This window comes from Carcharodon carcharias, chromosome 20 (genome assembly GCF_017639515.1).
Source record: "Carcharodon carcharias isolate sCarCar2 chromosome 20, sCarCar2.pri, whole genome shotgun sequence".
Taxonomy (NCBI): domain Eukaryota; kingdom Metazoa; phylum Chordata; class Chondrichthyes; order Lamniformes; family Lamnidae; genus Carcharodon; species Carcharodon carcharias.
Window position 1 is genome coordinate 92,334,653 of NC_054486.1, and position 144,179 is coordinate 92,478,831.

Below are 144,179 nucleotides of genomic sequence, written 5' to 3' on the forward strand. Positions count from 1 at the left end.
AATTAAGGCAACATTTAAAGTAAAACTGAATAGAGCGCCATAGGCCTAGCCTCTTATTTCTCCTCAGAACATTTAATCTTTTAAATGATTGCTGATACTGTCTTCAAATTATTATTGATAATTATTTTGGAAAAGTGCACACAATAGCTACTTAGAATTTTTTTCTCTATGTATGCTTTTACCTTATAATTGGCTTGAAACCTTAACCAATGATAGTGATCAGATATAAAAAAAAATGTGCCTTTAAATTGTGCCTTTCATGTTGTCAGGGTGTCCTTGTGCACTCCCCGGCTAAGTTATTACTTTTAAAGTGTTGGCAAGATAATGCAATTCAAGGTTGCATAAACACTGATAAGGTAAATGACCAATTAATCTGGAAAAACTCAGCAGGTCTGGCAGCATCGGCGGAGAAGAAAAGAGTTGACGTTTCGAGTCCTCATGACCCTTCGACCGAGGACTCGAAACGTCAACTCTTTTCTTCTCCGCCGATGCTGCCAGACCTGCTGAGTTTTTCCAGGTAATTCTGTTTTTGTTTTGGATTTCCAGCATCCGCAGTTTTTTTGTTTTTATCATTGTTTTGACCAATTAATCTGTTGGTTGAGGGTTAAACTCAAACAATGGGAAAAGTATCTGGTTTTCCTTAAAAGAGTGCCACAGTATCTTTTGCAGCCACTTGAACCCGCAAACAAGGGATTGTTATAACATCCCATCTGAAGGAAATGCAGCACTCCCTCAGTGCCTCAGAGACACTTCAACCCTTTTAGCCTCCTGACTCAGATACAAGGGTCCCACCGCTGAGCCAATTGAGAAAATATAGAACAAAAACAGAAAATGCTGGAAAAACTCAGCAGGTCTAGCAGCATCTGTGGAGAGAGAAACAGAGTTAATGTTTTGAGTCCATATGACCCTTCTTCTGAAGACCTGCTGAGTTTTCCAGCATTTTCTATTTTTCTTCAGATTTCCAACATGCGCAACATTTTGCTTTTATCTGGGGAAAATATAAAAATTGGAGCCTCCTGCTAAGGTTGAATAATGAGCTGTTCCAGGAACCTTAAGGCTGTATAAGTTGGAGGAATTCATCAAAATTTGAGATGTTTGTTTAAAGATTCTATTGTAGCCTTTAAAATGTAACCCACTACTTTTTTTTGTCTCTCAAGTCCATGAAGTGAAGGGTCATTCTTACCGCTTAATAGCCAAAAAGGCATATGATAAAATATTATTTACGTGATTAATAGGATTAAGATTGGTCAAATAACTTCTTATTTTCTACTTTCTTCCGTTCCTCTAATCTTAAATTTGAAACAGGCCACTTGTCAAAAATTACAATGAGAACAGATATTGGTAACTCCAACAGCAGATAACAAGGCGTCTGTAAATTGAGACATTGATTTTGGTTCATTTCTGCGCAGCAGCATGGAATTTAACGTATTTGCTATCAAAAACATGGGTTCCAAATCTGTCTGCCTCACACATTTTAAAAGGTGCAACAAGTCAGCACTGTCATGTAGCCATTTACTTTCACCCAGAAGTCTAGATTATTCTGACCAGGACAATCAATCACAGCCTTCTTCTAGACCACAATAAAACACTGTAAGAAGCAACAAAAGAGCAGCTAAATACCTCTGGAAGAGAACACTATTATTTGATTTTCAATGTAGGATCTCCTAATTCTCCACTCGGCTCTCCATTTTCTGGCAGCTTATTCTCCCTGCTGAGTGAGCATGACACTTAAAGCATCTCCTTGTTAAAATACACAGTTCTACTGGCTGACTCCCAAGGCTCTTGAAAATATCACTTTGGTTTCTATTGGCACTGCAAAATAATAGGGAAGAGAGGTGGGTGGCTGGAGGTGGTGGGGTGCAGAAAAACTAACAAACATTGCTCAGTTTAGTTTTGCCCTTCCCGTGAATTATATTCAACTGGCTCATTGTCCCTAAAGTGAAATGAAACACGATTTATTCTTTTGGCTCACGCTTCTCAGTATTTTGCTCTGGTTCAGTAACCTTGCAAGATTGCTAACTGACATTTTATGTGGCTGCATATTGCTACCTCGATTGCTTACTTCTCTCAGACTGGTTTAAATGTAATAGTATTGGCAACAAAATGTCGTTTTTTTTTGTTGTCAAGTATGCTGAAGCAAAACAATGAATCAATTGTTTATTTAAGGGGGAAGGAATGTGTATAGGTCTAGAAGAAAGGATAGAAACATAGGAACAGACCGTGGGTAAAACTTTCCTGTTTCTGCCACCAGCGCTATTAACTTTCCTAACAGGTACAATGGAGATGGTGGGGGAGGGGGAGGGGGAAATGGTGGGGGAGGGGGAGATGGTGGTGTAGTGGTAACATCACTGGACTAGGAATCCAGAGGCCTAGACTAACATTCTGGGGACAAGGGTTCAAATCCCACCATGGCAGTTGGTGGAATTTAAATTCAATTAATAATCTGGAATTGAAAGGCTAGCCTCAGTAATGGTGGCTATGAAATCATTGTCATAAAAACCCATTGGGTTCACTAAGGGAAGGGAATCTGCCTGGTGCTTACCTGGCCTGGTCTCCATGTGACTCCAGACCCACAGCAATACAGTTGACTCTTAACCGACCTCTGAAATGATGCGGTAAGCCACTCAGTGCATGGGCAATTGGGAATGGGCAACAAATGCCAGCCTTGCCAGCGATGTCCACATCCCATAAATAAAAAAATAACAGGGTGTACGCCACTGATAACAACAACAACAGCTTGCATTTATACAGTGCCTTTAAAGCAGCAAAACATCCCAAGGCACTTCAACAGGAACATTAAAATTTAATACCAAGGCACATAATGAGGTATTAGAACAGGTCAAAGAAGTAGATTTTAAAGAGCATCTTAAGGGATACTAACAGAAAAACGAAGAGGTTTATGGGGGCAATTCCATAACTCAGGGCCTAGGCAGCTGAAGGTTGAAGGCACAAAGGATAGAAAACAGGGAAACTTTAGAGGCCAGAATTGGAGGAGCACAGAAGGCTCAAAGGCTTGTAGCCTGAAGAAGGTTACAAAGATAAGGAGGCCTAAAACAAAGGTAAGAACTTTAAAAGAGCCTGCCTGATTTTCTGCCCATCAATTAAAATGGGTGAAAAATTGAGTGAGTTTCCTTAGGGCTGTGGACACTTCCATGCTTATTTTTTTTTCTGTATTTTCTGCATCTAATCGATTCAATACTCCTGCACCCAACTGATGCATTACAACAATATCCTCTTGAATGTCCTTACCTATGCCGACCTTTTAAAATCCATATGAGTATTTTTGGTGCAAAATACTCCACCGTTCATGTTTTTTAAGAGTCAAAAATATGAGGTTGTCTTCTCATTTCACATGGGGGGAGACAATGGCATAGTGGTATTGTCACTGGACATTTGTTTGAATCCTGCCGCGGCAGATGGTGGAATTTGAATTCAATACAAATCTGGAATAAAGTCTGCTGATGACCATGAAATCATTGTAGATTGTTGTAAATACCCATCTGGTTCACTAATGTCCATCAGGGAAGGGAACCTGCTGTCCTTACCTGCTCTGGTCTACATGTGACTCTGGACCCACAGAAATGTGGTTGACTCTTAAATGCCCTCTGAACAAGGGCAGTTAGGGGCAGGCAATAAATGGGGGCCTAGCCAGCGATGCCCACATCCCATGAACGAATTTTCAAAAATTGGTAATTCAAATCGTCTCACATCTTCATTTTAACTTTACACAATGACATAATGACAGGGCTGATACACGTGTCTCAGAGATTCTCAATTCATCAGCACCAGAGCCAATATTTTAGACCATCGATCCTGTAGGTACCCACAGCAATATGGTTGACTCTTAACCGACCTCTGAAATGATGTGGTAAGCCACTCAGTGCATGGGCAATTGGGAATGGGCAACAAATGCCAGCCATACGAGCGATGTCCACATCCCATGAATAACAAAATAACAGGGTGTACGCCACTGATAACAACAACAACAGCTTGCATTTAAAAAGGGTACCCAATCCCAGAAAAACATAACACTGGGGGCTGCTGCTCTGTACTCGGTGCTAAATCTAGTCACTACTTATCCCCTGACTCGTCTGTCCTCTGTCATCCCTCCATGCCCTTGGCTAGTCCAAGTAACTGATTCTTGTGCAACTGAATGAAGTCACTCCAGGATATGCAAGCTGAGAAAAATTTTCATCAAAATAGATCTGGCCACCATGTGAGTGGAAAATGATTCATTAAAGTGACAACAGGGCTTTTTATTTTATTAAATTAATATGTGTGACAGAATTCTGCAGCAAAACCATATCCTTAGCCTGTCTTCCCCCTTTATGATTGAAACCATTCCACTATTATAAAGAGAGAAAGGTAGCTCGGTAATGATACTTTTCAACCTTCAATTAATAACTTTGGCATCTTCTCAGTACCTAGTTACAGTTTTTTTCATTTACTTTCTGCACACGATATTCACTTGACATTTTACCAAACTGCAAAAAGTCATTTAGGACTGAAATCCATTTATCAGCTGGCTCGACTTCAATAGTGACAGTCCCTTAAGTTCATTCTAACTGCTGAGGAATTCACGTCAGAAAGATAATTTTAATTCTCCCCACTGCTCTCCTACACTTGCCTGCCCCATTATCCATCTCCTTTTACTTTGACGTTTTTTTGACTAGCGCTCTTCTTGTTTTCTTTATCTCTCTGCCACAGTGCTTTCTTTCTTAGACTGTATCTCCTTGACATTGAACACTCTTTCCACCTTTAATCATTGTCTGTTTTCAAAGTTGCGATAGGTAGCATACTAAATATTCACACAGACTTCAATGGTTCAGTTCTCATACATGAATGTATTACAATTGCTTCTCTCTCGATTGGGAATTCCATGATGTGCGCTCCCGGAACAAGAATAGTTTACTGAGAAACATCTGTCCACTGAATGGAAAGGATCCCTTTCCACCAGATCTTCAATTCGGCCGCGAATTAATTTTGCACAGCAAGCTGCCACATGCAGAGGCGTTCCCAGCTGTGATCAGTTGTACACAAAGGTGGAGTTGGGTTGCTTTTAACCTTAGCCGCTGGGTTGCAATGACTAAAGTTGATTAGGAGACTGAACACCAATATCCTGCCCAGATCCCAGTCATTTTCAATTTTAACCTGCTCCGCCGCAAAGACACGTGCCTGAAGCCACTGCATTCAGTGTGCAGGCTGAGGATCTGACGATGTCACCGGACCCTGATCGCGATTTTAACTCTGACCTCAATGGGGAAACCGCAGTGGATCTCTTGCCAGGTAAAATCAAGAGAAAAGAGGACCAGAGGAAGAAGAATCCATTAAAATAACTTATTTATGTTCCTTTGCTGGGCCAGAAAGCCCCTTTTCATTTACAACACAAAAACAAAAATACCTGGAAAAACTCAGCAGGTCTGGCAGCATCTGCGGAGAGGAGTACAGTTAATGTTTCAAGTCCGTATGACTCTTCAACAGAACTAAGTAAAAATAGAAGAGAAGTGAAATATAAGCTGGTTTAAGGGGGGTGGGACAAGTAGAACTGGATAGAGAGCCAGTGATAGGTGGAGATAGCAAAGATATGTCACAGACAAAAAAAAAAAGAGGTGGTGATGTTAAATATGGCTGTGAAAGCGGTTTTAGTAAACACCTTGTCAAAAGCCCCTTTTCTTTCTCCGGTACATCGATGATTACTTCGGTGCTGCTTCATGCTCTCGTCGGGACTTGGAAAAATTTATTAATTTTGCTTCCAATCTCCACCCCTCCATCATTTTCACATGGTCCATCTCTGACACTTCCCTTCCTTGACCTCTCTGTCTCAATCTCTCGTGATAGACTGTCCACCAATATCCATTACAAGCCTACCCACTCCCACAGCTACCTCGACTACAGCTCCTCACACCCCGCTTCCTGTAAGGACTCCATCCCATTCTCTCAGTACCTTCGCCTCCGTCGCATCTGTTCTGATGATGCTACCTTCAAAAACAGTTCCTCTGACATGTCCTCCTTCTTTCTTAACCGAGGTTTTCCACCCACGGTCGTTGACAGGAACCTCAACTGTGTCCGGCCCATCTCCCGCGCATCCGCCCTCATGCCTTTTCCTACCTCCCAGAAACATGATAGGGTCCCCCTTGTCCTCACTTATCACCCCACCAGCCTCCGCATTCAAAGGATCATCCTCCACCATTTCCGCCAAATCCAGCATGATGCCACCACCAAACACATCTTCCCTTCACCCCCCCGGCGGCATTCCGTAGGGATTGTTCCCTCCGGGACACCTGGTCCACTCCTCCATCACCCCTTACTCCTCAACCCCCACCTATGGCACCTCCCCATGCCCACGCAAAAGATGCAACACCTGCCCCTTCACTTCCTCTCGCCTCACCGTCCAAGGGCCCAAACACTCCTTTCAGGTGAAGCAATATTTCACTTGCATTTCCCCCAGCTTAGTCTACTGCATTCGTTGCTCCCAATGTGGTCTACTCTACATTGGAGAGACCAAACGTAAACTGGGCGACCGCTTTGCAGAACACTTGCGGTCTGTCCGCAAGAATGACCCAACCCTCCCTGTCGCTTGCCATTTTAACACTCCAGCCTGCTCTCTTGCCCACATGTCTGTCCTTGGCTTGCTGCATTGTTCCAGTGAAGCCCAACGCAAACTGCAGGAACAGCACCTCATCTTCCGACTAGGCACTTTACAGCCTTCCGGACTGAATATTGTATTCAACAACTTTAGATCTTAAACTCCCTCCTCCTTCCCCACCCCCATTCTGTTTCTTCCCCCTTCCTTTTGTTTTTTCCAATAATTTGTATAGATTTTTCTTTTCCCAACTATTTCCATTATTTTTAAATCTTTTATGCCCCCCCTCTCCCACTAGAGCTATACCTTGAGTGCCCTACCATCCATTCTTAATTAGCACATTCATTTAGATAATATCACCAACTTCAACACCTCTGTGTTCTTTTGTCTGTGACATCTTTTGATTATCTGCTCCCATTACTGCTTGCTTGTCCCTACAACCACACCACCCCCCTCCACTTCTCTCCCCCCACACAACCCCACCCTCCCACCCCCACCATAAACCAGCTTATATTTCACCCCTCTCCTTGGATTCACCCAGTTCTGCTGGAGGGTCATGAGGACTGGAAACGTCAACTCTTCTTCTCCGCCGATGCTGCCCGAACTGCTGAATTTTTCCAGGTAATTCTGTTTTTGTTTTGAATTTCCAGCATCCGCAGTTTTTTGTTTTTATCTCTTTGTTTAATTGACTGCCACTGCTCTTCAAGAAATGCCTACCTTGAAGAAGTATTGTTCGTCTCTTGTCTCCGTATCTCTCTTTTGCCTTGTTCACCTTCATTGCTTTCCATTTCTCTCCTGGTATTTGACAAGGTGTTTACTAAAACCTGCTTTCACAGCCATATCTCCTTTCTCAGTGACTGTCTCCGTCTCCGACTTACCCCAATTGGATTTCAACTGAAATTCCATCCCTCTTGTTTCGAACCCACCCAGGATTACAGGTATCTCCGGGACATAAAACATTTCTCGGACTGCTGTTCCCGTCACATTCTGAGATCCACACTCAGTGCCATGCGCCGCCATATGAACACACTCGACCTCTCCCCCCAGCAGCACCGCTGTACCCTTTTTCAAAGCTGCACGTGCCCCCAGTTTCATTTTATTCTTTGTCTCATCCGCCGCGTCAACAATAAACTTTTTCTCTTTCTCTCAAGTGCTAAGGAACGCAAGTTCCCACAACTCATCGACACCAATACCCCCAATACCCATCTAGGACCCTCCACCGCTGCCTGTCCCTCCATCCCCACCCCATCTTCCAATCCCAACCCCAGCCATGTATTTACTATGCCCCTGACCTTCCCCTCTCCAACACTGAACGTTCAGTGCTCAGCAAAGGACTTAGTTTCATACCCTTACGCCCTCACCTCAATGAATTTCAGGCTCAGCACGATGCTGAACTCTTCTTCCGCCATCTTCGTCTCCGGGCTCACTTCTTTGGGCAGGAGTCCTCTCCCCATTCAATGGATCCTTTTACCCACCTCCAATATTCTCCCTCCACCTGGACCCCTCCCTCTGGATTCTTACCTTCTCTTGATCTTTACATTGAGAACTGTCGGCGCGACATTAGTCGTCTCAATTTCTCTGCTCCTCTCACCCATTCTAATCTGTCTCCCTCTGAACTTACTGAACTCCGTTCTCTCAGGTCCAACCACAACATTGTCATCAAACCCGCTGACAAGAATGGTGCTGTTGTTGTCTGGCGCACAGACCTCTACCTCGCGGAAGCTGAGCGTCAACTCGCAGACACTTCCTCCTACCTCTCCCTGGACCATGACCCCACTACTGAACATCAAGCCATTGCTTCCAGGACTGTCACTGACCTCATCTCCTCTGGAGATCATCCTCCCATAGCTTCCAACCTGATAGTCGCCCAACCTCGGACGGCCTGCTTCTACCTCCTACCCAAAATCCACAAACAAAACTGTCCCGGTAGACCGATCATGTCAGCTTGCTCCTGCCCCATTTCTCGTTATCTTGACGCCCTTCTCTCTCCCCATGTCCAGTCCCTTCCCACCTACATCTGTGATTCCTCTGACACCTTATGTCACATCAACAATTTGCAGTTCCCTGGCCCCAACTGCTTCCTCTTCACCATGGACATCCAATCCCTCTACAGCTCAATCCCCCACCAGGATGGTCTGAGGGCCCTTTGCTTCTTCCTCGAACAGAGGCCCGAACAATCCCCATCCACCACTACTCTCCTCCGTCTGGTTGAACTTGTTCTCACACTGAACAATTTCTCCTTCAACTCCTCTCACTTCCTCCAAATAAAAGTTGTGGCTATGGGTACCGGCATGGGCCCCAGCTATGCCTGTCTCTTTATGGTGTATGTGGAACGAACATTCCTTGTTCCAGCCCTACTCCGGCCCCCTTCCACAACTCTTTCTTCGGTACATCGATGATTACTTCGGTGCTGCTTTATGCTCTCGTCGGGACTTGGAAAAATTTATTAATTTTCTTCCATTCTCCACCCCTCCATCATTTTCACGTGGTCCATCTCTGACACTTCCCTTCCCTTCCTTGACCTCTCTGTCTCAATCTCTGGTGATAGACTGTCCACCAATATCCATTACAAGCCTACCCACTCCCATAGCTACCTCGACTACAGCTCCTCACACCCCGCTTCCTGTAAGGACTCCATCCCATTTTCTCAGTTCCTTCGCCTCCGTCGCATCTGTTCCGATGATGCTACATTCAAAAACAGTTCCTCTGACATGTCCTCCTTCTTCCTTAACTGTGGTTTTCCACCCACGGTCGTTGACAGGACCCTCAACCGTGTCTGGCCCATCTCCCGCGCATCCGCCCTCACGCCTTCTCCTCCCTCCCAGAAACATGATAGGGTCCCCCTTGTCCTCACTTATCACCCCACCAGCCTCCGCATTCAAAGGATCATACTCCGCCATTTCCGCCAACTCCAGCATGATGCCACCATCAAACACATCATCCCTTCACCCTCCCTGGCGGCATTCCGTAGGGATCGTTCCCTCCGGGACACCCTGGTCCACTTCTCCATCACCCCCTACTCCTCAACCCCCACCTATGGCACCTCCCCATGCCCACGCGAAAAATGCAACACCTGCCCCTTCACTTCCTCTCTCCTCACCATCCAAGGGCCCAAACATTCCTTTCAGGTGAAGCAATATTTCACTTGCATTTCCCCCAACTTAGTCTACTGCATTCGTTGCTCCCAATGTGGTCTCCTCTACATTGGAGAGACCAAACGTAAACTGGGCGACCGCTTTGCAGAACACTTGCGGTCTGTCCGCAAGAATGACCCAACCCTCCCTGTCGCTTGCCATTTTAACACTCCAGCCTGCTCTCTTGCCCCAAGGACATGTCTGTCCTTGGCTTGCTGCATTGTTCCAGTGAAGCCCAACGCAAACTGCAGGAACAGCACCTCATCTTCCGACTAGGCACTTTACAGCCTTCCGTTTTGAATTCAACAACTTTAGATCTTAAACTCCCTCCTCCTTCCCCACCCCCATTCTGTTTCTTCCCCCTTTCTTTTGTTTTTTCCAATAATTTGTATAGATTTTTCTTTTCCCACCTATTTCCATTATTTTTAAATCTTTTATGCCCCCCTTCTCCCACTAGAGCTATGCCTTGAGTGCCCTACCATCCATTCTTAATTAGCACATTCATTTAGGTAATATCACCAACTTCAACACCTCTGTGTTCTTTTGTTCTTTTGTCTGTGACATCTTTTGATTATCTGCTCCCATTACTGCTTGCTTGTCCCTACAACCACACCACCCCCCTCCACTTCTCTCCCCCCACACAACCCCACCCCCCCACCCCCACCTTAAACCAGCTTATATTTCACCCCTCTCCTTGGATTCACCCAGTTCTGCTGGAGGGTCATGAGGACTCGAAACGTCGACTCTTTTCTTCTCCGCTGATGCTGCCAGACCTGCTGAGTTTTTCCAGGTAATTCTGTTTTTGCTTTGAATTTCCAGCATCCACAGTTTTTTTTTTTACCCCTTTTCATTTGTTGTTTAAGATCCTCTGGTGCCACTTTAAGTCGGAAGTAATAAGGAAGTGTGCTGTGGTCCAGCTGAAGAGGCCCAAGGAAAGGATGGGTTTTGAGTTATTTATGTTGGGCTGGGAAAAGCAGGTTGGAGGTCAGCACAGTGAGGCATACCGATTTCCAGAAGGGCACAAGTGGGCCTCAGTGGAGTGGACAATGGGAATTTTGAGACAATAGCTGGAATTGTATGGCCCCATTGGCATTGGGTGTCATGGTGGGAGGTGTGGGTGAGGGGTATAATATAGCAAGAAGGCTAAAAAATGGTTTTATGTCATTGTGAAACCAGTTTGTGATCGTCCGCTCCATCCATCAATGGCAGGCGACAACATCATTTTAATCCATTTGTATCCAATTGTAAACCCTGCTCGCCGGAATCATCACCCCCCCAACTCTGGATCATCCGGGCACATCAGTGGACAATATGCACAACTGTACATAAGTGACGTGCACTTGGTGACCTTAACTTTGAGGGGTACTCGGAGGTGAATGCACATCGCCTGGCACAGCACTTGCAAGCATCACCCTTATGACATTAAGGAAGAGGCACTGTGCATTCTTGGGGGGCACAAGCAAGTTGCTTTCTCCAGGTTGGCTTTCAGTGCGATGCCGGGGCAAGGGCTCCAGGGAGGGTCAGGCCGGGGTGTTGGTGTGGCAGCCAAGGCACCGCAGGCTGAAGGAAATACTGAAGCACTTGTCGGGTGGTGGAGTGGCAGGGGGTTGGTGCAGGGGACGGGGGGGGTGGTTTGAGGGAAGAAGCCACGCATTTGGAAATGTTTATGAAAAGTGGGCATTCTTCTGCAGCTGTGACGTTCGGCTGCAGCTCCATTGATGTGCTTGGAGTCGGGCCTCTGAAGCTTTTCTGCCCACTCAAGCAATGTAAAAGGATGAAAGTGCCACCAAATGCTCCAGAAAGTTTCAACCCTCAGCGCAGGCTGCAAATTAATGTGTGTTTTAGGGAACAGCAGAGCAATTGGCCGACTGGGCAAGTTGTACAATTCCCTTGCGAAAAGTAGTCTTGGTGCAGTCACTGGTGGAGGCACTCACAGCCCCTTGCAATATCTTTATTAAGGTTTGGACCAGAACCCATTATGGTTCAAGTTAACAGTGCAGCCTGGCAGTGCGGGTTTGGAGAATGCCTGTGTCTGATCTGAAAGCACAGCATGCAGTCCAATGGGCAAAGCTGCTACCAATTGGTTAAGTGGAGTGGGCATAGGTAGGTGGGACTTTGGGCAGCCAATGAGTGCACTGCACACTGGCCATCCAAGTGGTGGCCAGCACTCTCCTGCATGCGTGAAGGGGCCTTCAGACTTAACCAAGAGAGGTTCTTAGTTCACCTATTGCTAACCCACCCGCCTCTCTCTTTGACCCTGCAGAACATCAGGCCTCATGGCTTACAGGGAGCAGAGAAGAAGAATAAAAAGATAGTGGCAGTGGCTCGACAAAGCGAGGAGCACCTCCCTCAAGATGAAGGGGCGGAAGGGCCTGCTGCGCCTGCAGTCGAGGGTCTACAGCATGTGTCGTTGTTTGTAGGCGTTTCGCTAGAACCAGGGTCTATAAACGGCGCTTGTCATTCCTGCAGATGACTGAGAAATAGAGTCACCAAAGCCTGCACATGTCTAGAGAACTGGTCAGTCATAAACACCACCTTTTCTTCTATTCATTCACAGGAAGTGGGATTCGCTGGCTGGGCCAACGTTTATTGCCCATCCTTAGTTGCCTTTGAGAATGTGGTGGCTTGCTAGGCCATTTCAGAGGGCATTTAAGAGTCAACCACATTACTGTAGGGTACTGGAGTCACATGTAGTGACAGGCCAGGTAAGGACAGCAGATCCCCTTCCCTAAAGGGCATTAGTGAACCAGATTGGTTTTTACAGCAGTTGACAACAATGGTTTCATGGTCATCATTAGACATTTAATTTCAGATTCTTTTATTGAATTCGAATTCCACCATCTGCCATGGCAGAATTCAAACCCGGGTCCCCAAAGCATTTTCCTGGCTCTCTGGATTACTAGTCCATTTACAATGCCACTACACCATCACCTCCTATCCCAGGATTTGGCACCACGGGGACATGGAGGGCATAAACTGCCTGCGGCTGTGAAAGTGACCATGGCGCTCAATTTTTATGCCAGTGGCTCCTTCCAGGGCTCCACAGGTGACCTGTACAGATCTCACAAGCCTAGACATACAAGTATATCCAGGAAGTTATGGATGCCATCTTCGCAAAGATACAAAACTTCGTACATTTCGCCCAGGATCAGGAAAGCCAGGGAGCAAGAGCACTGGGATTTGTCGATCTCGGGTTTCCACAGGTGCAGGGTGCCATCAACTGCACTCACATGGTGATTAGATCTCCATGGCAACAAGCAGTCAACTACATCAACTGCAAGGGCTTCCACTCGCTGAATGTTCAGCTGGTGTACGACCATCACAAACACATCCTACAGGTCTGTGCACAATTCCCATAGTGCGTCCAAGACTCCTACATCCTTAGCATGTCTCAGATCCCTGGCATCTTCCGGGGTCCTGAGAGACTGCTCGGGGACATGGGGTACCCACAGAGGACGTGGCTGATGATGCTTGTTGTGCAGTGGCCTCAGACTGGAGCAGAACGACGGTATAATGAGGCTCATGTCGCGACCTGGACTTGGGTGGATCAAACAGTAGGTATTTTGAAAATGACATTCTGGTGCCTCGACAGCTCCAGTGGAACACTGCAGACCACTAAGGGTGTCGCACACCATCGTAGCTTGCTGCGCGCTATGAAACTGGACGCTGCAACGGGGTCAGGGCCTGGCGGAGGTGCTGCACATATTCTACAATGAGAAGGAGGTCAAAGGAGATACCAATGAAGAGGTCCTCAAAGGTGAGAATACTGACGATAAGGCCATCGCACTGGCCAGACAAGGCAAGCACACTTGGGAGGCCCTCATAGCAAGATTCATGGAGGATGATGAAGAGCTGCAGTGTGGACAGTCCTGACATCGTCACCATCGACATCTGTGAACATTTGTCTCCTCTGTGGCTGATGGCAGTACACAAACCTTTAGTGATAAAGCTCCTGTCATGGAGTCAGAGCAAAGGCCCAAATAGTCACTAGATTGCAGGAGGATGATGACGACATGCACTGAGGACACTTCATAGATCTTCACATTGTCTTTGTGAATGTCTGGCTCCTGTTTGTCTGAGGGCAGCTAGCTTGCATTCTGTGATCAGGGTCGAATCATGGAGACACAGCCATGAAGATTTAAGTGCATCTAATCCTTCGTCAGCCTACAGCATCTGACCCCTGCAGGAGCACATTGCCACTGTTCACAGATGCTAAAGAGATGGGGGGGCTAGACCCACTTAAAAGGTGCTGAGAGCACACAGTGGGAATGACAGAACTCTGTGATGCCTGCCTTCAACATTTTGGCAACAATTACCAGCATCATCGAGGTGCAGGCATCACTAATCATTAATCATTTAAACAATTAATCATCATTAATATGTCCAGTGGGTGTGAAGCTGGACCATCACTTTAGTCTGAAGATTACACACTGCACAAGGAAGAGGCCCCGGACTGAGACACCTGCCTTTATCTTGTACAGGAACCAAGGTTTCACATCTGAGTGACATGAGTGCTGCTCATCAGAGCAAGGAGCCATAGGGAAGGAAAAATTCTTCAGAGTTTATTTACAATAGTGAACATTGTGTACAAGCCATTAACACTCATGCCCAGGCTGTGCAACTATATCTTCTTAACCTTCTTAACACTACCGCTACATGTTAGTGCTCTCCTGACATCCACAGTGGAGGTGGAGGCAGCCTGCTGACTGCCAAGCCCAGTCTGTGATGCCATGGCGGGCATCCTCTGGAAGGTTGAAACCTGGAGGGCCCCGGCCTGCTTTCATGGTCTTGCTGTGTGGCAGTGGCACCCTCCTCGGCCTGTGGAGCTGGAGCTGCTGGGGTCACAGGAGGCCTGACACTCCCGGGGTCACCTGGGTGGATGGCCCTAGGGTGTGCACCTGCTCATCCTCCTCCCTATGGGCTCCCAAGGGCCCCTGGTTGACTCCTCGAGGAGAAGGGGAAGCTGGAGTGAGATTGAACTGCCCCATACCCCTCTCACATTTACACTGCTGGAGGCTAAATATGGCATCAGCGATAGAGTTCAGCCTACAGAGCAGGGCAGGACCGATGACCTAGACTAAGGTCTCTATGGCAGCTGCCGTTCCACCAGTGTTGACCTCAGTGTGTTGGGATGCCGGCGACTCCTCCATCGTACCTTTCAATCTGAAGAGTGCGGCGGACATCCCTTCCTGATGTTCCCGAGCTTGCCTTTGCAGCTCCAGCAACTGAGGTATGACTGAGTCCAGAGGCTCATCAACTGACTTGGACTCAGTAGATTTCTGGCCTCCAGCAGCCCTCTGGGTGTAGGAAACCTGGGAAGTCCCTCTCATTGCCTGCTGGGCATCAGACAGTGAGATGTGCTGACCAAATTGTGACCCCGAGTCTACTCTAGAACTATGCCCCACTAATGGTGTCTCTGCGCAGGTGGAGGGTGTAGGTGAGCGCTGTGGTGAGTCTTAAAATAGTGTGTCATCAGATTCTTCTTTCAAGGTGTCTTCGGGGCTTGAGTCAAGTACCTGGTTCGTGGACCCCATTGGATGCTTCCCAGATATGCCTGCAATAACAAGGAGAGAGAATTAGTGCATGGCAGGGGACTGCGGAACAGGGGAACTGACTCACAGCACGGTTACCTGATGTATGTTGCACTGCTGGATCCTTACATGGTAAACAACCACCAACCTCACCGTCAGTACAGGAACAGTCCAGATCATCGACAGCCAGGTGGATGATTCTATTTTCAAAGTTTGTGGGGACCTTGATGTCAGGCATTCCTCCACCAGTCTGCAACCTCTCCCTTTTGTTGTGAGCCAGCTTGACCTGCATGAAGACAGATGGCGAGTGTGTAAGCAGGACTTCTGGCATGTGTGTGGTGCCATGGATGGGGTGAGGACATGATCTGTAGGACAGATGGAAGTGTGGCTGAGAGATTGAATGGTGATGTTCCTTGAGCTGGCAGGGAGTGAGATCCCTGCGGATGTGTGATGGGTTTGTGAGTGTCTGAGCAGAGAGTGATGAGAAGACCGAGCTACCTGGCAGAACAGAGGAGATCTTTTGCAGGGCATTGGCACTGACCACCTCTGCCACCGACTCCCATGCTGGATTGGTGACCTTGCTCGCTGGTCTTTGCCCAGAGTCGGGGTAGCGGACTACACAGCGAGCCGCCACTGCATCCAATAGGTGCCTAGGTAAGGCGTCACTAAATTTGGGGGCAGTGTATGTTTCCTTCCTTTGGCAGCCATGACTCTGGAGCAGCTTTTGATCCCTAAGAGGGCGCTAGCTCTGTGCAGGGGCAGCCTTTAAATATGGCACCCAGAGTACTGAAGGCCTGAGGTGATGGTGAGGCGGGTGAATCAGAGACTGCTCTCCCAGCGATCCAGCCTGTTTTCCGGGAATGCATTATTAAGGAGGTGGGTTGCACCGGGAATGGGACGAAATGGTGTGAATAGCCGCCATTGCAGCCAGTGGGTAATACGTCCTTTTACCTGCCTGCTACCGTACTTTGTGCAAATCTGGGACAATGTGGAGTCATGTTCCACATGAGCTACCTTCCATATTATAACACTCACCTTATCAACATATTCCTCCCTTCATTCCTCCATTATCTAGCTTCCCCATAAATGCATCTACTCTAATTGCCTCAATCACCCCATGAAGCAATGAACTCCACAGCTTTCAGAAAGGGTGTATTACATTGTTATTATGGGCCACATCTTTTATCATCTATGAAGAATTTTTTTGAAATTGTAATTCAATCTGGAAAGCAGTGTGTGGCCTCAATGACATGGACTAATAGTGTGATATTTTCTGTCATCCAAATTGGCATGCTATGTATTTTGCTGTTAAACAAAAAATGACCATGATCAAGTCTGATTGTTAGAACCAGTTTATGCTAAGTCACTGTGTAAGAGGATTGAAATGCTGTTCTTAGTTCACTGGAGCCTGGATCTGTTTACAGCGACTGTCATTGAGCTGCCTCATAGAAGTAAAGAGGTGTTGGAGGAAAGCCAAATTGTAGCACTGATCACTCTTCTGTGGGAGACAGTTGATTTCAGCTGACGGTCTTGACGATTGGCCTCAGTACTCCGAGACTTCCATGCAATGAATTATCCATGATGTCCACTCTTATTTATGGCTATCCAGCCACACTCTTGAAAAATGTGCATGTATGGCAGGTGGAGATAAATTGGGCTCAACTATGCTAGCCCCTACCCCATCCATGATTCTAACATTCACTGTCTAGACTACACATGAACATTGGCCACTTTATCAACGTACCAGATGACTGCTGGTACCTGTGGAACTGCCTCTCAGTCAGAATCAATACTTTCTGAAGGAGATAGACAGAAAAGTGGGAAAATCAATGGAAAGATAACAGAAGACTGCCTGGTTAAAAATATTATTGAAGGTCATAGACTCATAAACAGATAAAGATGCAATATGAAACATGACGGTCATGCCAAGGTTAAGGTTGAAGAAGGTAGAATTTGGATTCATGGTTATTTTGATTTAAGCTTTATCTTTGGTGATGAGGGGTAATTAGAGGTGAGATGGTGAGAAAAAAATTGCAAGATTTTTTTCCAGGAAATCATATAGGTCAGTATAGGCCTGATCTCCAGAAGGAATCATCTTAAAGGGCTAATGGACCTTTTCTCTTCCCAAGCATTCTTATGCTCGTAATCAACTCTGACTGTAAACTAGACAGAAATATTTCTTGCGACAAAGCTTTCAAGGTGAACTGCTTTCTGAGTAAAGTCCTTAGTGGAAAGGAAAGAACTTGCATTCATATAGTGCTTTTTGCAGTCTCAGGCCACGCCAACACTCTTTACAATAACAACTTGCATTTATATATTGGATAAGTCAATGAATTACTTTTGAAGTGCAGCCACTAATGAAATGTGAGAAATACAACAGGCAATTTGCACACAAGAAGGTCCCACAAACTGCAGTGAAAACAGATAATCTGTTTATATGCGACAGTTGAGGGATAATTGTCGGCCAAGGCACCAAAAGATCTTCACTGCTCTTCTTTGGTTAATGTGATGGGGTCTTTTGCATCTGTCTGAGATTGGGCCTCAATTTCACAACTTATCTGAAAGGTGCAGCACAGTGCAGCACCCTCTCAGTACTGTATTGACATGTCAGCCTTGATGATGTACCCAAGTCTCTGGAGTAGAGATAAGGAGGATTGCCAGAATAAGAAAGAGATAACTGGAGGTTAAGTTCAACAGATTCTGCTCTTTGGCACTATTTACCAGTCTGCTCAAGAGCCTCATTAGGAACAGTTCAATGTGGTTGACTTTTAGATGCTCTCTGAACAAGGGCAATTGGGAATGGGCAATAAGTGCTGGCTTAAGCAGTGATGACCACATCCCAGGAACAAATGAAAAAAAACGTTCATCCCATTCTGCTCTTCATTTGGGTACCATTGTTCAGTACAAAGACCTGACAAAACAAAATTATAACCTTTTAAAATGGGGAAGAAAAATAAAATATCCCAAAAATCTTGAACTAATGGCTGATGACATTTTGTCTACTGAGACTCAGCAAGGAATATGAGATCAAGTATTAACCTTTAATCATAAGTGTTTAGCAACTGACTGCATTCCTCTAAGGTTAATAAGAACATAAGAATTAGGAGCAGGAGTGGGCAATTGAGCCCCTTGAGCCTGCCCCGCCATTCATTACGATCATGGCTGATGTCATTTTGACCTCAACTCCAATTTCCCGCCCTCTCCCTATAACCTTTCAACTTGTTACTAATTAAAAATCTGCCCATCTCCTCCTTAAATTTATCCAGCGTCCCAGCACCACTGCACTCTGAGGTAGTGAATTCCACAGATTCATGATCCTTTGAGAAAAGTAATTTCTCCTCATCTCTGATGTAAATCTACCGCCCCTTAGCCTAAAACTATGGCCTTTCATTCTAGAATGCCCCACAAGGGGAAATATCCACTCCACGTCTACTTTGTCTATCCCCTTTAGTATCCTATATACCTCAATTAGTGATGGCATTAATCTCAACAGGGTAAGTAGTCTCCAAATTTGCTTTCATGCTTTCATCCTTAGTTTTTCCCAGAATTTTGTCTTGTGGAATTGTTTATAGTTTGTGTGTGTATTTTTGGGGACTATCTACAACGTTTGCCTGTAGATAACTGGCATCTTGTGGTAGATCACAAGCATAAAAGGTTACAGTAAACTAGAATTTATTATGTGTGCAATGATTCCAATCTGATGATTATTTTTACACAAATGTGGTTTTAAATAAGCCTAATGCTTTACTAAAATAGTGGCCAGAGGAATGCCAATTGGCAGCATTAAGTTATAAATACCTCACAGAATATACAGAATGTGCCAGACCATCCACATAAATACAATCAAAACAGAATTATAAACCAAATGTCAAACTTTGGGACTTTTTGACAATTTTTCCACAGAAAGAGTTTGTGGAATTAAGGCATTATATTTAACAACAACAACTTATATTTTCTCTTCTCAAGGGCAATTAGGCGAAAAAGGGCTTCATTTATATAGTGTTTCTCACTACTACTGGATGTCTCAAAGTGATTTGCGCCCAACAAAGTATTTTGAAAAGTATTCACTAATGTAATGTAGGAAAGGTGGCACAGCAGACTACCACAAACAACAGTATCATAATGACTAGTTAGTCTGTTTTTTTGTGATGTTGGTTGAGGAAAAAATATTGGCCTGAATACTGGGGATAACTCCCCTGCTTTTCTTCAGAATAATGCCAGGGAACCTTTTGCATCCACTTGAAAGGACAGATGGGGCCTTGGTTTGATGTCTCATCTAAAAGATGGCACTTTGAACAGTGCAGTACTCCTTCAGTACTGCGCTGGAGTGTCAACATTGATTTTGTGCTCAAGATGTGGAGTGGGACTTGAACCTCCAGCCTCAAGGATGAGCACTACCAACTGAACCATATATGACACTATAGAGAAGAAATTTCCTCCTTGTAGACTACAAGGATGATGATATTGATGATGGTAATGAAGATAATGAGCAATACAAGAGGTTCATCAAAATTCAGCCCATAGAAGCATTGGAAATAGGAGCAGGAGTAGGTTTCAGCCCTTTGAGCTTGCTCTGGCATTCAATATGATCATTGCAGAGCCTCTACCTCAGTGCCGTACTCCCATGCTCCCATTCCCCTTGATGCCTTTAGAGTCCAGAAATCTATTTCCTTTTTAAATATATTCAGTGGCTTGGCCTCCACAGCCTTCCATGGTAGAGATTTCCATAAGTTCACCACCCTCTGAGTGAACAGGTTTCTCCTCATCTCAGTCCTAAGTAGTCTTCCCCATATCCTGAGACAGTGACCCTTTGTTCTAGACCCTCCAACCAGAGGAAGTATCCTCCCTGCATCCAGACTGTCCATTCCTGTCAGAATTTTATATGTTTCAATGAGATCTCCTCTCATTCTTCTAAACCTGAGTGAATACAGGCCTAGTCAGCTCAATCTCTCCTCATATGACAATCCTGCCATCCCAGGAATCCCATGTCCCTCTGTCCAACTCCATTGATTTATGAGTAATCTGTTTGAATCAGGGCACATTTTGGTAAATTTTCCAAAATAGAGCAGGCTGCTTATACATTTGTAAATTGTGTTCAAGATTTAAATGGAGTGCAAATTTTATTCTAATCAACATGGATTAAACTCCAGTGCATTTTCTTTCTCACTGTAGTGTATTAGCATTAAGTCAGGATGTGGTATTATGTGATTCACAGCATAAGGAGTGGGTAATAGATGTGGATGTCCCATCCAATTATGAATGACAAAATCCCTCAGTGCACAAGAAGGCCATGTGGCCCTTCATGCCTGCGGCACCTCTTTGAAAGAGCTGTCTAATTTAGTCCCATACCAAATACGTCTGGAAGCAATCATGGAGGGAGAAACTATTCTGTAAAGCACCCCAAATATAGCACCGGCACTTCAGATTAGTGTGGATACACCAGGCCTGTTTGTGCTTTTTAAACTTCCAAGCATCATTCCAGCAAATTGATATTTGTGCTGTTCAATGCTTTTGACAACACAAAGTAGATTTCCTTTTTTTCAACATTACCATTAGGTCTTCGTTGTTAAAATGTGTTTCCCTTATACTAGAAAAATAGTCAACACTTATATTGGAGCTGCTGATTTTCCTCACTATTTTTGTGTCATATATTCTGCAGTTCTCAACCTCAAAACAGCCTGATTAAGGTCCCATATGGCTAATCTATACATACTACTATAAAATTTGCACTCTATTTAAACATTGAACATAAAATGTAAAAGCAGCATGTATAAAATATGTAGATATTTTGGAAAATTTACCAAAATGCAAACTGATTATTAATAACAAAGAAGAAAGTTGGATGTGCATTTATATAGTGCCTTTCACTGACCCAGGTTGCCCTAAAGCTCTTTACAGTCAGTTACTGGGTATTTAGTGGATTGTATTCAGGAAAATGTGGTATACTGGGTGTCCTTAAAATAATACCTACCTCATTGTGGAGCTGGGATGTGCAAGAATTCTCTTCCCAGCTTCACATTAAAACCTCGGGCCATTGCAGGTTATCATCCACCACCTTCCCGATCGCTGCCTCTCTCCCTTTCCTACTGCTGTCTCTCCAACCTCCGTTCACACCCCACCTTTCTGTCAGCCACAACCACCCGATCACTTCCATCCCATCTTCTGGCGCTGTCTCTTGCTCCAATCACATCTCTATTTTTCCCAGTCAGGCCATTCTCTTCCTATTACTTCCTTTCCCTTTTCAAGACATCCCTGAGGAACACTGCAGGGGGTGAGCAGCCCAAATTACAAATCATTTTGATTGGCAATCTGCCTGAGAATGCTAAGAATGGAATCCACAGCTTACCAGTCTGATGTAAATTAGTTCCACTATCAGGTAGGCATATCCTATTATCCAGAATGCAACCAGCCCAGTGCCCAGTAATTAATTGGCTGTGAAGATCTTTCAGAAGACCCAAGGCTGTTAAAGGCACTATATAAATGAATATTCTTTCTTTCATCTTTATTATAAATAATTAATTTGCATCAAGGCACATCTTGATAATTTTCTCAAATATGTACAGATGGTACATAAGCCTCTTCTCCTAGGTGTTGTGCTTACCTTGCGGAGAATGCTTTTCTGAATCCAGTTTGTGCAGGAAACCTAATTCCTCGACAATCAAGTTGAAAATCAGAATCATTCTGCATTACCATGCCAGTCATCATCTCTCAATGGATTTATCCAGCATAATTACAGTCATTTACATTGATCCTTACAGCACAGAAACAGGACATTCAGCCCAACAGGTCAATGCTATTTCTGCTCCGCACATGCAACCACCCACCTCCCTTTATCTCACTCTATCAACATATCCTATTCCTTCCTCTCTCCTATACCTAGTTCACAACTCCTTACAGATGTACAATAAAAAGACATATTTAAAAACAGCTAACACGGGCTTATAGCGCTAAAGGTTGCAGACAGTGTAAGCAAATAAAATAAAGGTAGGGGTAAAAATGGGCCCAGTAAAAGCCAATTAGAGATCCAAAATAAACTTCTTTCTGCAGTTGGTTCAGAAGTTATTTATGCACATTTCACCAGACTTTCTATTCTTATTTCCCAGTAACCTGAAGCTTATTATTCAAGCAATTATATCAATTGTGCCACAGAAGCCACCGCTTCAATATAGATATCATCAAACAGAAGATATTAGTTTTCACCAATCAGCATGACATCTGTGTCCAATAAAATACAAATCTAACATCAAATAAAATCTACCCCCTAAAGTCCACAGTATTGTAACAATTAAACTAAAATATTACAGAGATGTGATTTTGAATCTATAAATTTCATTCCAAGTTTCAAATCACAGTGCTGAACTATGAAATCTATGTTGGTGCCATATTTTACAGACAATGGTTATCATGGCGACTGCTGACAGACTTTGTTCTATGTGTCATTAATCTCTCCCAGGTATCCATTATTTAACAGTTATCCAAGCCAATATGATGAAGCATTCACACAGGACTTGCTGCAAGTTGAAAACTGCAGTGTTCCTAAGTAGAACCAAACAAGACAGTGACTTCTGAGCAACAAGGGCTATGCATTCCAACTTAGTCTACTGCATTCGTTGCTCCCAATATGGTCTCCTCTACATTGGAGAGACCAAACTTAAACTGGGCGACTGCTTTGCAGAACACCTGCGGTCTGTCCGCAAGAATGAACCCAAACCTCCCTGTCACTTGCCATTTTAACACTCCAACCTGCTCTCTTGCCCACATGTCTGTCCTTGGCTTGCTGCATTGTTCCAGTGAAGCCCAGCGCGAACTGGAGGAACAGCACCTCATCTTCCGATTAGGCATTTTACAGCCTTTCGGACTGAATATTGAATTCAACAGCATTAAATCTTGAACTCCCTCCTCCATCCCCACCCCCTTTCTGTTTCTTCCCCCTTCCTTTTGTTTTTTCCAATAATTTATATAGATTTCTCTTTTCCCACCTATTTCCATTATTTTTAAATCTTTTATGCCCTGCTAGCCTTTCCACCCCACCCCCACTAGAGCTGTACCTTGAGTGCCCTACCATCCATTCTTAATTAGTACATTCATTTAGATAATATCACCACCTTCAACGCATCTGTGTTCTTTTGTTCTTTTGCCTGTGACATCTTTTGATTATCTGCTCCTATCACTGCTTGCTTGTCCCTACAACCACACCACCCCCCCTCCACATCTCTCCCCCCCCAACCCAACCGCCCCCACCCCCCATCTTAGTGGTGGCAAGATGAAAGCCATCATCTGAGGGAGCACAGCAGAGTTATGCTACAGGGAGTTGTTGCCACTCTCCCATAATGGCAACTTAGCAATTCTAGTGGTCTGTTGGAGGACAAATTTCTGGCCTGTTGTGACACTCTGAAAACCCCTTTAAGGACTGCCATGAAGACAGCAAGCCTGCAAAGCAACAAGCTGAGATTTCATGACCTCAATTTGAGCTTCCACTGAAGCCATATTGGGTGGCTTCTGCTTGTGTTGCAGTGGAGGCTGAGATACCTGACACTAGGTTATGGCTGGCCCTGCACAAAGCTTTCCTGAAGTTGACTAACACTGCCATGCTGGAAAGGCAGGGTTTCAAGCTCTGCACAAAGCCACGGGAAAATTGAAGCCAGATTGAACCATGCTTCTTGACAGTGACAGTAGGATTTCTAGCAGCCCTGCCAATGCACTAAGCGTTTCCATATCTAGTGCTCATCAGCCTTTATCTGTAGGCCACCCATCAAGTCTTCATTGAAGCATCTGCAATAGAACTTGAATGCCACTTTGTCCTGCAATAGTGCATGTAGTGCACATTGTGGTTGGGTGACATGCTTGTCATAATTGAATACCTGGCAGTGAGCACAAGCTGTGAGATGTGAGTGTGAGTGTGGGCCATGTTAAGTGTGCAAGGGAGAGGTGCAGCTATGAACGTGAGGTGTGAGCTGCGTTTGATAGGTGAGTGAAGAGCCTGTGGTGATTGGAGCAGTGTGTGAAGCTATTGGTGCGGTTCGCGTGATAAAACATGTGAAAATACATTTACTGATCCTGACTACTCATGTGACATCATAACATTTCCTGTGGCACTGCATCCAGGTCCTCGGGGCTAGACTTTGACCTCAATGGCTACCTACTCCCGCTGCCTTCTCAATATCTGCCTGAAGGGCCTCCTGGCCCCACGAGGGAACAGGACCTCTCTCCTCCTGCACACTTCCTGCATCCTGCCATACAACACGGCATTGGAGAGTCTTGTGACACATTCTCTGGTCTGTTGCATCATTTTTGTAGGTTCTTCAACTATTCTTTCATCTCTAGCCCTTGCTGCTAATAGAATGCATCTCTTCTTAAATAGGTGCAGCATGGCTTTTAAGTAGGGCAGCCTAGCTTTAAGTGTGCGAGTCTCACCTGATTTTGGGCTCCCTGCTGAGGCATGCAGCCATTCAGCAACATGCTCAATGTTGGGCTGCATGTCACAATCATAATTATCAGACGATATAATGTTTGTGTGCTGCCTGCATCATGTCAAACAGGAACTGGTTAATCGCTCATCCTGCACCAACTTTCAGGGGTTGTAGCCCCTGAGGAATCGCCAGTTGTGGAATGATATACACCTGTGAATCTGTGCAGATGCACATTGTACCTCATCTATATACTTCTTTATATATTTTTCAGTGCCTCGCACCATCCCACTGTTGTCAGAGACAGGCAGCTTCTAACTGAAGAGAACAGATACATATGGAAGGTGGCCAAAAGCTCTTGGCCCCTTATGAGGAGGTCACCCTGAACTCCTACCTTGGCTAGTATTGAAGGAGTAGGGAATGCGAAAGCCAGTGGCTTCCTCTGAACTCAAGGCTGACACTATTATCCAGAAGGTAGATTTTCCCTAAGTGTGGTTTTGGTTTGTTAACAGTGCAGCAAGAAGTGCAGCGACCTGATGACTGTATTGGGTTTCTTGGCAAGAGAGTTCCAGTTCCAGTGCCACTTTTCTCTACATGGCACAAGACATGTTCTTGTTACAATTTTCACCCATCGAGGCCCAATTCCTTTATGCTGAAGGAGGGGAATTTGAAGGTCAATCACTTTGAACTTGCATGCTCTTTATTTTGCGCCTCTTTGTAATGCCTGTCTCTTTTCTCTTATCTGTCTGCTCCAGGTCTGCCAATGGAGGATGTTCTTGAAAGATGGGACAAAATCACACATGAGGTGCCTAGTGCAGCCACCCAACAGAGTATTCAGAGAGGCAGAGATTTTCCTCTTGTGCAGCTGCTCCCCCTAACTAACTGCTGTAACCTTCAGTGAGACATTGGCTTGTAAAGGCTGTATTCTAACTTACAAATAATCCCAGTACAACACACCCATTTTACACAGGAAGTTCTGTGGGCAGGAAAGATCTCTGCCTCAGTCTTTAAGAACTGTGACAATTATTCCACCACAAAGTGTATTTATTGTTTGATGGGGAAAGGCGAGGAAAAGAGAGAATAACAACAATATTCTAAGGTCATTTCAGCACAGGGAAGGGCTAAATGAGAGCAATATTCCAATTTGCAGGGTGACCTAACAAGGAGAGCAACATCTTTATAGATATATTTTAAAATCCAATTATATAAGGTGATTAAAGTCTGAAGATGGAAACAGAGCAAATTAACATAAAGTCTCATCTTCTGACTGTAGCATCAGTTTGATTGTGTGGACTGGCCTCAAGAAGGAATTGTGAGTGTACATGTATTCACTGGTATACAGTCAGGCAATATAATAATTAACTGGAACTTGCTATTATTAATGCCGAGGATTGGTACTGGGAGATCTAGGGACAAAGGGCATACACCTATTTTGACTTGCTACAATAGAGCAGCCTACATTTTTATTAACATGGATTGCAATGTTTCCTCCTGTTACGAAATCTGAATCCACACATTAAAAAGCAATCCATCTAATTCACCATCTCCGCCAAGTAAAGCACTTACTTTTAGAATTTGTAACCCAATAAAGGGCAGAATTTAATGCCCTCCCTTGTGGAAAGTTTGGTGGCAGGGGCATTTAATCAGGCGGGGGGTGGGGGGGTGGTGGTGGCAGGTCGCGACCCCACCACCTTCCCACCACTGCCTGATTAAGTCTGTGGCGGGAAGGCTCAGTCATGGCCTTCTTGCCCCGCCACAATCGGGGCCCTTAAGTGGACAATAAATGCTCATTCATGGGCCTCATCCTGCTGACACTGGTATTGACCCAATGGTGGAATAGAGAGTCGCCATGCGGGAAGCCCAAAAAGCACACCCTGTCGGGATGTGAGGAGGGTGGCCGCTGAGATCCAGCGGCCTACCCTTATGAACTACTCCCTTCCCCACCTCTTTCCTGCAACCCCTACCCCATGTTTCCCCTCCTGCGATCACTCACCTGTACCTTGGCGCATGGCGATTCATGGCATCAGATGGGTATGTTAGTGATAGCATTCATTGCCAGTGGTGCATCAAGCAATGAAAAGCTGCTGGCCTCTTATTGGCCAGCAGCTCGTGGCAGACAGGACTTCTGTCCCCAGGGTTCTTGATCTCGGGGAAGGCCTGCCTCTGCCCAGCAACTATCTGATTGCATGATAAAATCCATTTTTCTGTGTTCCTGTGTGCTATGTAAGTTAGCAGTCTGTGGAGATTGCAACATTTGTAGTGCAGGATGTTCCAATGCTTGTTACATTTGTTTTTGCCTAGTAACAAAGGTGGGGCCCACTTGGAGTATTGTGATAGGTCACCAGATCAGTTCAAGGGTCAGTGAACAGCAGTTCTGAGGCAATCGGTTCTAATCAGAAAAGAAGTCAAGTTTCCCAGGCAGGGGATGGGGAGAGGTCCCAAACGGAAAGGGAACATGGAGAGGATCCTAAAAGAATGGTCCCAGACAAGGGACTGAAAGAGGTCCCAGTTAAGTTAAAAAGTATGTAAAGGGCTTTAGTTAGCACACTTTAAGTGATGAGGGCTCAGGAAAAGCATTGGCAATCAAAGAGTGCTGAGGAGAAGCCCAGGAAATCGAAGAAGGCAGCAGATGATTGATGACTCCATGCTTCAGGCCGTTGGGACAAAGGTATCCCTTTGGAGCAGTAGAGTTCTGCTCAGCACAGCTGAAGAACTAAAGTTGTGCTTGTGAATAATGCTTGAGAGTAGACTCAGGAATCCAGGGGAACAGAATATGGAAGACTGGAATTTCTCATGACAGAGAGAGAGAGATTCAATGCAATTGGTTCACTTACAATGTTTACTGACATCTGAGTGGGCTGTTGAGAAATCCATGGAATCTGTCTTAGTAGCATCTGCTATTTATTGTGCAGTGTTGTGTGTTTGACCACAGTGTACTTGTTAATTCACATATACCTCATATTTACTCAGAACGTTAGATTAAAAGAATGATAATGTAAATTGTTTCATCTTTCTGACTTTGTATAGTAAAGTTTATTTTTGTTCAAAAAAAATATCAGGGCTTTCTTCACTGAGGAAGTGTCTTGAATCTCAAACTTTGTCAACTTCAAACAAAACGATATTGGTCCCTAACCAAATTTTACCAAAAACTTGGAGATCTGTTCTAGGATCATAACAACTGGCACTTAATTTGGCTGCACTTTTCGTAACGAGGTGATGCGGGGCTCTTCAGCCGGTGGCAAGATCTTCTTCACCTCCATCAAATACCAATCCAAGAATGGAAATGTATTATGGTAGTGCTGGCTCCCAGTGGTCAGCACCCCTTTGTTGGTGCACGATGCACTGCCAGCTGCTTCCTGCATGGCCCTCCAAGAGGAAAGGGCACACATGGGGTCATGAATATTTTCTTTATTCGTTCATGGGATGTGGGCATTGTTGGCTAGGCCAGCATTTATTGCCCATCCCTAATTGCCCATGAGAAGGTTGTGGTGAGCTGCCTTCTTGAACTGCTGCAGTACATGTGGTGTAGGTACACCCACAGTGCTGTTAGGGAGGGAGTTCCAGGATTTTGACACAAAGACAGTGAATGAATGGTGATATAGTTCCAAGTAAGGATGGTGAGCGACTTGGAGTGGAAATTGTGGGTGGTGTTGTTCCCATGCATCTGCTGCCCTTGTCCTTCTGGTGGTAGAGGTCGCAGGTATGGAAGATGCTGTCTAAGGAGCTTTGGTGAGTTCTGCAGTGCATCTTGAATACGGTACACACTGCTGCTACTGTACGTCAGTGATGGAGGAAGTGAATGTTTTTGGATGGGTTGCAGTCAAGCGGGCTACTTTGTTCTGAATGGTGTCGAGCTTCTTGAGTGTTGTTGAAGCGGCACTCACCCAGACAAGTGGAGAGTATTCCATCACATTCCTGATTTGTGTTTTGTCAGTGGTGGACAGGCTTTGAGGAGTCAGGCGATGAGTTGCTCTCTGCAGAACTCCCAGTCTCTGACCTGCTCTTGTAGCCACAGTATTTATATGGCTGGTCCAGTTCAGTCTCTGATTAGTGGTAACCCCCAGGATGTTGATAGCGGGGGATTCAGCAATGGTAATGCCATTGCATGTCAAGAGGAGGTGATTAGATTCTTTCTTGTTGGAGATGGTCATTGCCTGGCACTGGCCTGAATGTTACTTGCCACTTATCTGCCTAAGCCTAAATATTGTCCAGGCCTTGCTGCATTTGGACACAGATTGCTTCAATATCTGAGGAGTTGCAAATAGTGCTGACCATTATGCAGCCATCTGCGAACATCCCCACTTCTGACTTTATGATGGAAGGAAGATCATTGATGAAGCAGCTGAAGATGATTGGGCTGAGGACACTACCCTGAGGAACACCTGCAATGACATTCTGGGACTGAGATAACTGACCTCCAACAACCACAACCATCTCCCTTTATGCTAGGTATGACTCCAACCAGTGGAGAGCTTTGACATTGACCTCAGCTTTGCTCGGGCTCCGTGGTGGCATACTCAAGTTCTGCCTTGGGCAGTGACTCTACCTCACCTCTTGAGTTCAGCTCTTTAGTCCATGATTGGATCAAGGCTCTAATGAGGTCAGGAGCTGAGCGCACCTGGCAGAACCCAAATTGAGCAGATTATTACTGAGCAAGTATCTCTTGATAACACTGTTGATGACCCCTTTCATCGCTTTACTGATGATGGTGAATAGATTGATGGGATGGTAATTGGCTGGATTGGATTTGTCCTGGTTTTTGTGTACAGGACATACTTGGACAATTTTCCACATTGTCGGGTAACTCTTTTGAGTACAAACACGATTCCATCTGTTTTAGATGAAGTTACATTGTTTCATGGTTTGCCATTGTGAGATTTGAACTCTTGATCTTAGGGTTACAAACCCAGTACCATAACCACTTGGCCATTTAGGCCAAGCCCCACATTGTCGGGTAGATGCCAGTGCTGTAGCTGTACTGGAACAGCTTGGCAAGGGGCACGGTTAGTTCTGGAGCACAAGTCTTCAGTGCTATTGCCGGAATATTGTCAGGCCCCATGGATCTTGCAGTATCCAGCGCCTTCAGCCATTTCTTGATATCACATGGAGTGAATCGAATTGACTGTGATACTGGGGACTTCTGGAGGATAATCCACTTGGCACTTCTGACTGAAGACTGCTGTGAATGCTTCTAGCTTATCTTTTGCACTGATGTGCTGCCATTATTGAGGATAGGGACATATGTGGAGCCTCCTCCTCCAGTGAGTTGTTTGATTGTCTACCACCATTCGTGACTGGATGTGACAGGACTGCAGGGCTTAGATCTGATCTGTTGGCTATGGGATCACTTAGCTCTGTCTATCACTTGCTGCTTTTGCTATCTGGCATGCAAGTAGTCCTGTGTGGTAGCTTCCACCAGGTTGACACCTCATTTTTAGGTATGCCTGGTGCTGCTCCTGGCATGCCCTCCTGCACTCTTCATTGAACCCAGGGTTGATCCCCTGGCTTGGAGATAATGGTAGAGTGGGGGATATGCCGGGCCATGAGGCTGCTGATAGCCCACAGCCCTCATGGATGTCCAGTCTTGAGTTGCTAGGTCTGTCTGAAACCCAAAAGTGAAAGTCGTTGTAGTCCCAGAGGACCCTAGGCTGCTCACTCATTAGAGAGAGAGAGAGACGACTGGTGGTGATTTTAACCTGAGGATCACCACACCTCAGGCAAGGGGTGAGGTTGAGAAGGCGGGGCCTTTCATGGATGGCCTCAGCCAGTACGGAAATTGAACCCATGCTGTTGGCGTCACACTGCATCACAAACCAACCGTCCACCCAACTAAGCTAACAGGCCTCATTCGAAATCTATCCCATTTAGCATGGTGGTAGTGCCACACAACACGATGGAGAGCATCCTCAATGTGAAGACAGGACTTCACTTCCTCAAGGACTATCTGGTGGTCATGCCTACTGATACTGTCATGGACAGATACATCTGCAGCAGGCAGGTTGGTAAGGATGAGGTTGAGTATGTTTTTCCCTCTTGTTGGTTCCCTCACCAGCTGCTGGAGACACAATCTACCAGCTCGGTCTGTGGTGGTGCTACTGAGCCACTCTTAGTGATGGATATTGAAGTCCCCCATCCAGAATACATTCTGCACCCTTGCTGTTTCCTCCAAGTGGTGCTAGTACCATAAACCATAGAAAATTTATGGTGCAGAAAGAGGCTATTCAGACCATTGTGTCTGCGCCAGTTCAACTTGGAGGAGCAGTGATTCATCAGCTGAGCGGGGTGGTAGGTAGTAATCAGCAGGAGGTTTCCTTGCCCATGGTTGACGTGATGCCATGAGATTTCATGGGATCCGGAGTTGATGTTGAGGACTCCCTGGGCAGCTCCCTCCCAACTGTATATTACAGTGCTGCCAACACTGCTGGATCTGTCCTGCCGGTGGGACAGGACACAGCCAGAGATGTTGATGGTGGTGTCTAGGACATGATCTATAAGGTCTAATTTTGTGAGTATAACTATGTCTTTGAGACAGGTCTCCCAATTTTGGCATAAGCCCCCAGATGTTAGTAAGAAGGACTTTGCAGAGTCGACAGGGCTGGGTTTTATGTTGTTGTTTCCGGTGCTTAGTTCGATGCCGGGTGGTCTGTGCCGTTTCATTCCTTTTTATTGGCTTGCTAGACCATTTAAGAGGGCATTTAAGTGTCAACCACATTGCTTTGGGTCTGGAATCACATGTAGGCCTGACCAGGTGAGGACAGCAGATGTTTTTTTATGACAATTGACATTAAACTTTTAATTCCAGACTTTTATTGAATTTATTGTATTCGAAACCAGGTCCCCAGAGAATTTTCTTGGGTCTCTGGATTACCAGTCCAATGGCAATATTACAACGCCGCAGTCTCCCCCTGGAATCATATTTTAGTCATCACATCTGTATTTGTATATGTTTGGCTCAATTTTCATATTTGGCAAAAAAAGCAGAACTTAGATAGGTAGCATATCAATCAGATTCAAGGAAAGCACACGAGGAGCTACCAAGATAAATGCTAATGAATCATGTATGAGCAGATAGGAGAAACTAGCAAAGAGAGAGGAACCAATTAAATGGATATCAAAATATTTTTCAAAATACCCACAGCCACCATGTTCATTTCCCCATTGAGCTGAGCACTTGCTACTGGAGATCAAAGTTTGTATAGCCTTGCATACTGCTTAAGTTAAGCCTCAGAACAGAATCTTAAATGAGGCTATACGCAACCTGATTGATCAACCATCATTGGCCAGGGTATTCCGGCCCAGTCATGGGCTGGACCCACCGCAGACGAGGCAGGGCCCCAGCCAGAAGCCCATTGACCTGCGGCGGGACTGGAAGATCCCGGCTCGGGTGGGTGTAGAAAATCCCACCCATTGTCTTTGTTGGTTGATCATTACCACCTCCTCTGATGTGGACACCTCTTGCACCATCTGACCCTTGCTACAGCCTTCACCACCAAACCATATGGAAGAGGCCACAGAGTAAACCCAGAACAAGATGATGTGACAACATAAAAGTATTCCTTAACAGCAATGCATTATGGCTGATGAGGTACAAATAACAGCCTAGAGCCTAGAGCCATCACTTTTAGAATAAACCGTAAGCATTAATATCCAGTTGTGGACTAAACTCAAAAATATATGAGCATTTTCTGTGTTTAAGAAGTATGTAAACATGTTCCTGTAAGAGGCTTATATCTCTAAAATTCTTGAACCTTAAATACAGGGGCTTTCCAGAGCTAACACAGCCAGTCGAAGAGATTGAATGGGCATTAGGCTATATTTTCCAGCAGGGACCTCTGATAATTGAATATTAATTGTATTGAATTGAATACAGGTGCTGGTTATTAACTGGGGTTTCACCTGAACATGTATAAAGAGACATTTGGTGAAACTGAGGTGTGGCTGAGTTAGGGGTTGGAAGCTTGTAATATTTTGCTTTGTAAATAAATGTAAGACAGAGCAATGATTGGCTTTAGTACTATTCTACAGCAACTGGCTGTCACGAGATGAACAGCCAGTGCCTACAATTCCCCTACCGGATCCTGGAATGGTCATTGCTAGAAGCAGTTAAAATCATTTATTATTTATATATTACATATAATCAGCAAATTTTGTCTGAGAGGCTGACAGTACAGACTGATAAGGGTAGCTAAGCAATACTTTCTTCTTCTGAAAGGCCCTATTCAGAGATACCTAGAAGTAGAAGGATGATTAAATAAACAATAAATACTGAGTAGATTTTGGAGATTTAGATGTGATGTCCAGGAAGAGTGGCCTGAGTGCTCTAGTTGTGGCTTATTTTGAAAATGGCAAGGCATCAACAATTTGTGGAAGTGGACATCATATGCAAATAGAAGGGAAGCGAATGAATCACAGACCCTGCTGATCTACTATCTTCCCTCTCCATTCCCAAAGCTGAAAGGAAGGGTCATGCCCTGAATGCCAAGGGCTTTCTGATCCATTGCCCTCCATCTGTCCCCTGGCCTTGTGTATGAATTTGTCCTGCAGAAAGAAGGGGCGGTTGTTGGCGAGTGGCTCCATGGAAGTTTTGGATTAATTGTGAGGAATGCAGATTGTGCCATTGTGGAAGCAATTGACAGAATTGGAAAGTGTTACAGACCAGGAAAGTGGCAGGAGGGTCACGTGTAATGGGAAGGACAAGTAAAGAGGACATAACTTTCCCAATGAAAGCCATATGACACCAGCATGCTGAATGTGCTTGCTGTGAGACAACAGCTGCTGTTGATAGTTAAGCTGCGGGTAGGAAGAGAGAAAGGCTTCATTCCCATTGCTCATTAGAGTATTAGTAGGTACACCGGGGATGCGAGAACACATAGGATGATTTGGGGTCCAGGGTAACTGATGGAATTTAAATTGAATTAATAAATCTGGAATAAAAATCTCAGATCAGTAATAATGACCATGAAGCTGCCAGGTTGTTATAAAAACCCATTTTGTTCACAGGTGTCATTTGAGGAAGGATATCTGCCACCCTTACCCAGTCTGGCTTACATGTGACTCCAGACCCACACAATATAGTTGAGCCTTAACTACCCCTGAAATGACCCAGCAAGCTACTCAGTTGCATCAAACTGCTACAGAAAAGTTTAATAAATATAAAACAGAATGGCCCACCAGGCATCAACTTAGGCACTGGAAGGTGCACCCTGCACAGCTGATTCTGAGGACTTGTGCCAAAATTGGGAGAGAAACGACCCAACCTATTCATCAGCATCATCATCATTTGGTAGCACTTTCGCCTCTGACTTAACTGACTTAACTCTGAGGTTTGGGGTTGAAGTGCCACTCCAGCAACCGAGAATATAAATCAGGACTGGCACTTCAGTTCAGTACTGAGGGATTTCTGCACCATTTGAACCGTTGTCTTTTGGATGTAGTGTTGAACTGGGGCCCTATCTGCTCGCTCAGGATCTCATGGCACTATTATCACCATGGCACTATTTCAGAGAAAAGCAGGAGAGTTATTGTCTGTATTCTGGCCACTATTTATCCCTCGATCAGCTTCACCAAAAGCACAAATATCTGGTCATTATTAAATTATGGTTTGTGGGAGTTTGCTGTGTGCAAATTGGCTGCCAGGTTTCCTACATTGCAATAAAGACTACACTTCAGAAGTACTTTATTGTAAAACACTGTGAGACTTCTGTTGGTTGTGAAAGATGGTCATAAAAGATGCTGTGTAAATGCAAGTTTTTGTTTCTTTTTTTACTCCCTTTAGCTTTAGGGAGCTGTTAGTCTTCCTTTATTGTGACATTATGTAGCACTCAGTGAGCTGCAGAGTGTACTGTGGGGTTCCACCAGATTTATCAGAGCACAAATTCAGCGTAACTGAACGTTAATCAAACCTTTCCTCATGATGGAATTGAAGACTTTATCACATGGGACTCTGAGGAATGCATGAGTTTTATCAATTGCTCTTTCCACCAAATGGAAACCCTGCTAGTCTGCAGAGTTGGATAGTTCTCTATCTTGGTTTAATTGGTTTCAATGAGGGCATAGGTGCCTAGTTCAGCCCACCTAAAGAGGGAATCAGTGACCACTGTTATATTAAGGTGAATTGCTGTCTAACTAATGGGATAAAAGACAACGGACACTACTCGGAAGGATTTAGGAGCAAAGACATTCAAGACAGTGGTGACTTTGGTACAGACAAATGTTGTTCTCCTGGTGGAACTGAGCTGCAGAGCCTCTGCCAGTAGCTGGCACATTTCCCAGTCACCTTTAGGAGGAAACATAATGTTCCAAGGTAGTAGCATGGGAAGAAATCTAAGCCAGACTTTGTAGCTCTTGAAAACTCAATGAAGTGCCTATCTATACGCAAGAAACAATTGTTTACATTAGGATATGGGCATTGCTGACAAGACCAGCTAATATTGACTATCCCTGATTGTCCTCGATACAACTGAGCGGCTTGCTAGGCTACTTCAGAACAGAGCTAGGAATGAACCATTTCTGTGAGATTGGAGTCACACATAGTGACTATTTGGGCTGCTGGCTGAATCAATCACTACAAGAGGATTCCATTGTAAAGCCTTCAGGAGAGGAAGGGATTAGTAATTTAAAATATAGAGGAAAATAAGATTTAAAAAAAGACTGCATCCATTAATTTTTCACATTACAGCACTTTACCTAGAGACACAAGCTGTTAATGATGACAGTTAAATGAATCATGCGTCAAAACATTACAAACACCCATGAGGGACTGATTGCTTGCCCTTCTGCCACACACGAACAAATCAGATATCTTTGGTGAACTCTTAAGTAAAAGGGAAGATGACAGTGCAGTGCCTTGAAGGGTAACAGATAGAGGATGGTAAGTGAATGACTAATGACTTGGGCCACGGAGCATGACAACTAATCAATCCTGAGTAAAATGTGTAATTTAGTTTAAATTCTGCTCTATTATTCAGTAAAATTGCAGCCTACTTGCTGACATTTTAATTTTCTGGTCAGAAAAAAAATTAAACACAGATGTCTTGTGGCTGCGACACATTGACGTATGTGAATTGGGGCCCTGGCAGTATATAAATGCGACAAGAATAATATAAAGTAGAAGAAGATAATAGAAGGGGATAAGTTAGAGATCATATTTTTGGGGAAGCTTAATGAAATTTATATTTGGCCCATTGTGTTGTTTAATGTTTGGTCCAAAAAGCAATGTGGCACACTAAACTCACCACATTGTTCTGATTAAGAGAAGGATAATATTAAGAGCTTGAATATACTTTACATGTAAACCTTTTGAGATTGTTTATTTTGAACTTGTTGGCAGCACTCTCACCTCTGAGTCAGAAGGTTGTGAATTCAAGTCCGACTCCAAAGACTTGAGCACAAAAGCTAGGCAGGTTTACATTGCAGAGGAAGTGCTGTGTTGTAGACATGCCACCTTTCAGATGATATGTTAAACCAAGGCCCTTCCAATGGGTGTTAAAGGTCTCAGAGCTCTATTTGATGAAGAGCACGTGAATTCTCCTCATTGTGCTGGCCAACATTTAGCCCTCAACCAAACCTTAGATAATCTGGTAATTTATTTCTTTACTGAGTACAAATTGTTGTGTTTCCTACATTACAACAGTGAGTACACTTCAAAATTACTTTGCTGATTGTGAAGCACTTTGGTCAGGAAAGTCACTGCATAAATGCAAGTCCTTCTTTTCTTCATAACAAGATGTCCTTTAGATTTGCTCACACATAGCCAATTCCACGCTGAACAGCTCAGCAAATAACATTACTTTTGCTTCTCCGAAATACATCTATAAGAGGATCACCAAGTTATAATGAATCATGATGCTGAGTGTACTCAATGGCTTAGCTGTTTAGGCAGACTGCAAAGCAATCTTTCCTATAACACTCCTTAGTCAACAATTTATAAGTGATGGGAATGGATATGATGGATTGCGCAGGAATGACCTTGTGAAATTTAGTCAAGTCAGTTGTTAAGGAGTTGTGGTTCCAGCACTAACAAAGCACATCAACTTGTGCCCAAACTAATAAGACACCTCTGAATTCAGATATAAAAGACTAGAAAAAATGAAATGTCCAGGGTGAATTTGTCTTTGTTCCTCAGCAAAGGTGAGATATGACTTCTATTATCAATAGGACTCTCTACTTGAGTTTGTTTAAGGAAATTAGGCTGGTGCAGTAAGGTGGAATTGAGGTAAAAGGTCAGGCATTATCTTGCGAATGGCAGAGCAGGCTCGAAGGGCCAAATGGTCCACGCCTGCTCCTATTTCTTCTGCTCTTGTGTCCTATTCAGTACATTCTGGAGCTGGGGTACTTGGTCACAACCTTGTCCATTTCCACACAACAGTATGGATTTTGCAATGGAGTTGGAGGAGGGTTGGAGAATGGCACACCGACAATTTCACACAATAGCATAGTGTACTGGTTGCCCAACATGTTGCTACTTCGGCTCAATTTTTCTGGGGGCAGTATTTTGATGAGGAGGGCTACCTGCCAGGCAGTGGCAAGATACCAATTAGTCACACTATTAATCCGACTGATGGGTCCATTTCCTCACATCTGCAATTTTTCCAATGGTCCACTGAAGACAAAGCTCAGCCATTACTCAGAGCCATAGGGATCAGTAGGCCTGAACTGCGACCAAAGGCCAACCTGTGGAAGGGTTCTCCCTCTAAAGTGATGACCTGGTAGCTGTGGCCTCAGTTACTTTTAAAAAATTACTAATCTTCAGAGACCGCCTCCATTTTGAGGCCTCCTCTCACTCCTCTACATGCACCGGCCATGCCCACCTCTCCCTGTGGGGCTGCTGGCTACCCACAGTCTCGGGAGCTCCCATTTGACCCTTCATGCATGCAGCCTGCCCACTGTCCCTAATTGAATGGGGTTCCTAGAGGCAGCCTGTTAATTGGCTTTTATTCTGCCCCAGTCAGCCATATTCAAGCCATAAGGTGTTTGCTTGATGTCAAATGCTGCACATTGGGCAGAATTTTTGGCTCAGTAAACGGGGGTGGGACCCGCTCACCAAGGGGCAAAATGACGCGCAGTAACGTTGGGCGTGTGTCCCGACATCACCGTGCATATTTCAGATTTTTAGTTCGGCAGGCATGCACCTGAGTCGGCTGTGTGCCCATTGAAAAGGCCTATTAAGGCCAGTTAACTATTGGTTAAATCAATAAACTGAGCGGCCTGTCCGACCTTAAGGTTGGCGGGCAGGCAAAGAGCCCAGGCGGCCTTCGCATTTTTCATGGAACCTCATCCATGGGCTGGATGAGCTTTCACGAGGGTTTCTAAAGTCTTGTAAAATTTTTTAAAATAAAATTAATAGACATGTCCCAGCTCATGAGACAGTTTCACACGAGGTGACATGTCATAATTTTTTTTTTCACTTTATTAAATTTTTCTGAACTTAAACCGATCTCCCTGAGGCAGTTCTGTGCCTTGGGAAGCTTTCTGCGCCCTTTCGTGTGCATGCGCAAAATAGCACAGGCCCCGACTCAGGCCACCCCTCCCCCCACCCCCCACCCGCACAGGGAGTGCTCAGCGCTTCCGGGCGTGCATCATGCTGGGCGGGCCTTAATAGGCCCACTTACGTAAAACGGCATTGCGCAGCCTATCACGGGCGGCAATCGGCAGCGTGCACGCCTGCACCCACTCCTGCCCAACACCTCCGCCCCCCCCCCCCCACCAACAATGGGAGGAAAACTCTCCCTCTGGTTTATTTATTTAGTGTATGTGTAGTCACAGAGTCAAGCAATAGCCTTATCAGTGGCGAGATGGTTCATGACACCCCTAATTCCCGATCACATGTGCACCGTGCCCCTACAATAAGAACCGTGCTTGGCCTAAATAGCTAAGTGGTTATGGTACTGGGCTTGTAATCCCAAGATCAAGAGTTCAAATCTCACCATGGCAAATTATGAAACAATGTAATTTCATCTGAATAGGAACAGATGGAAATGTGCTTGTACTCGAAAGAGTTACAATAAGAACTGTGCCACACCAGGAACATTGTGGAATTTTACCATTGTCATTCTACATAAGTGGTGCAGCTGCCTGGACCTTTTGGTGGAGAAGGCACTCTAAAATACTTGCTGCAACGTGTTGGTTGTCTACTGAGTTCAACTCAACCTGGCTCTCATAATGATATAGCCCTTGCCACGAGGCCATTGGCAAGGGCCTCAGGAGGAAGAAGAGGAGCATCCTTTTGGCCAAAACCCTGAAATAAAAGACACCACCTTGAAAGTTAGGACTGAAATTATAAAATGGGACAGTTTTTGGTCATCAGGTTCGCTTTGTCCAGCGAATGTGAGCTATGCCCTTGACATTAACACATTAGTTGGTGCTTGAAACAATACAGGCAGAGAGGCCGATCAACTGAACAAACGCTGGTGGTTTATTGGAACTAAGAACAGGGCACTAACACCATATGTGCTTCTTCAATCACCTCCAGATCTAGACTTACAGTTACCCAAGTAGCCCACGCTGTATAGTGATTGGCTGATATCGTCGTGTGGTCAGTTAACTACATTCTCTTAAAGGTACATAGTACACCACTTTACCAAATGCTTCTTTCCAATGTAGTGCGTGAAATTGTGCAGCAGCAAGGACCACTTCAGATCAGAAATAAAAATGATTCCCAATTGCCCTCTGTGTTTGATGCCTTCTCCTTCACAGTAAACAACTTGGGAGAAGAGTGAATTAATGAAAAGGATTGGCAACAGCTTGAAGCGTTTCAATTAGTTTTTGCTGTTCAAAACATTCTGGAGTCTAATCAGCAATAACTGGGGAGAAATTATCAACATTTATAGAACTAATTTCAAATTAGATCTGCTGTCTGTTGGTCTGAAGTACGATTCTATTGATGATTTGCTGGTTGCTTCTCATTCGGGAAGTTCTATTAATAGCTGGATTTCTCCAGAAGCTAAGAATGTAGGTAGTCTATAGAGACCATCATTCTTGGGAGTTGTTGAAATGCTGGTTAACATTAATGACATGGTGAGATCAGGCAGGGTAAAGCCAACAGCAGAAAGCACAAGCAATTCAAAAGGGATTTGTAGATTGGGAATCTTTCAAGTTAAGGCTCCGTATTTTTATACATCTCACATTTGCTTTTTCTGGCACAAAAGGCCTATTGAGTTTGTTATAAAAGTTGAATGGTGGCCAAGTGCAAAATTAAAGCCCTTGAAATTTTCATTATGGTTGTTCTCCTGAAAACTTGGCCCTGGTAAAAGTATTTTATTGATAATAGGGTTGTCGCACAATTCTTTTCTCTTGTATTCTCACCACTGATTATTTTTTACAGAATCTACTGAAATTCTAAACTACTTTGATGCACTTTCATGCCTTCCCTAGTGGTTTGGGAAAGCAATGTCATATCAGGTTCCAGGAGCCTTTTTCTTCCCATAAAATTTTTTCATCATGGCGCTGAGCATCAACAGAACTAATTAATCTAATAGCAGCAGAGACCCATCTTTGTCTCAGCCTGTTTCTGGTCCCAGACCCAGTGCTGCATTAGCAGCATGCATTCCAAGAGAGAGGCAATCCCACGCATAGCCTTCATCAGAATATTCTGAATGAGCTGCGGGTGCCTGTTGTATGTTCACTGGCGCTCGCACTTCAGGAGGATTAGGTTTTGGGTCACTCCCTTCCTCAGCTAACTCTAAGGTGTTATGGTACAGAACAGGGGAGGGATGAGAACAGAAGCACTCCTGCTGGCTCAACATTGCATTTTTTAAAAAAACATGTTCTTAGCATTCTGGTGGTGGTTGCTCAATAGACCACATCCACAATGGCAAAACATGAACAGAACAGGTCCATGCTGGCTCCCCCCAGGGTGGCCCATTAACTTGATGGAATCTAAAACCAGTGTTACGCCCATCATTAGCATAGACAAGAAGCCTATTGATGGTTTTAGGTAGTTATCCCGAATGGCACTTTTCGGCATGTCATGTGGCACACAGTCCTGAAAAACTATCTTTGTAGCTCCCCATTCTCCACTTGGAAAATGGATGCAAAAATGGCAAAGCTTGATTCAAAGGTTTTAATTTTTAAACCTAGAAGCATTAATTAATGACAAAAGATTGACAGTCCACTGTTTAAGAAAAAAGACTTGTTAAAAAGACACCTAAGCTAATAAAAGAAATCCTAATTATTAGCTATTGAAGTTATTACAAGTTGAAGAAAAATTGTTAATGGAGGTAGCTATAAAATCAATACTTAGAAGCTTGGCTTCATTGCACGTCTTAAAATGCACTTGGCTCGTCTATGTTTTATTAGTTGGACATTTTACTATTCTAATTAAATATAGTGGAAAGAGCTAACTGAGCTCATTATATTCTATTTAATTTTATTTGCAATATTAACACACCTTCTGCACCGCACCAATTAATGCTTCGCCAGCTGGGAATTGGAAAGCCCAAATGTCACAGTCAAAATAAAATGCGGTATTTCCAGCCACTAGTACCTTTCACTATTCATCTCCTGAAGGCAGCAACTGTCCCAGGAGTACAATTCTCTTGGGGACAGCTACTGTCTGGTATCTCCCCCAAGGGGCATAATTCATGTACGTGACTAAAGCGTGAAGAACTTCACAGCTGAGCCCAGTCTTGTCCTCACTACTCACCCGATTGTGCACTTCCCAGAGGAGTTCCTGGCTAGTGAACAACAGAGAGCCAGGCTGAACTTTTTTCCCTCCCTAGTCCAAGACACTTGGGTCAAAAGCAATGCCCCTTCCAATCAAGTAAGCATAGCCATTGGGTCAAACATGGTGTCCTCCTGGTCTCTGAGGTTCAATTCTACAATAGGAAACACAAATTCACACATTGGTTGTAAATTGAGATTAGTACCTTCTATAAAGGCTAAGACAAACACAGGGCTGTGCAAAGGTCACTTTGCTCTTAAAATTAACACCTGGGTCCACAGTTCATCACATGGCCCATCTCAGTTCTGTGCAAAATGTGTGGATTAAACCAAAATGAGGATGAAACATTAAAAAGATTGTAGGTTTTGTTTTATATTGTCATTTACCTGGATTATTTTCCTATTTCATGGAGAAAGCACTACATCACAAGCTATCTACTGATTTTAATTTTCCTTTACAGCTTCATTTGAAGAAAATTTTGAAACATAATCTTCAGTCCACATTGTAGAATAGCACATTTTACACTAACATTGCCTCCACCCATAGTGGAACAAAACCATGAATGAAGAAGAGAGAGGGAAATTTATCTTCTGTGGCAGTGAACAGTGGACAATAGAAAATAGAAAATCTTACACCCTGCCCCAAATTTATTTTCCATTGAAGAAAGGTGAAGAGGCATTTCTTTATGCAGCAGTTTGTTTGCACACTGGATACTTTATAACTAAGAGTGGTTGAGACAGAAATGATTGCATATTTTAAAGGAAAACTTAGGGATTTGGAGCTGAGCAATATAGACGGCTATGATGAGACAGCAGGGCAGTAGAATTGGTTTTAGATTGCTCTTGCAAACAGCTGACTATGATACAATGGGTGAAATGGCCTTCATCTATGGTTCTATAATCAGTCTACAGTTCATTGTTGTGTAGTCACAGGCCTTCGTTTTACCTGTGCAGTAAGCATTAAGGAACTCTGTTCACACTAATGCATATCCTTATGGGACAAATGTAGATGACTGACAGATTGCTGATAGGAAACTTATAAATTTCACCTCATAGTCTTCTGGAACACAGGTTACGAGAAAAGAATATGACTAATTCACTAGGGTTTGTCTGTCTAGCCATGGGACTGAACTCTGTCACTTATAGACCTGTTCTTTCAGAAAGGGGTTTGTAAGATTACACTAGGGTGGAGGCCCAAGCCTGCTTCAATTTAACAATTTGCTACTGCTGTTACAGAATTCACACATGGTGGAATGTGATAGGAGACTGACAGCTGAGCACACATACTTCTCTTCCCACTAGGAATTATGGTGCGCCCCCCCAGGACTTTTCTGTATCTGATAGCAGTCCTGCGCTTTGTTTTAATTAAACTAGTGTTTCTTATGTGTATTCTTACATAAGATCTGTCTCAATGTTGCGGAAAACTCACAGAGGTGGTTGAGACTACTAAAAGAAATGTCAATCAATGTGTTGTTGTAACTGTGGGGTACATAAAAATATGAAAATTGTTACTACTACACACAGTATTTAAACAGAAGCAGACATAGATAAATTGCTAACTGTTTAGCAAGTGTCTACAGTGTTCATATATAGATCCTGGCACTGATCTAACTTAATTATACAGTGTAAGATATGAGTGAATTGTTAGCTTTCCCTTAATGCTCATATTTTATATTCATCCATCCTTTAAACAATTATTTGTTTTTGCATTATGTGACTGATAGAATAATAAATGCTGGGCTATAAAAATCTTGTTGTATATAATATGCTATGTAAATTAATTTACAGTAGTTTCTCTTTATAATGTGTACTATAGAAGAAGCAAGTGTTCCATAAAGGGTTCGATAAAGAAACACTTTATGTGTTTCTCTCCAGCAGTGAAGAAGACATTAATGATTTTTCGCATATATATTAAAGATAAAAGATAATAAAGTAAAATGAAACAGTCGATTAATTATGGCCTCACAGTAGATTTTATGATATAGAGATTGACCACCGTCAAGCAACATGGTGGGGAATGAGATGGGAACACATTGTCTTTAGGCCCACATCATGCATTGACCTGGGGCAATGAGAATTTCATCTGTGCATAGCATTAGACTACATTAACTTAATGGAGCTGCAAATAGAGTTAGTTGTTTAGAAGTTTTCACAGAATCAAAGAATGATACAGCACAAAGGAAGCCATTTGCTCCTTCATGCCTGTGCTTATTCTTTGAAAGAGCTATCCCCTCTTCTTTCTGCATGACTTTCTCTGTTTGAAGCATTGGCATGGCACTGGGTTGTTAGGAGTATAATTTGGTTTGTTTTAAGTTGAAAGATAGCAGATTCTGGCAAAAGACACGTTTTTCCCATCCAGGAATACACAAGGAAATGGGTTAAAAAGCCAGCTGCAAACCTGATCTGTATGTTCTAGTTCTGGTGCGCTCGTGTATGATGTGAATGCCACAACAGAAGAACAACAACTGGACATTCCTGCAGCTTGCAGGTAAAAGTCTCTCTCTCTCTCTTTTTCTCTCTGGCTGGAGGCAAGTCAGCAAAGCCACAGTCAAAAAAGAAACTGGAGAACTCCTTCAGCTAACCAATTGTCGCCAAACCAACTGCTCAAATGCCAAAGTCAGCTCCACCACCAAAGTCAGCTCTACCAGAATTACCCAACTTAGTAACCATACTGTTTCGCCATCTACTCTTCAGGGACAAGCCAAAGACTGATTCATGTATCTTCATTAACTTTTATTTTTGGACTCAAATTCTCATTTCTGATATGTGTGTTGCATTTCTATTATTCTTTCTCGCCTTTTTAGTAACTAATAAACTTACTCTTTTTTTGACTCAAGAAAGCCTGGTTAAATTGGCTCCTAAAACATAAATAAATTTGGACCAGGGAAAAGTATCCATGAGGGAAGGGACCAGTTTTAAATTAAACCTTGTTGCGGCCAGTACCAAGGGGGTTGAATAAAGAAAGGGAGCCAGCTCATTCTTCCTCCCTTGGGAGCATAACAAAATTGGGGTCCCATTAAAAAATTGGGATATCTCGTCTAGGATCATAACAAATCCCCTTGCCTGGGGACCGGTCATAACAAATGTGATGTGCTTAAGCCACTTTACTTCATCAGATAAAACTGAAACACCTACCCCTGTATCTAATTTTAAACTCTGTGGGTGTATGTCCACTTCTTGTTTAGTGCTCCAATAATTCTTTTCTATTTCATTCACTTCCTCTAGGAAAGTTATTTATTTTTTCTATGATTCTTCCACTTCTTGTATCTGGTTTGGCCTTGTTATTTTTTCTTTCTTTTTGCAAGCTGTGTTTTAGATTGACAGGCAATTTTAAAATGTCTTAACTTCCCACAGTTGTGGCACTCTGCTCCCCTTGTTGGGCATTCTTCCCAGTTGTGCAGGTTGTCCCACCAGACAAGATGGTGTTTGGTGCACATTCCCCTAATGTTGTGGGCTTCTGTTTTATTGAGCTTTCCTTTTTCTGTCCAATTGAATAGCCTATCCGTTTGTTTCCATGGGACATCACTTTTCCATGAACAATTGCTCTATTTTGCTTTCTGAGCTTGGTCAGTTGCACAATTGGTACTGCTTGAGTGAGAGTTGGATCTTCTCTCATTTTCAGGAGATCTGATAGGGCTTCAACTAGGACCCCAACTACTATGTGATTGCAAATCAATTAATCTCTCAGTGTTCTGTAGTCAGAATTTTCTGCTAGCCTGCATAGGTCATTGATAAATGAATCAATGCATTCACCTGTTTCCTCTTATTAAATTTTTGCTTGCTCAATGCTTAAATATTTTTGAATGTTGAAATACAAATCAAAAGCCTGGGGGATTTCATCATAAGAGCTTGAAACCTCATCAGCTCCCTGTCTCACTATTACACATCAACATTAGCTCCAACTATGCAGTGTAAAGCACTGACCTAATCTTTTTATTCCTACTTGTGCAAACCTGAAGCTGTTCCATATCTGAAAAAACACTTTCTCTAGTTTTCCCAGTGCTCAGCCTGTTGCAAGCCTTCACCACTTCAGAAAGGCTCTGAGAGTCGCAGTGTAGACTCCATGCTTGTCCCAAGCTGTGGATCTGTTGCTGCTTCAGCAGTCTAGCTTGTAGATCCTGGTCTATGCTCACTGCTGTGCCTGTATCTCAGATTTTATCTACTCCGCCCGCAATGTCTGAGTTCTCCTAAGGATCTGTAGGTTTGTCAGGTCTGTAATCTGCTCTGGAGATTTTCCTGGGTCTTTTACTCACTGTCCACTGCCACCATGTTTCATTTTGTCTTTAGAGCCGAGATAGGGTTCTTTAGGGTTTGTCTATTTTCCTGAGAAAGCTACTTCAGACTGTATCTCATTAAAACCATTATTATTTATTTACAGCTCTATGTACATCTCAGTAACTTCACACAAGGTTAAAGTTCTCTTCCCCGCCCAGATCTCTGTTCCTTAATCATGTGGCATTGCATTGTAGTTACATTAACATCAGGCATGTCTGATGGTAACCCTTTACTGTACATAGAGGAGGAGGAGGTGGTTTCTTTACAGCTAAAGGCAAAGCAAGACAATGGCTATCAGCTAGAATACATCACTAAGGAAACATGTTTGCTGGAAGCGAGAGCCTGTGCACGGCTGCATAGTCCAGTGGCCAAATATAGCGATCAACATTGGTCTCTCCATTATTTCAATTTCCATGGGTGCCAGTCCTTTGATCTGCTGATAGGGTGAATGAGTGAGTGAAGGAAAATTAACAGGAAAAAGATAATGTGTTCCCAAAACTTCAGGAGGATCTCCAATTTTGCCTTTGCCCACCCTGTCCATCTTTTCAGGTCGCATGGTATCAACCATTGTCAAACTGACTCAGTTATGTAAAATAAGGGGTTCTCCTCATTTTAGTATTTTCTCCCTTCCATCATGTACTGCCCTGTCCTGTAAGCAGATGTTGGAAGCTTGAATAGTGCACAGAGTGACATCAGCTTCTGTGTGCGTAATTTAACATGAATCGTGCAAGTGCATTGTATTACAACGTTGCTTTGTGGGATCATATTTTCAAATGGTAATACAATAACAGTCCCGGTCTTGAGTATATCTTGCTATGTTGGGAGACATGCTCATAAAGTTTTGGAAAGTACTTTCTAGTGTTGGCTCATGTCTTTTGTCAGGGTTAACAAGGTGAGAAGAAATTCACTATGCCATGCATAATTGGTCCAACTGCAATATTTATCCTTCAACTAACTTCACTAAAACAGATTATCTAGTTATTATCACATTTCTGCTTGTAGGACCTTGCTGTATACAGATTGGCTGTGGTGTTTCCTTCATGACAACAAACACTGCACTTCATTGGTTGTATAGCACTTTGGGATGTCCGGAGGTCCTCAGGCTATACACTGACATATATGACTAAAGTCTACAAATTCACAGCCACATGTGCAATCTATTCTTCAAGATAATTTCTATGAAGTGCTAGGATGAATTATATAATTTTGTGCATACAGCAAAGGGGATATTCTGAAAGATACATTACATGGGGGAGAATTTTCCCCATGTCAGGTGGGCCGAGTTGGAGCAGGAGTGGGTGTGGACCCAATCGGCGCCTACGATCAGGTCTGCGCCGCCATTTTACGCGGTGGGCCAATTTTGGCCCACCCAGTATATTTCTCGACTCCCGAGGATAATGGGGGTGATTGGGTGGCGGCGGGAGTGCACTGACCGCCGGGTCCCATGGCAACCCAGTGGCTTGTTTGAATGAAGCGCTGGCAGCCTTTGCAAGGGTGCTCACAATGGCCAGTAGAAGGGCTCACCAGAAGGTTTCTGATGAGCAGGTAAGTCTGGAGGGTGGGCCAGCGGAGCAGTCCAGGCCGGAGGGTAGGCCAGAGGAGCAGTCCAGGCTGGAGGGTAGGACAGTGGGGCAGTGTGCCTCTCGTTTTTCGGATGAGTTTTTAGTTGCCCTCCTGGAGGAGGTGGCAGCGCGGTGGGAGGTCCTGCTTCTGAGGGACAGGAGGCAGAGGCCGCCCCATCTGACCAAACGTGCGTGGGAGGAAATGGCCGAGAACGTGAGCACCCATGATGTGGTGAGGCGCACAAGGGTCCAGTGCCGCAAGAGATTCAATGACCTCCTGCCCTTGGGAAGGGTGAGTACCATGTTGGCTAAGGTCACTTAATGCAGCCATCAGCCTTTCCCCCCAAAGAAAAGCGAAGCATGTCAGTAACATGCTGGGAGGGCAGCCTCCAAGTGGCAGGGCACCAATCCATCTGCTGGTCTTTGCGTTCCACATGCTTGTGCCTCCATGCTTTGCAAAGTTACATCTTGTGGTGCCACATGTGAAGGACGCAGCATTTGGGCAAGGTGGTGGCATCAGCCCTGGCTTGTTTGTGTGAGTGTGCAGCAGCTACAGGATAATGAGGAACTAAAACCCTGCAATGTCCCACTCTGGTTGGGTTGGCAGGGATGCAATGGGAATCCAGGTACAGGCTGGTCTAATCAATGCTCCTCTCTCCTTTTCAGGAGTAGACTGCACACGATTCCGCCGAGCGGATGCAGACTGGTGCACATCACTGATGCGGCCCAGTTGACTAGCTTGACTCCTTTTGAACAACATGCGCCCAGATCCACAGGTGGTGGTGAGGCTGAGGTGCCACAGGCAGGTATGTTTGCCCAGCACTGTGGTCACCATGTGTGTCCCAGCAGCCATGGTACCGCTGAATGCTCGGTGATTGAAGTTTGCAACATGGGTTGATCATTGATGTTTGGAAGGATGAGCACATAATGATCTGGGAGACAGGCATACAAATTGACATTGTTTCAACTTTAACTAATCCTATGTCCTTGTTCTCCCTTTCAGCCTCACCGGATCAGGGCCGGGGAGAGGAGGCAGAGGGCCCACCTCTCACACTTGAGGGCCCAGAACATATCGTCTCACCAGCGTCACACCATCTCTGCCAGGCAGGCACCAGCGCAGATACTAGCACCTCAGTGGGAATTAGGTCTTTGGCTACTGTCTTGGTGCACAGCGGTGAAGGCACTTCACACTCGCTTGAGGTGCGGGCAGAGACAGAGAGTGCCCAGGGCACCGGCAGTTGGAGAACTGCTGGGGACCAGGAAACTGCTCGGTCGGTGGCTAATGATGTGTCTCTGAAGTCGTCTGTGAGGCAGCAACACACTGGAAAAGCAATAAGGTATGCGGGAGGTTCTGGCAGTGATACACGAGGCTATGCATGACACGGTGCCGTGCTGGGGGAATCCACGTGGAGCATCACCAATGCAATGAACCTCATGGCCGAGCACCATGCTTCCTCCATGGAGAGAGTGGTGACTCTTGTGGAGAGGCTCCTCCAGGAGACCAATCAGGGCCTCCTGGGGTTGTGCTTGGACCTGCAAGCCCTCACGGTGGCATTGACCTCAGCTGGTCAGTGCCAGTGTGGAAGATAGTTTGGGCATCAAGTATCCCTGCTCAGTGCCCATCCATCCACGGTGAGCAGGGAGGTCCGAAGCAACTTCACATCAGCACAGCAGCTGCCTGTCGTCTCTGTGGGCTCCTCTCAGGGTGCTCCGGATGAGGGAAGCAGCTCCTCCGCCCCTCTGCCAGTGACTGTTGCTTCTTATGAGGCTGCGGCAACTGGGGAGAAGCCAGCTGTGGAACTGGCAGCTCCCTCCCAGGTGGGGCCATCAAAGGCTCCACGGGCCAGAGGACGGCCGCCAAGGTCATCGAGGCCAACAGGACAGCACAGTGAGCAGGCTGTCTCAGATGCCAATGCCAGCGAGGGGACAGCGCCAAGACGTAGCACCCGTAAGTGTAAATTTAAGGCACATTAGGCACAGCATGAGTTTCTCACTGGTGCTTTGATGTTGCCCCATATTAGTTCATTTAAGACTTGGTGTGATGTACAACATCTTTTTATTTGGTTTCTGAAGTTCATTTTGTTAGATCATTAAATTTTGATATGTAACCATGCCTCAGGGTGATTCCTTACTTTTGCAGGTGGACATGAACCCATGATGTTATGAGTGAGCTGTTTGACATTCAGCATTATTGACAAGGGCCTTAGTTAATGTTCTTATCCAGACAGATTTAGCACTCAGGCATCGAGCATGGAGCCTGTAGACCTGGCGTGTGTTGAAGGTCCATCTGTGGTGCGCTAGCTGAAGGTTCATTGAATTAAAGCCTCCTGGGTGTTCCTGCCTCCCTGGAGTATGCCCAGGTCAGTGTCTACCCCCTCAGCGTCCCCTGTCCATGCTCATCCTTGGACTCACTCCTATACTCATAGTGTGCAGCTGGAGCAACTGTGTCTACATCTTCTTCGTCCACAGCGTCCCCCCTTTCCACTGCAAGATTGTGGAGAGCACAGCATGCAACCACTATCAGCGGCACACGATTTGGAGGGTATTGGAGTGCGCCCCCTGAACGGTCCAGGCATCGGAAGCGCATCTTGAAAAGACTGATGGTTCTCTCCACCACAGCCCTTGTGGAGGCGTGGCTCCTTTTGCATTGCTGCTCAGCCTCTGTTCTTGAATGAAGGAGAGGTGTCATGAGCCACCTTTGAGGGCAGAGCCCTTGTCACCCAGCAGCCAGCCATCCAGCCAGGTTGGAGCACTGAAGAGCTTCGGCACTTGTGAGTGTCTGAGTATGTAAGCATCGTGGGAGCTGCCTGGGTACCTTGCACAGACTTGCAAAATCTGCATCCTGTGATCACACGCTATCTGTATGTTCAAAGAATGGAATCCCTTCCTGTTCACAAAAACACCAGGCTCATCCGCTGGTGCCTTGATAGCTGCATGTGTGCAGTTGATAGTAATCTGGATGCAGGGGAAGCCAGCAATCGCTGCAAAGCCTCTGGTGCGCTCTGTCTGGCTGGTCTTGTTCCAGAGATAGTGGATGAAAGTCAAAGCATGCCTGAACAGAATGTCTGCCACGGATTGACACAAGTGCAGATAGTTAACTAGTAGACTCCACAAAAATCACCCACTGACCCCTGGAAAGAGTCAGAGGCATAGCAGTTGAGGGCAGCCGTGACCTTCAGCGCCACAGGCATGGGGTGTCCACCCACACAGTTGGCGCAGATCTCAGGGCCTATCATCTGACAAATGGAGGTCACTGTCTCCCTTGAGAGACAGAGCTTCCTTCGGCACGACACCTCAGACATATTGAGGTAGCTGTTTTGCTGCCTGTAAACCCTGGCAGCAGGATAGTAGCGTCTTCTGTGGTCCTTTCCACCTTGGACTTCCTGTTGGCCCTGCACCCCCTGTGCCTGCACCTCTCCTTCCAAAGGTAGCTCCCCTGGAGGCTGAATGTGGACTCCTGGTCTCCTCCCCCTTCTGGCCCTCCCTTCCTCCTCAGGGGAGATGCCTCCAGCGGATAACACAACTCCCATCCAGGCTTAGGGAAGGCTTCCTGAAGCCTGCAGGCCCCAAAAATTATCTTTACTGTAGACTCCTGACCTGAAGGCTGTTACTCCTGTCCAAGCAACTGGTATGAGTTTTGAAGTATTCCTGTTCACACAGGCAAGTAGCAGTAACTTTCACACTTAAATGTGTGACAGATAATATTCGCGACCCCACTCACCCCTATTATCCTGCCTGTGGATGAGGTTTATACAAATGTCTCCCACCGGCCTGCCCGTTGCACCCATGCGATGTACTGAAGATCACATGGGCCCTGAAACATTGCAGACAATTGCTGCCTCAAGGGCCTTAACTACATGATTAATTAATGGCGGGCACGCATCCAAGAACATCACGCCCCCGCCCACCCATCTAAATATCGCGATGGTGCACGGCAACGTCAGGACTCTTGCCCGACGTCACAGCAAGTTATTTTACACGTCGGCATGTGGAGCCCACCCCCGCACCCCAACGAGAAAGTTCTGGCCATGAGTTCCTATGATAAGCAGGTTAGTGCATATACTGTAAAAGCAAGAATAAGTACAGTTGGTTTCTAGTTGAAGGAGCATTTCTTCTCAGTCCGATTTAGGTTGTGTTGCAACTGTTTCATACATTTAAGCAGTGACTTCCAAAGTGCTTAATTGGCTGTAAAGTGTTTTGGTATGTCTCAGGTTGTGAAAGGTGCTATAGAAATGCAAGATTTTCCTTTCTATTTACTTGCTTTAGTGAGATCCTGGCTTGCTTTAACATGGCAGACTTCCTGATGTTATTCATCTTGCGCTCTTCATGTTCTTCCAGTGTTCAACATAGTATTTTCTTTTTGCCCCCTTCTTTCAAGATCTCTTTATGGGTCTCGCATGGATCTCAAATAGAACACCCATCCTTCACTGCACTTTTTTACTCAAGCATATCCCAAAGCCGCATCTGGAAATAGAGATTAGCCACATCATTGGTCAGCCATTTCCAGTTTCTGCTCGGCAACAATGAAGCAGCTCCTTTAAATAGCAGCTGTAGCTTTAATTTAAGAGCTTCATTCTGCCAATTAGAGTGCGCTGTGTTAGCATGAATGGCATTTTATAGAAGAAAAGGATGAATACAGAAAAGAGAGCCAAATAAAATTTAAAAAGCATATTGAAGAATCATTGTAATTTTAAGAATCTGCAGTCATTGTAAAGGCAGGTGTGAATGCTGCGATTCATTTCACTCAGATACCTTTTACAATATCTTAGGACTGGCTTTCCACAGCAGAACAAAACCAGCTCAGGTCCCATTGATCCATTCTGAAATTGATCGCCATCCCTGGCACTCTGCACCTGAAGCAGCGTATGTATTAAACAAGATCAAATTACTGTCAAGTCTATATGCTGCATTGTAAGAATGTACTAGAAAATAAGCAGTAAATTAAATTATGATGTTTACCTGAAACTGACATGAAAGCAATATAACATTTTCTTTTAAGGTTTAACATGGTATTGGTTTCTTTAATTTTGCACTGATACATGACAGGTTAAAAACCAGCTTCCATTGGAAAAATATGTCCTTCTTTATTTTTTTGTACAGGTTTTAGTCATATCCCCGAAGCCTATTATCCAAGGAAGGGGCCATGCTATTTAATTCAAGTGCAAACATCTCATGGAACCTGTTCAAACATGTTTAATTGGTAGCTGTATTTTAATGAATTATTAGGAGCAGAGTAATGGGACAAGGCCACTTAGCCCATTCTGGATTCAGTGAGATCATGGCTCAGATTAATTTTGTTGGTTGTTTCTAGAAAGTGTTTCTCAGTCTGGCAGGTTCACAATGGGGATCCAGCAGAAGCCTTTAGATGATGGCAGTCAGAAAAGAGAACTTCCATGGTGATTAGAGGTCTTTTTCAAAATAAAACAGACATGCAAGAATGCATAGTTTAGCACAACAGATGTGTTCATTTATTATTTTCCATTTATTTAAGAAAATAGTTAAGTTTAATAACTACTGTAAAGGATATGTTAAATTGTTTCAACTGTTGACTTACTTTAAACTTACTGTTTAATAGATATTTTACATGGTTGAAGCCTTGGGGATACTTAACCTGACCCTCTGAGTAGGTTAAATTAAGATTAACTAATACATAGTTATTGTGCCCCTGTTCCAAGCAAGGGAAGACCAAATATCACTATTAATAAAATATGGTTGATCCCTGGGATTGCTGAATATCCAGGCAAATGAAAATATTCTTCTGGAATCAAATTCCAGAACCAAATCTAGACAGATATTCAACTAAAATCTGACCAGAGCAGCATAAGGTTTGATTACTACCTCCTTTGACTTATATTCTACTCTTGACTTAGGAATTCCAAATCCATCTGGCTTTGACAGGTGCGGCTCTGTATGGGCTGTAACATCAAGTCTACCAAGACAGCTAGTTCTCTCTCACCCTTAACTATACCTATTTCAATTCTATTCAAGTGTCATCTACTTTTATCTTCCTGAGTGTAGCACTTTAGGCTCGCCTGCATTAAATTTCACCTGCCTTTGTCCAGGTACGTATCATGTCAACTCACTCTTGAATTTCTGACCACTTTTCATACAGCCTCTGTTTCCAGGTAATTTTTGTAAATTTGGGAACAGTAGTGACCCCAGAAAACAAGCTTTTTCCTGTTTTGTTTTGCTAAAAGGCAATTTCAGATCCATTCTGCAGGGCTGAGCCGCTTAATCAAGGGTGTCTGAAGTTTTATTTTTAATCTTTTCCCAGTTAATTGTGACACTGAAATGGCAGGCTGGATTTGAACCAGGACATCAGTCCCAATATCCTCATGCTTGCAAAGTGAAAATTTAGCCAAGAAGGAAAAGCATCAAAGAAGTATTGATTGCCAAATAATTATGGGTGGATATTGTTTGCAGACGGGATCAAACTAGCTTTGATACTCTTCCCTTAGTCAAATACTCTGCAAGACACACGGGGACCAAGATTGCATGAATCAGATATTTGTTTAGTATCTCAGTTCAGAGAATTGAAGCTACTATATTACTGACCAATTCATATTTTCGTCTAGTGAAAGTCCTTGCTAGAATTGGAATTCTGCAATTTCAGTCTTTTGCTGCTTCATTTTATAGATAGAAAATGGGCATTTGTATGAGGTACTTGTAGACAGCTGTGCACATGGAAACATAGCTCAACACAAGTCATCCTCTACAAAAGGAGAAAAAAAAAACAGAACAAATTGGGGTAAATATAGCAAAAGTCACTGGTGCTTAACTCACATTGACTTTCTGCAGTAAACTATTCAATACTTCATTGCATCCAGGGTCGACTATTCCAGACTCCACAGATAAGACAAGATGGTGATGATTGTTGAGATAGATTTTGTGGAGAATTAGGATTTAGTTAAGCAATTAATGTTCCTGTGTTAGTGCAATGCAATTAAGCATCCTCTTCAATTCCAGTCAGTGGATAACTATTATCTGCACCTGGCATGGTGCAGAGAGGATGATTAGTTAATGCGGTAAAAGCTCATTAATCTTCAGAATATGGTGGCCGTGGTGGTACTAAACCAAATGGAATACAAGGGGAAAAGTCTTGTTATTCAATTAAATATTGATTTTTAAAGTAGATGCATAATTTGCTCATCTGTCAGTCCATTTATTACTCATTAAATGTCAGCAAACAGAAAACTGTTGCAAGTTTCATTTTGCATCATGTTAAAGTTTTTGTGATGAAATTGTTTTTAAAAATTAGGGGTTTAACACATTTTGATCAGAAAATGGCTCATCTAAATTGCAGAATAATATTTTGTCAATACGTATTTGAAAGGTTTTAGGGAAAACTAATATCCTTTAATGGGATTATCTACTGTATAAAGACAAAAGAAGAGATAGGATGATCGGGAGAGAGCAGTACATTAGGACTGGTTGGAGATTACTCTAGCAAAGATCTATCACAGATCCAATAAGCTAAATGATCACCTTCTCTGCTGTAAACTTCTAAATGCTCAGCAAATTTATTTGAAATTTATCCCCACAATATTTTAGTGAGGGTATTGGCCCACTGCAATTAGGCTAATATCTCCAATAAAATAACAAGAAAAAGGAATTTAATTGGATCCCATTGCGTTATTTCATGGTTGAAGTTTTCAAAGTCATATGGGAATGAAAGTAAGTGGAATGCTTTCCAGCTGGCTCCAAATCCACCTCCCCAAAAAGCATCACAGAACATGTAAGATGTTCAATAATGTATACAAAATATATGGAGATCACCACAGGGTCCCAAAAATAACAGCAGTATATATATAGTCATAACATTTTTACAGCCTCATATTAATTCAAAATTGCTTATTTCAAATTTTATGATGATTCCATTTCAAGCATTACAATCCTACTTGGTGTGTTATTTACATTGCTTAACTTAAATTACTGGAGAATTCAATTTTCTGATGCAAAAAGCAACTTTAAATTACCAAGAGTAGAAAATATTTGATTAAGGGGTTATAACGCGCATCATCCTCTTTTAATATGCCTAATCCCACTTGCTTCCACTTCAGTGGGTTGCAGTTAGTTTGAACAGAACTGAGGCTGGTTCACTGATTCTATTAAGCGCTGCAAATAGCTTTTATGCAGATATTTTCCTCTGTTTGCTAATGTTGGTGAGAAAAACCAATGTGAATATGAAACAGGGAACCACATTTTATGACTGACTTTAAACTCACAATGACTTTTTGCTAACATTAGAGACTGGAGGAAATTGTATGTGTCAATGATTTGGTGATACCATGATGATAATATGATAGGAAAGTAATATATGATAATAAAATAGTTTGCTCCCATGATATGTTAAGACATTTTACTTGATTTCAGGGCTAGGTGCAGAGCTGGAGTTAGATGCTTTCTCATGCAGAGAAAGTTGGCAAGAAATTCATTAGTTTGGCATAAAGTATCGAAGACTTTGGAGCATTGCCTTCCTCTTATATAGCATTTGTGTCCCTTCATTGCTTCCCTTTCTCTGGATCATTTGGCAATCAGTATCTCTCTGGACTTTCCCCTCTTGCTCTTTCTAAATTTCAAATGTCTCTTCCGAAAGGATATCCTTCCACCCCACAAGTTCTGTATGTTAACACAAAGCAGAAAGAAAGAATAGCTGGTGTCTCATCCCTGTTCTTAGAAATTCTCAAAATGCTTCATGAACAAAAAATTATGAGGGACTGATTGTGCTGTTGCTTGGATTCAACCCATGAATTACAGCCTGCAATGAGTTCCCAACTTTTAAGACAATGGATAGTATTTGGGTTTTGGGAATGCAATCTTATTAAGTTTGCTACCAGTGAACTACCTGGCTTGCCATAGTCATGTGACTATGCCACGAGGCTGCCTCTAGGGGTGGACATCTTAAGCCAGTTCAATAAAGACCTCTCACATACACACACTAAAGAAGACTGCTGTCCTTATGCTTGAAAGAGACAGAAAATCCCTGGCAGCAGACCCACAATTCTCCAACAGAATGCCAATTCCTTGCTGATCCGAGATTCCATGATGCTCAAATTCTTTCATGCTAACGTATCGCCCTGATCAGAATATTGGTTTTGAACATGGGTCATCGTACCATTTTTATCTACTGATCCAGAACTGCCACCTTCAAATTTTGTTTTTTTTGCCTTCCGATCTGGGATTGCCACCTTTCGGAGTTTATTCTATGTGCAAACTCCACTACAAAAATGTAAAAATCATGCCGATCTAAGGTGTAATTTTCTGACCCTTTAAAAAATGGGATTAAAAAATCCGTATCCACAAGAACATAGATATTTAACAGCAAAACCAAGGTAAAAGCCTGAGAAGGTTGATAAATCAAAGTAAAAGATTAGGTTCAAATTTCGTGTGATCTGCAGAACAGCAGTCTTGAGAGGTGCTGAAAGCTTAATGAGAATGCATTTGGCAATAAAATATGCTTCAATTTATTTGAAGCTCAATGTTCATTCAGCAATGACAATAGGTGGGTATACCTATTATGGCAAATAACATTTAAAGCCATTAATGATTGCTAATCATTATGAAAAGGCTTGGGATATCTGAAGGCGAACGATGAGTGGCCCTTATGATCATATCTATACTGGTTAAGTATAGCTATAAGGGGCTTTGAATAAGGAAAAAATCTTTCCACTGACAGGAGGGTCGTTAACCAGAGGACACAGATTAAAGATGATTGGCAAAAGAGTGATATGGGGAAAAATATTTTACATGAATCTTTTTTTATATGTTCTTTCATGGGACATGGGTGACCGTGGCAAGGACAGCATTTGTTGCCCATTCCTAATTGCCCTTGACAAGGCGGTGAGGAGCCCCCTTCTTGAACCACTGCAGCCCATATGGTGTACGTACACACATTGGGCTGTTAGGGAGGGAGTTCCAGGATTTAGCGAAGGAACAATGATATAGGGTGGAACCTCCCCCTCCAGCCTGCGGCAAGTTTCGCTGCGGCTGGGACTGGAAAATGTAGAAAGGCCAAAAATCGGAAACCCACCGATGAGAAAGCAATTTGGAATTTTCCCCTCAACACTTTCATGATGGGCTGATGGGGGGGGGTGGGGGGGTCAGGTTTTCCGCTAATCCACGACAGCAACTCCATTTGCTTGCATTACCGAATCATGAATGTTCATTAAAAACGCCACTTGTTGCCACACAGGGGGGAATTAGACAGGTCTGAAACACAGTTGGAAATAAGAGTGAGTGAGGTGAGTCCCACACTCAAAGCCTACCTGCAACAGTGCCGCTCCAGTACCACTGGGACGCTACACTGGTAGCAGTGCAGGCTTGCTCTGCTCACTTGCTTCCTCCGTTCTGCCGGATGGTGTCTTCTGTGGGCTCAGGCAGAGCTGCAGACGACACAGAGAGCAGCCTTGCAACCGAGGGGGTTGGGGGTGGAGGGGTAGGGGAGAAGGAAGACGGAGACATGGGGTGCAATTGGCAATGGTGGGGGGGGTTTCGAGCGTGTGTGAGGGAGGGGTGAGACAATGGCAGACAGAGGGGAGACCGATGTAGGGACGCTGGAGCCCAAAGTTAAAGACTGGAACTCAGACAAAATAGGGGGTGGAATGGGAACAGAGTTGCATGAATTGGAAGGGATGCACACAGACTGCGGAATACAAGGAGGGGTTGTGTTAGCATGGCACAAGAAGATAAGTTGCACGGTAACTCGCGGAGATGGGGGAGGGGATAGACTTACACATGAGGGACAGGTTGCACAGAGACTCATGGAGGGGGGTGGGGGAAGGGACAATATCTTGTCACCAGTAAAGAAGGAATGAGAGAACTAAGAGGCAGACAGTCAGAATCCCTATTCTGAGGCCAAGCAGTCACAGTGAGAAATTAAAGGCAGTCCAGGGACTGCACCTCACAGTCACAGTGAGTGGTTAAAGGCAGCCCAGGGGCTTTGCAGGCCTTGATTCAGGCAATGTACATTATACGTGTGCTTTCAACTCCAGCTCTATCTCTCCAATGACTGCTTGAGGTATTCTCCTATTGGTTACTATAGATCATGTGGTCTTCCTTAACAAGTGTTATTCTTAATGGTACATTACACACTAAGTAATACCATAATTACTGCAGTGGTCTGGGGTTTTTTCTGGGTCTAGAGTTGTGTTTGGACCTGCTGGTGCCTGTAAGAGAGAGCAGATAGATTTGATTCAGGAACAGACTGAGTACAACATTGCAGGCCACTCACTGAGAATATCAGGGTGTGGTCAACTCATGGAGGGCTCATCCGTACTGGCTTGTTGAGAGAAGCCAATCTCACCTTCCCCATGGAGCAGCCCCCGTCTTCACCTGCCAACTCGGTGACATCCTCCTCAAATTCCATTAGCTCCACGATGTCGGCGCTCCCTCCTCTGCCTGGGATCTCTTCCCCCTGTTGTGCACAAGCTTGGCCTAGATGAAGACAAATGGGTGGGATGTGATGAGAAGAGATGGAGGAGAGGTTGGGAAGCATGCCTCCTGTGTGTGCTGAGCCGTCCCCAGTAAGGACTGAGGATGGAGTTTGAGCAGCTTGATGGATAAGATTCTGAGTAAGTTAAAGTGTCTGTGAGATAATCAGTGGTGATGTGTCCTCTGCTAATACTTTGTGAGATCCCTGATATCTGTTTTTTAACACAGAACAGAAAGAAAGAATGGCTGGTGTCTCATCCCTGTTCTTAGAAATTCTCAAAATGCTTCATGAACAAAAAGTTATGAGGGACTGATTGTGCTGTTGCTTGGATTCAACACATGAATTACAGACCCAAAGCCTGCAATGATGCCATTATGAGAGTGTGAGATTGGGGTGAGTTGAAGATTGACTTACCCTGGTGGAGTTGATGAGATTATTCAGTCTCTTCCTCCACCAAATTGCATTTCTAGGGTTTTTGGCCAATGTGCTGACTGCCCTTATAATGGCCTTCCAGACCAGCGAAGTGAGGTTGGTAGGCCTCCTAGAGGATACCCCGGTGTTAGCGAACACCATTGATGAGCGTCTCCAGGGAATCATCGTTAAACGTAGGAGCAGCTCTCTGTTCTTTGCCGCAAAGCTGGGCTGGAGAGAGTGGGGGTGGCGTTTAAATATGGTGCCCAGACTCATTAGGTGACGGCAGACAAATCAGTTCCAGAGCTACCACGTGATTTGGAGAAAAAGTCATCTATGCATGAGCTTCCGAGCACAAAATCGGGTGCGATTTTCCGCCAGGCCAGCCAGAGGGAAGTGCACCACAGAACCTGCCGCCATGGCACTTAGTCACAAAAATGGGAAATTCTGCCCATAGTTCCAGTTGTTATAGTCTGGAATGCACTTTCTGAAAGGGTGATGGAAGCAGATTAAACAATAAGTTACAAAAAAGAATTAATTAAATCCTTAAAAAGCAAATATTTGCAGGGCTACGGGGAAAAATAAAGGGAATGGGAATGATCTGAGAGTTCTTTCAGAGGGCTGGCACAGGCAGGATTGGTTGAATGGCTTCTTTCTGTGCAGTATCATTCTATGAATCTAAGTAATGCAGAAATATAAAGACTAAGCAAGCTTGGAGAGCCTCATGAACTGTAAATACTGACTATTTTGACATGCATTTTGTTTCACATGTAATATATAGCAACCAGTGCCATTTCTTGTAATATGCCACGAAGAATAAAAAAAAATGCAACATGGCCAGGTAGGTCATTCGGCTGAATTTTATGCCCTGCAGGTGGGCACCTGCCCGACCCGTTCAGGTGTAAAATCACGTGAGAAGACGTCGGGCGAGCGTCCCAACATCATCGTGCGCTCGCGCAATATTTCGCTCCTTGGGCGTGCGCAAAAGTCGGAAGCATGCCTGCCAACAATTAAGAGGGCAATTAAGCCCGTTAGTGGCGCAATTGCATTTTCCTGTGGCCCATCCAGCCTTACAGTTGGCAGACAGGTGAATCAGACAGGCGGGCTTTGCATTTTGCATCAAACCTCATCCAAGGGCGGGATGAGGTTTACGCTATGAGATGAAATAAAAATGAAAGTCTGTGGACAGCATTGTTGTGAGGTAAATTTTCAGGGACTTGATTGTGATGCATGGACATTTTTTTTTTCAGTTTTTTTAAACCTTTATTTAATCATATGCAGCTCCCTGAGGCAGCTGACTATCTTCAGGGAGTTCTCTCGCAGCGCTCACCTGTGCCTGTGGAGACATCATTGTCTGCTCTCTTCCCGCCCCCACCCCAGTGGTGCTGAGCTTTTCAGAGCATGTTTCACTCTGGCTGGCCGTTAATTGGCCAGCCAGCATGAAATCACGGTCGGGGGGCCGATCGCGGTCCGTTTCCTAACCCCTCCCAGGCCCACCAATCGCGCATGCCCTCCAAAGGTAAAATTCAGACCTATGTTTTCCAGTATTGAATTAGAAGTGAGTGATCCTACTACACATGACATTATTTTTATCTTCAAATAACTTTGGAAAACCTCCACATCGAAGACTGTGCTCCCACAATACGAACAGTCTTGGAAAATTCTGTGAAAGTCGATACAAGACGACAGTATGACCAGCGAAATTCATTTACCTATTACGCCAAGGTGAAGGAAAGAATTTACTAGAGGAACAATAAGGTAAAAATTTATTGAAGAAAACCACTTCAATTTTCACAGGAATAGCTAAAACATAGACGAAAAAGGGATCAGTTTAATGGAAGCTGAAATGAAAGTTTGAAAATGCCACTTCCTCAGAATGAATCTAAAGCTTCAGAAGGTCTAAATAATGATTATAAACTGCTGGTGCATTGGTATATGGAACCATCAAAGGTCATCAATGCAGATAAGGAATAAAATTAAATTAAAAAGAAATGACAATGAACAGAAAGGAAAATAAATTAGTAGTGAATTCAAAACTATTGAAAAACATTTTATTACAAAATAAAGTCAAGGTGATCATGGCATTGCATGCAAGGAGTTGGGATCAAGTCTATTTGTGTCAAACAGGATTAGAGGGTGAGGTCATGGATGGGAGGGGTCTTAGGGCAGAGAATCTAAAGGAAACAGTTGAGGACAAAGGAAAAACGTGGGGGGGGGGCGGCGATGTTGAGAGCTGGGGGATGAAAGGGCAAAAAGGAATGAGTTCTAGAGAGAAGCGGGGAGAAGAGTGAGAGAAGAAAAGGAGGTGAGGGGAAGAGGGGCATATAGGAGCAGTAGAAAGGGGAAAAGAGGTAGGAAAAAAGAGGAGAGAAGGAGGAAAGAAGCAGATTAAAGGCTGCAAGGAAGAGGTAAATGAAGATAGGAGAGGAGAAGGGGAAGGGAAAAAGGAGCAGGCAGGTGGTGAGTGGATTGAATTTCTGTTGGGCCCAGGAAATCCAGGAGTGGACCAGATTGAACAGGTCTAGTGCTTAGAAGCCAATAATGTATGATTAGTTCAGAAGTAAAGCACAGGCAGAACATAAATATTCAGCTTATTGTAACATCACAAAGCTGTCAATTAAGCAAAGTTTTCCCTTCTCCTCAGCTGTGTAAACAAATAAAACCTTTGTATGGGAGTCTGGACTCTCTGTCAAACATGCATTATTCTTGGTGGGTGCGGAATGGAGTTGGACCCATTGGGTTGAATTTTCATGACCGAAGCTAATCGAGAAATTTCCTGACTCTGTAGTGAGTGCCCCATCAGACCCAATTTCCGATCCAGAAGTGGTGGGCCCAAATCCATTCCGCACCCACCAAGAATAATTCTTGAGAAGCATGCTTAACAAGGAGTCCAAGACTCCCATAAAAATGTTTTATTTGTTTATACAGCTGAGGAGAAAGGGAAGCTTTGTCTAATTGACAGCTTTGTGATGTTAGAATAAGCTGAATGTTTATTTACACAAGATAGTGAGATGTTAAGTGCTAATAGCTTCTGTTATTGGTATTTTAAATGTCTGGTTGATTGTCACTTTTATAGGGCTGTAGCAACGGTAGTTTTTTCAAAGAAAATTATGAATGGATGTTTTTTAAGCCTTTGTTACTATAGTGTTCATTGGTTCTGTACAGAATGGGTGAATGGACATGGAAGTGCCATGAATTAGCGTGGAGTGTATGAGGAGCCATGGAGACTGGCAGCAGGGCATAAGTTAACATGGAGAGTATGAGGGGCCATGGAAGTGGGTGTGGGGCATGAGTTGGCATGGTGAGAGCATGGGGACCATAGGAATGGCCTTTTGACTTTACATTTCAAAAAAGAATGTGGTTCCTAAATCCTCTCAGGGGCAGTGGTTCATGAGCCGCGGAGAAGCTGACATGAAAATGGGGGCAGTGGGACTATAGGCCCCCGCAATGAAGCCAGCCAGGTCAGGTGAGAAGGGTTCAGGCTCACCATCTACACCCTTAGCCCGAGCCACCAAAGATTGAGGTTGCAGGGTGCCAGAAATGCGGGCCGGCATCCCGGAATGGACCCCGCCAGAGATGGACAGAGTGAATGTTTGTGGATGAGCTGCCAATCATGCGGACTGTTTTGACTTGGATGGCGTTAAGCTTCTGAGTGTTGTGGGAGCTGCACTCATCCAGGCAAGTGAGGAGTATTCCATCACACTCCTGACTTGTGCCTTGTAGATGATGGACTGGCTTCGGGAGTCAAGAGGTGAGTCACTTACTGCAGGATTCCTAGCCACTGACCTGCTCTTGTAGCAAGCGTATTTATATGGCTAGTCCAGTTCAGATTCTTGTCAATAGTAACCCCAGGATGTTGATAGTGGGGGGATTCAGGGATGGTAATGCCATTGAATGTCAATGTTAGATTCTCTCTTATTGGAGATGGTCGTTGCCTGCCATGTGTGTGGCATGAATGTTACTTTCCATTTATCAGCCCAAGTCTGGATATTGTCCAGGCCTTGCTATATTTGGACATAGATTGCTTCAGTATCTGAGGGATTGTGAATGGTGCTGAAATTGTGCAATCATCAATGAACATCCCCACTTCTGACCTTATGTTGCAGGGAAGGTCATTGATGAAGCAGCTGAAGATGGTTGGGCCTAGGACACGACCCTGAGAAATTCCTGCAGTGACATCCTGGGACTGAGATGATTGGCCCCCATCAACCACAACCATTTTCCTTTGTGCTAGGTATGACTCCAACCAGTGGAGAGTTTTCCCCCTGATTTCCATTGACTCCAGTTTTGCTAGGGCTCCTTGATATCACACTTGATCAAATGCTGCTTTGATGTCAAGGACATTCACTCTCACCTTACCCTATGTTTATCATAGCACCATCAACAAATCATAACTTGTATTGCAGGTGAATAGTGACAGCTATAAAAAAGATTTACCTTATAGACTAATGGTTATGGCCTTGACTTTGCATCAGATAGCTTGCAGATTCCAGTGCCATTGATTAAAGCCAGGAAGTCCCGTCGTTGTAATCTTACTACAGTTAACATCATCAGTCCTCACTGAGACTGCTTCCTATGTCTGATTTGATGTGGGAGGTTAGAAAGAATAGCATTGTCTGTCATGACCCTCTCTCACCTGCACATATTGGTATGGCTTTGATTGAATGATAATATAACCATCTTGTATGATGATGCTCAGATTGCTTAAACAGGACTACAGGAACAGGAGTCAATGTGCTGAGTGTATTATTAGGGTGATCAGGGTTAGAAGGGTTCATATGTGGGGTGTGGAAACAATACTGCTCACACAATGATATAAGAGACACATGACTAAGCATCGAGAGGGAGAATGCTTCTAGCTTAGACAGAATAACACCTAGTCATGTATATCTGTGTATGGTTCCGTTATATTGAATACTGTGGTAAAGTGGAGTGCTATGTACCTTTAAGAGAATGTAGTTAGTTGACCATGTGACTGTATTGACCAATCGCTACACAGCGCGGGTTTCTTGGGTAACTGTAAGTCTAGGGCCAGGATTTTCCCGTCGGCGATTTGGGGGCAGGGCCCACTCGCCGATGGAAAAATGACGCGGGATGACATTGGGAGGAACCCCCGATGTCATTCCGGTCCCTTTAAATTTTCAGGAAGGCGGGCAGACAGCGAAATCAGCTGTCCGCCCGCCGACCGATCAATAGCCAATTAAGGCCATTGACAGGCTAATTAAGATAATTAAGACCTGCCTGTCCAACCTTAAGGCTGGCGGGCAGGCCAGGAGCCCCAGCGGGCTTCTGATAATACATGAAATCTCATCCACTGGCGGGATGGGGTTTCATGTCCATTTTTAAAAACTTTAATAAAGTTAACGTGTTTCTTATTAACAAGACCCATCTCTTGTGACTTTGTCACGTGAGGGGGACATGTTAATAATTTTAATATTTTTCTATTTTTGGTGTTTTTTTACCTGTCAGTAAACCCCCTGAGACAGCACTTGATCTCAAGGAGATGTGCGTTCTTTCGTGCGCGTGCGTGAAAGAGCGCACTTTGACAGATGGGGAATCCCTTCCCCCCCACCACGCACAGGAAGCGCATAGCACTTCCTGTCGGGCAGGCCGCTGGGTGGGCCTTAATTGGCCCGCCCACTCAAAATGGCGGTGGGCCCCATTTCAGTGGCGGGGGTCGGCTGTCCGCCTGCCGCCGAGCCAGTGGGGCCCGCCCGCCCACCAAGGGCAAAATTCTGCCCTAGAGCTGGAGGTGATTGAAGAAGCACACATGGTGTTAGTGCTCTGTTCTTAGTTCTAATAAACTACCAGTGTTTGTTCAGTTAGTTGGTTTTTCTGCCTATGTTGTTTCAAGTATCAACTAATGTGTTAATATCAAGGGGGCAGCTAGTGTTTGCTGGACAAAGCGAACCTGATAACCAAAAACATAAAACATACCAATGTTTAGGCATACCGATATCTCAGCAATCATTTCTCAGCCAGTCACAGCCAACATAGAACAGTGAGCAGTAGACTGAACACTGTATCGAGTAATGTAAGTAGTTGCCTTTAGCAGTGACAAAACCTTAGCAACCACCAGTATGGTCAGAGATAAATGGTTGGGCCACTTTGGCAACACACGCTGAATAACTGCTGAGATCATTGACTCTTAAAGCTCAAGAAAGTTCAGCCGTGCGGAGGTACCTCATAAGATCAGCTGAACAATAACAGGACAGCAGAGTGAGAAAGGAAGTAATCCAGGCAACCATCGTCTCCAGCTGTAAAATGCAAGAATGTGCATTTGTGGTTGTTTTCCTTTGTTTCTGAATGCTTGTAAAAAGTTTAATCTGAAATGTTTAAACATTAGTTTCACTGAAAAATAGAATGCAATGGGGTAGCATTCAGAACCTGAAGATGGAATGGAACTGAGAGCCTTTCAGGAAGGCAATAGAGAAAGACGAGGATAATATATTATGGGAGACAATTTTAGGCATGGGATCAGTGCCTAAATCAGTGTTGACTAATAGTTTCTGCAGTTGGGTCAGGTTTTTTTCCAGTATTTTTTTTTATATTTGACATTCTACCGACACAGGCTGAGCTTGTTCCTTGTTGTTTCTGACAACTGAGCACTGGCATATTTTTGGCCCAGCATCCCTCCATCTTCTACCAGCATTGAGGATTTCTCAAGAGCAGGAATGGCATTCCAAGGCGAGTTGTGTTGGGTACGTGATAAGAAAAATGCAGCTTTTGGATGAGATGCAACTCTCAGATGGCAGAGGATACAAGGTCAGGCAACAGGGCACTTGGAACAGTCGGGCCAGGAGTTAACAATGCAAGTATGAGCATTTCAACAGTCCTGAGGTCAGAGTTGAGGTGGATGATGTTATAGATATAGGTTGGTGTTTTTCCTTTTCATCTTATATTCCCTCATTATATTCATACCTATGGGCCATATAAGCCCAGTTACTCAGTTTTAGTTTGTTCCTACTCTCTTCATTTACCCCCAGAATCCCGAGAATTTAATAAAGCTTCCTATTGCAAAGGCACATTTGGATTCTGCATTTTTGCCATCTCTTTTTAAATATTCCATTGTTGATCAAGGGCCCAGTATGCCTTTTCCACTTCACCTCAGCTAACCTGCTGTTTATCCTTCTAAGAATTGCCCTTTCCATTCTAGTGCCATTTTAAAAAAAACGTACTTTATTTTTTCCCTTTGTATTTGTAAACCATATAATTTTAGGGCCACTAATCCAGTGGTGCTTATGCACATATAACTCATCTAGCTGATTTGTTTCATTTCACATGACTAGATCTAAACCAACATTTTCCCCTCATTGTTACAATCAAATGTTGGGCAAATAAAATCTGCTTGGAGCAAGATATTTATTATTATTAATCATTTCCCTGATCTGACTACATAGTCCTCCTTCCTGTCCTACAATCTGGGGTCTGTACTATGGAGCCAGCATATTATTTGAATAATTTGAACTGGGGCACCGGGGGAACTGCTCTTATATTCTCTTAGGCATACAAGTAATGAATATGCTAGATTCCCAATAAAACATGAGGCTTATGCCACTTATCCAGATTATTGTTCTAGTTCATGAATACAATCTATTTTCAATAGAAATCCATTGATTATCCTCAAATACATTCCATTCATGTGAATAATCATCCCTAAACCGGATTGTCTGTTGCAACTCAGGGGACATAAGTATGCTACTCATTGTGAAACCACTTGGCCAGAATTTTCCAGCCCCTCACACTGGTGGGATCTTCCAGTCCCACCGATGTAAACGGAGATTTCAATGGCTCGCCGGCCCCGCCACACGGAAACCCGCCGCAGGATGGCTGGAAAGTTCCAGCTCATTTGACTAAAGTAAGTAATGCTTTCTCCAGCATGTTGCCCTTATTATTGCAATTGTAGTATCAGGATTCAGACCCACAAATACCACTTGGCTATTTCACATGATTGATATAGTTAGTGTTACGTTTGCTTCTTGAATCCATTAAGCAAGTGTTACAACCTCCTAAAAAATAGGATGGACTAATAATATTAAGTAGAAGCTGTTACCATTTGGCGCCTAACCAGATATAGGCTACTGAAACTCCTGTGCCTCTGTATGAATGTTTTATTTGATTTTTCATATTTGTCCGTTTCTCTGTTTGAAGAACATTATTTTACACTATGTTTTGTAAGATATTTATCAAATAGCGAAAGGTTCTCTAATTCTTTTTTTGTTCCTTTAGGTCATCATGATGTGGCCTCCTATAGAATTTACTGAAAGCAAGTTTTTCTAATTATTCTCAGTCATCCGTAATTGCTGCATATTCCACACAAACCCAGGATACTAATCCAAGTGAAGCATTAAAGCCTACAGCTGACAACATACTGCTCACATCCTATGGGTCAAAGGTGACCAGCTGAACAATATTTCTTCACATGATTCAGATTGTACAAATCAACTATTATGTTTTCTCTTCCTATTTAATTAGACAACAAAAGAACAGCATTTATTCTCTCCACTAGAGGGGGTGGGTGGAGTGACAAAGTTTCATTGAAACTTTTCCATACAAACAGAAACAGTTTCACAGTAAACACTCCTATCCTACGAATTCATAATGCTATTCCTAACCCATCAAAAGGGAGCTGCATGCCATTTATACACAAAGAATAACTGGCTGTTAAATTGAGATGTTAAGCTGAGTCTCATCTGCCCTCACAGGTGGACATAAAAGATGTCATGGCACAGTTTTCAAGAAGAGCAGGGGAGTTCTCCTTGATGTCCTGGCCAATATTTACCCCTCAACCAACATCAAAAACAATGATCTGGTCATTACCTTAATGCTGTTTGCAGGAGTTTGCTGTGCACAAATTGGTTTCTTACATTACAACAGTAAGTACACTTCAAAGTTACTTCATCTTAATTAGATCCCGAGCTAGATAGAGAGGTATGGAACTAGACACAAATCCTTTTCTTGATAATCGGTTTATTTACAGAATGCAGTCTTGCAAAAATCAATACAATAAACTAATTAAAGGGGGGAGGGGTAAATAGCCCCTGATGGGGCACTGTAACCAAAAGAAAACATCAAAGGAAACTTACAAATCAAACAAAAAATATAATTTCCAGTGGTGACAATGCACCCCAGTCTCTGCAGTGCCCACCAGTCACGGAAGGAGTCTTCCTTTATATTATTTTGTAAAAGAAAAACTCAATAGATTAAACAAAAATCAATAGAGAAGGTGATAGCCCCTGGTGGGGCACTGTAACTAAAACAAAAACATGAAAGGAAATTTAACCAATTAATCCAAAATAACATTACCAGGGGGTAATGATGCACCCCAGGCCCCACAGTGTCCACTGGTCACAGGAGGAGACTTGCTTTGTTTGTGCTCAAAATACTTAATCAATCAATGCCTTTCGCCTGTGTATCCTTAACTCTGATAATACAATTAACATACATACCTCAGAAAGAATACTATTGGCATAGAGGAAGTGCAACAAAAGTTCACCAGACTTGTTCCAGGGATGGCAGGACAGTCTTATGAAGCGAGACTGGACAAACTGGGCGTGTATAAAATCTAGCGTTTTGAACAATGAGAAGTGATCTCATTGAAACCTACAACATACTTAAAGGAACAGACAGAGTAGATGCAGGTAAGATGTTTGCCCTGGTTGGAGAGTCTAGAACCAGAGGACACAATTTCGAAATAAGGGGGATGCCACTTAGGACCGATATGAGGAGAAATTTCTTTACTCAGAGGGTTGTGAATCTTTGGAATTCTCTACCCTAAAGGACCGTGGAAGCTCAGTCATTGAGCAAGTTTAAGGTAGAGATTGATAGATTTCTGATTAACAATAACGTAAAAGGCTATGGGGATAGTGTGGGTAAAAGGCATCAACCATGATCGTATTGAATGGTGGGGCAGGCTTGATGGGCTGAATAGCCTTCTTCTGTTCCTATGTTCCTATGTTAACACTTTATTGCCTGCAAAGTGCTTTGGGACTTACCAAGGTCATAGAAGGCTATATAAATGTAATTTTTTCTTGTATGGGAGGTGTATTGCTCTTAAACAATAGTCATACCTACTTGAGAATTGAGTGAATTGTTTCCGATTGTCCCATTCCCAAGTATGACTTCTTCCATGCTGCATATATAAATTACCTCATATATGTGTAATGGAGGTGACACAAAGCTTGGTTAGGCACAAACTGTCTGCTTTCGCTCAGTAAAACTACTACCATCTCTGAATCACAACATTGTGGGCTCAAGCCTCACCCCAGAGACTTAAGCACAAAATTTAAGCTGACACTCCAGTGCAGAGCTGAGAGAGGTGCCATCTGTCAGATATGAGATGTTAATCCAAGGCCCCTTCCGCTCTCTCAGGTGTAAAAGACCCTATGAAACAATCTTAAAGGAGATAAAGGGGACGATTCCCCCACCCTATCATCATCACTCCTGGTGTCTTGGCCAATATTTAGTCCTCAACTAGGATCACAAAAAGCAGATGTTCTGGGAGCCATGCATTTACCGGGTTGATGTATATCTTATATATCTGATTTATCTCAGAAAAATGAAAATATGAACCAGTTTTAAATATACAACAGGTCTATTTACAACATTTCAAAACATCTCGGAACCCAAATGATTTTCTACACATGTAGGGCGGGGAAAATTCCCAACTCTGTAAACCTGACTTGAGAGAATGTGCCTCAGACAGTTGGATTTTGACCTACCTTGGTGCTCTGGGCCTTTACCCAGCTGTAAAAAACACAATGAAACCCAAAGTAGCCCTCTGGCTTCACATCCTCCACACTCCTCACATGCACACCTCGTTCCCCATCTATGCCAACTCATGCTGTCGCATGCTCCCCCATCTACCACCATGGTCCCTCATACACTCCATGCCAAGCTATGCCCCTCTACCATCCACATGGCCCTTTATAATCCCTATGCAACCTTATTGCCAACTCATGCCACCACAAGTCCCCCCACACACCATCCTTTGCCCTTACACTCTCCATGCCAACTCATCCACTATCCACCATGGGCAGACCTCAGGAGTCATGCTGAGATGAAATAAAATAAAATTCTAAAAGCCTATTGATGACTTCGATATTAAAAAAAACTCTAATTGATAAAAAACAATTCAATACGTTTAAATTCCTTCAACTACTTAACAAACATTTCATTCAAGTATGTAATCCCTTATAACAGCAAGCATTTGTATTCATAACTCCACAGGTAAGACGTTAGAACCACTTGAAGCTGTCAATAAAACTGTGAACTTAAACACCTCTCACTGTTATAATCGTAAGTTGTGGAATCAGTCATGCAGCACTAATCATATAATGATAACCCTCAGGCTTTTGTCACAGACACCGTGACATTGCAAGGCCCATTTAGCCCATTGGGTCTTCACTGGTCCTCTGAATGAGAAACTCACTTACTTCCATTCTCCCACCATCTCCCTGTTACCTTGCGCTTTTTTTCTATTCAAATATTAGTCTAATTCCCTCTTGAATGTTTCATTTGAACCTACCTCCACCACACTCAGGCAAAGCATTCCATACCCTAACTACTTGATGCATGAAAAAACCTTTCCTCGTATCATATTTGCTTCTTTTACTGATTACTTTAAATTTGTGCCCTCTTATTCTCCATCTTTTCATGAGTGGGAACAGTTTCTCCCTATCTATTCTGGCCAGACCCATCATAATCTCTATCAAACACAATGGAAGAGTTTGAGATGGGTCATGTGAAAGTCACCCTCCCCACCACTACTCCCTCCCCCCTCTTTTTTTGTGCAGCTGTCTCGGGAATAGTTCTATAATATTTTTCGAGGGACTGGCTGCTGCTGAAAGATTGTCCATAAACAGTAGTAGTTAGATCACAATCCTCAAGGTTTTTTCAGACCACTGTTCCAGTACTGTTGCCAAAATGGCTGGGTGAGGTCTAAACCAAACAAGGGTATGAAAAAACTGTAAGATAAAAGCAAAATGCTGCAAATGCTGGAAATCTGAAGCAAAAGCAAAATGGCTGGAAAAACTCAACAGGTCTGACAGCATCTGCGGAGAGGAACACAGTTGGCGTTTCGAGTCTGTATGACTCTTCATCAGAACTAAGGAAATAGAGAAATGTGGTGACATATAAGCTGGTTGAGGGGGGTTGGACAGGTGGAGCTGGATAGAGGGCCAGTGATAGGTGGAGGCAAAGAAGAGATTGCCAGAGATGTCATAGACAAAAGGACAAAAGGGTGTTGATGGTGGTAATATTATCTAAGGAACATTAAGGGTAGCAAGAGGACAAACAAGTGGCAGATGGCCCTAGTGGGAGTGGGATGGAGGGAAGGGTTTGAAATGGGCTAAAAGGTGGAGATAAAACAATAGATGGAAATAAATTTAAAAATAGGGGAAAAGAAAAATATGTTTTTTAAAAATTATAGATTATTGGAAAAAGGGGGATCAGAAAGGGGGTGGGGATGGAGGAAAGAGTTCATGATCGGAAGTTGTTGAATTCAATATTAAGTCCGGAAGGCTGTAAAGTGCCTAGTCGGAAGATGAGGTGCTGTTCCTCCAGTTTGCATTGAGCTTCACTGGAACATTGCAGCAGGTCAAGTACGGACATGTGGGCATGAGAGCAGGATGGGGCGTTGAAATGGCAAGCGACAGGGAAGTCTGGGTCATGCTTCTGGACAGACCGAAGGTGTTCTGAAAAGCAGTCACCCAGTCTGTGTTTGGTCTCTCCAATGTACAGGAGACTACATTAGGAGCTGCGAATGCAGTAGACTAAATTGAGGGAAGTGCAAGTGAAGTTCTGCTTCACTTGAAAGGAGTGTTTGCGCCCTTGGATGGTGAGGAGGGTTGAAGTAAAGGAACACAATCGGTCTGTCCGCAAGCATGACCCAGACCTCCCTGTCGCTTGCCATTTCAACACACCACCCTGCTCTCATGCCCACATGTCTGTCCTTGGCCTGCTGCATTGTTCCAGTGAAGCTCAACGCAAACTGGAGGAACAGCACTTCATCTTCCGACTAGGCACTTTACAGCCTTCCAGACTTAATATTGAGTTCAACAACTTCTGATCATGAACCCTCTCCTCCATCCCCACCCCTTTTCTGGTCCCCCTTTTTCCAATAATTTATAATTTTAAAAAATAATTATCTTTTCCCACCTATTTTAAAATTTATTTCCATCTATTGTTTTATATCCACCTTTTAGCCAATTTCGATCCCTTCCCCCCACTCCACCCCCATTAGGTCCATCTGCCACATGCTTGTCCTGCTTGCTACCCTTAATGTCCCCATTAGCACATTCCTTAGATAATATCACCACCGTCAACACCCCTTTGTCCTTTTGTCTATGACATCTTTGGCAATCTCTTCTTTGCCTCCACCTATCACTGGCCCCCTATCCAGCTCGACTTGTCCCATTTCCCTCTACCAGCTTATATTTCACCTCATTTCTCTATTTCCTTAGTTCTGATGAAGAGTCATACAGACTTGAAACGTCAACTGTGTTCCTCTCCGCAGATGCTGTCAGACCTGTTGAGTTTCTCCAGCTATTTTTGTTTTTGTATGAAAAAAACTGTGCCATCTTTCCATATTATGCTGAGCTATTCAGTCTGTTAACAGCCAGAGAAAGGGCTACCTGGAGCTTCAACAACGATGTCAAGGCAGCGCGGCTTATTTGTGCTTATAAGAAATGTCTACTGAAGTTGAAACAAAGGGAAGATTGTGTTTATGCAAGTTACGATGAGTTACGATGATCTGGAATGCACTGCCTGATGTTGGAAGCAAATTCAATAGTAACTTTAAAAAGGGAATTGGATATATATTTGAAAAGGAAAATAAATAAAATGCAGAGCTATGAGAAAGACAAGGGGAGTGGGATTAATTGGCTAGCTTTTTTAAAGAGCCGGCACAGATATTATGGCCTGAATGGCCTCATTATGTGCAATAAGATTCTGTGATTCTATGATAAGTTGGCCCTCTAGAGAGTGCAGCAATGCCCCATGTATCTTACTGTACTGCTACTGAAGCTGGCGAGATGCCCATGAAGATATTGAAACAATGTTATGAATTAAATATAGCTTCAGGAGTGAGGCAACGTATGGGGACACTAGGTGAGTTTCATTTCAAACTCATAAAGCACTGATTTAAAATAGCACACAAATAAGTTTTCCACAAGTACATTAAGCAGGAAATTAAACCCCATAATGGGACAGGAGTGAATTTACAAACATGAAAACAAACAAAATTTGAATCATGTTCATTTGCATGCAGACCATCTGCTACCAAATCATACTGAGAGGCAATAATATTTCTGCATAACATGCCTGGCATCCTTATCCATTGTTCAATAAAAATTTCCTTGGATCAAGAATGATACCATTTCAAATTGAAAAATGAATTGGTTGAACCAAATAATCAGAGTTCACATCATCTAAAATGATACTGTCACTGGGTCCCAATAATGTGCCTGCAACATTAATCTGACAAAGGAATGTCTCAGGATCTTGAGCTAGAAATATACATCTTACAATTTGCCATAAATGAATATAGGACTAGCAGTGCAAGGCATGTTTTCTTTCTGTATGTTTCAGAACTAAAATTATCCGATAATTATATAAAGCATATTAGCACATTGATTGCACTTTGTATATAAAACAAAGTCACTACTTTCTTTATGCACATAAGCTTTTCTTTGAAATGGAATAAAAGGTTTTCATTTACTAGTAAATGAAGAAGTCAAATTAGGAATCATGCATAGGTTTTGGCACAAATGCTTTCACAGCTCCCAGAGTATTACACAATCATTGGTAGGTCATTTGAATGCAACCTGGACAAGTAACACTGCTTTGGAAAAACCAGAAAGGAAATGCAATCTTGATAAGGTTGGTTATTAAATTATTAAATTATATTTAATTGGCAACAGATGGCCAAATTTTGAACTCCTGGCAAGCTAAACGATAATGATGATGCTCAGATAAGTGCATTTTAAAGCCGTGCTATAAATTGGCATTCGTTTTCACTGGAACCCTTGCTCACATATGACATGCAAGAACACTGGAGCCCAGCAGGCAGCTGACTCCATCTCATCATTACAGATGCTGGTTAATAAAATCAGCTAACTTTCTTTTTCTCCCCCTCACAATGTCTGATTAGTCCCTCACTTCCTAGGTTGTCACCTTAATGAAACATGATAAATTAATGTTGCTGGCAGTGTTTCAACTTGTCCAGTCCCTGAAATGAGATGAGTCTACCAGTGCCAGGATGTGATTCGGGACAGGGATAATTATTCAGAGAAAAGGGGTGAATTAGTACATCATGCTGTCTTTCTGTTAGTCAGTCGGCACTCAAGAGAGACGTATCTTCTTTCTGTTCCTTTTACAGATAAAATATTCCATCTTTGCCTATAAAAAGATAAAAGTGCTTCCACTGTTAGGAAACGGGATTTGATTTGATTTGATTTGAAAGGAAATTTAAAATGCAACTGTCATAATTAACGGTAAATTAATGGTATGCCTTAGGTCTGCACCTGCATTGACAATGGATCATCAAGGTGTGAGAATTTTTAACCTGCTTCGGCTATTGTAGCTTCAGCACTTACAAGAAGGGCGGCTAATGGCAGTGTTTCCTCAAGAGCAGTTGGTTTGTTAAGGCTGCTCTCAGTTTTAAAAGCACAACAATTTGAGTGCAAAGATTTTAATGCATTTTAATGAAAAGAAGCCGGATTAAGTGAATGTGACATCAACAGCGTTATATTAATTACAATGAGCTAGCCATTCCAAGAATAAAAGCTGCATGCTCAACCACTGCAGCCATTAGCAGATTGTTCATGGTGCAGTTGTTTTGCCACAACAGTTTGAAGTTTTAATTACACTTTGAGAAACCCAGCCTTTCGTCAGGAATCAGTGCCCATATGCTAACATGACCATAATCCATAACCAAACAGCTTCTTCTATTCTTCTCTACTTTAATTGCGAATGCATTTTCTAACAATGTCAATGCCTCACATTAATTTCTATTTTAGTTCTCTGCTTTATGGAACTGTGCAGAGCCAGTGGAAATGTGCATTCATTTAAGATTATTGATCCATGGTTGGTACATGTTGGAACCTCACAGTTAGGTTGACTTTAAGGAAAGGGAGCACCGATGGGATAGATAACGGGCAGCCAATTTGCTATCCTCCTGCCTGTCGACGTTGAATTTCACCAGCATTCCCACTAACTGGAACCAGTGTACTGCAAATATCCTCAGGTTTATACTTTAGCACTCAAGATTCTTAGGAAAGTAAAACATGGAAAAATAGACGTTCGCATCAATAAGAGCTTAAAGTGAATATGTCGGCAGGTTTCTCACAGCCAGGTTTCAGGTATGACAGTACAAATAGGATCAAATTCCATTATGGCTGAGCCAGAGAATGACATCGTTGTACGAGTGTGCCTGTTCTTTCTCTCAGTCACTGAAGTGTAACAACAATAACAACAATTTGTATTTAAGTAGCATCTTTAATGTAATAAGACATCTCAAATTCACAGGAGTGTTATGAAGCAAGATGCCAGTCAAATCCATGTGATATTAGGTCGAATAGACATCAATTCGGTTCAAGAGGTACATTTTATAAAGTATCCTAAAGGAGGAAAGAGAGGTGGAGAGGTTCGGGGAAGGAATTCCTGAGCTCAGGCGTCGAGGGTGTGACCATCATTAATGGAGCAATTAATATCAAGCATGCTCAAGGTTCCAGATTTAGAGGACTGTGGATATCTCAGAGGGTTGGGGGGGGTGGGGGGGGGGGGGGGCTGAAGGAGATTAGAGATAAGGAGGAATGAGGCTATGGAGGGGTTTGAAAGCAAAGATGAGAATTTTTAAATTAAGGTGTTGCTTAACCTGGATCCAATGTAGTTCAGTGAGCACAAGGGTGTGAGTTGGGACATGGGCAGCAAAGCTTTGAAGGTCCTCAAGTTTACAGTGTAGGATATGAGAGGGTGGCCAGGAGAGAACTAGAATAATCAAGTCTAGAAGTATCAATGACAAAAGTATGCATTAAAATGAACATCTAAACAATAGAAAAATAAAACCAAAAATTTATTAGATTTTAAGGAAACGAAGGATCGATGGGAAAAATTATGGGTGGCTAATCTGCTACCCTCCCACCTGACTATTAGATAATCACTGCCTTTGAGGATTAATGGTTCAAAATGCTCTGCTCTTGCACCTGAACATATTTGTTCATGGGATGGGATGTGAGCGTTGCTGGCTAGGCCAGCATTTATTGCCCATCCCTAATTGCCCTTGTTCAGAGAGCGGTTAAGAGCCAACCACATTGTGGTTCTGGAGTCAGATATAGGCCAGACCAGGTAAGGATGGCAGATTTCCTATCCTAAAGGCTATTAGTGAACCAGATAGGGTTTTTATGGCAATCATTTCATGACCTTTAATTCCAATTTTTAATTTTTTGACTGAATTCAAATTTCACCATCTGCCATGGTGGGATTCAAACCCAGGTCCCTACAGCACCCTGGGTCTCTGAAATAATAATGCACTGACAATACCTATGCCATTGCCTCACTTAAATTTTAGCATAAGTAATTTTTGTTATTGGTCCAATTACTCATTTCATCTTATACAGAGAAGTAGAATGAAACAAATGTTTCTTGTGACTATCATTTCAGGTTGTTTTGATTTTGGCCAATAATTTACAGCAGGAGACATGATACATCCTTCCCATGTTTCACTACAAATGAAGTCAATTGAAGGTGATTTTGGCTGGGTTCTAGCGGGGTGGCAAGGGAGGAGCCTGGGGCAGCAAGACTGGTCCCCCTGGCCCCACAACGATAGGAACTTTTCCCGTGTCAGGATTTACTGAGTGGGATACCTGGGGTGAAATTTTCTGTGCCCGCTGGCATCGGGCATGTTTGGTGGCATGAACAGACAATCTGGCGAAAAGGCCAAAAATCGGTTTCACGATGCCATGAAACCAGTTTGCGATGGTCCTCTCTGTCCATTATTGGAGGGCCTCATTTCCCACCGTAGGACATCAGAAACCTCATTGTAATTCATCTGCATGTCATTATGTGCCCAGCTGGCCAGAATCATCCCCCCATGCTGGATCATCCGAGAATGTCAGCGTGCACATGCACCTGGCGAGCTGCTCAGGGCTTCGAGGTTTGTTTGCCTACCTTGCTTCGGGCATTACTCACAGTCATCGGCACCAGGCTTTACTGGAAGCACCACATCACTTTTAGGGGGGGCTAACAGGCAGGTTTCTACCTATCGGACTAACCATAAGGTGGAATGGCTTCTCAATGGCTGCAGAGCTAGGGCTTGATTGGGGAAATGGGAGAAGTGGCCTCAGGCAATGGAAGAGGCTGCAGGGCGAGGGCTGTAGTGGGGAAGGGAATATCCCAGGGTGTGTGTGGGGGCACAAATTGATCTGTGCAAGTGGCCTCAAGATGAAGAGGGCTGAGGAGGCAGCCTCCAGAGGAGATGAGGCCAGGTGGACATGTGAGGGTATGTGTGTGAGAATGGGTGGTGATGTTCCTTGAGCTATCAGTGAGTAAGATGCCAGTGAATGTACGATGGGCTTGAGTGTGTGAGTTTAGAGTGATGAGATGGTTGCCTTACCCTGGCAGCATGGGAGGGATCATTCATCCTCTATCAGCATTGGATGGCCAACCTCTTCTGAGCAGCATTGGCACTGATCACCAATGCCATCGCCTACCAGAGTGGTAGCATTGTTGCCCCTCCTGTGGCCAGGGCTGGGGCAGAGGACATCACAGTGGGCCTCCACGGCATCCAAAAGGTGCTCGAGGGATGCAAGACTGAATCTTGGGGCTGCAGTCTTCTTGCCTTTCAGGGCCATGTCTTCTTTGCAGCAGTCCTGGGCTGGAAGCACTGAGAGGTGTGCACACTGTTACACTTTAAATGTGGCGCCTGGCGTGATAAAGCGGTGAGGTAATGGTGTGTGGGGTGAATTGGAACTGTCCCACCATTGAAATGGTGTGTATCCTGGGAATGCATGATTAGTGAGGCAGGATAGGAATGCTGTGGTGTGAAAATCCACCATTGCAGCCGATGGGTAAAATGTAATTTTTCCTGCCGCTTAGTGCAAATCTGGGACAATTCCGTCCCTGGTGTCTGGCTTAGTGGATATCAGAATCCTAATGACATATTGGGGGTGATTGTAACCCACTTCACACAGTGGGAACAGGACAACAGTGAAGTTAAAATCATGCTTACAACATCCTAACCTCTTCCTTCTTTATTTGGCCCTTTTATTAGGTGACTGCATGCCTGGCTCACTCAGCTGGTGGCAGGCCAGATCAGAGTGGTAAGTTTTTAGAGTCAACTTTAACTACGTGGACCATTCCCCCACTCTCCTTATTCTTGCACGGTTGGATTGTTTAGTTATTGCCCCATCGTTACTTTTCATAACCATAATTAAGTATTACAATGACCTAACCTATATCAACTGGGATGCTTCAGCAATGTCATTACTTGTCATATGTTTGTGTGTAAGACTCCTAAGGTTACCTTTAATTTTCATCGGGGAAGTTTTCAGGTACCAATACTGATCTAATGGGAGGTAGGAACAGGTCATTTGCCGAAGTGAACAAGTAAATATCTTACAAGATTCACTGATGCTGAGTTAATTAATTATGGACGGTGAATTCTCAGACCAAGACTGGGCCTGGGGATAGGGAGTGGGAAAAAGCATGCAGCTACGACTCTTATTAAAGGCTGTGGCTGCTCTTTATTGGATGTACACTAATTGCCACTGTGAAGAAAAGGTGTGGCTGGAGAACGATCAAGTCTGCTCCATTTTCTGATACTCCTATGGATTCCTATTTTTCAAAAAGCACCTCAGAGGAGCATTGTCCACTTTGACACGTTAGGGCATGCTCTTATATAGAGAAAGCCCAGGCTGATAATTTTAACCTTTGGTTGATGGTATAAAATGGGTAATAGCGGATTAAGTACCCATTATGTACCATACCTGACTTCCCTTTCCATAGAAATAATTGGAAATAAAAATTGGGTATGCAGATAACATGTGGCCAATTCAATACTTATATCATGACCCAAAGTTAGAATCACCACCCCCTACCCCCCCCTCCCCCCCAGCAAACCCCCCCTCCCCCTGTCTGTACCCGCCTGCCCAGCTAGCCAATTAAACCAATATAGTCTTCACCCTCTAGGGAACATGAAAATGTAAAAGAATTAATAAACCAGGAAGTCTGCTCAGATAAGGCTATCCAACATTGTACAATGTCAAGTAGATGCGGTATCCTTCTAATTGTTTCTTCGCCTCTTGTTTCATCTTGACTGAGACTGCATACTAAGCTCTCAGAGAATAGCTTAACACAAGCTTTGCATGAATTCCCACATGCCAGCAAAGGGCACTTTATCATGGTCACTTAAAACTATAACGAGTGTAGCAAGATCATTCATGAAGTTGACCCTTGTAGTAATTGAAAGTTAAACCTTTCACACGGTTCTGGGGATCATGTGACTATATAGATGAATCAGCCCTAAGCGTGGGTAATCTTAGGGGTCGAGTTTTCTAGCCTTGGTTTTGAAACAAGCATGTAGCTTCGGCAAGAGCTCTGTAAATTAAGTTTATTGTTTCTTACAAGAAACCTGCTCTGCACTCCAAGTTTATTAAAATTGGCGACAAGGATCAATAGATCCAATGCTGCACCTCGCCTCTTGACTGCGGGCACTTTGATTTTTAAGGGAAGAGAAAGAAACTGTACTCACTAGTAATGCCTCTCTTTGGCAGAATTGACCAGTATGACTCATCCATCGAGGGCTGGAGTCAGTACATAAAGCGATTAGGTCTCTTTGTTGTGGCAAATAAATGATGGCAGAGGAGGAAAAAAAGACAATTCTAAGTGTCTGCAGGAACAAAATGTATAACCTAATCCGTAGCCTGACATTCCAGATCCTTCGCTGAGCTGGTAGACCGCATAAAGGCACATTTTCAGCCTAAGCTATCAACCATCGTGCAAAAATTCAAGTTCAATTCATGAGTAAGGACCCCGGTGAATCATTTGCAACGTACAGTCAACAAGGAACTGTGACTTTGGTGATACTTTAAACAGCATGTTGTGAGATCGTTTGGTTTGCGATATAAAAGATAATGCCATTCAGTGCTGTTTGCTTGCTGAAGTTAACATTGAACTGAAGCAGCCATGGAGATAGCACTAGCAATGGAGAGTGCTGAGAGGGACTCACAGGCTTTGCAGCATGTGAAAAATGGTGCCATTCTGCAGTTAGGGTGGGAACCTGCCCCCCGGGTGTGGTGCAAAGGCCAGGAAGGCCACTGCAAAGCAGGACATGGTCCCTACTACCAGGAAAACAAAAGGAAATAGTGGAAGCAGCTGACCAGTAATTCCCAAATTAAAGGGTTACTGATGTTGAGGTAATCATGTACCCAGAACCTGCAGGTTTAAAGAGGCAGAATGCCACTACTGTCACAAAAAGGGGCATGTTGTTAAACAATGCAGGGCTAGATCAAGACAGCCATTCAGACAGCTGGACAAGTGAAGTGAAGTACACAATATAGATGAACAAGAAGCCGCTGACCCTGATATTTATTCCCTACACAATCTGAAGGCCAGGAAAGCTGAACCAATCACTGTTACCCTTCAAGTAAGTGGAAAGCCTCTAGTCCTGGAGGTTGACACAGGAGCATCAACCGCAGTGGTGGGAGAACACATCTTTAAATACCTCAGAGAAGGTATTCAGTCATTGAACTTCGAGCAAACCACAGTTCAGCTAAAAACATATTCTGGAGAAGCAATACAGTTGAAAGGCATTGCCTCTGTATCTTACCCTACAGGCAACAGACAGCTCAGCTGCCAGTAATTGTTATAAGAGGAGAAGGTCCTAGACTTCTGGACCATGACTGGTTGAAAGGAATTAAACTCAACTGGTCAGAAGTTTCTCAATTCCGGACAGAAAGAAATCCTGAGTTTACAAGGGAATATGGTGGTGCCTTTTGGAATGAGATAAAAGAACCAAAGGACCTTCACACGATGCAAGGATCCCTCAGGTTACAGTTGGTTCTGTGAACATTCTTGTTTTTTTTTCTTTCAACTGTTTCTTCAGTTGTTGAGAGTGGCACTGCCGTTGTTTTGGTTCTTTTCATGGTTTCCTCAATGTTCCAAGAGGAAGCCAAAAGATACAAAAAAGAGGCAGAAGAACTGAAGACTCAGTTGATTGAGACAAAGAAGGCATTGGGAAGAAAAGTCATGGAACTTTCCAAAATTTGAATGGGGAAGATGTGAGTGGAGAAACTTCTTTAGCCAGAGAGTGGTGAATCTATGGAATTCATTGCCACAAAAGGCTGTGGAGGCCAGGTCACTGAGTGTATTTAGACCGAGATAGATAGGTTCTTGATTGGTAAGGGGATCAAAGGTTACGGGGAGAAGGCGGGAGAATGGGGTTGAGAAACTTATCAGCCATGATTGAATGGTGGAGCAGACTCGATGGGCTGAATGGCCTAATTTCTGCTCTTATGTCTTATGGGTAGCTCAACCCTCGAACTGAACCAGGTTAAGATTTCACCAGAGAGAAATTTTGCTGACTGTGAATTTAAAATGAGGGATGAGATAAAATCCTGTGGCAAACATTAGAAGAAAAAACAGAAATCAAGCCTGAAAGGCCAATAGGATATGTATCCAGGACCCTTTCTGCAGCCAAGATAGGTTACTCACAAATTGAAAAAGAAAGCTTATCTATCATATTTTGAGTAAAGAAGTAAAGAATATTTGCATGGTTGACAATTCACCATAGTATTGGATCACAAGCCACTGTTGCGTCTGTTCAGTTAAGATAAGGCAATCCCACCGATAGCCCCTGCTAGAATTCAAAGACGGGCTTTGATTTTGTTGGCATATGAGTATGCTTTTATGTACCATCTAGTTGTGCTTATAGCAAATGCAGACACGCTCAGTTGTGTTCATTTGCCAGATAGTGTTTCACGTGTTCCAGACCCCCAAGAGGTAGTACTTGTGTTGAATTTCCTGGACTCCTCACTAGTCTGTGTGTGACAGATAAATTGGACAAATCGAGATACAATTTTATCAAGAATCTGAGAACAGGTATCGCAAGGATGGTCAAATGCACAAGTCTCTAAAGAGTTAAAACCATTCTATGCCCGTAAACCTGAACTGAGTTGTTGAGATGGTACCTAGTTGTTGTTATGGCACAGGAGATGGTAAATGCTGAGAGGGAAATCCCAGAGGGAAACTTGAAACAACTGCCACAGCTATTTTGCAAGTTGTATTTATTTCAGGATGTGTGCCTTGAATTCTCTGGTAGTAAGACCACCAAGTCTTTTGGGTTCCTTACAAAGCTAAATTAAAACTTTATTAAGCACATACATAGGTTTACAAATTACTGCTGTGATATCTCCTAGTTCTAGTTAATCCAACTCCCAGTTATACCTCCATAAAGGCAACAGTAAAACACCCTGTTTTAAAAGACCCTGGCAAAGTAATATGATACCCTGAACGGTCAAATTCAAAGTGAGTTTTCTTATCTTCAGTTCTTGGAGACAGCAGCTTGAGACTTCGAGGCTGAAGGCTTTTCACACTTATTATATCTTAAAATTTCTTCTTTCCTGCACACAACCTCCTCTCCACTGTCCATTTTCAATGTAAATCCCATTGTCACAATATGTATTTTCAAATCCACTTTCTAATAATAAAAATCTTCCATAGCACCAATTTTATCAGTAAGCTTTGGGAAAAACAAACACACTGTTTGACTTCTTCTGGCTGAGTGTAACATTTCACCCCCTCTTTTGAAATTCAAACTAACCTAATTTATCTAATGCAAATATTCCCTTCACACCTCACTTCAGCCATATTTATCTAGTTAACATTTCAAACCTAGCTTCTCTTCTTGATAAATCAAAGCCTTCAGATCATCTCTCTTTAATTCAATTAAGTCCCCATACATACACACACACACACACACACAAACACACAAACAAAATATTCCTACCCTACAATAAATTCTAATAGCATTATGGAAATTATTATATTTTCCTGACATTATGGGGAGCAAGAGTCATCATCCCTTTGCAAGGAAGAGAACTGTTATTGACAGAACTCCATGGTGCGCATCCTGGTATTTCAAAAATGAAGATGCTCACTGCAAGTTATATCTGGTGGCCAGGAATACACAGTGATATAGAAAAAATGGTTAAACATTGTCTTCATTGTCAGCAACAGCAGAAGTTGCCCATTTCAGCTCCGCTGCATCCGTGGGAGTGGCCTGGTCGACCCTCGGTTAGGCTATGTATAGACTACTTAGGTCCATTTTTAGGTACCATGTTTTTAGTGATCATCAACATGCATTCTAAATAGATGGATATGGATGAAGTGAGATCACCTACATTGGGTGCAACTATTGAAATGCTGCGCCAATGTTTCAGTGTACATGGCCTACCAGAAGTTATCATGTCAGATAATAGTCCTGCTTTCACTAGTACAGAATTCCAAAGATCTGTGAATCTAAATGAGATTAAACATATCAGAACAGCACCGTATCATCCCTCATCCAATGGGTTAACAGAAAGAGCAGTACAAACCTTTAAAACAGGCATGAAGAAACCATCCAAGGGAACATTAGAAACACAAATTTCAAAATTTCTGTTCAACTATCCTCATGCAAACACAGCTTCAACATCTTCTGAATTGCTAATGAAGTGCTGACTTCATACAAGATTGAGTCTGGTACTCCCTAATTTAGAGGGGAAGGTGGAGAAAAACCAGAGTAGTCAGAAAGTGAATCATGATGTTCACAGTAAAGGTTGAGAACTTACTGTAGGGTAGGCAGTTTTTGGACAAAATTTTGTAACTGGACCAAGATGGGTTCCTGGTACAATCGTCTCTGAAATAGGACCTTTAGCATACCAAGTGGAAGTGAAAAACAGGATTGTTAGGAAACACGTGAATCATCTCAGAAGTCAAGACACACTCCAACAACCAGCTAATCCACCTGAAATCGAAGTCGAACCTTTGATCCCTGAGGTGTCAGATCGACAATGAATAGGCATACCTGATTTGTCTATTGAAGTAAAGAATTCTGCCATTGTCTAAGGATGTCCCTGATGTTGCAGTCCCTGGTCAAGTCAATCCAATGGAAGAATCTCAAGTTGTAGAGTTGCATTTCTCTACCCAAATCCAAAAAACCTCCTGAAAGACTAAATCTATAATTGCATCAGCTGCATATAATTGTATATAATATGCGTTAAGATATTTTTGTAAATAAGAGTGGTAAAACAAAAGTAAAGGGAAAGAAATGTAGTAATTGTAAGTTAAATCTTTCATATTGCTATGGGGATCATGTGACTATACTGATGAATTAGCCCTAAGTGCAGGTAATCATTGGGGAGGAACTTTTTAGCCTTGGTCTCGGAACAAGCATGTAGCTTCTTCAGAAGCTCTGCAAATAAAGTTTACTGTTTCTTACAAGAAACCTACCCTGAACTCCAAGTTTATTACAGCCCCCTTACAAAGCAAACATAGCAAATAATTTACCTGTATGATACATAATGGTTCTCTTTCATCTATGTGTCCAACATCTCACTACTTTTCAGTCTCCAGCAGGAAGCTATACATAATAAAAATGAATAGAGATAACTGATGGACTCCTCCATAAGTCCAGACCTCTCAGCAGTGGGACCATTGCACCAGAAAATCTAATGGTTGTAGGCTATATCAAGGGTGGAAGGCTCAACTAGGTTAAGGGCTAGTGCCATTCATATTACTTTTCTTGCTCTATACAATCACTCAATCCTGCCAATTGCTTTGAGACACTATCTGTACGATGTTAGTTACATAAGCTCTGTTCCATGGGCTAGGTCTCAGTAACCCTTGTAACTTATAGCTCTGTTCCTATAGGCATTCTCACAAGTAAAAGCTGAAAGTCTTAGTGGGAAGAGCAAAGTCTGTACATTACAGCAACTTGCATAACTCATTCTAACCACAGGAACCGCCAGTAAAGGTCCATCCATCTGGAGGAAATTAGGAGGCAGCATAAACAAAGTTCACCGGGTGAAGCGTAGGTTAGGCATTTATTTATTAGAGTTTGGAAGAATGAGGGGTGATTTTATTGAAACGTACAAGATTCTGAGGGGGCTTGACAGGCTAAATGTTGAGAAGATATTTACACCAGTGGGGGAATCTTGAACTAGGGGACATAGTTACAGAAGAAGGGGGCACACATTTAAAACTGAGATGCAAAGGAGTTTCTTCTCTTAGAGGATAGCGAATGTCTGGAATTGTCTACCCCAGAGAGTTATGGAGGCTGGGTCACTGAAAGTATTTAAAAATAAGGTAGGTAGATTTTAGAAACATCGGGGAGTTGAGGGTCATGAGGAGCTGGCACAAAAGAGGAGTTGAGACCTGGGGCAGAGTAGCCATGATCTTATTGAATGGCAGGTCAGGTTTGAGGGGCCGAGTGGCCTACTCCTGCTCCTATTTCTTACGCTCTTATGTTCAGAGCATCAGTGAGCAGGGGCAGATTTTGGAGGCAGAGGAGGAGCAGGAATCTGTTAACTGGAGGGCAGCTCTCACCCTATCCTCAGCTGTAGGGCCATGGGATACCGAGTGCTTGGGTCTTGTGCTGGCAAGGATGACACCCCAGCATCACCATTTTCTAGGAATTGCAACAAGTGCACTGCAAGTGAGTAGAAGTCTATTAACCTACAGCTGTTAAGTCATGCATGACCGACTATCTGAATTATAGGTCACCCTGATATAATGAGGCCCATCATACAAAGGGAGAGTCTCTACTGAATGTTGACAGTGCCATTTTGCAGTCTCCAATCTCAAAAAGAGGCTCTCTTCACCCTCAACATTCTGGAGCATTGGATGTTGTTACATTCTTCTTCTATTGGAAGTAAATGCACGAATCATACACAAAGATTAATTAAACAATAATGTGGGTTCTTTATTTGAAGATAAGATTATATACAGATAGATTTCCTGGGAGGCTCAATCTAGTAAATCTGATCTACATCCTGCTGCTTGCAGACTGAGTGCAAGTCATGGGACGAATACATCACTTCCTGCCCCGAGTTGGTAATGATGATAGTACTTTATGATATTGCTACTTAAAGGGGCACGCACATCATATCATCATGATGTAGAGCACTATTTTACAGAATATTAATCCTATTGTTGCTCTCATAAGCGTTCTCCGATACAGGACCCTGGGAATGATGAGCCCAGCAGCAGGAGCATGGCTATGGTAAACACTCTTATGGCTTTTTGCCTCTCAGGGAAATGAACATTAGGCTTTATTAGTCATCCTGCTCTGATGACTGGGAATGTTTCCAGGAATTGAACAGAATGAAGCAGCTATTCCAGTTGTAGAACCAATTTTAAATCCTAAGAGGACACTCAACAGATGGTGGTAGAGGGTTACCTCAACTCCAAAAGTATGGTTTTGATACCTATAAGCCACCATCTCAAATACTCTTGCAACCAGGCAAGCACCAAAAAAGAACATTAGCTTCAAGTTGAACAAGGGCTAGCAATTCACTTTTAGGAAATTTAGTTTGGTTGAAATTTATTTCAAGTCATGATTCGAGAGTTCTCTTGGGATAGTGAAGTATACAATTTAGCAGATGAATTTCTTCCAGCTTTGCATCTTCTCTTTCTCAGCTATTAACTGTGGGTCTGTACCTTTCACTTTCATTTTTGCCATTGTTATGAGTTTTTGGCAATGATCTTGCTGTGGCTCTCTTATAGGAAATCCCCAGAACTGTACAGGCATCTTCAGTGCTATTTCAAGATGTTCTTTGTATAGCCAGTGATAATCTTGGGGTGACTGCGTTTATCTTGTTTTACTAAGGCTGATCTCAGAGGTGTCAGGAATCAGGTTTAAAGTGGTCTCAGAGCAGTTAATCTTGCACTTCTCTTTGGGCTTTGAATAGTTGAGGTACACAAACTGCTTTAAAATGGAGATGTGATTGCTGTCTGAGAAAAGAGCATTCATTTACCTGATGCCATTTTGTTGGTCACAGATGAGGTGAAGGTTGATGAACAGACAGTCATTTTGCTTCACGGTGAGAAAGACATTGAGTTATGTCCTTGTGATGGAGACTGGCTGGACTTTCAAGGAGATTCTTCTCCCCAAAGCAGCTGCATCTTCCCTGCCCTGTGGTAGTTGGCTTGGCAGTGGGCCAGCCAATGAACATTGTTGAGGTCCCAATGATGGGAAATTTTGTGGCCTCCCCACTATCTTTCCAGGGACAGAGTGCCCCTGCCCACTGCTTGTGGAAGCCGACAGCTCAATGGACACAGCATTCCTGCGGCAGGCTGGGAGAAGGAGGGATGGAGGCCATTGGAGCTAGAGGCTCTATGCCACAAAGAGGGGGCTGTATTAAAAAAATACTGAAATAGCAGTCGAGACTTGTTGGCTTCTGGTCCTTAGCTTAATTTGACTAATGAATCTGGGTTGCATGTTTTTTTCAGGATGACTGAGTTGGTATGATAGACAGAGTAGATCAGCAGGCAGTTCTTCTGAAGAACACATTCTATTTATTTACAAAGCAACTCAGCAGTTACACTTGTGTGCTTGCAACTCAAACCTTGTCTCTACATTACAGACTCTAACTCTAGACCACTCCTATTAACTACTGACTACTAAGGTAGCCCACACTAATCTGTTATTGGATACCAAGATCTTGTGATCTTCCATTATACATTCTTCTCAAAGGTATATTACACATCAGATTACCACATCCCTCTCCCTTTACTCAGAAATACTTCTCACAGTTACAATTACAATTTTTCTCAAAATATCAAATTATTTACAGAGATAAGTAATTTAAAATTCAGCCTTTCTGGGTGTTTCCTTATGCGTGTAGAATGTCTCAGGTCTACAGCTTCAGGTGTTTTGTCACGACCTTCCTTTTCTGGTGACGTTTCGAGTCCTCATGACCCTTCTACAGAGCATATCTGTTTCCTCAACTCTTGCAAGTACAGCTGAACTATCAGACACATTTGTACTTAGTTGAGTTCTTTCAACAGGAGACGTTGACGCAGCCATAAACACTGGAGGATTCATTTCCCGATACTTTGTTTCTTTTCACCTTGTATGATCAATATGTCTCTGTATGACTTGGTCTTCCACTTTCACATGGTAAGAAACAGGTCCAGTCACTGCACTCATCTCGCCTGATAACCGCTTGGGTTCTTCTCCAAACCTTTTCACATATACCATTGTTCCTATGGTAAACTTGTTGTCACGACTATGTCAGTCATGTCCAGTCATCTGAATTCACTGGCTCCTTTCCATCTTCCCCATAAATTTGGTGTTATTAAACTCAATCTCATTCTGAGACGGCGTTTCATCAGCAATTCCACAGGTGTGATACCTCTTGTGGTGTGAGAGATGGTCCTATAATGGAAAAGAAAACGTGCTTGCTTGGTCGCTGTGCAGTCTCCGATTAATTTCTTTATGCCAGTTTTGAATGTTTGAGCTGCTCTCTCGGCCAGTTGATTCTAAAAAGGGTGGTATGGTGAAGTTTTTACATTAGTGATACCATTGAGGCTGATAAACCATTGAAACTCAGCACTCATAAATGTCGTGCTGTTATCTGAAACCACCACTTCTGATAGTCTGTTGATGGCAAAACTTTGGTGTAGCTTGTTTATTGTAACAGAAGATGTTGGTGACTTCAGCTCATAGATGTCCATCCATTTTGAGTAAGCATCATCCATAAGGAGAAACATTGCTCCGTTAAAAGTTCCCACATAGTCAATATGTAATCATATGCATGGCTTTCCTGGCCACTCCCAAGGGTGTAACAGAGCTGTTGGAGGTAACTTTTACACTTGCTGACACTGCATATAACTTCTCACTAAGCTCTCTATTTTTCCATCCATTCCAGGCTACTCTAAGTAGCTACGTGCTATGGCCTTCATTTGGGAAATACCTGGATGTGCAACATGTAGTTCAGTTAACAATGGGTTTTGTCCTTCTGGAGAAACAATCACTCGAGCTCCCCACAATAAGGTACCATCCTGGCTCATTATCTCATATCTTCTGTTAAAATACGGTTTCATTTCATTAGATTCCTGTTCTTGTGACCAACTGTGAATAACTTGTTCTCTTACTTTGGATAAGGCTGGGTCTTGACTTGCTTAGCCTCTAATCTGTCTAGCACATACCGGTGATGAACCTAAGAAGTTCAATAAGTTCCTGAGGAACTGGAGCATCCTCATCTTTTTCTTTCAAAGGCAAATGACTAAGTGCATCAGGGTTTGCAATCTGACTTCCAGGCTTGTGGATCAAAGTATACTCATACACTGCTAGGATCAATGCCCGTCTCTGTATACTTGCTGAGGCTATGAGTGGCATAGCCTTGTCCTCAATGAACAATCCTAGCAAAGGCTTGTGCTCCGAAACGATAGTAAAATGACGACCATGTACTTACTGGTGAAATTTCTTGACACCAAAGATGATTGGTAAGCCTTATTTTTCTATCTGTGAGTCTCCCTTTTCTGTTGTGTTGAATGTTCTTGATAACTATCCAATAGGTCCTTCAGATCCATCGTCAATTCGATGGGAGAGCACTGTGTCACATGTCCAAACTAACTCTTTTCTTTGGTCAAAATGTACTAACAGGGTGGATGACTGTAACAGTTGTTTCACCTTTGTGAAAGCTTGTCTGTGGTGCTTGCCAAGACCAATGTTGGTTTTTCTTGAGTGGGTAATACAAGGCTGCCAGGTCTGTCGACAAATTTGGCAAGAAGCGTCCATAGTGCCTGATCATCCCCAAGAATGATTTGAGCTCGGAGGTTTTCTTTGGTGCTGTTGAATCTCTAATGGCTCTCACTTTTTCATCAGCTGAGTGGAGGGCCTGTGAATCTACCCTGTGACCTAAATAAATTACCTCTTTCGCTTCGAACGTGCACTTTTCTTTTTTAAATGTGCTCCCATCTGTGAAAATCATTTCAAAACTTCTTCCAAATTTGCCAAATGCTCCTTTTCAGTGAGTCTTGTCACCAGAACATCATCTAAATAAACTACACAGTGAGGCAATCCCTGCAGTAAACATTCTATTGTTCTCTGGATAACGGTGCATGCTGAGGACACTAAAAGGCAAACGGACATATTGGTACAACCCTTTGTCGGTATTAATTGTGACTAATTTCCAGGAGGCCTTCACTAACTCCAATTGCTGATAAACATGACTCATACCAAGCTTTGTGTAGGCGGTACCACCTGCCTGCTTAGTATACAGGTCTTCAGCTTTTGGTATAGGGTGCCTGTCCAACTTAGCCACTTTATTAATAGTCAATCTGTAGTCTCAACTAATTTGAACACTTTGGTCAGGTTTCAGTATGGGGACCAATGGTGCTGCCCATTCTGAGTACTGCGCAAGTTGTATAACTCACAGTTTCTCTAATCTGTCCAATTCAGCGTCTACCTTTTCCCGCATTGCATAAGGTACCGGTCTTGCCTTCAAAAATCTGGTGCAACATCTGGATCCACGTGAGTTTTTGCTTGTAGTACCTAGATCTTACAGAGTTCATCTTGGAAAACTGAGATGTATTTTTTTAATAGCTCAGGTAGCTCACTGGTTCTCAGTTGGAAGATCTCAGCCCAATCCAATTTAATTTATTTCAACCAGTTTCGTTCAAGGCTTGGCCTCTCACTTGCTAACACCATCAAGGGTAATTTTACTGATTGACCTTCATATGTACAGTACAATAACCCTGCTTATGCCTTTGATTTTGATGTCTTCTCCCATGTAAGTTTTCAATTGTCACCTGTTTCTTCCAAATTTAGTTTACATTCTCCATGATTCAGGTGGAGCTGGGCACAGCTCCATGAGGAGCCGAGCACAGCAGTGCAAAAGATAAGGCTGAAGCATTCGCAACAATCTTCAGCCAGAAGTGCTGAGTGGATGATCCATCTCGGCCTCCTCCGGAGGTCCCCAGCATCACAGATGCCAGTCTTCAGTCAATTCGATTCACTCCACGTGATATTAAGAAATGGTTGAAGCCGCTGGATACTGCAAAGGCTATGGGCCCTGACAATATTCCAGCAATAGTACAGAAGAACTTGCCGCGCCCCTAGCCAAGCTGTTCCAGTACAGCTTCAACACTGGCATCTACCCGGCTATGTGGAAAATTGCCCAGTTATGTCCTGTACACAAAAAGCAGGACAAATCCAACCCACCAATTACCACCCCATCAGTCTACTCTCCATCATCAGTAAAACAATGGAAGGGGTCATCAACAGTGCTATCAAGCAGCACTTGCTTAGCATTAACCTGTTCACTGATGCCCAGTTTGGGTTCCGCCAGAGCCACTCAGCTCCTGACCTCATTACAGCCTTAGTTCAAACATGGATAAATGAGCTGAACTCCCGATGCGAGGTGAGAGTGACTGCCCTTGACATCAAGGCATCATTTGACCGAGTGTGGTATCAAGGAGACCCAGCAAAACTGGAGTCGATGGGAATCAGGGCAAAAACTCTCCTCTGGTTGGAGTCATACCTAGCACAAAGGAAGATGGTTGTGGTTGTTGGAGGTCAGTCATCTCAACTCCAGGACATCACTGCAGATGTTCCTCGGGGAAGTGTCCTCAGCCCAACCATCTCCAGCTGCTTCATCAACAACCTTCCTTCCATCATAAGGTCAGAAGTGTGGATGTTCGTTGATAATTGTACAATGTTCAGCACCATTTGCGACTCCTCAGATACTGAAGTAGCCCATGTCCAAATGCAGCAAGACCTGGACAATATCCAGGCTTGGGCTGACAAGTGGCAAGTAACATTCGTGCCACACAAGTGTTAGGCAATGACCATCTCCAACAAGAGAGAATCCAAACATCGTCCCTTGATGTTCAATGGCATTACCATCACTGAGTCCCCCACTATCAACATCCTGGGGATTACCAATGACCAGAAACTGAACTGGACTAGCCATATAAATACTATGGCTGCAAGAGCAGGTCAGAGGCTAGGAATCGTGAGATGAGTAGCTCATCTCGTGACTCCCCAAAGCCTATCCGCCATCTACAAGGCACAAGTCAAGAATGTGATAGAATACTCCCCACTTGCCTGGATGAGTGCAGCTCCTACAACACTCAAGAAGCTGGACATCGTCCAGGGCAAAGCAATTCGCTTGATTGGCACCACATCCACAAACATTTACTCCCTCCACCATCGACACACAGTGTATACAACCTACAAGATGACTGCAAGAATTCACCAAGGCTCCTTAGAGAGCACCTTCCAAACCCATGACCACAACCACCTAGAAGGACAAGGGCAGCAGATAGATGGGAATACCACCACCTGAAAGTTCCCCTCCAAGTCACTCATCATCCTGACTTGGAAATATATCGCTATTCCTTCACTGCCGCTGGGTGCAGATCCTGGAACTCCCTTCCTAACAGAACTGTGGGTGTACCTACACCACATGGACTGCAGTAGGTCAAGAAGGCAACTCACCACCACCTTCTGAAGGGCAACTAGGGATGGGCAATAAATGCTGGCCCAGCCAGCGAAGCCCACATCCTGTGAATGAATTAAAAAAATGATATTTGAAGGTATGCTCACCTATAACCGTAGTGGAAGCTCCTGGGTCCACTTCCATTGTGGTAGGCCTATCATTCACCCTCACTGTTACATAGATAGGTTCTGTTCTTCCTCCCTTTAAATTATACAATGAATAAATATCAGAATCTGTCACTTCAGGCTCTTTAACATTGTGGGGTTTTTTTCTTTTGATTGAAAACCTGCCTGATTCTATCCTTGCAATCTCTCATGAGGTGTCTGTTTCGATCACAGTAAAAACATTCGATTTTTTACAATTTCCATTCAGTACAAGACTGTCTGCTTCCACCTTTGTTGCCATTATTCCATGTTTTCATTGCTAAGTCATTTCTTTTTGTCTGCAAGCGGTGGCTGCTTCCCACTTCTCATCATAGCTTTATGGCGGGGCTCCCTGCCCAACATGGAGAACGGCGCCACTTTGCGCTCCCTGTGTGGCTTTCTAGATTCCTCGCTGTGCTTTCCATAGCTAGTGCTATTTCTAGCACATTCTGAAAATCCAAATTTGTTTCAGACAGTAATCTCTTCTAAATCATTTCTTCATTTATACTGCACACCAATTGATTTCTAAGCATACATAGGTGTACCAAACTCACAATATTCTGTTAACTGTTTCAGACTTGCCACATGACAAGCAACTGTTTCCCCCGCGGCTCTACTTCTTGAAACCAAGGGTTTGGGCTGGTAATGACTCTTCATAAGGTTCACTAAGTCATCAAAACTTTTCGAGTCCGGGGCAGTAGGTGCTGTCAAACTTCGAAACAATCTATAGGTCTCACTCCCACATGTGGATAAGAGGATCGGGCACCTCTTCTCCACTCCCGCATTGTCATTAGTTTGGAAGAAGAATACGAGGTGTTCAACATAATGAAACCAATTGTCCATGGTTGGGTTGAAAGAATCAACTCTTCCAAACTGCGGCATGCTTCGAGGGGACTACTTCGACGATTAGAGCGGAAATTTAACTTCAAATTACCATGCGAGATATGGATCGATTTCGGTTCACTTGATTTCCTTCTTCACTTTTTCCCGCTTTTATTTCTCACCTTTCCTTGCTTTTTATTGCTTTTTCCTCATCATCCGTTTGTTGGATCCCGGTCCTTAGTTCAGTTGGACTAATGTATCTGGGTTGCATGCTTTCAGGATGACCGAGTTGGTACGATAGACAGGGTAGATCAGCAGATGGTTCTTATGTAGAACACATTCCGTTTATTTACAAAGGAACTCAGCAGTTACACTTGTGTGTTTACAATTCAAACACTGGGAAAAACTTTCCCCCCAGTCAGGTGGGTTGGTTGTGCGGGGGCAGACAGGGGTGGGTGCGAACCTGATCGGCGCTTCCGATATGAGCCGCGATGCCATTTTACGTGGGCGGGCCAATTAAGGTCCGCCCATCATGACGCTCGCCCGGAAGAGCTGTGCACTCCCTGTGAAGATGGGGAGGCGGGGGAGTCCCTGAGTCGTTCCCTGTGCTCTTTCACGCATGCATGCGGAAGAGTGCAGAAATCCCCGAGACACGCAATTTGACATGTATAAATTTAAATAAAGGAGAAAAAACTTTTAAAACATGTCCCCTCATGTGGCACTGTCACGTGAGCTGGGATATGGCAAAGAATTAATTAAAAATTTTTTACTATATTTTAAACACTTCATGAAACCTCATCCTGCCCGTGGATGAGGTTTCACGAAAAATGCGAAGGCCTTCTGGACTCTTCGCCTGCCCGCCAACCTTAAGGTTGGACGAGCAGCTCATTTAATTGAGTTAATTAGGTTTTAAATGGTCTTAATAGGCCTTTGACAGTTCAGCGGGCGTACAGCTGACTCGGCAGCACGCCCTCCGAACTGAAAATCAAAATGACATGCGGTGACTTCGGGACACCCACCCGATATCACCACACATCATTTTACTCATTGGCGAGTGGGCCCTGCCCGCGCTCACCGACTGCAGAATTCAGCCCCCTGTCTCTACAATACAGACTCTAACTCTAGACTACTCCTACTGGCTACTAAGGTAGCCCCTGCCACTCTGCTATTGGATATTAAGATCATGTGATCTTCCATTATAACGTTTTTCTTAAAGATGTATTACACATCAGATTACCACAAGACCTATCTGGCAGAGGGGTCTCCCCCACAACCCAATTCTTCTGCCTGCCTAGATGCCGGTTACTTGATGATTGATATGCAGTGAGAGTGCCTCCATGCTGAGGTGCCTTCGGAGTCTCTGACCTGCCTCAGCAGTACCCATGTCTCCTGACAGGGCTGTTGAGGCTCCAGAAATACCAGCCCCCTGATTGGGCTTGCAGCCTTGGGAGCCTGTCTGCCACCTTTAATAGAAGGTCAAGCTCGGAAGCAGCCAATTAGGAGGCAGACTCCAGGAAGATTGTTCTGTGGGTCTCGATTCTGGCAAGTATTGTCTTGGGGCCCCCACTTAGTCCCAACATTGAGGCTCTGAAGCCTATAGCAAAATCCAGTTCAGTGCAGCTGCAATAGCAGTATGGATTGCTGGGTGCAAGCAGTTTATCTTTCAACCCTTCTTTTTCCATGTCTCGAGGTGTTGGGCAGCCTATGTTAAATAGATTAACATCGCATTAAAATATCTGTGTTGCATTTTAGAATTTTTTTGACATTGAGACCAGAGAGGCCACAGATAGCTTCCACAAAAGACAGTTAATGCTAGGTCAGTTGTTGGTTTTATATCTGAGATAGATAGATGTTTGCTACCAAAGATATTAGAACTTGAGAACATAAGAACTAGGAGCAGGAGTAGGCAATTCAGCCTCTTGAGCCTGTCCTGCCATTCAATACGATCATGGCTGATCTCATTTCGGCCTCAACTCCAATTTCCCGCCCCCTCCCCATAACCTTGCAATCCATCACTAATTAAAAACCTGTCTACCTCCTCAAATTTATTCAGTGTCCCGGCATCCACTGTACTCTGAGGTAGTGAATTCCACAGATTCACGACACTTTGAGAAAGATGATACGGGGAAAAGACGGGTTTATGGAGTTAGTTCACAACTCACCCAGCATCTCACTGAACAGCAGAACAGGCTCAAAGGAATAAATGGCCTACTGTTGCTATGTTCCTCAATCCACAGTCTACACTGTGTTGGATGATTCCAGCTGTGGTGAGTGGTAGAGCTTCTGCAATTGTCTTTAGTCTCCTGATCTAGGCGAAAGGAGAAAATGATCAACTAGTGTTCCTGGTTCTGACCACGTTTTCATTGCCTTCTTGGTGGAAAGTTCACTTCATTAAAAGGTGGATCAGATTGACATAGGGTGGAGTGAAAACAGTTGAGTGATTCCTATCTGGATGTTTTCTTTGCCTTCCTTCCAAGAGATTGTAGATGTGTTGCATAAAAAGCCACTGAGAACCTGTTCCAATCACAAAAGACATCCCTGATTTACATTATGCAATTAGATATTTGGCAATTCAAGGATACTTCCAAATGCAGTAGGTTCCAACTGTTAACAGAGATAACTAGCACCATTGTACCAAGGAGAATATTCAAGGCAAGATCTCATACTTATTACAAGCAGGGGTAGAAATTTGATTTGTTTGTGTTCAGAGTTTGTATGATAACATGGATCACTATAAATTCCTGGCGACATATCTTTCCAGGGTACCTGTACCTTGATCACTTTGAAAATGACAATTTCCAGTTATTTCAACAACTGATGGATGCCAGAGTCACCCCAGTGTTATTTGAGTTTTTAATCAAATATTAATATTTCGTTTCTTAGGAACTTGTGCATCCACCTCTTTGAAATGTGCACACAATGTATTCTGTGTGTTCTTTTTCTAACTATATTTTGTAAGAACATATAATCTGCAAAGTTAATGTAGTGTACCTTCATTTATCCAAATGCTGGTGTTCCTGCCATATCCATTGTTCATTTGCAGAGATGGTTTAATGAACTGTTAGCTCTCCACTGCCTCTGACATGCTGAGTATGGTCACCAGATAGGAATAAGAACATTTTTAAAATGATTGTTGTGACTACAAATCAATGCTATGCAATACATTCCAAAGACAGTCTGACAATAAGTTTAAGTCAATTTTACAGCTCTGATGACATTCATAAACCGTTGAAGTTTCACTCGAGGTTTTTATGACATTGTCAGAAGATCTTGACTGAACTGCCCCATTCCAACTCACAACAAACCATATATCATCTGATAAAAACAAAAAAACTGCGGATGCTGGAAATCCAAAACAAAAACAGAATTACCTGGAAAAACTCAGCAGGTCTGGCAGCATCGGCGGAGAAGAAAAGAGTTGACGTTTCGAGTCCTCATGACCCTTCGACAGAACTTGAGTTCGTTGACAGAACTCAAGTTCTGTCGAAGGGTCATGAGGACTCGAAACGTCAACTCTTTTCTTCTCCGCCGATGCTGCCAGACCTGCTGAGTTTTTCCAGGTAATTCTGTTTTTGTTTTTTCATATATCATCTGAAACTGAATGAGTGACCTTTCAGACCAGTAGTTGACAGTTCACTCAAATCCCATCCCATATAAATTGCTTGTGTCTTGTTGTCAACTCCTGTGGTGTGGTATGTTACAGATCACTCAGGAAGTCTGAACGTACACTTTCACATGCATGTTGTAGTCTATAGCTGTGGATTGTGATGGTAGAGTCTCCAACTTTTTTCCATCACATGGCTGACCAGGAATCTCTCCCACTCTTACTGCTTGCTATCGGCATAAATGTTGGAAGGATTTTCAGTTTGACAATCAATCTGTTCAGCCACATTATGAACCAACCTTTCTTGGCCTTCAAGTACCTGAGGGTCTCGAGTCTGGAGCTTCTGAGTCAGAGGCAGGAATATTACATAGTGCTCCATAAGATCTCCATGCCAACTTCTGTACACGTACAGATAACATGGTATTGTCTATGTAGTGCTATGATGTCAGTGGATGCCTATTTTTTAGAAAGGAAAGCAAACTACATTGATGAAAAAAGAGCTAGACTGATATTATCTAGATAAAAACAAAAAAACTGCGGATGCTGGAAATCCAAAACAAAAACAGAATTACCTGGAAAAACTCAGCAGGTCTGGCAGCATCGGCGGAGAAGAAAAGAGTTGACGTTTCGAGTCCTCATGACCCTTCGACAGAACTTGCGTTCGAGTCCAAGAAAGAGTTGAAATATAAGCTGGTTTAAGGTGTGTGTGTGGGGGGCGGAGAGATAGAGAGACAAAGAGGTGGGGGGGGGGGGGTGTGGTTGTAGGGACAAACAAGCAGTGATAGAAGCAGATCATCAAAAGATGTCAACGACAATAGTACAATAGAAAATTAAAGTTGGTGATATTATCTAAACGAATGTGCTAATTAAGAATGGATGGTAGGGCACTCAAGGTATAGCTCTAGTGGGGTTTTTTTTTATATAATGGAAATAGGTGGGAAAAGGAAAATCTTTATAATTTATTGGAAAAAAAAGGGAAGGGGGAAACAGAAAGGGGGTGGGGATGGGGGAGGGAGCTTACGACCTAAAGTTGTTGAATTCAATATTCAGTCCGGAAGGCTGTAAAGTCCCTAGTCGGAAGATGAGGTGTTGTTCCTCCAGTTTGCGTTGGGCTTCACTGGAACAATGCAGCAAGCCAAGGACAGACATGTGGGCAAGAGAGCAGGGTGGAGTGTTGAAATGGCAAGCGACAGGGAGGTTTGGGTCATTCTTGCGGACAGACCGCAGGTGTTCTGCAAAGCGGTCGCCCAGTTTACGTTTGGTCTCTCCAATGTAGAGGAGACCACATTGGGAGCAACGAATGCAGTAGACTAAGTTGGGGGAAATGCAAGTGAAATGCTGCTTCACTTGAAAGGAGTGTTTGGGTCCTTGGACGGTGAGGAGAGAGGAAGTGAAGGGGCAGGTGTTGCATCTTTTGCGTGGGCATGGGGTGGTGCCATAGGAGGGGGTTGAGGAGTAGGGGGTGATGGAGGAGTGGACCAGGGTGTCCCGGAGGGAGCGATCCCTACGGAATGCCGATAAGGGGGGTGAAGGGAAGATGTGTTTGGTGGTGGCATCATGCTGGAGTTGGCGGAAATGGCGGAGGATGATCCTTTGAATGCGGAGGCTGGTGGGGTGATAAGTGAGGACAAGGGGGACCCTATCACGTTTCTGGGAGGGACGAGAAGGCGTGAGGGCGGATGCGCGGGAGATGGGCCGGACACGGTTGAGGGCCCTGTCAACGACCGTGGGTGGAAAACCTCGGTTAAGGAAGAAGGAGGACATGTCAGAGGAACTGTTTTTGAATGTAGCATCATCGGAACAGATGCGACGGAGGCGAAGGAACTGAGAGAATGGGATGGAGTCCTTACAGGAAGCGGGGTGTGAGGAGCTGTAGTCGAGATAGCTGTGGGAGTCGGTGGGTTTGTAATGGATATTGGTGGACAGTCTATCACCAGAGATTGAGACAGAGAGGTCAAGGAAGGGAAGGGAAGTGTCAGAGATGGACCACGTGAAAATGATGGAGGGGTGGAGATTGGAAGCAAAATTAATAAATTTTTCCAAGTCCTGACGAGAGCATGAAGCGGCACCGAAGTAATCATCGATGTACCGGAGAAAGAGTTGTGGAAGGGGGCCGGAGTAGGACTGCAACAAGGAATGTTCCACATACCCCATAAAGAGACAGGCATAGCTGGGGCCCATGCGGGTACCCATAGCCACACCTTTTATTTGGAGGAAGTGAGAGGAGTTGAAGGAGAAATTGTTCAGTGTGAGAACAAGTTCAGCCAGACTCAGTGCCATGCGCCGCCATATGAACACACTCGACCTCTCCCTCCAGCAGCACCGCCGTACTCTTTTTCAAAGCTGCGCGTGCCCCCAGTTTCATTTTATCCTTCGGCTCATCCGACGCCTCAACAAGAAACTTTTTCTCTTTCTCTCAAGTGCTAAGGAACGCAAGCTGCAACAACTCATTGACACCAACAACCATCTAGGACCCTCCACCCCTGCCTGTTCCTCTGTCCCCACCCTTTCTTCCAATCCCAACCCCAGCCGTGTATTCACTATACCCCCTGACCTTCCCCTCTCCGATGCTGAACATTCAGTGTTCAGCAAAGGACTTAGTTTCATACCCTTACGCCCTCACCTCAATGAATTTCGGGCTCGGCATGATGCTGAACTCTTCTTCCGCCGTCTTCGTCTCCGGGCTCACTTCTTTGGGCAGGAGTCCTCTCCCAGTTCAACGGATCCATTTACCCATCTCCAATATTCTCCCTCCACCTGGACCCCTCCCTCTGGATTCTTACCTTCTCTTGATCTTTTCATTGAGAACTGTCGGCGCGACATTAGTCGTCTCAATTTCTCTGCTCCTCTCACCCATTCTAACCTGTCTCTCTCTGAACTTACTGCACTCCATTCTCTCAGGTCCAACCCTGACATTGTCATCAAACCCGCTGACAAGGGTGGTGCTGTTGTTGTCTGGCGCACTGACCTCTACCTCGCGGAGGCTGAGCGTCAACTCGCAGACACTTCCTCCTACCTCTCCCTGGACAATGACCCCACCACTGAACATCAAGCCATTGTTTCCAGGACTGTCACTGACCTCATTTCCTCTGGGGATCTCCCTCCCACAGCTTCCAACCTGATAGTCTCCCAACCTCGGACGGCCCGCTTCTATCTCCTACCCAAAATCCACAAACAGAACTGCCCCGGTAGACCGATCGTCTCAGCTTGTTCCTGCCCCACAGAACTCATTTCTCGTTATCTTGACTCCCTTCTCTCTCCCCTTGTCCAGTCCCTTCCCACCTACATCCGTGATTCCTCTGACACCTTACGTCACATCAACAATTTCCAGTTCCCTGGCCCTAACCGCTTCCTCTTCACCATGGACGTCCAATCCCTCTACACCTCCATCCCCCACCAGGATGGTCTGAGGGCCCTTAGCTTCTTCCTCGAACAGAGGCCCGAACAATCCCCATCCACCACTACTCTCCTCCGTCTGGCTGAACTTGTTCTCACACTGAACAATTTCTCCTTCAACTCCTCTCACTTCCTCCAAATAAAAGGTATGGCTATGGGTACCCGCATGGGCCCCAGCTATGCCTGTCTCTTTATGGGGTATGTGGAACATTCCTTGTTGCAGTCCTACTCAGGCCCCCTTCCACAACTCTTTCTCCGGTACATCGATGATTACTTCGGTGCCGCTTCATGCTCTCGTCAGGACTTGGAAAAATTTATTAATTTTGCTTCCAATCTCCACCCCTCCATTATTTTCACGTGGTCCATCTCTGACACTTCCCTTCCCTTCCTTGACCTCTCTGTCTCAATCTCTGGTGATAGACTGTCCACCAATATCCATTACAAACCCACCGACTCCCACAGCTATCTCGACTACAGCTCCTCACACCCCGCTTCATGTAAGGACTCCATCCCATTCTCTCAGTTCCTTCGCCTCCGTCGCATCTGTTCCGATGATGCTACATTCAAAAACAGTTCCTCTGACATGTCCTCCTTCTTCCTTAACCGAGGTTTTCCACCCACGGTCGTTGACAGGGCCCTCAACCGTGTCCGGCCCATCTCCCGCGCATCCGCCCTCACGCCTTCTCGTCCCTCCCAGAAACGTGATAGGGTCCCCCTTGTCCTCACTTATCACCCCACCAGCCTCCGCATTCAAAGGATCATCCTCCGCCATTTCCGCCAACTCCAGCATGATGCCACCACCAAACACATCTTCCCTTCACCCCCCTTATCGGCATTCCGTAGGGATCGCTCCCTCCGGGACACCCTGGTCCACTCCTCCATCACCCCCTACTCCTCAACCCCCTCCTATGGCACCACCCCATGCCCACGCAAAAGATGCAACACCTGCCCCTTCACTTCCTCTCTCCTCACCGTCCAAGGACCCAAACACTCCTTTCAAGTGAAGCAGCATTTCACTTGCATTTCCCCCAACTTAGTCTACTGCATTCGTTGCTCCCAATGTGGTCTCCTCTACATTGGAGAGACCAAACGTAAACTGGGCGACCGCTTTGCAGAACACCTGCGGTCTGTCCGCAAGAATGACCCAAACCTCCCTGTCGCTTGCCATTTCAACACTCCACCCTGCTCTCTTGCCCACATGTCTGTCCTTGGCTTGCTGCATTGTTCCAGTGAAGCCCAACGCAAACTGGAGGAACAACACCTCATCTTCCGACTAGGGACTTTACAGCCTTCCGGACTGAATATTGAATTCAACAACTTTAGGTCGTAAGCTCCCTCCCCCATCCCCACCCCCTTTCTGTTTCCCCCTTCCCTTTTTTTTCCAATAAATTATAAAGATTTTCCTTTTCCCACCTATTTCCATTATATAAAAAAAAACCCCACTAGAGCTATACCTTGAGTGCCCTACCATCCATTCTTAATTAGCACATTCGTTTAGATAATATCACCAACTTTAATTTTCTATTGTACTATTGTCGTTGACATCTTTTGATGATCTGCTTCTATCACTGCTTGTTTGTCCCTACAACCACACCACCCCCCCCCCCCACCTCTTTGTCTCTCTATCTCTCCGCCCCCCACACACACACCTTAAACCAGCTTATATTTCAACTCTTTCTTGGACTCGAACGCAAGTTCTGTCGAAGGGTCATGAGGACTCGAAACGTCAACTCTTTTCTTCTCCGCCGATGCTGCCAGACCTGCTGAGTTTTTCCAGGTAATTCTGATATTATCTAGCTTCTCAGATGCATACAGCAGGCCTTTCATCTCCTACCCAGTGAATGATTCTCATGCAAACAGTGTTCAGTGTGACACCCTTACCAGTATTAACTTTCATGTAGCGTGTGCAGTACATATTTTAGTGTCCCTGAATTGTTCATACAGAAGGGAAGTCCTTCAGATCTATTGATTAAAGATAGTTGGGCTGTAAAAAATCTTTCCATTCTGAAAAGCTGCACTGGTTCTAGGCTTGAGAAAGCTACCTTTCGTTTGCTAATATATCTTGACTGGAATTTTAGCATTTTTGTGGTAAAAAAGAAACAATTCTGGGCAAATTGACTTTGGGGATGACAAATATGCTAAATTTGACTTTGGTATTTTTGGAAGCTCACAGCTAAAAATAATCATCGAAGAAAGCATAACAAATTTACATTAGTGGGGAATTCAGTATTTCGGAAGTACATTTAAAAAAATCTTCCACTCAGTCTTTTTGAAAGCAGGGATATTGGAATGACTCATATAATAGTTGCAAAGGACATAACCATTATAGATTTGGGATAAACATTCCCAGAATCTGTCAAAGTTGTGGTCAAGTTCTCCATGAAAAGGTATGGGCTAAATGAAGTTGTGGAATTCTGTAAATACAAAACAAAAACAAAAATACCTGGAAAAACTCAGCAGGTCTGGCAGCATCTGTGGAGAGGAACACGGTTAACGTTTCGAGTCCTCATGACTCTTCAATGCGGACTCGAAACGTTAACTGTATTCCTCTCCACAGATGCTGCCAGACCTGCTGAGTTTTTCCGGGTATTTTTGTTTTTGTTTTCGATTTCCAGCATCCGCAGTTTTTTGCTTTTATCTGTGAATACAATGCCTGACTTACAGAAGATCTAAGTGTAACAGTCTATGATATATAACAACCTCTGATTGAATACTTTATTTATGGCCTTTCCTTAAAAAACAGGCCAGATAAAACGCATTGGCCTTGAAACTACACTGTGTGAATGTTACAGTAGGAAGGTTTAGTGAATTCATATGCAGTTCCTTTGTAAGCTGGAATGAGGCGTTAGCCCATTTAAAGAAATACCTCAACAGCTCTGTTCAAATGCTTAGAAATGAATGGAAAGCATTAAGTCTGTTGATGTAGATCTCAAGTAAAAGATCCCACAACACTAAAATGAGCAGGGGGATTCTCTTCAGTGTTTAGGTTATCACTTATACAATGAGAAGAATTTTCCATTTTTGAAACTAAATGAGTTGGCGGATGGGATCTGCGGCACATATCATGCTGCTCAGAATGGCAGGAAATCACGCCCAATTCCACACTTGGAAGTTCTCTAATTATGCACAGGCGAGTATCCCACTGAATCATCAGGGTTTGGAAACTGATTTGTCTGTCTTGGTGTTACCTAGATACCTTACCATCTAAGGTCCAAGTGTCACATAGAAACCCGAGCACACACATCTCACTCTCTCCAGCTCACCTATCTCCAGGAGATCATTAGAAATGTCTGTGACCCAAAAGAAGAAGGCAGTACCCTGCTTCAGCCATAAGGCCCGCCAAGCTTTGATAAGAGGAGTGCGGGCGCGTAGCAAGTGCTCTATCCCAGCTATGGTTCCACAACGCATACCAGCCTCACCTCTCCGGCCTGGGATGATGTCTCAAAGGATGTCAACATGGCTGGCTATCATACCCAAAACGTCATCCAGTATAGGAAGAGGATGAATGATCTCATTCGACCTGCTAGGGTAAGTCATCCTTCAGTTGCCTCCATATCAAACTCTCATCATGTAATCCAAAGCTACTCTTCTCAGGGATCTCACACAAACAGTAGCGGGGGACACATATCACCACTGATTGCCTCACGGATACTTTCACATCACCACTATTCCATCTATCACACTCCATCCCCAGCCCCTTCTGGGGATGGCTCACCATACACAAGGGGCATGCATCCTTCTCAACCTCTGCTCATCCCTTCTCATCACATGCCTTTCTGTTGCAGGGAAAGCTTGTCCACAACAGGCAGGGAGGATCGCACACGAGCGGGAAGGACTGCCGACATAATTGCCCTCAGAGAATTCAAGGAGGATGCTGCAGAGATCGCTGAGGAGGACAGGGATTTTTTTTAAATTTCATTCGTCGGATGCGGGTGTCACAGGCTGGGCCAACATTTATTGCCCATCCCTAATTGCCCTTGTTCAAAGGGCATTTAAGCGTCAGCCGCATTGGGTGGGTCAGGAGTCTCATCTTGGCCAGACCAGGTAAGGACAGCAGAGTTCCTTCCCTAAAGGGCATTAGTGAACCAGATGGGTTTATTAACATGGGTCAACATCAGACTTTTAATTCAAAATCTTTATTGAATTCAAATTTCACTGTCTGTCATGTTGGGATTCAAACCCGGGTCCCCAGAACATTATCCTGGGTCTCTGAAACAGTAGTCCTGTAATCCATTGACAATATCACTATGCTACCACCTCCCCTCTCCTGTGGGGAAGGGGAGATCAGATTGTCTCAGCAACCTAGCACAGATCACACCTTCATCAGTTCATCACATCCTGACCATCACAGTGAGTGACATGAAATCTTGTAATCTGCATGACCATCAACTAAAACTCTTTTCTCCCTCTTATAGGCTCGAGCAGATCAAGGCCCACAGACTGCCCTCCATAAGTCCCAGCCTCCAGGCCATGTTCAAAGAGGAAGCTAAGGAAGAACTGTCACTGCACTCACCTGAACCCTCCACCAATGCAAAGACACATAGCACAGTGGGGCTTAGTTCTAGATTAGGCTCAGGCTCACCGACTGGAGAACACCTCACTGACACGTCCCCGCAGCAGTCGGAGGCGGGGACAGCCCAGGTCTCTGGTATTTGGAGGGTTGCTAGAGACCAGCTACCTGTTCAGCCTGAGTCAGATGTTGATCATCTGCAAGTGATCGTCAACTCATTGCTGGAGATGCAACAACAGGTAGCGGAACATCATGCAGAGATTCAACAGCCACTCAGCAGACTAGAGCGAAGGATGGAGGAGTCTGTCTGCATTTTGTCTGATATGTGGCCCCAACATGTGAGCATCTCGAGGTGGGCAACCACCATGGACAGCTTGGTCCAGCAGGTTTGGTCAGATTTGCCCTTGGCCCTGGACTCCATGGCCACACACCCTAGTGGGCACCATCAATGTCTAGGCGAAAGGGGGACAAGACACCTTGACCTCCCTCAAGATGCACCTTTTCCTCAAGGAGTCAAGGCAAGGCCCTCGGACACTCACAGAGAGGATGACCGTCAACCGAACACCCCAGGGGCCTCCTCTCAGGATACTCCAGCCGCTCAAAGTCGCCTTTGCCTGTGACCCCATCCACTCCAGCTGCTCAGGCCAAGGAGGGTGCATCTGCCTTGAGCAGGTGACATTTATCAGGCCGGGCCCCTCCAGACCTCGGGCTACCAGAGGACGTCCTCCAAGGGCACCACAGACATCAGGATGTAGCAGTCAGCCGGCTGCCTCCACCTTTGCTGTGGCTGTTGGGGCTGCACTCAGGCATATTGATAGGTTTAGGAAAATTAAAAATTATTGAAATCACTTTTGGGTATGCTACCACTGTGAAAATATTGCACTTTTGTAAATACATTTGATGTTTATGTGAATGGCTTGGTCAACTGAAGACGTTGTGAATATATACATTTGAATCCTCTTATTTCAAGGCTGAGCTATCACTCGGTGATAGTGTCCCGCTGTGGGATTCATATTCATGTGATGTCAGCCTCACTGAACATAATTTCCATCCCCTTTTGTGATGTCAGGGAGATACATTAAAATCTTTATTGGAAGTGTGTGATTAAAGTGTTTGTAACCCTTTTTCCTCACAATACACATTGTGAGGGCAGCTCAGCAGCCTTGAGGGATTAATGGCAGCTGTGGCTCCCCAGTGGTAGTGCCAAAGGGCAAGACGTGTACAGGAGGAGGAGACCCCCAACCATGTCCTCATCTCACTGGCTGCAGTCGTTTCTCATTTATGTGGCAACAGCTGCTTCAGGTGAGTTTTCACAGTGTTCTCACTGTTGAATGGATTCTCACTTCCTAGTGTGAGCACATACAGAGGGCATTGCTGACTTTCTTGGAGATCATGGCCTGGTAAATCATGAGGCTAAAGGTGCAAGTGTACAAGCTGAGCTTGCTCTCGATGTGACTGGTTTGGACATCGCTTTCAATACAATGGAATGGCTTTCAAGGCCAGGAGAAATGTAGCGAACTCCCCTTGCCTTCACTTTACTCCTCCTGGAATCTGTTAGCAATTAAAGTGTCACGGCAACGTCTCCCATGTCTTGCTTCCTCTAAGGCATCATCGTGTTCAAACTGACCCTCATCAGTCTCTTCAGGTTCCTGGGCCTCCTGCTCTTCATCCTTCATTTCATCCTCTTCCATTTCACCACCTGGCTAGGGATCACCTCTTTGCAGTGCCAGGTTGAAAGAATGCAACACATAGAGATGATGCATGATACCTAATTGGAACTGTTCTGTAGTGTGCCACCTGAGTGGTCCAAACATCTGAAGCGCATCTTCAGAATGCCAGTGGTCTGCTCGATTAGGTGCCATGTGGAGCTGTGAGCTGCATTGTACCTCTCTTCCAAACAACTCTGAGGGCGACGCATCGATGTCATCAGCCAGTGGGTACCCCTTATCACCAAGCAGCCGTCCCTGCAGAAATGCAGGCCATTCGGACATCTGAGGCACCTGGGAATGACTCAGGATGTCTGAGTCATGGTAACTCCCAGCGTACTGTGCACAAATGAACAGTTTGTGCTTCCAATGATCACATGCCAGTTGAACATTGATGGAATGAAAGACTTTACGGTTGATAAACACAGGGGCTGCTGCCATGGAGAACCTAAGCCACGTGGGTACAATCGATTGCACCCTGCACACTTAGGAAGCCTGGGATAGATACAAAGCTGTTGAATCTCGCAGCTTGTCTGGCTTCATTGAGACCAAACCTCTCATTGTCATGTGCCTTGCTGCAGAGGGCATCTGTGATCTCCTTTATGCATTTGTGTGTTGCAGACTGGGAGACGCAACACAGCTTCCCTGTGGATCCCTGAAATGACCCGCAGTCAAAGAAATTGAGCGCAGCTGTCACCTTCAAAGCCACTGGGCAGGGGATAGCCTCCCAATCCATGGGCTGTTAGGTGTACACGAAGAATGTAGCAGATATGATCTACCAGAGTTCGGGTCAAGTGCAGACATGCCTGACATTGTCACTCACTGATCTCTAAATAGGAAAATTTTCTTTGGTATACCCTTGGTCTGGCGAGTCACCTCCATTGTCTGTGTTTCTCCTCCTGAACCTCTGGTTCTTGCTCTGGCTGCCCTTGACCCCGGACCTCAGGCAAGGCCTCCTCCTGGAGCTGCGCTTGGTGGCACCTCTCCCTCCTTCCTCTTCTCCATTGCATTAGAACACTCAAAAAGTCAGCAATTAGCTTTATGTCCATAATTGCTTCATCCTTCTCTCTAAAATGAAAAATTGAACACATTAATGATTAACAGGTCAACATAGTGGAACTCACAATCTGTTACCAATAGCAACTGTAATGGTCTATAGTGTTTCCTGCCCCACTAGCCTTGTTGCTGATGCAGCCCTGTATCTGAGGCACTAACACACACATCGAAGTGACCAAGTTGCCATCCCTGAGAATTAACATCTCAATTCCTCAGCGGAGGGACTGGAGAAGGTTTGAATGCCATGTGTGACCCAACATAGCTCAGTGCTCCAATCTCTGAACTGACATACTAAGTAACAATAAGTTGTTTATGATTAATGACTGGATGCCCTTTGACCCATTGTGAATGACAATTCTGGAAAGCACATGACAGATCTCTATTGATGGAATGCATATATGCTACAGCTGTACCTCCTTAATAGTTGCCTGCATTCCCAAATTTCACATTCCTATGTGTTAATGTTGAGATGTAGCGACTGTGAAGTTGTCATGAGATTGAATAATTTTCATAATATTTTTCTGGTATAGTGTAAAATAGGCTTATGGAGGATTGTGTTTCTGTTTGTGAAAAGATTTATGTTATCAGAAAGGTAAAGTTCCAAAGACATATGGACAATGGAATTTACACATTAAAAGAGAGAAACATGTATATAGGAGAAGAATCTTTGCGTCAGGAAAGGCATTGTAAGATCTAACATAAATGTGAGAAGCCTCCAGTATTTGTGCATTAAGCCTGCTGTCTACAGAAACCGAAGCTGGGAAAAGCCACTTTGAATTCAATTGTACAGGGTATTGTGTTAACTTGCTGCATCTGTTTAAAATCTATTTTTTTAACTGTTGCCTTAACGGAGGTGTAACTGGAAGCCAGGTTAATTAGGGTTTTAGGAGTTATTATGGTAGTAATTTGTAGACCTATATATGTGCTTGAAATCTTCTCTTTTGTTAATAAATATTTTAATTTAGTTTCCCATCTGAGCGCAGTACAGAGGCAGACAAGCCCATGAAAAGCAATTGTGATCAGCCCTGCAAACCAAGCTGTACATTATTCCTATACAGCACACAATCCTTGCCCCTCGCTGGAGCTAGAGTACACTGTGCTCCCAATGAATACTCCTACAGCACTGCCCGCTGCACCCCATGACTGTCTCAGCTCTCTGACTGTAGACTGTGAAGTCCGCAGAGCCCCAGGACTGTCTCTACTATCTGACTCCTGACAGCAAGGCCCAGACCGAGGACTCTGATTTTCAATGAGTTCCCTATTGTCCTCATGACTGAATTCTACATTGTCTCCCTTCCCAACCCCTCCCCAATATGAGTCTCCATGCAACCTATCCCCCTGGTGCCACACTAACAACCCCACCCCTTTCCTGTCTAGAGTCTGTGTGCATCCCCTCCCATTCCTAAATATAGTATCCTATCCACCCCCGTTTGTCAGCATTTCCATTTCCCATGCTAGGCTCCAGCTTCCTACGCCTCAGTCTCCCCCCGGCCTTCCATCATTCGCTTTCTTCTTCCACCCCCTTTGGCTTCCATCATTCCCCCTTCCCCTACCCAACCCCTTGCAAGACCTTCCTCCCCCTTTGCCCCCTGAACATTTCCCCTTCCCCCCAATCTCTTGCAAAGCCTTATTCCCCTTTGCGCCCCCAGGCATTCCCCTCTCCCCACCCCAAGCAAAATGCTGGTCTCTGAAGGCTCAGCGCTGTATGAGTATCACTGAACTGTGGTGTCTCCCTGGGCAACAATGGCACCCACCCGGAGCAGACCAACTCTACAGCCTCCCCACTGACCTACTCACCCCCAGTCATAATACCGGTCTCTGCAAGAAAGCTCAGCCCTGGCTGAGTACCACTGCACTGTGGTGTCCTTGTGACTACAGAGGCAGACACTGGGAGCCGACCAACCCTACAGCATGTAGTTCCACTGGCATTCCAATGAGGCTGGTGCAGCGCTGTGGCGAGCAGGCTATGTATGTTGCACTTACCTTGAAGATGTGAGTGAAGTGAGGTCCGATCGGTGCAGGCCACTCTTTTTCAAATGAGATTCAGGCTGGCGTGACTCCCTGCTGGTGTGATGCAAGGTTGGACAGTGGCACAAGATTCTGGCAAAAAGCTAATTTAATGAGCATTCATGAGATGGTAATTAATGCAAATGGCATTCACGCCACGAGTCAATGGGACATCTGATCCACCATTAACCCACCATCAGGAGAATTACGAATTATTTTTATGCCAGCAAGTTTCCGATTTTTTGGCTCCTGTTAGATTCTCCACTCCCACCCGCCCCAAAACCTGCTGCCGGCAGGAAGGGAAAATTCTTCCCACTGTCAAATTATCTGGTCATTATTACATTGCTGTTCAGGAGAGCTCTTACAAAGCACAAATTGACTACATAACAACAGTGACTATGCTTCAAAAGTATTTAATTGACTGTGAAGTGCTTTATCATGTCCTGAGTCGATGAAAGCGCTATAGAAATGCAAGTTTGTCTCCATTTTAGTTAGAATCCTGTGTTGTGATTTCATTAAAGTCTACTACACTTAACTTTGCCAAACCATTGTCCTTGGACATTAGGCTTCTTCTTAGCAATACATATCAATGCAATTGAATGATACACGTTATTACTGTTTGGGTCTGACTTTCAATTTATAACTAAAGGTTTTAGAGGCCAATTCTCATGGCACTTTATGTTATACTTAATACAGTTTTTGCTTTAGAAGAATACCAGAAATTTCGCTTTACTAGGCTGCCGCATTCTGGATAAATAGTTAAAGTGTTCATATGGTTTGTCCTGCTTCCAATAGTCTAAAGCTTTAGGAGTCTCTCTTTCTTTATAGTACCAGAGACAGTTTGGCATTCATTTTTAGTCCATCGATTTTCTGAAGTCTTCCCCATCTGCAGACACCTTGATCTCCTCTTTAATGTTTACTTAGTCATGTCATCAACATATCATGTGTGCTCTGCCTGAAGGCAGGTACTCAGCTCATTGTTAGTGGATGCTTCTCCCTGAGCTGTTTTCTTGGCAGTTGATGTTAGTGGTGATTTGCTATTGCCTTCTACTCTCAGGGGCAGAGTGAGGAGGCAGGTCCCAAGCCTACCTTAGCTGGAATGGGAATCAAACCTGCACTGTTAAAAGTTTTCTGAACAACAGGCTAGCCATCTAGACAACTGAACTAACTAACCCCCTTCCTCTCCATTAGGAATAAAACTTCAGCAGTTAATCATCAGCGTGATGGTGCTCCCCTCACCCACTCCTACACATTGATAGGTATTAGACCATCTTCTCTATTATAACTGAAAGGAGAGGTCCCAAGGCCCTTATTCACAGCTACTGATATGGATCATCTCAAAAAGAAAGCTGGATATAACTGTCTTCTACAGAAAGTAGGACAATTCTGTTACATTATAAAAAATATAACAATTTCCACTGAAAGTACTTGTTCCAGTATACAGAGACAAGTTAGATGAAAGCAAGTGCTGTGTGTACGTGTGAATAACATTTCATGCCTAACACCTGGGACCCAATATTGTCCCCACTGTAAGTGTTGGCAAGTGTCAATACACCATTTCTGTGCTGTCTTTATTTCATGACATCTATTTGTGACTATTTTGGGAGTGAATGCAATGATTTTTTTTTTGTTTTCTCCTTCTAATAGTTCGTTGTATTCTCTCTGCATTCCTTTATCCCGCATGTACTTATTTACATGCTTAAAATATGTCTGCGCTATTCACTTCAACTTTGACATATGGGGGCAAGTTCTACATTCTAACCACTCCCTGGGTAAATAAGTTTTTGATGAAGGGAGAGTCTGAATTTCTCCTTCGAGGCCAATCTGTGGCTTTGGAGTGGTTTGACCAGCTTTGTGCCAATTTGATTGACCCACCGTCAGTCTGGGCTCATTTAAATCATTTTTAGATGGACTTTCAGTGGCTTTCACGCCCAAATTTTTGAACTCACAGCTGCAGATATGCAGAAAATGGCTTCTGCTGCCCAATCCAGGCCTATAGCTCACGCTCTCAGGGTGGAAGAATGTGGTGCTGTCATATTAGGGTTGTCAGCCATGGCTTTTCTGGGTAGCACAAATAACACTGAGTTAGAAGGAGGCAGCAGCCAATTTGCACAAAGCAAGGGCCCACAAACAGCAATGTGATAATGACCGGATCATTTAAATTTAGGTGATGTTCAGTAATCAATATTTCCTTCTGCCTCATCTGTTAAAGTTTCTTCCAAAATAAGCACTTCCACTATCGTGCTGCACTTGGGGAGCAGGCTGAATTCAAGTCCCTAGAGTGGAAGTTGAACCCAGAACCTTATAACTGAGTGTTATATGTGCTACCCAGAAGAGCCATGGCTGACAACCCTAATATGAGAGCAACACATCCTTCCACCCTGAGAGTGTGTGCTATAGGCCTGGATAGGGCAGGAGAAACCATTTTCTGTGCATATGCAGTTGTGGGTTCAAAAATATGGGCGCGAAAACTACTGAAAGTCCATCGAGAAATGATTTAAGTGAGCCTAGGCTGAACATTACAACAGCGACTTCACTTCAAAAGTGCTTCATTGGCTGTAAAGCACTTTGTGACATTAAGAGATCATGAAAAGCATTATTTAAAGGCAAGCCATACCTTTACACTCTGTGGCTTGGTGGGCCCTGTTGCATTGTTGAAGGACTGTGAGCGCCTGCCTAATTATGGAAATGACACCCATCCTTGGGATTTGAGATGGGATAGGTCATGGATCAGAGGCATTTGGGGAAAGTCCTGCCTTGATGCACTTCTGCCCCTTCAAATGGGATTCCAACCCTAATCTTCCCTGGATGGGAAGTCAGTAGCAATTTAAAATTGTTGTTACAAAAATGAGGGGAGAGGCTCAGTGAAATTTATTTATGCAGCAGGTTGTTGGAGTTCAGAATGCTTTTCTGTGGAGAGGTATAAATACATTAATGCAGTGGGGGAAGGTCTATGGAACGAGCACGGGGCAGTGGGATTAGCTTCACACTACTATACTGAAAAGCTGGTCCAAGCATGATGGGCTTTCTGGGCCTCATTCTGTACTATAACTATGTAATCCAGCATCATATGGAATTGTATCTACTTTGGAAATTCTTCACCGATGTGACTCCTGACTGCAGAATAAACAAGACAAAGGAAAGAGAAGGAGACCTAAGTTTTGTAAGGAGTAGAGTGTGTTAAGAACAAAAGAAATAGGAATAAGAGTTGACAATAGGCATCCTTAAACCAGCTCTCTCATTCAGTAAGCTAATTTTTTGCCTCAATTGCACTTTCCCACCTTATTTCCATAACCCTTGATTCCTTTAGTGTTCCAAAAAATGTGTCATTGCAGTCTTGAATATATTGAATGGCTGACCATTCACAGGCCTCTGAGGTCGAGAATTCCAAACATTCACAAACCTCTGAGTGAAGAAATTTCTCATCTCAGTCCTAAATGGCTGACCCGTTATCATGAGACTATAACCCTTAGTTCTGGACTCTCCAGGCAGGGAAAGTAGCCTCTCAGCATCTACCTTCCCTCTAAGGTTATTACACGTTTCATTGAGAACATCTCTCATTCTCCTAAACTTCAGAGAATATATGCCCATTCTACTCAATCACTCCTCATAAAATAACCTTCTCATCCCAGAAATCAACCCAGTGAACTTTTGCTGCAACACTCCCATGGCCCACTTATATCTTTCCTTAAGGGATTACAAAGTAATTACAGCATAGTGATAGGCTATTCAATCCAACAGGTCTCTGCGGGGTGTTTATGGTCCCTACAAGTCCCCTGTTCATCTTATGTCCTTCCTAATTTCCTTCCTCGTGTGTTTATCTAACTTCCCCTGAATGCATCTATACTATTCACCTCAACTGCTTGCTGCGATAACATGTTCCACATTCTAACCACTTTCTGGGTAAGGAAGATTCTCCTGAATTCTTTATCGAGTTTCTGAGTGGGTACCGTATATGTACGGTCATTAGTTCTGGTGTTACCTGCAAGTGGAGACATGTTCATGATCTTGAAGACATCTAACAAGGTATCCCTTAGTCTTCTCTTTTCTAGAGAAAAGAGCCCTAACTTGTTCAATCTTTGATCTGTTCTGCTATCATTTTCTTTTTATAATATGGAAGCCAGAAATGCTCCATTGTCTGAATATTGCGCTTGTCGGATGGGTGCGCACGCCCAACTCGAACAAGCACAATATTTCAGTCAGCGGATGTGCGCGGGAGTTGGCAGCGCGCCCACCGACAATTAACAGGCCTATTAAGGCCATTAAAGATTTAATTAAATTACATTTTTTGCTACCCGTCCAATGTTGTGGTTGGCGGAAGGCGAAAAGGCCAAGCGGCCTGTGGATTTTTTGCGAAACCTCATCCACGGGCAGGATGAGGTTTCGATCGGTCATGAAAAAAAAATGAATAATTTTCGAACTAATTTCTAACATGTCCCTGCTCATGTGACTCTGTCACACGGAGGAGACAAGTTATTAACATTTTTAAAGTCTTTCTTTTTTATTTCCAAAAATCTGCATTTTCCTGAGGCAGCTCTGTGTCCGAGGGAGCTTTTCCTGTGCGCACCGGCGCGCGTGCATGAACTTCCCCGCTCTCCCTCCTTCTGCCATTCCCCCCAAGACAGGCAGAGCTGAGAGCTGCACTGTGCTTTCCACACTGGCAGGGGGGCCTTAATCAGCCCGCCAGCATGAAATCGCTGTCGGACCCCAATCGTGGGCAGCAGTTCCTTTCGCGGCCACTCCCAGGCCTGCCTGCCCGACAAGGGCAAAATTCTGCCCTATGTGTGATCTGATCAAGGTTCTATACAAGTCTAACATAACTTCACTGCTTTTCAGTTTGTCCCCTCTAGAAATGAATTGAAATGCTGTCTTCACTTTTGCATGGCTTTATTAACCTGCATCATGTCACAAAAACATGCTTTATGTCAAATAAAGATTTTTAATCCACAGGCTGGAAACTCAAATTGAACTTCTTAAAACAGAAACTAAGTGTGGCTTGAACTTACAACATGCAAAAGATGGCTACCCAATTGTCATCACTGTACCTTTCACGTTCCTATCCACTGAGATGGAGCCACCGTGTCTGCAATGAGGTGCGAGGCCTTGGAGGCGATGTGCTTGAAAACGTCGACAATGAAGGAATTCATAACGCTCACGGCCTTGGACGAGATCCTGGTGGAAGGGTGGTCCTGGGCCAGCAACCTGTACACGTAAGAGGAATAACTCTGCTCGTGAGATTTCCTCCGCTTCTTGGGTGGCTCCTTGGAGACTTTAGTCAGCAGCTACTTCGACACCTTGCAGGCCACACTGCCCTTAGCCACAGCCTCCGCCTCAGGCACTCCACTCAACTTGGACCAATTCACCGCTCATAGAGCACCACTTCTTATAATTTACTAATCTGAGTTGTACACTGGATCCAAGCCAGATGGTGAAGTATGAAGCTAGGCACAGATCCTTTTCTTGATAGCTAGTTTATTCACAGAATACGTACACCTCTGCCTCCTTCTTACCAACCCAGTGTCCCAGGAGTCCCTTTTTATACTCTTTTGAGTGAACTAAAACCAAATAAATTAATTAACAATTCCAAATTCCACTGGCTGCTGTGGTGGGTTTTGATTCCATGTCTCCAGAGCATTAGTCTGGGCCTCTGAATTGTTAATCCAGTGATAGATTCTTTTAAAAAGCAAAATCAATAAACAAAACTAAAAATCAAAAGCGAAGTGGGGTGGGGTGGGGTGGCGGTGTGGTGAAAGCCCCTGGTGGGGCACAGTAACTAAAACAAAAGGATGAAAGGGATCTTACAAGTAAAATCAAAATGTAATTTCCAGACGTGATGATGCACCCCAGCACCTGCCACTTGGGTGCAAAGGCACACCAGCGACCGACCACCCTCCCTAAGTGTGAGCTACCGAGAAGCAATTTTCCTTCACAGATTGCTCCTAAGACACACACACACACACACACACACACACACAAATGTTCGGAGAGAATGTCTTGAAGGCCTGGTGTTTTCAGCCAATCAGCAGGAGCCAAAGGCCTGGCAACAGCAGTTTTTTTTTATGTTAATGCAAGCAAACAAAGTAATTCTTATCTCACCAGGTGTCGTGCTGGTCCTCTAGCTGAAGCCATGTAATTTCTTGAAAAAAAAGCATCCTGCTCACAGACCCGAAGTGAACTTGTAGCCTTTAAAAAAAAACTCAGAAGAGTGTCCAAAATTCCATATCCTTTCAATTTTTATAAAGCATACAGACCTCGGATTCCTAACACAACTTTTAAAAAATCATTTTCATTCACAATATGAAACATCCTTCATATACTGCGAGCTAATTCTCATTGCAGTCCTCACAACTTGTGCCTTTTTTTTTGCAGTTAATTTTCCTCCTTTCTTGAATTCCTGCAGCTAATTCACTGTTGACAAATAGAACAAATACAGTAACAAAAACTATAATTTCTATGAAAATAACAGCTAAAGAACTCCTAGGCCTGTGGAATGAGGCGTTTACCCCTTCAGCTCCTGACTGCTTTCATGCTGAATATGGAATATTTATCCAAGGAGCACAGTTAGCTGGCCCACAGCAGTAGTACCTATGACAACGTAGGTATTAAATTAACCAAAATGTGGAGGCACCTAATCCTGTTTTGGTATTGGGATAGCAGATCAGATGGTTTTCAGGGCAATTGTGAAGAAGCCAAATATTTCATTCAAGCATTTATTACCAAGAACAGTTCATTAAAATATATCGAAGGCAGAGTTGGTCTTTGACAATATTGCAAAACAGGACATAACGAATCTGCAGCCTTTTTACAACTCAACATGGTAAAGGCAATCAGGCAGGTTATATAACAGCTCAGCAATTCATCATGACCTTTTCTGTGCTTTCATCAATGAAACTTGCACGAGTGCAGAAAAATGAGTGTACACTATTAACTAGCTACATACTTTTCCAATACAAACCCAACTACAAATCAAATTATGGACATTTTTTGATCCACACTACGTGCCCAAATCTGGTGGAGCAGATCCCTCACATTCTCCAAGTGCAAGTCAGAGATGCATCCCAAACATGGGACAGGGCCATTTGCAATCCTGGGGCAGGCTCATTGCACCTGAAAGGGGGCATCATCTGTGTCTGCCTAGAATAGCAGAGCAGTGCCATGTCACTCCAATGATGGACAGGAAGCCTGCCAATGTCCTGAAGAAAACCCTATTCTTGAGATTTCCTCACCCAAGGCAGCGAATCTGTTTCTGTGGGAAGATGATCAATGATCACTGAGGTGTGAGGTTCTGTTGAAGCCTACCTACAATGGAATGGTGTCAGACACATCCCTTTAATGTAGGGAGGGGAGTGGGGGGTGGGGTGGGGAACTTGAAAGATCTGTCCAAGATTCCCCTACGACTGACATTTAAAACAGGGCTGAATCCTGACAGAATCAGGATCTTCCTCAAATTTCTGGCCAGACTGACCCCAGGAATTTAAGGCCCTAAGGAGCGTTTGGGCAGGCACATTGGGAAACCAGTCCACATAGTTAATTGAAGGAAACGCTGATATCTATTAATGATTTCAGAACTCAAAGATGTATAGAAGGCCACATTGTAAAACTGAGCCATGCACTAATTACTAGAATTGAGCAAATCTGCTTTAGGAAATAGATGATTTCTAAACTGATTACCACAATAATGGATTATATGTGAAAGATAATACGGATTGATATTTCTGTCACAAGGGGAAGCCAATTGTTCTGGAAAAAATATGTGCACACTCTGCTTATTTTTCTCTGGAAAGAGAATGCAATGAACCTTCCTCTCCTGGCATACAGATTATCCATGACCTCCCTTATACAGCAGTGGATGGCAAACTGGAAAATGTTAGTGATATCTCCAATTTCAGTCTGGAAAGATCCTAACACGTGAGGTTCATGGTTACAACCCATTTCACAGCCACTGGCTGTGCCATCTTACCTTGATCTGAGGCTGCATATCTCCCTGCAATTGGCAACCGATTTCAGTGAGTACCCCCTTCATAAAATAGAGACTTTGCACACACTGTTCCTCGTTGAGATTGAGATTACAACAATGCTCCCTGAAGACCCTGACTGGGTATGATCTCCTGCTGAGAGTCATTCTTCCCTTTTTTTGCAATTTATCCTCTGTGTTGCCTCTGCTTAATCTTACTGTCATACTGCAGGTCATGTGTGATGGCAACTAATAGCAACACGACTGGGAGCAAGTGGTCTGAGCTGAACCTTGATGTGAGAACCAAGGCCTTCACCATGTGCAGCACCACTCCCTGCAGAATTCACCAATTATAAATACAATTATAAGTAAAAAACCTCCAAGCACTTCTAGAAACATAGCAAGAGTCAGCCAAAATCAATCAGCTAGAGTGTTGAGATCAGAAATGGCACAACTATAGTTAAGTCAGCGTTACATGCTGACTGATAGCACAACCTGCCTACTCTGTTTGCAGTGCACACTCCTAATGCCCACACTAACACCCTTATCAAAATGGCAGCCAGTGTGGGCTTCACCAGAAGTATGTGCACATGGCACAGACATCATTTTTCACCCCAAATGACACACACAACACAAGGGAAAACAGACACTATGGAACCGAAGTCTGTGACCTATGAATGTCAGATGAAATATAATAGAATGACGGTGGATATAGAGCAGTCATTACAGAATCACAGTGCAGAAGAGGCCCTTCGGCCCATCGAGTCTGCACCGACACGTGAGAAACACCTGACCTACCTACCTAATCCCATTTACCAGCACTTGGCCCATAGCCTTGAATGTTATGACGTGCCAAGTGCTCATCCAGGTACTTTTTAAAGGATGTGAGGCAACCCGCCTCCACCACCCTCCCAGGCAGTGCATTCCAGACCGTCACCACCCTCTGGATAAAAAAGCTTTTCCTCACATCCCCCCTAAACCTCCTGCCCCTCACCTTGAACTTATGCCCCCTTGTGACTGACTCTTCAACTAAGGGGAACAGCTGCTCCCTATCCACCCTGTCCATACCCCTCATAATCTTGTACACCTCGATAATGTCACCCCTCAGTCTTCTCTACTCCAACGAAAACAACTCAAGTCTATCCAACATCCCTTCATAACTTAAATGTTTCATCCCAGGCAATAGCCTGGTGAATCTCCTCTGCACCTCCTCCAGTGCAATCACATCATTCCTATAATGTGGCGACCTGAGCTGCACACAGTACTCCAGCTGTGGCCTCACCAAGGTTCTATACAACTCCAACATGACCTCCCTCCTTTTGTAATCTATGCCTCGATTGATAAAGGCAAGTGTCCCATATGCCTTTTTCACCACCCCACTAACATGCTCTTCCGTCTTCAGAGATCTATGGACACACACGCCAAGGTCCCTTTGTTCCTCAGAACTTCCTAGTGTCTTGCCATTCATTGAATACTTCCTTGTCAAATTGCTCCTTCCAAAGTGTATCACCTCACACTTTTCAGGGTTAAATTCCATCTGCCACTTATTTGCCCATTTGACCATCCCGTCTATATCCTCCTGGAGCCCAAGACATTCAACCTCACTGTTAAACACCCGGCCAATCTTTGTGTCATCCACAAAATTACTAATCCTATACCCCACATAGTCATCTTTGTCGTTTATATAAATGACAAGTAATAGTGGACCGAGCACAAATCCCTGTGGTGCGTCACTGGACACTGGCTTCCAGTCACTAAAACATCCTTCTGTCATCACCCTCTGCCTCCTACAACTAAGCGAATTTTGAATCCATCTTATCAAATTACCCTGCATCCCATGTGCCTTTGCCTTCTTAATAAGTCTCCCATGTGGGACCTTGTCAAATGCTTTGCTGAAATCCATATAAACTACATCAACTGCACTTCCCTCATCTATACGCCTGGTGACCTCCTCAAAAAATTCAATCAAATTTGTTAGGCATGACCTTCCTCTGACAAAGCCATGCTGGCTATCCCAGATTAAACCTTGCTTCTCCAAGTGGAGGTAGATACTCTCCTTCAGATATTTCTCCAATAGTTTCCCTACCACTGACGTGAGACTCACTGGCCTGTAGTTCCTTGGCTTATCTCTACAGACCTTCTTAAATAACGGAACCATATTAGCTGTTCTCCAGTCTTCTGGCACCTCCCCCGTGGCCAGAGAGGAATTAAAAATTTGGGTCAGAACCCCAGCGATCTCCTCCCTTGCCTCCCTCAGCAGTCTGGGACATAAATCATCCGGAACTGGAGACTTGTCCACTTTTAAGCCTGTCAGCACCTCCAATACCTTGTCACTCCCTATATCAATTTGCTTAAGAACCTCGCAGTCCCTCTCCACGAGTTTGATACCTTCATCCTCATTCTCTTGGGTGAAGACGGACGTGAAGTATTCATTCATCACTGTCCTCAGGCTCCACCCATAGATTGCCCCTTTGGTCCCATATGGGCCCTATGCTTTCCCTGGTTATGCTCTTCCCATTGATACATTATAGAATATCTTAGGATTTCCCTACTCTCACCAGCCAGAGCTTTCTCATATCCCCTCCTTGCTCTCCTAATTGCTTTCTTAAGCTCCACCCTGCGCTGTCTGTACTCCACTAATGCCTCTGCTGATTTACTTACCTTGTTCCTGCTAAAAGCCTCTCCTTTCCTTCTCATCGTAACCTGAATATCTCTGGTCATCCATGGTTCTCTGTGTTTGTTAATCCTTCCTATCACCCTAGGGGGAAAATGTTGAGCCTGTACCCTCCCCATTTCCTTTTTGAACACCATAAGAGGATGCCATTCATTCCATCGTGTCCATGTCAGCTCTCTGTAGAGCAATCCAGTCAGTCCCATTTTCCCATTCTATGCCCAAAGCCCTGGACATTATTTCCCTCAAGTGTCCATCAATCAGTCCATTAAGTGAAATCTATCATTGTCTCTGCTTCCACCAACCTCGTAGGCAACGAGTTGCAGGTCATTCCCATTCACTGTGTAAAAAAAGTTCTTCCTTGCACCCTTCCTGTACCCCTTGATCAAAACCTTAAACCTGTGTCCCCTAATCCTTTTACCAAACTTGAAAAAATATCTTGTATTACATCAGGTATACATTTCAAATGCCAAAGCAGTACTCATTTTACACCTGAAACAATGCTGAACAACTTTACAGGGAGAATAATGCACTGCTCTAGGTTTTTTTTTGTATTTAAGGGCTCAGAACAGACTGTTGCTCAATGTAGGAACTCAAAGACTCGGATACATTTTCCTTTGATGTCTCTTGACCCATTCACATTGGAAATGCACAGTGAATTGCAATGTACTCAACGTTTAATGATACCCCTAGATTCATCCACACATTTTTATGTGTAAAAATACAAGTTAATGACATCCAGAGAACCACGTCTTCCAACACAAATGTAGCTTCCTGCTGTAAAAGAGCTCCTGCTGACCTTTGTATGGACCTCATGCCTTGCTTGGAATATTTTAGTTTTGAACCTGATGCGATAGACTTGGCTACGATTAGCTGATCTGCAGCGACCTGTCACTTGAAGCATCTCTAGCACTGCGGAGAGCAACCAAAGGAAAAGGGCTCCTGTGACATGTAATATTCATTTTAAAGTGGAGAAAAGAAATCATCAGGGGCTGATAGCTGCTGATTTGAAAATGGCACTCCTCTTATGTTGATTCTAAAATGTCATGTATTCTGGTTTCAGTCTGAACATATATACTTGAGGAAATTGCTCAGAGATCAGAACTAAAATGCTGAATTATGTAACAAAAGAAGTGAGAGGATAGCCTCATCTTCCATTTTTAAATTTAGCGGACAGTCACAGCTAGAATTTTTTTCCCAGTTTTCAGGTGATCATAATTACTACATGAAAATCATAGCTCACATATTTATTTACCTCCTGTCATGTAATTGATTTTCTGTTCATTGGCATCAATGTGAAGACAGTAATTGGCAATAAACCTTATGATTTACTGTGTATTTGTCTCAGAAAACATCTGTGACCAAAAACTGGCCCATGCACTGGAACAGGTAGGCCTGAGGACCACTTTGGGCCTTGAGCCTCACTTACAGCAGACTGCAAGCGGCAGACACTGACTAGTGAGCTTGCTGGTGAAGAGGATTTTGATTTGGGTTTGTTGAAATGCTGATAATGGCTGTTCATTTGTAACAGGCAGAAGCAGAAACTTTTCAAAGCATCACTGATCAAGATAAAGTTCCATCTAATCTATTCAGAACATTTTTGTTGGACCATGTGCAGAAGGAATCCTTCTGTTCCTCAAAAACACTGAAGCAACATGCCAGCCTGTGCAGGACCATGGCTAGAAATGGCTCTTACCTCCTCCTCAAGCCCAATGGGTCCCCATGTTCACCATGGAAGATTTCCAATCCTCTCACAATCAGTGAGCTGCCATCATTTAAATCAAATTAAAACTGGAAAATGGTTTCAGTGTTCTGCTGCTGGCGAGGAGGACATGGTGTGTTCACTTCGCCAACATCACCCACGTTTCAGATGCATGTTCATTTTGCCCCCCAGGCAGTCAAACTGACCACAAGGGTTGCATATTTGACGTCATCTGAATTGCCTCTATAATAAAGATACTACAGAACTTAGACATCTGTTTCAATGAGGTTTCCCTTATTCTATGAGTGACTTGAGATAGTTGGTACATAGTTTTTCTAGAAACTATTTATTTACACTATTTACAAGACTTCATGTTAAGTAAATGATTCCTTGGACACAGCCTATCCTGTTTCTTGCTCTCTTGTAGACATTAGGTTACCTGACCCTGTTATCATGCTTACATCATCATTACAATCATTGTCTCATTAACATAACCATTAACTCTTTACTCTACAACACCTAGCCAACATTAAATTGCTGGAGATCCATGATAGCAACCATAACAGACAACATGTATTAGAATGTGAGGTGATATAAATGAAGTGCAAGGTGATACATTTTGGTAGGAAGAATGTGAAGAGGCAATATAAATAAAGGGTATATTCTAAAGTGAATATAGAAACAAGGAGACTTGCACGTATATGTACACATATCATTGACACAGCAGTGGTAGGTTGAGGAAGCAGTAATAAAACATGGGGGATCCTGTCCTTCATTAATAGAGGCATAGAATACAAAAGCAAAGGAATTATAATTAACCTCTATAAAATATTGGTTTGGCTTTACCTGGAGTACTGTGTCCAATTCTGGGCATCAGACTTAAGGAAGGATGTGAAGTCTTTAGAGAGGGTACAGAAAAGATTTCTGAGAATACTTCCAGGGATGATTAGAGAAGTGAAGGTTAGAGGGGATTTTATGGAAATGTTCAAAATCTTGAGGGTTTCAGACAGGTTAGACAGAGAGAAACTGTTCCCATTAGTGGAAGGATTGAGGACCAAAGGACTCTAAGTTTAGCTGATTGGCAAAAGAATAAAAGGCGAAATGAGGTAAAACTACTTTATGCAGCGAGTTACTATAACTGGGAATGGTGAAGGCAGATTCAAAGTGACTTTAAAATGGGAATTGGACAAGCACCTAAAGGGAAAAAATAATGCAGGGCCATGGGGAAAGGACAGGGATGTGGGACTAGATAAAGTGCTCTTCCGGAGAACTGGCATGGGCTTGACAGGCCAAATAATAAAGGAAATAGCTACAGAGATAGTGGATGCACTGGTAGTTATCTTCCAAGAATCCTTAGATTCTGGAAAAGTCCCAGAGGATTGGAAAACTGTCAAAAAGGTGTCCATGTCATTTCTCTGTAGAGCAATCCAGTCAGTCCCATTTTCCCATTCTATGCCCATAGCCCTGGACATTATTTCCCTCAAGTGTCCATCAATCAGTCCATAAAGTGAAATCTATAATTTCTCTGCTTCCACCAACCTCGTAGGCAGCAAGTTGCAGGTCATTCCCATTCACTGTGTAAAAAATTTCTTCCTTGCACCCTTCCTGTACCCCTTGATCAAAACCTTAAACCTGTGTCCCCTAATCCTTTTACCAAACTTGAAAAAATATCTTGTATTACATCAGGTATACATTTCAAATGCCAAAGCGGTACTCATTTTACACCTGAAACAATGCTGAACAACTTTACAGGGAGAATAATGCACCTGCTCTAGGTTTTTTTTTGTACTTAAGGGCTCCGAACAGACTGTTGCTCAATGCAGGAACTCAAAGACTCGGATACATTTTCCTTTCCTGTCTCTTGACCCATTCACATTGGAAATGCACAGTGAATTGCAATGTACTCAACATTTAATGATACCCCTAGATTCATCCACACATTTTTATGTGTAAAAATACAAGTTAATGACATCCAGGGAACCACGTCTTCCAACACAAATGTAGCTTCCTGCTGTAAAAGGGCTCCTGCTGACCTTTGTATGGACCTCATGCCTTACTTGGAATATTTTAGTTTTGAACCTGATGCGATAGACTTGGCTACGATTAGCTGATCTGTGGCGACCTGTCACTTGAAGCATCTCTAGCACTGCGGAGAGCAACCAAAGGAAAAGGGCTCCTGCGACTTGTAGTATTCATTTTAAAGTGGAGAAAAGAAATCATCAGGGGCTGATAGCTGCTGATTTGAAAATGGCACTCCTTTTATGTTGATTCTAAAATGTCATGTATTCTGGTTTCAGTCTGAACATATATACTTGAGGAAATTGCTCAGAGATCAGAACTAAAATGCTGAATTATGTAACAAAAGAAGTGAGAGGCTAGCCTCATCTTCCATTTTTAAATTTAGCGGACAGTCACAGCTAGAATTTTTTTCCCAGTTTTCAGGTGAACATAATTACTGCATGAAAATCATAGCTCACATATTTATTTACCTCCTGTCATGTAATTGATTTTCTGTTCATTGGCATCAATGGGAAGACAGTAATTGGCAATAAACCTTATGATTTACTGTGTATTTGTCTCAGAAAACATCTATGACCAAGAACTGGCCCATGCACTGGAACAGGTAGGCCTGAGGAGCACTTTGTGCCTTGAGCCTCGCTTACAGCAGACTGCAAGCTGCAGACGCTGACTAGTGAGCTTGCTGGTGAAGAGGATTTTGATTTGGGTTTGTTGCAATACTGGTAATGGCTGTTCCTTTGTAACAGGCAGAAGCAGAAACTTTTCAAAGCATCACTGATCAAGAAGAAGTTCCATCTAATCTATTCAGAACATTTTTGTTGGACCATGTGCAGAAGGAATCCTTCTGTTCCTCAAAAACACTGAAGCAACATGCCAGCCTGTGCAGGACCACGTCTAGAAATTGTTCTTACCCCCTCCTCAAGCCCAACGGGTCCCCATGTTCACCATGGGAGCCGGAAGATTTCCAATCTTCTCACAATCAGTTAGCTGCCATCATTTAAATCAAATTAAAACTGGAAAATGGTTCTGCCACTGGCAAGGAGGACATGGTGTGTTCACTTCGCCAACATCACCCACGTTTCAGATGCAAGTTCATTTTGCCCCCCAGGCAGTCAACAGTGACTACAAGTGTTGCATATTTGACGTCATCTGAATTGCCTCTATAACAAAGATACTAAGGAACATAGATATCCGTTTCAATGAAGCTTCCCTTATTCTATGAGTGACTTGAGATAGTTGGTACATAGTTTTTCTAGAAACTATTTATTTACACTATTTACAAGACTTCATGTTAAGTAAATGATTCCTTGGACACAGCCTATCCTGTTTCTTGCTCTCTTGTAGACTATAGGTTACCTGACCCTGTTATCATGCTTACATCATCATTACAATCATTGTCTCATTCACATAACCATTAACTCTTTACTCTACAACACCTAGCCAACATTAAATTGTTGCAGATCCATGATAGCAACCATAACAGACAACATGTATTAGAATGTGAGGTGATATAAATGAAGTGCAACGTGATACATTTTGGTAGGAAGAATGTGAAGAGGCAATATAAATAAAGGGTATATTATAAAGCGAATATAGAAACAAGGAGACTTGCACGTATATGTACACATATCATTGACACAGCAGTGGTAGGTTGAGGAAGCAGTAATAAAACATGGGGGATCCTGTCCTTCATTAATAGAGGCATAGAATACAAAAGCAAAGGAATTATAATTAACCTCTATAAAATATTGGTTTGGCTTTACCTGGAGTACTGTGTCCAATTCTGGGCATCAGACTTAAGGAAGGATGTGAGGGTACAGGAAAGATTTCTGGGAATACTTCCAGGGATGATTAGAGAAATGAAGATTAGAGGGGATTTTATGGAAATGTTCAAAATCTTGAGGGTTCCAGACAGGTTAGACAGAGAGAAACTGTTCCCATTGGTGGAAGGATTGAGGACAAGAGGATTCAAAGTTTAGCTGATTGGCAAAAGAATAAAAGGCGAAATGAGGTAAAACTACTTTATGCAGCGAGTTACTATAACTGGGAATGGTGAAGGCAGATTCAAAGTGACTTTAAAATGGGAATTGGACAAGCACCTAAAGGGAAAAAATAATGCAGGGCTGTGAGGAAAGGACAGGGACGTGGGACTAGATAAAGTGCTCTTCCGGAGAACTGGCATGGGCTTGACAGGCCAAATAATAAAGGAAATAGCTACAGAGATAGTGGATGCACTGGTAGTTATCTTCCAAGAATCCTTAGATTCTGGAAAAGTCCCAGAGGATTGGAAAACTGTCAAAGAGGTGGGAAGACCAAAAATAGCTAACTATAGGCCAGTTAGCTTAATATCTATCTTTGGGAAAATGCTGGAGTCTATTACAAAGCAAAACATTTAGAAATGCATAGTCCAATCAAGCAGAGCTAGCATGGCTTCATGAATGGGAAATCATGCCTGACAATCTTATTAGAATTTTTGAGGTGGTAACATGCAGGATAGATAAAGGGGAACCAGTATATGTAATATATTTGGATTTCCAAAAAGCATTCTATTAGGTACCACACATTAGGCTACTTAAAAGGATAAGAGCCCATGGTGTTGGGGGTAGTTTATTAGCATGGATGGAGGATTGGCTAATTAATAGAAGACAGGGGGCAGGATTTTGCCCTTTGCGGGAGTGAACAGTGAGGGTGGGCGGGGGCGGTCTGAAAGCCGACCACCACCCACAATCGGCTCTGCACCACGATTTCATGAGGGCACGCCAATTAAGGCCGGGGGTGGGGGCGGTTGTGGGGGGGGGGGTGTGGTTGGTGGTGGGGGAGGCCTAGCACACAGTTCACGCACGTGCGAGAAAGAGTGCTTCAATCTTCCTGAGGCACGGCTCTGCCTCCGAGAAATTGAAGGGCTGTGTTAAAAAAAAATGAAGAGAATAAATATTTGATACAACAAGTTATTTGCTTTAGGAAACCTCATCCCGCTCGTGGAGGAGGTTTCCTCAAAAATATAAAGGCTGCTTGGTCTTTTTGCCTACCCGTCAACCGTTAGGTTGGGCGGGCAGTGTATATTTGAATTTAATTGTATTGTTAATGGCCTTAATAGGCCTTTTACTTATCGGTGGGCACGCAGCCGACTCTGGCACGTGCCTGCCAAACGGAATATCGTGAGACTGTGCAATGACATTGGGAAGCACGCCCAACATCATGACACTTCATTTTATGCTCGGGCATGTGGGGCGTGCACAGTCTTGCTGTGATTTTGGCCTCAACTCCACTTTCCTGCCTGTTCCCCATAACCACTGAATTCCCCAAAAGTTCAATAGCCTGTCCATCTCAGTCTTGAATATATTCAAAAATTCAATCTCCTCTGCCCTCTGGGGTAGAGAGTGCCGAACATTCTGAAGGCAGAAACTCCTCCTCATCTAGTTCTTAAATGGGTGACCCTTTATTCTGAAACTATGTCCTCCAGCTCTAGATTTCCCATGAGGGGGAACTTCCTGTCAGCATCTATCCTGTCAAGCCCTCTCAGAATCTTATATATTTCAATGAGATCACCTTTCATTCTTCTAAATGCCAATCAGTACAGGCCCAGCCAGCTCAATCTTTCCTGACATGGGAAGCCCTTCATCCCAGGAATGAGCCCAATGAACCTTCTCTGAACTGCCTCCAATATAAATATATCCCCCCTTAAATAAGGAGACCAAATCTATACACAGCACTCCAGATGTGGTGTCACTGTATCATTGTAGTAAGGTTTCCCTACTTCTATACTCTACTGCCTTACAATAAAGGCTAACATTTATTTGTCTTCCCATTTACTTGCTGTACCTATATGCTAACGTTTTGTGATTCATGCACGAGGACATCCAGATCTCTCTGTAATGAAGCATTCTGTGGTCTCTCTCCATTTAAGTAATATTTTGCTTTTCTATTCTTCCCATCAAAGTGGACAACCTCACATTTTCCGACATTATGTTCTATCTGCCAAATTTTAGCCCACCCTGTTCACCTATCTATATTTCTTTGCACTCTTTATGTATTCCTCACAACTTGCTTTCCCAATTATCTTTGTATTGTCAGCAAATTTGGCTATAATACACTTGGTACCTTTATCTAAGTCATTAATAAAGATTGTAAATAGTCGAGAACCCAGCATTGATTATTGCAGCACTCAATGAGTTACATTTGCCAGCCTGAAAAATACCCATTTATTCTGACTCCCTATTTTCTGTTAGTTAGCTTATCCTTTATCAATCCTAATATGTTACCTAATGATCCATGAATTATCATCCTGTGAAGTGACCTTTTATGTGCCATCTTCTCAAATGCCTTTTGGAAATCCAAATATGCTTCACCAACATGTTTTCCTTTCTGGTTTATTGTGAATTATGTTTATGGGGGTGAGTATAGTTGGTTCTGTCTGTGTGATTTAATTGCTTTTGGAGTCAAGTAGGCTGCAAGCTTGAAATTATCAAAAGAAGCTAGCTATAGAAATGTGTTTGACATATTAATGAGTACACATGGATGCTGGCTTAGCATGTAAGGTGTGAATGGAATTTTCATTTTTAGATAAATGAAGGGATTGTTTGGATTTCAGAGGGATGTTACTCTATTTACAATTAACCAGATAAGCAAGGCTAAGCGGTGTGTTTATTTTTCCCAAAGATTACTGATAATATTGGCAACATGAAAGTATCTATATTATGAGGAAGATACACTTTCAAAGATATATGGAGCAATATAATTTACATGTTAAAGAGAGAGAAACATATATAAAGGAGAATGAAAGGCTATGTGAGGACAGGGCCATGTAAGATCTAACAGGAGTGTGTGAAACAGCCTTCAAGAAGCCTCCAGCCATTTGTGCATAACTCTGCTATATAAGGTAATTGTAGTTGAGGAAAACCATTTGGAATTCTACTGTCAAGTAGGTACTGCGTTAACTTACTGGTTTTGTTTTAAATCTAAAATCTATTTTGGACTGTTGCCTTAAAGGGGGCTCTGTAACTGGGAGTCAGGTTACTTAGGAATTTTAGAAGTTGTTATAGTGGTAAGTATTTGTAGTATTATGTATGTCTTTGAAATCTTTTATTATATTAATAAATCTTCTAGTTTATTTTTTTAAATCTCTAAAGGTCTTGGTGGACTCATCACTTCTGAATTCAGTGCACACATCTTCTCATAATAAATACAAATTGTAAAACCATTGTGATAGTGCAACCAAGTTTCCCTTGTGGATTTTGTCTCCCTGGCACAGATCATCTGCCACATTATAACATCTCAAAGAGCGCCAATAAATTTTACAAACATGATTTCTCTCTTACATGTTGACTCTGCCTGATTGTATAATGATGATTTTAAATGTCCTGCTACTACTTCCTTAATAATGGATTGCAGCATTTTCCAAATGACAGATGTGAGAATTTACAGAACAGAAGTTAGCCTATGATATGTATTTCAATGTAGTGTCTTTAGCATAGCTTCTTAAAAGACATGAGATGACTAGAATTTGCATGAAAAATATTGATGGAAGTTCTAGGCATAAATTCTAGTTACCTACCTAGCAACAGTTCCGAAAGCAATAAACTCAATCACACATGCACAGAGCAAAATATGAGCCATCTGTTAACTTACCTCTGACTGTAAATTGAGATTCAAAAGCAAAATGGTAACTGATGTTTGAATTGTGAGTAATTGCTTTGAATTTGCCACCTTAACTGGCAGAGACAGAACTGTTTTGGCTGAGTATTTAGTTAAATATGCATAAAGCAGTTTCTGGGTGTTCTAATCACAGTCATGGAAAAAAAACATGATTATTTCAACAACTGCATGTATGGCCATATGATAATTCCATAAAACAAGGAGAAAAAATGTTAATATACATATATCTGTGCATTAAACATAACTGTAGTTGCCTTTTGAATAAGACTTTGCAAATACAATCACTTCACACTTCACAATCAACCTGTCTTATTACATTGCACCAAACGTCTGACAAGAACAAATGCTCACTGGTTTTTTTCACTTCACCGGTGCCACAACCTCAACCGTGATAGCACTAGATATCGTACAAGTGGATTTTTGAATGCAGTTTTACTTTGACCGCCCAGCCAAGATTGATGCACATCAATAGATGTTTTAAAAAAAGCTTCTTCTGTGCATGCATAATTGAGCAGAAAGATACTGGCTTGCAATAGCATCATGGAAGGATACCATTCTGGCCACACAGGTAGCACCCTGCAATGCTGCCTGCCACTGGGGAATTGGGGTAAGTCGATTGGCACCACACAAACAGATTTTTCCTCCCCAAACTTTAAAATAATGCAACAGTGCCTTGTTGGCTCAACAGCCTTGATTAAATAGGAGTATAAGAATTGCTTGATGATTGAAGCCGAAGGTCCATCCAGTAGGCTTTCATTCATCTTGGCAGTCATACGATACAATGATAGGGGGAGTTGTTGACCAATCTATCTCTTTTTTTTAATGTATTCTTTCATGAGATGTGGGTGTCCTGAGCTTGGCCAGCATTTGTTGCCTATCCCCAATTGCCCTTGAACTGAATGGTTCCCAAGGCCCTTGAAGAGACAACCACATTGGAGTCACATGTCAGCCAGACCAGGTTAAAAATAGCCAATTTCCTCCCTAAAGGACATTAGTTTTTTTTTATATAACAACTGATACTAGTTTCATGGTCACTATTGTTAAGACTAGCTTTCAATTCCAGACTTTATGAATTGAGTTTAAATTCTACCAGCTACCATGCTGGGATTTGAACCCACACCCTCAGATCATTAACTTGGGCCTCTGGATTACTAGTCTAGTGACATTTCCACCTTGCCACTTTGATCCAAGAATTACATGATGAATGATCCAGTTTTGGAAAGCTTTTTGAGTCATAGGTCCAAAGTGATGTCTTTTTCTCTTACACTTGTGCTATGTTTGTCACATGTCAAATTGATACTCACAGACTGTATCCAAAAATGTTATTTTTTTGAAAGAAATCTGAGATTTGCCCACAATGAACAGTGAGAAAGCTGTGGCAGACAATTTTGACAGATGCACATGAGGTGCTGCGAAGTATAACCAAAATAGATCTATTAATGTTACCTTCCCTATAAGCATACGCAACCAGATGATTCATGCCCACCAAGCATGCTGGCTGCTAATCCCATTTGTGGGTCAACATCCTTTCCTAATTAAGGATAAGCTGCGGATGTCATAAATGCCTTTGACTGAGATTCATCCCTGTGGAAGGTGAAGATGGGGCGGAATGGATACCTTTTCATGATTTAAAGTCATCCAACAGTTTAAATGGTTTGGTGCTGTTCTTTTTTGTCAGTGAAGGAACGTGTACGAATTAATATTGTAGGCAAGAAGACAATCGCATTTTCAGATAGTGCTGTAAAGGTACTGCTGCCAGTAATCATGGGAGAAAGGGGCCATTTTTGTCAGAAATAGACACAGGCCACTCAAAAGAGTTGCCTAAGAGCAATGGGGGAGATTATCACACCTTCATATACTGCCCACTCAAATCAGTTTGCTAGCATAAAAACAGTGCAGGAATAAGTTTAATGACATAATTTGATCAGGCAAGGTAAGAAAATGCCATCCCTAATGTTCTATTATTACACTTATAAATATCCTTTGACTTGCTCCTAGATAGTGCTTTAAAATAGAAAGCAACACAGAGGGAAAATGGGCACGGATCCCATTTCCCTGTTTTGCAATAGTGCTGCAACATAGCTTTCTCCAAAGCCTTTCTGTGACCTGACTATGTCTGAAGACAGTACAGAAATCAAAATGACATAGGGGAGAATTTTCTCCCCGTTGGGGTTGGTGGGGGGGGGGGGGGGGGGGGGGGGGGGGGGGAGGTGATGCTGAGCAGGAGCGGGGGCGGGCGCGCAGCCGATCGCCTCCCGTGATTGGCTGCATGCTACCATTTTACATGAGCGGGTCAATAAGGCCCATCCAGTGTGATGCGCACCCAGAGGCGCTGAGCACTCCCTGTGCAGGCAGGGGGAGGAGGGAGAGTCAGGGCCTGCGTTCTTTCACGCGCATAAATCTCCCTGAGTCACGGAGCTGCCTCAGGGAGATTATTTTCATTGTTAAAACTTCAAAAATAGAATGGAAAAAAATATTCAGACATGTCTCCTCATGTGATAGTGTGACATGAGCTGGGACATGTTAATGAATTTTAATTAAAAATTTTATTGTATTTATAAACACTTTATGAAACCTCATCCTGCCCGTGGATGAGGTTTCATGTTAAATGCAAAGGCTGCCTGTGCTCTTCGCCTGCCCGCCTACCTTAAGGTTGGATGGGCAGCCCAGGCAACTACTTCAATTAGTTCAATAATGGTCTTAATAGGCCTTTGACAGTTCGGCGGGCGCGCAGCTATTCTGCTGCACACCCACCGAACTGAAGATCGAACGGCCGGTGATGACGTTGGGATGCCATACACATTGTGCCAAATAGCTCTTTGCGCAGATTTCTTCTAACATGACAAACAGCAACATAAAACATCCATAAAAGTCGGGCATTCTAGTTTCCTGAAATGTCGCTTACATGTGTATTACCTCTGCATTAGAATGCTAGAAAACCTGAAACTGAACAGAAACAGCTGTGAAAGTTCTATGTGATAAAAAGGAACTCAGTGATATGAGAACTTTGTTTTGAAGTCAGTTCGGGCCATAAGTGTCACGAGGTACAGTTTCCATGGATGTTCTCCCGATTTCCTGCTGTAATTTCAGAGGAAGCTGCAAGAAAAACCCAGATATAAGGCATAAAAGGCCAATCAAGCCATTTCTCCCAAGTTTTCATGCATCTTACACCAAAGTTATGGTGGAAGAACCCCTGGGGACATTCTATCCCAAAATGAATACTGCTGGTGTTTGGAGGAAATTGCTTTGCGCCATTATTAAATTTGTAGTGTGATTATATCTTGAGAGATAGAGGGAAGATATTTCAATATGAACTAGCTAATACCTGTAGGGGGTTGTGGTGTGTGTCAGCTTCACCTCTAACTTCTGAGAGTCCGAATCGCTCCCACTCCCTGGGTTCTAGACCTTGGACTTAATTGGGGGTTGTGACAAAATGCAGCAGACAATTGGTTTTAGTGCAAGAAAAAATACTGGGTTTATTGAAGTCACAAATGAACTAATAACATTAGGATTACACTGAGATTATACAGACCTACAAAGTACACTTAGATAAGAATGGGGAACACATGGCATAACAAGGGAAGTTCATGCTACTAATCCCCTTACCCTTGTCCCACCCCCAAAACCTAATTAAATTAAACTAGGAGAGGTCAGGGGTCATGCTCACCAATCAGGGTTCCTTGACAGTTCGAAATCCAGCCAGGTAAGCCAGTTGCAGTTTTGGGGTACACTCTTTGTGTCCCTTGGGGCTCGCTGTCCCCACATGGTCCTGGTCTGTGGAATCTGTGAAGGTTCTTCAGTTGGTTGGAGGTGGTTGTGGGTGGTCGATCTTTGTGGAGGGCTGCAGTTGCGGCCTTGTTGTCTTCGGTTGAGCATGCCACCACATGCCCCTCGCTGTGATGTTGCCTGTGGGCCTGCAAACCTCCAGATCTCCTTCCTCCACTTGGCTCAGTTACCTCTCCTTCTTTAAGCTCTGCTTCAAACGCTCCAAAAACTGCTCACCCTCCAAAACTGCCCACCTCCATCGTAACTGGTGGCCCAGTTATACTGTTTTTTTTTCGAATTTCTTATCTGAAACCAAATCAAGGTTAGTTCTTTGTCTGATTTTGGTGGGCTTCCTCAGGTGATTGTTGTCTCGTTGTTTTTAATGGGCTCGCATAATGTTTATCATTGTCTTCCTGTCTCCTTAACTAGTCTTGAACTGAAAGCCATTGTATATTTGGAGTATTGATAGCTTTGCCTAATTGCAATGATTGTTGCCTTCTTGCCTTAGTAGTTAGTAGTGATTTATGCAAGATTTTGATGGGCTTTAGTTTTGTGTAAGATGAAGTCTTTCTGTGGGTTGATTGTTTTCAAGGGAAGAATGCATATTCTGTCTCCTCTCGTTGTCTGGAAACAGGCAACAATTCACACTGCACTCAACAAGCCCGGACATGTCCAGTCCCAGGCCTTCATGCGCTTCAGGGTTCTACACTTAACTCAGCAGTTGGGTCCTCTGCCATAAAAGTCCAAAAGTCATATCCTTGTTGATGTTATGAAAAATGTGGGAATTTTGAGAACCCTTCATGCCTTCTTAGTTAATGTCCATGTGCCTATGTCCCAGCTGATGCATAATAACGTTCCGGACAGAAAATTTATATAATCAGAATTACAAACCAAATAATCCTTACCGGAAAAATAATACAATGATGAAAGATGAGAAAGGCAACAAAGGTTGAGAAACAGGAACAAATATTGTGAACCACGTATGAGCAAAAAGAGATTTCACATACAAATGAGACTGTGATGATTTCTTCAATCCTCCATTATTTGCTGGTTCTATATTTGAAAATCAGAAAGGATAATGTTAGCTACTGTATCAATGTGCAAGTCTGTAAGAATATTTCTATTGATATGTTTACAAAAAAATGTCTTCCCAAATTACCTCTACCTGGCTGTGTAAGCTGGAGGCTTTCTTTAATGAGTGCAGCCACAGGAAATCCTGTTAGCAGAGCTGTTAATAGAGTAAGAAAAAAATGATGCATTTGTTTTATTTTCCTTTAAGCAGTATAGCTTATAAAAGTCATAGAATCCTAAATAAATGAGAATGTGTATCACCAGCTTGTGAAAAATGACAGGAGACAAGTACAGGAAATTTACTCAGCAGAATTTAATTTATTTTAGAAAATGAGTTTCTCTGGAAATCAAACCTTGTGTCCATTGTCAGGTCGAGACTTGGAACCAGTGAAGCACAATACATTTCAGAGCACCTAGGGAGTCTGTGGAACATATCAGAATACTACTTGATTTAATAGTCATTTGCCTCCTTTCCACCGTGTTTGTCTAAAAGATACTAAGGTCCAATGTAAGAACTATTGAATCCTTTTCAATTTCTTGGCTTTCTTCCATTTGTCAAATGACCTAGTTTGTAAACTACTCATTTAATGGCCTTTTTCTGAATGGGCAGCAAGGATGAAAATAATTCAATGTATTGTAAAATACAATAAAGTCTGTAGACAACTTGGTGCCCAAAGGGGACCTTCAGAAGAATTGCTTTAAACTATAGCTGACCTCAGGTAACTCAAAGTCTAAGTGTAGATCAACTGCTACTCTTTTTATTTGGTTGCCTTTGCTACAAGATTTCTACCATCAAGAGTCATGAAAATACATGAACCAATAGATCTCCTTTGGCATTGTGCCCAGTGAATTGGATGATGTAGAAGCTTGTAGCTTTTAACTTTCCTATTGAGGTTCTGAGGTGAGGGGAGGGGAAAGGTTACAGAAGTGAAATAAAATACCTACCTCTCAGTTATTCCCAACACCCTGTGCACCATATACATAAAAACAATTTGCACTAATATTGGGCCTTTCCTGAACTCAGGACATTCCAAAGCCAAAGAAGTACTTTCAAGTGTAGACACTATTGTAATGTAGGAAACACAGCAGCCAATTTGTGCACAAGTTCCCGCTAACAACAGTGAGACAAATGACCAAAGTAATCAGTTTGTTTGTTTGTTGATTGAGATACAAAACTGGCCATATCAATGGGCAGAATTCCAATGAGAAACTTACCAGGAACCTACACGCAAATTTTCTGCAAGGCTCACCTGCCGACATCAAACACAAACACCAAAGCCATATGTCATGACTAGGGGTAATAGTAAATGAACTGCTGTCGTCTGCCATGGCGCAGACTCCCTCTCAAAGCCTTTTGCTTCTGCAGCTTCTCTTCAACTTGCATTGTTATGTAGCACAGGGGTATGCCCAAAAGGAAGGCCATTCCAGTTAGTTAGTCCTTCTGAATACATGGGGAGGATGAGGATAGTCCATTTAATTTGGACGTCACTGAGAATGATAACACTTGGATAATTACATTGCAATTCCAAGGAGAAGACTTTAAAGAAATTGTGTAGAAAAATCACTAATCACTATCCAGAAATCACTATCCAAACTCCAGAAATCACAGTTTGGTCAATATCAGGTGACTTCAGGCCTTGTTACGCTTAAATTTTAGGGCATTAATCTGTGCCAGTCCTTTAGTTACATAAATCCAGTTGCTATTTTGTATGGTGTTGGGGGCTGAGGGGAAGGAGGGAAGGGGGAAGGGGATTTATGTCAGTGAGGGGTGGATTATTTTGTGGGACATAACCTGGTAATGGTGCAAACAATCAAGGAAATGTGTACATAGTGATGTTTCAGCATAAGTCAGTTACATATGGATTACCTCAAAAAAAAGAAAGCTGTGCAATACCACTTTTATGCCCTAATTAAGCTGAAACTTTTCAGGAAATTGCTCTTAGGCATTATGGAGGAAGGAAGAGGCAGATTCTGTACAATGCCCTGAGTGACAAATTGGGCTTTTTATTCTTACCTTCTTATGTTTAAATTTGGATTTAGAAATAGGGTCTCCTTTCCTTCAGGTGGTACTCCATTCACTTGTTCTTTGAGATTTTGGATTCAGAAAGGTCTTTGGATTCAGTTGGGTTTTTTGGTGATTGTGTGGGCCTGCTGCAGAGATTGGTAGATAACATGACCATTGAGAAGTTTGTTACATATAATTTATAGGACAGAATCAGGCTATTTCAGCCAATTGGTCTATGTCAACGTTTACAGAGAAACATAAGTTCTGCAGCATAGAAGAAGCTTGCTCATAACCATGCTACCTGAAAAATACTTATCCAGCCTAACCCCACCTTCTAGATCTTGGTCCATAGCCCTGTAGGTTATGGCATCTCAAGTGCATATACTTCACATGAGTCTCCTTGCCCATTATTATCCATCCTATCAATGAGTCCTTCTGCTTTCTCCCTCATTGTCCAATGTCCCTTTAAAGGCATGTATGCTGTTGTATATCTTATACCTTGGATCTATGCAGAGATGACACTAGTTTCTATGTGTGTAACAGATTTCAATGCTTTAAACAATGCTTTAAAATGTCTGCTCCATGCTTCAGCTCAGGCTTCCAGCTCTTCTACAGTTTTTTTTTTACTTTTCTCTGAGTCCACACCCAGGCCTAACAAATCAAACACAGTAAACATCAATAGTAAACAGACTTAAATATTCAAACACAGAGCAATTGAACACCACATCTTTTCCCCCTTGTAAAACAAAATACCTTATTTAAATTAAACCATCCGAAATAACATGTCTCGGTACATCAAGTCTTTTTTGTAGAGTTCTGCTTATCAGTTTTCTCTAAATACAGAAATAGTATATGAGAAGGTCTTCAATGACAATGCTGATACCTATGACTGAGGTTGTGGTTTTTCATGATCAACTTTTTTGTGTGAACTGTAGTATAATGGTTTGGCTAGAAAGAGTTAACATGGGACTGGGTACTGTACTGCCCGCACTGTGAAGTAAAGGAACACATGACCCAAGTCGAGTGGGCAGTCTTGTACTGGAAAGAGATGTGTGTAGAGGCAAGCATGGAGACAGCTCCTACCCTAGACCTTGTAACTATATACATATGTACGTATAAGTAGTTAATAAATGCTTACTGTTACTCAGAACCTCTTCATGAGACCTACCGAACTACACCTAACATATTTCAACATGAACCTGTGGGATAATCAACCTTGAAGTTGTACTGATTAAGACCCAGGGAGTGAGGGCACACACACACACACACACACACACACACACACACACACACACACACACACACACACACACACACACACACACACACACACACAAACATACATATAGACATACAAAACTCAAAAAAGTGGCTTTCAGTTCAGTTGAAAGCAGTTTGAGTTCGGTTGGAAGCAGTTGCCAAAAAAGGCTGGACAGAAGGGGGACAGATAGGAAGTCCCAAACTGAATTGAAGCCAGGATTCCAGAGAGAATGGATACTGGGAGAGGGAGCTTCAGAGAAAGTGCAGATTTCCCAAAACAACCAAAAGGATTCAATGCCAAGGAATAAGACAGAAAGGAGGGGTCCCAAGAAGACCTTCTAATCAAAGGAAGACAGGAGACCTTAGGAAAAGGTCCTGTTCTGTGGAAGTAACATCAAGGAGCAGAGGAAGGCTCCAAGCTTCAAGCTTAAAGGGAGAAAGCTGCAAGGAGCAGATTTAAAATTATATAGGCTTACAAGGGGCCGCAAGGTCCAAGGAGGCAGAAGGTCTGTAACTCTTTACAATAAGATGATTGAGTCAGTGACAGAGAGTGTGTGGAAGAAAGCTTGAATGCACATGATGATCCAGGGGAGAGGAACATTGAAAGGAGAGTTCAAAACCCCAGAGGTAGACCTTGTGGAAGGCATCTGAGAGACAGCATCGGTTTGGGAGAAGATTCCAAAGTGAGTCCTTCGAGATTTCCTTTGGAAACTCTCATGTGCAAGACGGAGTTCAGTGAGATTGATAGGCTCACAGTGTGACAAGTTTCTGGGGCAAGTTGAGGAGAGATCCATAGCATCTGGTTGAAGACGCATCTGTCACTTGGTTTCAGGGTGTTGTGTATCTGACCACAGGTCACCTATTGGTTTACATGGAGTGTGTACTTACTGTGAACATAAGATAGATTTTGTAACTTGTGTTGTCCTTACAAATCTGTATATATCTGTAAAGGTATAGTTGTGGGTGAAGGAGTATTGTGATATAGTTTATATTTTCTTTTTTAATAAATGTTTCATTATTTTGTTAAAAGTTTGTCTGATTCCTGTGACAGTGTCCAGTAGTTACTCTCCCCTTATCTGAACAAAAAAATAAAAGTTAGGATCTATCAAGCCAGGTTCTATCCTGGGGTTAGGTTTGTCCAGTAGTAACATCAGGTGGGATGATAACAATCTGTAGATGTGTAGCAGTTGATGACCAGATCCTGACATGGCTAACAATGTAGTCAGTACTTGGTGTCAATATGGAGAGCAAACCTTCTACCCTAAAGATACTTGTGCTAATGTTCACAAATGTAAATGCAGGCTAGTGCTTATTCTCTCCAGCAGCGTATTTGTGTTCAGTTTTGTAATAACTGTATTATGAGCAGGTTTCTTACTTGAAACAGATAACTTTATTTACAAAGCTCTTGAAGAAGTTATATGCTTGAACCAGGACCACGAGTAGAGAAAAAACTCTGCCTCTAAGATTACCTGTGCTTAGGGCTGATTTGTAAGTAGGATCATATGACCCCTAAAACAGTAGGAATGGTTTTAACCACAATCACTACAATTTTCTAAACACAGGCAAGATGCAAAAGTGATTGGTTGTTCTCTTCCTTCAATTTACTATGAGAGTACAGCTCCAATTGTATTTCCTAATGCATCTATTGTTTCATAGGTTTCCACATGTGGGTTGAAATGTGCGAGGACTGTCAGAGATGCTTTCTTCACCTTTAATGTGTCAAACACTGTTTGCTGTACGATTGTCAATTCCCATTATGTGACTTCTGAAGAGGCTTCATAATTTCTGCATAATTAGAAATGAATATGTGATAAAAGTTGGTATTACTGAGGAACAATGTCAACTCTTTCATGTAAGATGATTGGAAGCTCATGGATTGCTTTGATGTTGTCATGCATATGGCTTTACTCAAGTTGCGGTCACTCTATACCTAAGAAAGTCAATCCCGGGTGCTGAGAATGTGTATCTGTCTTTGTTGATCATCAAATAATGTTGTGCAAGTCGAGTGAACACCATCGATAACCACTGATCATGTTCTGGTCACGTTCTGCTTTGTCCCTTCCATGAACATCATGAGCAGAATTTTTAGCTTGGCATTTGGATGCGCGCCCAACCCGACCGAGCATGAAATGACGTGTGTTGACAACGGCCAAGCGTGCCGACATGAATGCATAGTCGCACAATAGTTCATTGGGCAGGCATGCGCCGGAGCCGGCAGTGTGCCTGTTGACAATTAAAGGCATATTAAGACCACTAAATTATCAACTGCCCTGAATTTTTCACTGCCCGCTCAACCTAACAGTTGATGGGCAGGCAAAAAGGCCAAGCGGCCTTTGCATTTTTTTGGAAACCTCATCCACAGGTGGGATGAGCTTTCCAAAAGCAAATATAAATGAAATAAAAACTTTAATTTTTATTTTAAAACATGTCCCTGCTCATGAGACAGAGTCACGAGGAGATATATTTCATTATTTTTTTCTGCTGTTTAATAATTTTTAAAATATATTTGTCATCCCCCTGAGGCAGCTCCATGTCTCAGGGAGTTTATTCAGTGCTCTTTCACGCGCGTGCATGAGGAGTGTGCTAGGCCTGCTCACCTTCCTCCCCTCCGCCCGCAAAATCGCAGTGCGCTGTCGATCGTAGGCGGTGGTCAGATTCCTGACTACCCCCCCCCCCCCCTGCCCCCATCAATCCTGCATGCCAAAGGCAAAATTCTTCCCCATGAGGTAGGCTGGTCATCCTCTCGAGACTGAAGAAATGATCATCTGGAATGTGCTAGGTGTGAACTTAGTCCATAGGCCATGCTGCAGTATTGAAATGCCACTTCATGGCTAGCAACAACTGTGAGATATTGGCAGCATAGCGATAATGTGACTGGGTTAGTAATCCAGAGGCCAGGCTAATGCTCCAGGGAATGTGGGTTCAAATCCCATCATAGCAGCTGATGGAATTTCAATTCATAAAAACCTGGAATTGAAAACCAGTCACAGTAATGGTGACCATGAAACTACCATCAAAATAAAGGCAAAATACTGTGGATGCTGGAAATCTGAAATAGAAACAGAAAACGCTGGAAAAACCTAGCACATCTGGCAGCATTTGCAAACAGAGAAACATTTCAAGCTGCTTTGAAGAAGAGTCATACAGACTTGAAATATTGACACAGATGCTACCAGCCCTGCTGAGTTTTTCCAGCATTTTCTGTTTTTATACAAACCTATCATCGATTGTCATATAAACCCATCTGGAAGGAAATCTGCCATCCTTACTTGGTCTGGCCTACATGTGACTCCAGATCCACAGCAGTGTGGTTGACTCTTAGCTGCCCTCTGAAATGGCCTACCTAGCTACTCAGTTCAAGGGAAATTAGGCATGGGCAACAAATGCTGGCCTTGCCAGCGAGCCCACATCCCATTAAAGAATGAAAAAAGCAGATACTTTTGCACCAACATCGATGAGAAACATGCAAGATGTCCGCAATCTTGGCTGACCATTCCTTAAAATGACCTAGTGCTTTCCCTTTTGTGATGGTATACACATGCTCTACCCCACTCAAACAAAGAGACTTCTCCATATGTTGCACAGGTTAAGTCCTCTCCTTTGACTTGCACATCTTTGCAAAGTGATTCCACTTTAAGCATGCATTACATTTCCCTCGAGCTGGACATCACATTGTGAATTGATGAGCGCTTCCACAACTTCACAGGTTTGATGCTATCTGACCATGATAGGGCACATGCTGATGGGACTGCTGTGGTCTCTTTGTCCATAACATTGACACTTGAGCTCACTGGGCAAGTTGTTTGTAAAACCCTGAGTTTGTGTAACCTCTTGAAATCTAACATGGCAGATTTGATTTGGACAGCCAAGGTTGTGGCTTTTTCAACATTAAATCATCATCCTCTAACCCTGATTCATAGAGCTGAAGTCTTTTCAATAATTGGTCACAAATTAGTTTGTTGGTTAGTGTACTAAATTTACATGTGGAAGCCAATGCTGCCACATATTGTTTGATGGGTTCGCCATTTCCCTGGCATCTCTGGCAGAATGTACATCATTCAATCATCACACTTTTCTTTGGCCCAAAGTTTTTCCTAAAACCACTTACCACTGTGTCAAACATAGATACGGCTTCTGCGAGCTGCTTGAACATTCACTAGCCTTCTGCTCTGAGACAACATTTAAGCATTGCCTTCTTGAAGATTCCTGCTAGATCTCGACTATCCACCACTGTAGCGAGCAAGTGGGACTTGAACCACGGAATCCATTTATTCCACGGTATTGGTGGATCTCTTGGTGAAAAAATAAAATGTTCAGGAGTCAGTAGATTTAAAATTTTCTCCATCATCTTCATTACCACTTAGTTGTATTTCTTATATCTCAAGAGCAACGGAGAGGTGACACACCAATGTATAAGAGGTTTACATAATGTTTTAAAAGGTCTATTTCATTTTTCAGCTCTGGCTTGCAGCTCTTTTTACAGTTTGCTTACTTTTGCCTGAGACCACACCCAGGCTTAGACAATCAAGCACAGTGAGCATCAATAGTAAACAGTGTTCAAACACAGAACAACTGAATACAACATATGTAACTTGCCTCAACTACTCCATATGGTAGCAAGTCATTCTAATCACTCGCTGATTAAAAAAAAATCTCCTGAGTTATTTATTGGATTTATTAGTGGCTAACTTATACATATGACCCAGGTTTATCCCTAAAAGTTGAAAAGCCTGCTCTACATCCACACCATCAAGCCCCATAATTATTTTAAAGACCTTTACTAGGTCCTTCAACTTTTTTTCATCTAGAGATGAGTACCCCAGCTTGTTTGATGAAATTGAGTGGTGGAAAAGGTTGGAACCCTACAGCATGAGCTGCATCAGCAGCTAAATCGTAATAAAATCAATTGATGGTTAATGTTTAAGAGGCATTGTAGTCATGGGTAAATGATCCGGCCTGGAGTTTAGTAGACTCATTGTTCACTTGGTCCAAGGTAGATGGCTGCTAATGATATGCATGGGAGAAGTTCCAAAGCTGAACCAATGTATAAATAAATCTTATACTTTAAATACTTGCTTCCACATAGAACTTGTCATTCTTAATCATAATACTTGCATTTATGGAGCACATTTTACATCAAAACTTCTCAAAACACTTCACAAAGTTAATTACTTATTGAAGTGCACTGACTTATGCAGAAAACATTTGCAGAAAATGTTTAGTTGAATTAACTATTCCAAAGTTTGTATGTGGCATTTAGGCTAATAATATATATAATCTCTGTGTCTATTAAAATTTAATAAAGCACATTAGCTGAAAATGCATTCTGACTAATTTTAATTTCGTTTTAAATGTAAATTTAAATGCACAGACATTCCTTCTGGAAATATTTTTCTCTTCTTCATAAAATAACGTTTACTTTTAATTCATTTTTAATTGACTTCAAGACTCTTCACCCATCTGGTTCTAACTTTTACACTTATTTTAAAGTCAGACCTGGTAACTAAATCCATTGAAGTAATTGCATGCCTCTCTATAGCATGTTGGTTCAATCAACCACGAATCTATGGGGTGGAAAGTAAATGAGGACTTCCAAAGTAAGCAGGCTTACTGCTTGTAGTCTTGCTTTCAAACAATTGATTCATCGACTTCCTCATAATTCTTTTAAACAGTGCCTCTAAAATGTAAACTGGCCCCTTTCTTTGTTGTTAATGAATACAGGCCAATTTGATCCCCATTCCATATAGCATGTTTTTCCCTGTTTCTATCCTCTTAGCATACATTGTCCTCTCTTTGTTTTTGCTTTTTTTCCTGTAATCTTTCTTGTTCATTTCAATCCTTTTCCCCTTTTCAATACAAATTAGCAACACAATTTGCTATAATGGAAGGTCCCAACTGTAATTTCATCACTTATATCTCGAAAGGAACAGGTGATGAGGTAGGATGTAAATAGATGGACGGACTTTTGAGGACTCATTTCTGAGTGGAAAGATACTTAACTAGGTATTCCTATTGCATCACAGATATCGAATGAGGCATACAAGTCTTAAAATGAACTTGAGGCTGAAACCTTGTTTAGACCAATGAAAAAGAACATGGATGTAAAAGAGTAACTCTTTAACACAGCAACACCTGTTGCTGGAAGGTTGTTCTCCTCTCAAATCTAGATGGCCATATGCATTAATATGATGGACATATTTTACAGTTGATACGCAACCTTTGTGAACACCAAGATGTGGCAGGCACAGGTACTTCCTGTACCATAAAAATTCATTAACCTTTTATGGTCCACGCATTTCCTGATGAGAGAGACCAATAGAGTCCTCAACATGTATGGAGCACATGTGAAGGAATC